The sequence below is a fragment of the Eublepharis macularius genome, chromosome 5, assembly GCF_028583425.1.
Source record: "Eublepharis macularius isolate TG4126 chromosome 5, MPM_Emac_v1.0, whole genome shotgun sequence".
NCBI classification, from domain to species: domain Eukaryota; kingdom Metazoa; phylum Chordata; class Lepidosauria; order Squamata; family Eublepharidae; genus Eublepharis; species Eublepharis macularius.
The window spans coordinates 120582295-120726473 of record NC_072794.1 but is presented as its reverse complement, the minus strand read 5'-3'; the positions used below and the strand labels follow the sequence as shown (position 1 = coordinate 120726473).

General features: G+C 41.8%; 6 protein-coding genes across 7 annotated transcripts; 4 read left to right on the top strand and 2 right to left on the bottom strand.

Moving 5' to 3' along the window:
• Positions 1 to 18: 18 nt before the first annotated feature.
• Positions 19 to 5883, top strand: GUCA1ANB (GUCA1A neighbor). Its single transcript, XM_054980429.1, has 2 exons — positions 19 to 76; positions 5477 to 5883. The coding sequence occupies exon 2, from the start codon at positions 5521 to 5523 to the stop codon at positions 5881 to 5883; it is 363 nt and encodes a 120-aa protein (XP_054836404.1). The 5' UTR covers positions 19 to 76; positions 5477 to 5520.
• Positions 5884 to 13512: 7629 nt separating this feature from the next.
• On the top strand, positions 13513 to 27385 carry GUCA1A (guanylate cyclase activator 1A). Its single transcript, XM_054981304.1, has 4 exons — positions 13513 to 13710; positions 23171 to 23320; positions 26296 to 26386; positions 27225 to 27385. Exons 1-4 carry the CDS (start codon positions 13513 to 13515, stop codon positions 27383 to 27385), a joined length of 600 nt encoding a protein of 199 aa, XP_054837279.1.
• A 19586-nt stretch (positions 27386 to 46971) lies between these two features.
• GUCA1B (guanylate cyclase activator 1B) lies at positions 46972 to 63867 on the bottom strand. Its single transcript, XM_054980503.1, has 4 exons — positions 63636 to 63867; positions 55624 to 55773; positions 50781 to 50895; positions 46972 to 50441 (listed from the first exon to the last, which is right to left on the bottom strand). The coding sequence occupies exons 1-4, from the start codon at positions 63837 to 63839 to the stop codon at positions 50314 to 50316; spliced, it is 597 nt and encodes a 198-aa protein (XP_054836478.1). The 5' UTR covers positions 63840 to 63867; the 3' UTR covers positions 46972 to 50313.
• Positions 63868 to 74382: 10515 nt separating this feature from the next.
• IRF6 (interferon regulatory factor 6) lies at positions 74383 to 95533 on the top strand. 2 transcript variants are annotated; one of them, XM_054980501.1, is made up of 8 exons: positions 74383 to 74535; positions 82715 to 82891; positions 85339 to 85543; positions 86433 to 86555; positions 89655 to 89801; positions 91798 to 92190; positions 92993 to 93111; positions 95037 to 95533. In XM_054980501.1, exons 2-8 carry the CDS (start codon positions 82718 to 82720, stop codon positions 95256 to 95258), a joined length of 1383 nt encoding a protein of 460 aa, XP_054836476.1. In that variant the 5' UTR covers positions 74383 to 74535; positions 82715 to 82717; the 3' UTR covers positions 95259 to 95533. The 2 variants fall into 2 exon arrangements, with proteins under 2 accessions (XP_054836476.1, XP_054836475.1); XM_054980500.1 differs by lacking the exon at positions 74383 to 74535 and adding an exon at positions 76005 to 76175.
• Positions 95534 to 101437: 5904 nt separating this feature from the next.
• On the top strand, positions 101438 to 102383 carry C5H1orf74 (chromosome 5 C1orf74 homolog). Its single transcript, XM_054980502.1, has one exon. The coding sequence runs from the start codon at positions 101439 to 101441 to the stop codon at positions 102234 to 102236; it is 798 nt and encodes a 265-aa protein (XP_054836477.1). The 5' UTR covers position 101438; the 3' UTR covers positions 102237 to 102383.
• A 403-nt stretch (positions 102384 to 102786) lies between these two features.
• On the bottom strand, positions 102787 to 139901 carry TRAF3IP3 (TRAF3 interacting protein 3). The gene is made up of 14 exons (XM_054980504.1): positions 139542 to 139901; positions 135991 to 136138; positions 135537 to 135594; positions 135011 to 135035; positions 132905 to 132934; positions 129671 to 129766; positions 123075 to 123146; positions 118671 to 118811; positions 115991 to 116128; positions 113872 to 114007; positions 109594 to 109656; positions 105752 to 105900; positions 104305 to 104412; positions 102787 to 103058 (listed from the first exon to the last, which is right to left on the bottom strand). The coding sequence occupies exons 1-14, from the start codon at positions 139842 to 139844 to the stop codon at positions 102975 to 102977; spliced, it is 1551 nt and encodes a 516-aa protein (XP_054836479.1). The 5' UTR covers positions 139845 to 139901; the 3' UTR covers positions 102787 to 102974.
• Positions 139902 to 144179: the final 4278 nt, after the last annotated feature.

Here is a 144179-nt window from a genome sequence, read left to right as displayed (position 1 = left end):
GGAGGAGGCGCGCCCTGGAGGGGAGGAGCCGCCGGGTGACGCGCAGGAGAAGCCCGCGGGGAGGATTCCCTCGGAGGTAGGACCGAGCTGGGCTAATGGGCTTAAGGGGGGTGGGGGCGGAGCCGAGCCAGGGAGCCCCGGCTGCAGTAGCAGCATCTCCTCTGTCCCAGAAGCCAGCCCTGGCCCTTCTCATGTAGAAATAAGCTGGAACAGCAGCTCGGTGGGTCCAAAAGTGTTGTTGTTGTTAAAACAGAATATAATGCTAACAACTTCTTCCTGAATCCAAGTATAAAAAATGGAATGTGACATCTAGTGGATAGGGTGACTGACTGACTGACTGACTGACATATTGCAAGCTGAGGTAAACTAGAGAATCTGGCCTCAATTGGCACCTGTATCTCATACAAATTTCTTAAATTTATGTCCCACGTTAATACAATGACCGCTCAGTGTTTTCTGTGCTCTCTTCCAAAAAGGGATTGCCGGTTTGTTGCCTCTTGAAGCCACTACCATCTGAAGCAGCTCTGCACCACCTCAGAAACTATCAAGTCCTGCCAATTTTCCGTTCTCTTTTACAATGTGTTTATGTGACATTTAGCCTGAGGGAAGTTCTGATGAATTTTAAAGCTGGCACACTGTTATGTATCATTTGGTTGGCCATAATAAAAAGTATTATGTGGATTGCTTTCTAACATGGACAGCACTGCATAGGTCTGTGAATATTGCAGTATTTGGCAAGCAAAGGGGCTTTCTCGATCACCTTCAAGCAAGGCACTGGCAGCATGACTGGTGCCAGCAGTGCAGGGGGAAGCAAAAAGCATGACTTGTCCCCATCATCATCCCCCGCTCCCACTGCCCCCCTGCCCCCACTTACCTGGCCAGCAGGGGGGGAAATGCGCCTCCCGGGGTGCACCCTTTGGTGATGTGGCATGCTCCCAGGCAGAGCGGTGTGCTCCTGCATGCCACAGCGGCCTGATTCAGCTGGATTCAGTCCCAAATTGGGCTGCCACGGGGTGTGGGAGGACTCCCGCACTCCACAGTGGCTGGATTTGGGCAGATTCAGGTTGATTCAGGCTGCTGTGTAGCATGGGAACACTGCTGTGCTTTGCAGCGGCCCAATTCAGCTCGAATTGGGCCTGAATCCAGCTGAATCGGTCCAAAATTGGGCTGAATTGGGACTGATTCGGACCCCTGGGGAGCGTGGGAGTGCTCGCAAGGCATCCTGTGATCCACTCAATGGCATCACTTCCCAGAAGTGACATCATCATCACGCAAGCTGGGCGGCTGTAGTTTGGTTTGCTACTGTTTATCGGCCCTGCAGTTGTTTATCTAATAGCGCTTAGATTCAAGGAAACTTAACCGATGAAGCATTTTTTCCCATATCCATGTCAGGAACAGCTTTATTGGCTAACTGTATTTTTAAATTCACATGAATAAGGACAGTAAGGTGGCAGCCCTCATTGTGTGGATTTCTTGATTCCCATGACTTCATCCTCAAAGTGTGTTGTTAAGCCTATAATTTCTTATTTGCACTTAGCCAGCTGCCCCAGGCCATGAAAAGGGTTAATGGAAAGCTTGCTGGGTAACCTGGGAATTATGTTAGGATTAGGAAACGCCTAATATTTCTGCAGGTCTTTTGACAGCTCTAATGAACAGGGGAATGCTGAGAACCTTTTCTTTTGCATTTGGTCTTAGGCCATGCTTTGAGCATAGGTACAAGGAAGGGAAGGGAAGTCATTTTTCTCCCTGATATAAAGTGAATCTGATTAGATTTGGAATTTTCGGAAAGCTTTGCTTTATTTACTTGGAAATTAGGATGAACAGATGGTTATCACTTTTCTTGGCTGGTGGCATCTGAATGTTTGTTGTAAGGGTGTGTTTCTTGTCAGCTTTGTCTTGGTTATTTAAGCATGCTTCTAGCTGGATGGAGATGATGCAGGCACAAGACGTGTCACTAGACACCCACAGCGCATGAAACAGGATGAGATTTTCATCCTGTTTGGATGGAAATTTTATACCATATCGGTATCAAGGATGTATAACAGAATATAGCAGAGCAGATTTTCATTAATTTATGGCCAGAAGGAATCATAACATATCAGCAGTGGGGAAGGTCCTTGACCATTTTCTCTCATCTAGTTGGACTGAAATATTGCTATGACAACAGGTTAGGAGCTGTGAACAAGCCAAGGTTTTAGATAAAAGTGAGTGGGTCCTGCAGCATCCATTTTTGCCATGGAGCCCAATTTTATTGAGTAATAACTGTCAGAGAATGAAACTCAGGGTTTCAAACTTTTTTCAAGAAAATCTAAAAACAGAAATCAACAGTGCAATCCTATGTGGAATTGCTCCACAAGAGTGGCTGTGTCAATAATATCCCCTGGCCCTGCACTGGTTGAAGCAGACTACAAGTTGTGTTACAATCAGTGCAATCCTAGTTACATCCTTCTAAGCCTGATAACTTCAGTGCACTTAGAAGAGCGTAACTCTGAATAGGACTGCACTGTGCAAGATCATCCTAAATGTTCTCTCTGCAGGTGATCTGAATTCTATGGCTCCTTCACACATCATATATATTCAGTTCTGGATTGCACCCAACATATTGAAGATGTACATCACAAAATTTATTCTTTACGTCCCTAGGAATAATCTGTGGCTGAATTTGTGATGCATATAAATACCCTCTGATGCTTAATTGTAACAGGAAGTAGTAGAAATAAATCTTATTAAGAAAAGTAGGGCTTTGAATAGGATGGCCAAAATTATCAGGGTAAAAACTTACTCTTAAAAGAATGCAAGAGTAGAACCCTGTGAAGTGTTTCTATAGAATCACTGTCTGCTACCAGAAAATCTGGCTGTGCCATGGAGACTCCACACGAAGCAGAAGATCCAGGTGACAAGTTTTAATATGCCTTACCATGGAATGCATCACATCACAAAGGCTGTTTCAGCCATATGGCTCCAGATGGCAATTGTAACTTGCAGACCAGCCCTGTCTTTAAAAACAATCTGTACTTTCACTCTGTAGGTTTGATCACAGCTAAAATGAAAGTATGTCATGAATAAAGTAAACCTTGTCAGTTAGACACCTTTCATAATTATCTTATCAATGAATGCAAATCTTATTCCAAATATATAATCAGTATAGTTGTTGATAGTGGTGAATAACAGAGTTCTGAAAGCAGGGGTATTATGGAGGAATATAAAAATCTGGAATTTCAGATTCCCATCATGGCAAGTACCAAATTGCATCTATTTAGTTTATTGGAAATTGTTGGAATCCAGGTTTTTAGCCCTTACGACAGCTGAGACTAGCTTTGCACAATTTTTAAAAAATAAAACTGACCATGTCTGTGTTTGAAATAAACCAAATGGGGAATATATGTGGTTTGCGGGGCCCTGAAGGGCCCTGATGCTAAGATGGGTTTCTATCTGTATTACAAAAATCCTACACTTTTTCATCATCACTATATTCATGTTAGCTCTGATTCAACAGCAGTAGCACAATTTTTAATCACAGATAATGTATGAAGGGGAGCCTTGATGCAGGGAGGTATAATGTGATATGGGGTCCAGGGATGTCCACACCCCTGCCCACAAACTCCTCCCCCCAAGACTGAAGAGGGCAGCACTTTTCCAAATGGCATCCCTCAGTGTTGCAGTGTCACTTTTTGCAGCATAACCGGAAGTGATGTTGTGGAAACAAAAGCACTTCCTTGAAGGAAGAACTTTGGATCTTCCACATCTCTTCCTAAATAAACTAATTGTCTGAAAAGGCCCTAAGTAGGATTACCAGATTCAGGTTGGGAAATTCCTGGAGATTTGCGGGTTGGAACCTGGGCAGGGTGGGGTTTGGGGAGGGGAAGGACCTCACCTGGATATAATTCAAGGGAGTCTACCCTCCAAAACAGCCATGTCCCCCAGTAGAAATGATCTTTATGGCCTGGAGATCAGTTGGAATTCTAGATCTCAGCCACCACCTCGAGGCTGGCAACACTAGCTTTAAAGCTTGGCACCCCCCCCCCCCCCTTCATGAAAATGCTGGTTCCACTGCACTGACTCCTTTCATAGCCATTCACTGCTCTACATAAATATTTCACTGATTTTCCCTCCTTACAGGATTAATAGCTTTGCAAGTTTCTGGACAGAGCTAGATCTAGAGGCCAAAAATAATGCTGCTTAATAAGCCCAAAGCGTCATGGAAAGCAGAAACCTGATAACAAGGTTTAAAAATAAACTCACGTGGCATAAGAGTTTAGCAGTGTGATCCTAAACAGAGTTACTTCCTTCTAAGCCAACTGACTCAAATGAGTGTAGAATGGTGTAACTTTGTATAGGAATGCACTGCATGTTACACAAATAAAGCGGATCATTGACACAGGATGCAAATTGCTTTCAAATCAACAATTGCCCAGGGAGCTGGCATCAGTGGCAAATCTGGAATCAGGAAGTAAAGTGACAGTTGCAAAAACAGGTCTCTCACAGAGATTTCAATGTCCCTGCAATAACAAATACAGAATGAACATAACTGCCAGATTATGTTTATAGGTGCTTGTGGTCTTAAGGTATTTTGGTTCCTTTGTTTTATGTTCATTTTTCTACCCATTACTGCAGGATTTTTAAACATAAAATAAAATGTTTCATAATCTTTATTTGATACCATCATGAATGCATCTGAAATTAAAATTTTAGAAAACCAAGCATTTGGGAAATTTAGTACTTAACAATAGCATTTGCAGTAATCTTATTTAAAACACTGAAAACCGAAATGTAGGCTTTCAAGCCCCTCATTCACTCACCATCAATGACTGCCATTGTGACAACCCCCCCCCCTCCAATCGGATGCTTGTTCTTGTATTTGAATGAAAAGCTCCCACATACTTTAATTCTGTTGCATGTCACATTGTGTCTGCCATTATTAGCCATTATTACAATGTCATCATGTCCTGCATTTTGAACAATAAATATACCAACATTATATTCTCAAGTTTTTCCAGGACCTGAACAGAACATAATTCTGAGAGCCTGACTTCGTCCCATATATATAGCTTGGCTTGCTCTGTGCTTAACTGACATCCTGAGTTGCAAATAGACGTGACACAGGATCCTGCACTGGGTTGGGGCAATTTAAAATAAAAAATGGGGGAAGGAGATGAATTCTACATTCACCCCCTCTTTTTTCTGGCCTGCCTGGCTTATTTTCTTCTAGTGGAGGCAACTTCCTGTCCTGGAGCTCCACCAGGAATAAAAACAGCTTTAGAAAAAAAAGCAAAGCAAATGCAGATGGAGGGGAAGACTGTCCTGTCCTGATGATGCACTTGAAATGCCCCTGCACAGCTGCAAGGGAAGTAGTGGCAGTCTGGCAGGTCTGATTCTGCACCTAGATCTGCCACTATTACGTTCAGTTCGGTGCTGATTTTTGATGGTTAGAAAAAGAAGGTCTTAATATGTTCCTGTATTTGGCTTTTGTCTTTAGAGACCCAAACATTTAAAGAAGCTCAGGTGTCTGACTATGCCTGCATGATGTCGAAAGAGGCCAAAGCATCACCACAGTCATCTGCTGATGCACACATACCAAAGAAGGTGCACCCAGGAGCTCAAGGCTATAAGATGGAGCAGGCTTTAGTATCTACATTTGTTCCTGTAGTCATACACCCTGGAGGACACAAGCCTGAATCGCTCAGCTTTGCTTTCTACAATCCTAACTATACCAACTCATACAATCCTTTTTACACCTTACAAAAACCAACATGTGGTTATCGGTATTGCCGGGACACAGATCATAAGAAGAAGGTGATGGATGTTGAGATGACGAACATTGTGAAGTGGAGAACCATCACTGGGAAAAAACCAGGTCTGGCTTCAGCATCCTCAAAACAATGAAACTTCCATGCATTCAGCCTGAGACTCTCATTGATCAGGGTACTATAATCCTAGCAGTCTCCAAGATCAACTAGAGGAGACGTTGTAGGAGCTTCAGAAGAAGCAAATCTGCCTTACAAAAGCTTTCGGAATGCATTGTAACAGGGGAATTTAACTTCTACAGATGAGGTTCCCCCAACAGCCTGTATTATTTGGCAATATAAAGCAAGGCCTGTTAGTGAGAAGGAACCTTAAACGGGGCTGAATTTTTATTTTCTGCTTATTAGCAGAATACAGAAAAGTTAGATACAAATTTCAAAATGCCAAAATATAAAACAAGTGGGGCACTAATTTTTCTCTGTATTGACTCATTTAGGACACTTGGAACCAATGCAGCTTCTATTAAGGTCACACATTGTTCAGAAGCAGGAAAAGCAGAAGTGTTAGCGATTTGTGCTCTGTTGCTATAAAATGTGAAGTAGGGATTTTGAAGATCCCATCTGGCAGGGATAGCCATGTTAGTCTGTTGCAGCAAAAATAAACAAGAGTCTTATGGCACCCTAAAAAGTAGCAACATTTTATCCCATTTCATGAACTGAACCCCACTTCTTAAGGTGCAATGAGTGGATCCTCACTATGCAGTCATTTTATGTAGGGAGTAAGAAAAAAGACAAAGAGCCAGCAAGGTCAAGGGGCCATGAAATGCAGGAAGGGGGCTACCCCTTTAGGGATTACAGCTAAAGCAGTGAAGACAGAAGCATGACTGATTCACACTTCTGCTTTCCTCACTTTTGTATAAAATACGGATTCACTTTCTGGATCTGATAAACTTGTTAGCTTCTAAGACAGGTGAGGAAATAAATATGGCCTGCATACTGACTTACGTACTCATTTACACTGGATAAAATGGAAGCAAAGCTTCTAGATCAAGGTTATGTCAGACTCGAAATCCAGAAATGCTAGATTTATCCAAAAACTCAACCCATTAATTGTGTTTGTGTACAAACTACCCACGCATCTGTAATATTATTGTGCTGGATAGAGTTGCCAGGTCCCCCAGAGCCCAAACTGAGGGATGAGGGGCTTGGGAGGGGTGTGAACATGACATCATTTCTGGCACAACAAAGGAGTTCTCTGGTGCACGCACTGGGGTTCCTGGGGCCATTCTTCACACCTCCTCCACCCCTGCTGTCCAGGTGAGAGGTGGGAGGGGGTGGAGGTTGGGAGAGGGTGATCCCCCACCCCCACTGGGGGAATGAGATCCCCAGGGCCGTATTAACCCATGGCCAGGCTCCTAGCCTTTCAGGTATTGCAGGCCCCTCTGGCACTTCAATCTTTCACCACACTACAGCTGACAGCCTGACCCTGGTATGGTAGGTACTAGACCACAGTACATAGCCCTATATCCATTTTGAGGGTCTCCTGAAGAATTCTATTCACAATTTTAAAAATATTTTTATTGCATGCGTGGAACTCTTCAGGAAAGCACATTTGGGAGGTATAATTGTTCAATACTGTAATATTTTGAAGCGAATAAAATTTTTATTATTTATTAAAAATATATAATTTATGGATAATTGTTTTAATATAAGAGTTTGTTTCACTTCAATAAGGAAGCAGTTAGTTATCTTATTAATAGAGGTTATATAAGTGAATCAATGAATTGTGATTTATATGGGGGTGTGCCTCAGCAAAAGAAATTGACGGGCCTCTAGTTCCTGCAGGGCCCCTAGGGGCCAAGCTAGAAGTGATGAATTGCACGTGGAGCACAAGTGACCAGGGGGGAATACGTGTGAGTCTGTTCACTTGCCATTTAAGTGCAATTTGTCACTTCTAGCTTGGCCCTAGGCTTCAACCTAGTCAGCCTTATGAATAATACAGCCCTGGAGATCCCTAGTGCTGCTGAACACGATTCCAGTCTTGGCTGACACTTTGAACTGTGAGCCTGGCCTTTCTTCAAGGAGGGTGGCAAGAGGAAATGCCATTTTCCAAATAATTTCTACTTGTTTCATCAAAACAGCTCTAGTTTACTGAGTCAGACGATCAGTCATCAAGAGTTCTGTCTACTCTGACAGGCAGCACCTCTCCAGAGTGTCAGGTTAAGAAAGGTCTTTCTGTAATAGCTGTTACATGTGATAATATAACTAGAAAAGCCAGAGGTTGAACTTGGGACCTTCTACATTCAATGCATGTGCCGTACCAGTGTGCTGTAGCCCCTTCCCAAATCACAAGTATGTGATTATCCTTCCTTTAGACCAAAAAATGAGATACGTTAATACCTCATAAATGAATGTTAATACCTCATTTCAGACCTTGTTCATACCTTAGGGTGCTGTTTCCCAAAGTATGGGTCGGGACCCACTGGTGGGTCGCGAGCGGATATTGGGTGGGCCCTGAAACTGATAGGGCAACAGTCACAACACGTTGGCCGGGCCGTGTCGTTCGGCTGGCAACCGAACGGTTACTAATAATTTAATTTCTCGCAGCATGGCGCGGAGTGTGATCGTTCATCATGGGCGTGGGGCAGGGGCGGGGTGGCCAAAGGCAACTCGCGAGCCCAAGCGTCAGTCGTCACTATAGTATTTGTCGTCGCATATTGTGTGTTTATTATCTTCTTAAAACTAAATAACGGACAAGTGGTTGAAACAGATAGCAAAAAGTACGCCGCCAGCAGCGGATTGTGTACAGAGTGATGAAAAAATAGAAGACGTTATTTCGGATGACAAAAGTGACACTGAGCCTGACCTACTAGCTCCCTCTATGAGTTCACATGAAACAAAACGTCGAAAAGTTGTGAGAAAATATGATGTCGAATACCTGAAACTAGGATTCACGTGGAATCAAGATACGGTGGATCCATGCCCTCAATGCGTTATTTGCTGCGAAATATTGGTGAACGAAAGTATGCGTTCAAGTAAGTTGACATGTCATATAGAAACGAAACATTCCCATTTAAAAAATAAGCGAGTGGGTTTTTTTCAAAGAAAATTATTGGATATGAAATCTTCAAAGAATATTGTTTCACATTTCATAAATATTAATGAAAATGCTACTTAAGCCTCATATCTTATTAGCTTAAGAGTCGCCTGAGCAGGTAAACCTCTTACCATTGACAAGAATTTAGTGTTGCCATCGATTAAAGATGCTGTTGGAGTGATGTTTGGAGAAAAAGAAGTAAAGGAAATCGAACGTATACCACTTTCCAATAATACTGTTGCACGAAGAATTGACGAGATGTCCGAATGGGCAGAGGATGAGTTAATCCATAGAGTAGTTGGTAGTAAATATTTTACACTACAACTGGATGAGTCTACCAATGTGCAAAGCCTATCTCAGTTACTTGTTTTCGTGCGTTATATATGGCAAAACAACACGCATGAAGATATCTTGTTCTGCAAATCAATTATTCATGGAACGGACGAGTAAATTTTCAAAGAAATTGATTCTTATACAAAAGAAAAAGGGTTGGAATGGAAGAACTGTGTCGGCATATGCACTGATGGAGCTCGAGCTATGTGCGGCAAAAATAGCAGTGTGGTCACGAGGGTTCTTGAACGAAGTCCCAATGCTTCGTGGACACACTGTAGCCTTCATAGAGAAGCACTGGTTTCAAAACCATTGCCTGATGATTTAAAAACAGTATTAAATACCGCTGTGAAAATTGTAAATTATATTAAAACAAGACCCTTACAAACACGTTTATTTCAAAAGCTGTGTGAAGAGATGGGTAGTCTCCATAAATCTCTTCTTCTGCATACAGAGGTACATTGGTTATCCAGAGGGAAAGTACTGACAAGATTAGTGGAATTACGCAATGAAGTTACAGTTTACCTGGAAGGAAAAAATGAATATCTTGAATCTCTACTGGACGAAGAATTCATCTTCAAGCTCACATACATGGCGGATATTTTCTCAAAGTTAAACGAACTCAATTTGTACCTGCAAGGATCAAACGGATCCAATATTTTTGCAGTTCACGGTAAAATTCGAGCGTTCATGAAAAAACTTATGTTGTGGAAGAGATGTATCGAGGAAGGCAAGTATGATTGTTTTGAAACATTTGAAACTTTCATTATAGAAAACGAAGTGCAGCCAGATATCAATGAAGTGTCTGCAATTTCCACTCATTTAACAGAGTTGAAAAATAACTTTGATGCCTACTTCGGGGAAGAGATGAAAAAGTTCGACACGATGAGCTGGATTTGTAACCCGTTTCAAGACAACGTACCAACTGTAATGTCAACAAAAGCAAATGAAGAACTTATTGATTTATCAGAAGATACATCGCTGAAAAACACTTTTAATCGCAAGCAATTAACGAAATTCTGGCTTTCAGTTTGCTGACACCTATCCCTGCCTGTTTGATGAAGCCATGAAAGTCCTCCTCCCCTTCACTACCTCATACTTATGTGAAGTGGGATTTTCAGCCATGGTTCATATTAAAACTAAATACCAAAATAAATTGGATAATCATTGCGATTAAAAGTGACTAAAATCGAAGTCGACGCTAAAGCAGTAATGGCAAGAAATAGGAAACAAATACATCCTTCTCATTGAAATATCACATCTTATATTTAGTAACTAAAAATTTCAATTATAACTGGATGTTTTTCTTTTTTTCTTAATTGAACAGTCCTTCACATAGTTACGATATGTATTAACAAGAAAATGCTGCAGCAGCAATATAACGCTGCTTCTTTTTCTTCATGTTAGGCACGGGTGCGTGATATATGGTTATTGTATTAGGTGGGTCCCGAACTTTGAAATTTTTTTTAAATGGGTCGCGGTCCAGACAACTTTGGGAAACACTGCCTTAGGGGATATGACAGAGCATTCATTCCCATGTTTATTGCAAACTGCCAAAGGAAATAAGTGGGTTTTCTCAGGGGAAGGGCTGCCTGAAAGCTTGAGCTGAAGACCGCAGAGGCTACTAATATGACACTCATATTAGTATGCAGTAAGACAAGCAGGGCCGTTTCCACACGGCTTACCTGCAGCCGGGCCATGCCGCAACGTCACGGATCGTGCCGGGGAAAACGCGAAATACCGCGTTTTCTCATGCGAGTTTTGCACGGTCACGCAAAACTTGCGCGAGAAAATGCGATATTTCGCGTTTTCCCCAGCACGATCCGCGACATTGAGGCATGGCCCGACTGCAGGTAAGCCATGTGGAAATGGCCCTGGAGGAGTAACACAGTTACTCCTCTTGAATTATCATACATTCCAGTTACTGCATATTCATTTGAATACCATCCTGGGTTATTTTCATGTTTTATACTTTCAACTTATTTACAACATGTAAAATGCAATAATAGCTCAAAGCTCAGCACCTGATGGAGGATCTTGCAGATGCCACACACTTAACAACTGAAAAATTATAAATGGAAACTATGTTAGAGCCATTTCTCACCCAAATCTTCTCTTTCCACTTAGTGTTTTATATATTCAGAGTTAGGATCTAACTATATATCTTGGATTTGCTCAAGCTGGTGATGGTTGTATACGTCAATTCATTTTTATGATTACCTAGATCCATTTCAATCCAACTTCAGATCCAGTTTTAGAATAGAAACTACCTTGATTACACTGATCAATAGTTTTTACTAGGAGAGTTACAGGAGACGTGTGGTAGCAGTTTTCTGCTAACTGGGCTATCCATACAACCTTCTAAGGGCACTTCTCTTAGAAACACTGAAATAGACTAGAAACAACAGTTTGGCCTTTGTGACATCTGGCAATACTGTCCTTATCTCTAAAGAACAGGTTATGCCAAGGGCTTTCAGACTGATGAACACAGCCTTGGGTAACAACATTAATACAAAACAGAAACAGTTTGGAGCTATAAATGCAGAAAAGCTTCAAGATGAAGTAAGAACAAATGATTTGTTGCGGAATTTTGACCCTCAGTGGAGCTCTCATTCCTCAGCAGATCAGAGGGAATTTCCTAAAATCCTCTGATTACGTATGGGCTGTCCCCAGCTCTTAGCAGACATGGTAATTCCCCTGTTATAAACAAATGTACCCTTGTTCTTAATCCCATTTACATAAACTCTGGAAGTGTGCCATGAACTACTCTGTGCTCTGCTGTATCTAACTCTTTGATATGAACTACCTCCTTTCCAATGATACAGCTTCTATTAACACCCAGAACAAACTTCCAGGGTCTGGGTTAGAGAAGATACTTGCTTGGGAAAGAATCACAGAATGAAGCGTTGTGGATAGTTGGGCCCTGACCCCACAATGACTCCTTGGCAAAAGTGGGAGTTGATTGTAGGTCTCTCTGCAAGATCCAACTCTTTACCCTTTGAATCACATGAGTTATTGTAAAACCTTTTGAAAAAATGTTTTTGGTGTTTGAAAAGTTGCCATTTGAGATATTTGGCTCTTTTCTATTGGATATTACATGGAGTGCAAATGTGCAAGGGCATATTCACAAGAAATGAAAAGACTGATGATGACTGGGAAATCAGGTGCCTGTGGTTTTAACGTGTGTGTGTGATTTTGCTTTTCAAAGCTAACTGAATCATAAACGGGAAGTTATAGCAAGTGAAACAATGCAACCCCCCCCTCTCTCTCTGGCCCAAACTGGGGCTTTACATATCCAAAATTTATCTTTACAAGACACTGGGTCATCTAGTTAGACCATTAGGAATGTCAATGTGCAAAGACAGAAAAAATATTTCCACAAGATGTCATGTTCAATTGCTTGTAAGAATAAAGCGCCCGTCTCCTTGGCTAAATGGCTTCAAGAAAGCTAGCATGGCAATTGGCATTAGGCATATGAGAAGTACAAATTGGTTATCATGTACAAGTACACTTACGGTCAAACTAGAGTCAAATTAGGCACCAGGGTTTTTAACGAGTTGGTCCTGGGTTTGCCAAATCCAGCATTGGTTCCTGCAGCCACACAAAGAGCAGTGTGAAAAACAGCCTTTGTGGGACTGCCTTATTTACTATACATTCTTTTAGCTTAAACATGGTATTGTCCACAGTTTTTTTTAAAAAATACAAAGCAATGGTCATTTGTGGTTAGAAAGCAGGATATCTTGCCTATAGTCTGGTAAATCCATGATCCCTTTTGGAAATACCTTAGGAAAATTTTCTTTAGTTCATGATTCCATAATGACATTATAGCAAACAGTAAAAGCACAATAACAGTATTTTCCTATCCTCTGTCCTATTAGACGCTACACATGAGCTGACAAAAGTGCAATGGATTAGAAGCTTATGCTGTCTTCAAGTAAATCCTGCCATTTTAATCTCCTGCAGGGACTATAATCTGCAAGACTCTTCTCCATTTAACCTCCTTTCTATTTTTGTTTTGAACTGTCCATGTCTCTTTTAGGATCCCATCACAGGACTCTTTTCTCATTGGCTGGTAGAGGATTTAGTGGCTACTTAAATGTCAGAAATTGTCTTTAAAGAGACTTTTGTAATTTTAAAACGTCTCCAATTAAGTGTAAAATTTTCTCAGGAAGGAAGCCCTTTTCATCTCCCAGGTATCCATGATAATTAGCTGCCTTTTACTCTTAAGAGATTTGCTGTGTTGTGCTGAACAATTCATACCACAAACGTCTGAAATTCACAAACGGGCGCTTCTAGAAGATATCCACAGTTCTTGAGATACGGGCCCATCTCCTTTGTTTTAAAATGGGGAACATGGATGGAAAGGCCGTGGAGGAATTAAGTGCTACCGAGTGCCATCAGTGGTACAAGAAGTTCATGACAGAGTGTCCTTCAGGCCAGCTTACCCTACATGAATTCAAACAGTTTTTTGGCTTGAAAAATCTGAGTCCATCATCAAATCAGTATATTGAACAAATGTTTGAGACGTTTGACTTTAACAAGGTGAGTATTCAGTTTTTTTGCAATCAGATAATATCTGTATGTATGCACAGTTAGAGATTACATACTAACATAATCTGTATATTTTCTATTTTGTATAAGTAGAACAATAGTTTATGAAAACTGGCTAGAGAAGATTAGCATTTTGCTGGCATTGGATTTTATACTTTTCCAGCTGAATGATGAAGCAGTTTGCCTGTTTATCTTTTTCTGTTATAAAAAACTTTTCTGAGAATTTGGTGAGAATGGTTCAGTCATTTCAGTTGGCTTGGACTGAAATTGCAAAGAATATCCTCATCAATCCCTGAGCCTCTCACAATCAGTTTAGAATAGTACAATATACCCCAAAATTCCTACAAAATAACAGAAGTTTATTTGCTTTAGTTATTTGTTTTATCTTTTGCCTTTGTTTTCTTTTTATGTTCTGTTGTTTCTAATTATTTCTATTAACTTTTTTTTTAAAAAATGTGACCACAAATCACATTCATTTGCAAAATACTAAAGCAGAACATGAACTTTAAAAGCCAGACTTTTAATCTCTCATATATTAAAAACTTATATTTGATATGTCTATTTCCAAATATTAAAGGACAATGGGAAATACAAACTGTTCCAGCATAAACAACACCCTCCCCCCACACACACACCTGCTTGTATTGAAACTGATATTAAACAAAATTATTATGGTTGCTGCTCTACAAGAATATTTTTATCACACAACCCTCCACGAAGTGTAAAAATGTATACTGACACCATGAACTTGGTTGAGCAGGCCCACCAAGGAGGGAGGACTAGGAGGACCAGTGGTGTTTTTATCTGGGGGGCTGTATTGGCTCTCAGAAGACCTGTCTATGGTTGAGTCCTTTTTTATTAGAAGATTATCTTTTAGTTGGGATGTTGACAGTTTTGCTGGTATTCCTATTTCCTGCATGCATTTACCCATTTAACATCATAGAATAGATACAAGATCTTAACATGGAAAGTGAAGTGGTAGCGGACAGGTTCAAACTTGGAGCCTTTTAAGAAGGCTTTCAGGACAAAAGGGCCTATAAGAATTATTTTGTAGGTGTAAGTTCCTTGGATCAGATCCTGCTGCCAGATAAAAGGGTATAAATATGGAATTGGTGTCCTGACGTAAAGAAGCAGTGCTGGCTTTATCCTTGCGACAGCTTTGTGCGTTCAGACATTTCTGCTTCTGTGCAAAACAGATTGGCCATTGCAAATCCTTTCAAGGACATCCAAAGGAGTTTCTGGTTTCAACACATTGCCTGTAAGAAGTCTCTTTTGGTGGAGGCAAAAAGATTGAGAATGAACCAAAAACTGCAGATCAGATATAATTATGGAAGGTCTCTCCAGGCCCCACCATGGCTCCTACCAACCCTTTTCTTGGTGCCTGCCAAGTGTTTTTAGAAAGTGAGAGGGGCCAGGTGGAGCTTTTGCCCAGCAGAACTTCTGAGTAACTGTGCAGATTTTTAAAAAGTTCCTCTGGCAGCAGCTGCTTTACCTCACTGCATTACTGAAGGTAAGCTGTGTATATGCAAGAAAATATTTTTAAACAATATGTTCATTTAAAAATGCATCCTTTTATATAGAGCTTCTGCCTGAAAAGCTGAAGAGTTACTATTAGAGTTATGTATGACCTCACCCCCTGACATTCTGTGGTTGGCTCTGCCTCCTATGGCAGTCATTTTGTACTTGGCTCTGCCTGCTATGGCAGCCATTTTGTGGTTGTGCCCAGGACCCACTGTCAGAATTACAAATGTGCCTGTTTGGGACCCAGATCGGTCCTCTGAGAAGCACACGTACTCCCCGGCTTGTACAAAGATGTCACTTTCAAGATGTGATGCCATCAGGCCACCTCAGGAGCGTATGTGCACGAGAAGCGAAGAAAAAAATGAGTTCCGGGTCCCCCTTCCCCCTGGGAGGATAAGGAGTCCTAGCAACCCTAGTTGGGGAAATAGGTGTGTTCACATCATGACATGCACGTTTCCCTAACAGTGCAAATAGGGCTATTTTAGTCTGGGGAAATTGCATAAAGAGAAGGCTGAAGCTTCTTCTGCATAACTGCCACATCCCCAGTTTAAATTGGGCCCCATTGACCAAGGAAGCATGAAACTCAGTAATCCAAAATTCTTGCATCAGTTACAAGGAGTTAGTAATGTTTGAATCTACCCTTATGAAAAAGTTAAATTAGGTCGCTATTTTCATCCCTAAAGCCAGTCTCAGAAACTGTAGATCTCTTTTTGGAAAGGAAGGAAATTTTCTCAAGGTGGGGTTATTTATATAAGTAGAGGAATATTCTGTGTCTGAAATACACAGTACAAAGGATGTAGGCATGCTTAAAGCAACAAACTGTCATTACTCCTATTTTGTTGTCAAAGACTGAGGCACAAAAGTAAGCTTTCACTTACTGCCCTGCCCCCTTCCATTTAAGTACATGAAGTAGGCTTATGTGGAATTACTGTGAGGCAAAAATCTATAGATAGAATAACTGTCTCCCACACAATAAGCTTTTCATAGGTGCTGTGGCATGCAAGGAAGATCAGACTTCCCACAAAATGCCATGGGCTGGACAGGAGGATCATTTGTCTCCCGTTATTTACAATAAAGACACAGTGAATGTGGTCCAGACAAAATTAGAATTTTTATTCCCGCTGCTTGAAATAGCAAAAAACTTAAGTATATGCTTATATTAATCACACATCGGGGCTCTCAAATGTTTAATTGGTAAATAAAAGCTGTGGGAGGGGAGAATTTGGATTAAGACAGAGGCATTTATATTGTGCTATTTTCCAGATTTAGAAAGGTTCGCCCAAACTGTTTGTCCCTTTGGGTGAAACATATACAGTACGATGGTTGTTGTGGGTTTTCCAGGCTGTATTGCCGTGGTCTTGGCGTTGTAGTTCCTGACGTTTCACCAGCAGCTGTGGCTGGCATCTTCAGAGGTGTAGCACCAAAAGACAGAGATCTCTCAGTCTTCCCCCATGCCCTTTGTAATGGGGTTACAGGTGGAAGAGGTTTAGCCCTTCCCCCATGCCATTTTCCTGAGTTCAAAATCCCCCCTCTTCACCCACTATTTTCCCCAGGGTTGAAAACAATGCATAACCAATACAGGCAAATAGGAATTCCAAGGGCCATTTGAGGTTGAGATTGAAAACAGTATTGGTAGAGAGGAGGAAATCTACCACAACATGCCACAGCCCCAATCTGCATCTACACCCTAGAACTCTTAAGAGATCTATTTATGGATTTCCCAGTGTCTCATTTAGTTAGTCCCTTAGGTTTACTCATCTTTGGCTGGCTGGCTCATTCTCTGTGATGAAGCAGATAGGGATTTACTGGAGTTCTGATGTAAAATGGGAATTCTAGTAACTCCAAACTGAGTAACAGGATCAGTATAACAGCAAGTAACACATAATACCAATTTAGGGCTCCCAAATCATTCTTACAAACAAAAAATTGGGGTTAAAGCCTTCTTAGTGTTCTGACATTTGTTGTATGAAACCTATTTAAATCAAGTATACGGGTAAAATGGGCACTGTATGACACTGTGTTCAGTGTGCCTTATGTTGAAAAAGAAAGTTCCTGAAATAGGAAATTAATCCACAGACACAAATAACTTGTAGTGATACTGAAGAAAGTTCTGCAGACAGTATTTTATTACCCTGTACAATAAATGTCAGCTCCTGATCACATCAAAGACAACTTATATGAAACATATAATAGCATCCACAATTTACGGTTGAATTTTTAAAAAATCTTTCCAGAAATACTGTTTGGCTATAGGAGTTTTGTTAAACTAGCATTTCAAATGGTATTTTCAGTGCAGAATTTTCTATGGAATTTAAAATAACCTATGTTATGAGTTTGTATGCAATATCTGCTTACTGAAGTTGATACTATATTTGGTTTTTTATTGCAGGATTTGTCCAATGGCAGCTTAGAGACCAACAGGATTTTCAGGGTATAAGTTTTTGAAAGTCAGAGCTCCTTTGTTCTGATACCCAAAGGGAACTCTGACTTTCAAAAGCTTATATTTTGAAAAACTTATTGGTCTCTAAGGTGGCACTGGACTCAAATCCTGCTGTTCTACTGCAGACCAACATAGCTACCCACCTCAAATTGGCTTTTTATTGTAATACTCAAGATGGGTAGCTGTGTTAATCTGTCTCTAGTAGTGGAAAAGAGCAAGAGTCCAGTAGCACCTATAAAACTAACAAAATTAGTGGTTGGGTATGAGCTTTTGTGGTATCTGAAGAAATGAGCTGTGGCTTATACCCTACCACTAATTTTGTTAGTCTCATAGGTGCTACTGGACTCTTGCTCTTTTCTGTTGTAATGCTGAAATCCAGTATATGATATGTTCATAATAATTTTTGGATAATTTATCAATGTACAGTTTTTCTCTCTCTATTTATTGTGCACTGAATTCACATAACAAAAAACAAACATAACAAAATTAGGGGTTCTTAGAAAGTACTCATAATTTCCAGTTCATAATATTCATCAGGGCACTGATTAAATATTATAATTCTGGGAGATCTCCAGGCTCCACTTGGAGGCTGGCAATCCGAATGTGAATACAGAAATAACTCATTTCCTCCTTGCCATTTTCCTGACCTCACATGGCCTCCAGAGCTGTTATTTGCCCCACTGGGGTAAATATTTTTTATCTTTTTAAAATGTATTGTTATTAGTGCAAAACAAAAAATTAAAAACAAATAAAAAAGAAAACAGTGCTGGCTAGTGGCCTCAAGAGATTCATCAGTAAAGGGATAGGGAACCCATCAGTAAAGGGATAAGGAGAGACCACGGACCACTACTATTGCTGCAAACAGTGAGGGATTATAGACTTCACTACTATTGCTATAAGTATGATCCTACTGGGAAGTTCCATCAGTCATGGAATTTTTCTTTCTTTCTTTCTTTCTTTCTTTCTTTCTTTCTTTCTTTCTTTCTTTCTTTCTTTCTTTCTTTCTTTCTTTCTTTCTTTCTTTCTTTCTTTCTTTCTTTCTTTCTTTCTTTCTTTCTTTCTTTCTTTCTTTCTTTCTTTCTTTCTTTCTTTCTTTCTTGCAGACCCATTGCATGTATATTGAAATGTCATGATATTGATTTTACTGACTGACACTATGTAATCCACCTTGAGTCTCAGTGAGAAAGGTGGACTATAAATGATGTAAATTAAAAAAAAATACTGGGGTAAACATAAGATTTCTCTGAATTGTAATTTTTTACCAATGAAGCACATAGCCGCTCAGGAGGTCCATCTGAGACTGGAAAGAGAGCGTAAAGGGAAAAGTCAGTCACCCTCTTGATATCACTGCTTCGATCCAAATTGTGGGTCCTATGTCTATATAGCCATTTTAAAAGTGCTGGAGATGTTTATGAATCTCATCTGGTTTGACACTTGCTGGGCAAATTGATTCATTTGTTATCTAAAAATAAATGAGCATGATGTTGAATCACTTTCTGATTTGTCTAATGCACTCTTTATTAATTTAACAAATTACTAAAATTTGGGGATTTTGGAAACAGGTAACAGGCTAGTAAGCAAATACCATTAAAAAAACTTGTCAGCACATACCTCTATTCTCCTTTGACCAAAATGGGCACAGTTAAATTTGGTTGCAAATTTCTACTATGCTCTTATATGTTCTTATGGCTTAGTGACATCAGTGGTACATAAATTGTACAACTGGGTATGTGTGTGTGTTAAATGCTGTCAAATTGTTTCTGATTTATGGCAGCCCTATCAATTAATCCCTGTCAAAACTTCCTGTCACTCACTAACAACTGTGCTCAGTTCTTGCAAACTCAAGGCTGTGGCTTTCTTTATTGAGTTAATCTGTCTTCAACTTTTTCTAGCATTATTGTCTTTGGAGGGAGGGGCATGGGGTCGTAGAATCCCATAGGGATGGAACCAAAGCTTCTTTCCCACCAACTGAAGAGAATTTCCACTGATAGAAGACGGAGGGATAACTTTTTCAATTCCCCCTTTCCATTGCACATCCCCACATCACACCCAGCTCTATTCCTGAGGGTTCTTGATGCCCCGCCTGGGGCAATAGTGTTGTGGGATAGCAGGGGGGAGGAGCAGGAATATTATGATTTTGAGCAGAGCTCCACTCACTGTATTTCAGCTTCCTCCAACCCAAAATTGTGAGAGAAATTACTATGGAAATTATAAGAGGTTAGAGTTGGAGGCCTGATCAGGCCATATAAATTAATCATCAGAACACCATGTGAAATTAGTGTGGGAGCAAAGAATAATTTCCTCAGTCTGTTTCTTCCTACCCATTCACCCTGCCTTATGATTACATTTTTGCACTCTGCTTCCACTGCTACATGTAGTAATTTAATTATGCCCATCATAGCGTAGGGCAGTTTCATTACTAGAGCGTTTAGTAAGAAAATAAATCTAATCTCCTACTGCTAGCTTTCAGAAGATAATTCTGGGGACTTGCTGCTCAGCTTCTTGGCCTTTGGCCTGTGAGGTCCCACAAGGTCCCATCCTATTCCTCTTGCTTTTTAACATGTACATGAAACCACTGGGCTAGGTCATCCAGAGAGTTGGGTTGGTTGCCACTATGCAGATGACACTCAGCTCTATCTCACACATCCAGCTGATCCCAGAGAGTCTGTAGAAACCCTGAGCTGGTACCTGGACGCAGTTTTGGAGTGGATAAAAATGAAGCTTAATCCCAGATGGAAGTGCTACTGATGAGTGGAAGGTCTGAACCAGGATTTAAGGTGTCATCCATTCTGGATGGGATTGCACTTCCCTTGAAGGAATGGGTCCATAATTTGGGAGTGCTCTTGAACCCAGGTCTGCTGGACAAACAGGTAGCAGCTGTGGCAGAGTGCCTTTTATCAGCTTCAACTGGCTAACCAGCCTTTCCTGGTTGAGAAAGATCTGGCCACTGTAGTACATACTTTGGTTACATCTAGATTAGATTACTGCAGTGAGCTCTGTGTGGGGCTGCCCTTGAAAAGTGTTCAGAAATTTCAATTGGTGCAGAATGCTGCAGCCAGGATGTGGACTGTAGTGGGTTGCAGGGAACATATCACGCCAATTTTGGCTCATCTACTCTGGCTTTTTTGTTTTGTTAAGTTTTCCCTCAGTGATCCCTTCCCCCTCCCCAACGTTTTAACTAGTTTTTAAAATCTTTTGTATATATTTTAAATTCTGATTTTAAATTGTTTTATTGATCTAGTTGCGTGTTGATTTTAAGGGCTTTAAAGGTGTGTTTTTAATTTTTATGTTTTAATTTGTTAGCAGCCTTGGTGGCCCTGTGAAGACAAAAAGGTGGGGCAAAAAAAGCCAATAAATAAATAAATAAATAAATAAATAAATAAATAAATAAATAAATAAATAAATAAATAAATAAATAAATAAATAAATAAATAAATAAATAAATAAATAAATAAAGAAAGAAAGAAAGAAAGAAAGGAAAGAAAGAAAGAAAGGAAAGAAAGAAAGAAAAAGAATCACCAGCTTTGCTGTTCAGATTGAGAGTCGTCCCAGATCTTTTAATCTTCCGGTCTGGCCAAAGCAAAAGACCCATGTAAAGCAATCTTCTATTTCTGAACAGGAAGGTCAATCTGTAGAATAAATAAGATTAAGGGTAGATATTGAAAGGCATTTTTAAAAATTCCATTGATTTCAAACGAATTTGGTAAGCAAGCTTCTGAAATGTCATGAAATAAACTTTTGTACGTCAGTGTTTAAATTCCTTATCAAAGGGTGCCCAAACTTGACTGTATGGGCTAGAATACCAACAGCTATTTTAGTCCTTGGTTGTACCCTTTGGGATTACTGACTTTTTTCATCGATAGCAGACTTCATGCTATATCACAAACTGCTTTCAAAAACTCCTTATATTTCAAATGTGGAATGGCATAAAGGGTTGTGGTTTAAGCAACACCTTGAAAGACTCCTTGAACATGCAGAATAGTTTTTCTTTGGCTCTGACCCTGGTGAATGAATCAACATACAGGAAATCCAGACTGGTAATTAGGTTCAACTTTGTTAAAACTTAAGCTGGCTTTTGTGCCTATAGAATAAAGCTGATTAACTATTTTGATCCTGAGGGAAATAGGTTGAGTTGCTGTGGGAGCATATTTTGGATGAATTTCCATTTGCTTTCAGATTGTGCTATCTGAAATACAGAAATGTAAAGACAGAAGAATCCAGATTTGTAGGTTTTTAAATAGTTCAGCTATCTGAAGATGGGCACAGAACTGAAAGGCCCCCTCTGACCACCACAAAAAGCTGTACTGGGAATCATGGGAGCTGCATGGAAAAAAGCCATGTGAAACTTTGTGTGTTTGTGTGTGTGTGTGTGTAAGTCAGTACAACTAAATGAAAAAGCTGGCTGGATCGAACCCGTGGTTTGAGCAGGATGTTTCAGAATTTGTAAATAGGTAGAAATAGATTTGAAATGTATAATTCATGCAAATCCACCTTAATTCTGACATGCAACTTCTTCAAAACTTCCTTCAAAAAACGTGGACAATACCTAAACCTGTTTAGATAGTATGTTAACATACACTAAGGATACAATGCTAAAACAAAATGAAGTACAAGGGCAAAGACTAAAAATAATCAAGCTCACAGGGAAAGTAAATCTCCAGTGGGAACAAATCTAGGAAACCTCTGGGTACAAAGGAATATTGACTCTTTCCTTTCTTTATATTTTCCCCTCTTTACATTGCAAAGGAACTCTGAAAAGGAGTACATTAAAATCCTTTCACTTGTTTGTGATACATCGGTCAGAACATGAATAGAGTTCAAAATAGATATGCCATGGTGAATTTACCACATTAGCTCTTTGCATGAATCCACTGGAGAAAGATGGCGGATATGATTTGAATGACCTCCCTTCAGTTAATTTTTCCTATTGTAAACTCCTGTATAACAATGACAGAATGCCTCTGTCCAGCCTAACAGCAAAGTTTAAGATTATTGTAGCTTTGGAAACATTGAGATATTCCATTATAGCGGAAACGAGGCATATAGCATTGGGTCCAATGACTTCCTTCTGCTAAGTGAGGATTCTTGCTCCAGTGGGTCTTGTTTTTAACAAAGGAGTCTTGTACCTCTGGAGAAAGTCTCCTTCCCCTACAGCAAGACTTGTCACTTGCAGAAGGAATCTCTAGGAATCCAGTCATTAAACAACAGTTATAGACAAGTGGAGAATGGGACCTACAACTTTTTTTGTATAGGCAGATTATCGCAGATGAATGCATGTTGTTAACATTTCTGTGAATGCATTTTGGCAAGTGCAATTAGTGTTTCTGATTCCCACTGATTGTCCATCCGTCCGTCTGTCTAGCCAGCCAGCCAGCCAGCCAGCCTCATATATTGAAGATATACTTGTAGCAGTTTGAAGATATAGTATACCAAAACATCAACATTGCTATAACTCATACATCTAATCTGCTGTTTCTTGTATTTCAATAGGATGGCTATATTGATTTTATGGAGTATGTGGCAGCTCTAAGCCTAGTCTTGAAGGGGAAAGTGGAACAGAAGCTAAGATGGTACTTCAAACTCTATGATGTGGATGGAAATGGCTGTATTGACAGGGATGAGTTACTAAACATAATCAAAGTAAGTTATACTTACTGTAATAATACATTTATTTATTTATTTATTTATTTATTCAATTTATATACCGCCCATCCCCAGGGGCTCTGGGCGGTGAACAGTTAAAATTGGTAAAAACAAAAACTAAAATCAATATACAAATAATAAAACAAATTAACAAGGTGCAGTGGTGGGGAGAACCCTCCCCCACCCCAAAGGTGGGAGGCCGACATGGCACCGCCCCCTTCAATCACCAAACGCCTGGCGGAACAGCTCTGTCTTACAGGCCCGGCGGAACGATAATATGTCCCGCTGGGCCCGGGTTTCCATTGACAGAGCGTTCCACCAGGCTGGGGCCAGGACTGAAAAGGCCCTGGCCCTGGTTGAAGCGAGGCGGGCTTCCTTAGGGCTGGGGACCACAAGTAAATATTTATTCGCTGATCGGAGCGATCTCCGGGGAACGTACAGGGAGAGGCGGTCCTGAAGATATGCCGGTCCCAACCCACTCAGGGCTTTAAAGGTAAGAACCAACACTTTGAACCTGATTCGGAATTCAACTGGAAGCCAGTGCAGCTGGCGCAGGACAGGTGTGATGTGTCTGGTAAGGTATACCAGTCAGGACCCGTGCCGCCGCATTCTGGACCAGTTGTAGTTTCCGGATCAGGCCCAGGGGTAGCCCAGCATAGAGTGAGTTACAGTAATCTATCCTGGAGGTGACCGTTGCATGGATCACTGTAGCCAGGTCCTGGGGCGTCAGGTAGGGGGCAAGTTGCCTGATCTGACGAAGATGGAAAAATGCAGACTTGGCAACCGCCGTGACCTGGGCCTCCATCGATAGGGAGGCATCCAGGAACACACCCAGACTCTTTACCACTGGCAAAGTTGCCAGTGGTGTCCCATCCAGGGCAGGGAGCTGGATCCCAACATCTGGCAGCCCCCGTCCCAGCTGCAGGACCTCCGTCTTCACTGGGTTCAATTTCAGCCTGCTCTGTTTCAACCATGCCGTCACAGCCTCCAAAGCTCTGGCCAGATTGTCTGGGGCCGTGTCTGGCCGGCCGTCCATCAACAGAAAAAGTTGGGTGTCATCTGCGTATTGATGACAACCCAGCCCAAACCTCCGCACCAACTGGGCGAGGGGGCGCATATAGATGTTAAATAACATCGGGGAGAGTATCGCCCCTTGGGGAACCCCGCACACCAAAGGGTGACGGGGCGATAGATCTCCCCCGAGCGCCACCCTCTGTCCCCGACCCTGGAGAAAGGAGACCAGCCACTGCAAGACTGTCCCCCTAATCCCCACATCGGCATCCCCCACATTACTGATTGCATTTAGCGAATGTACCCAGAAGACAGGGGACAGCTCCCTTGATTGTTTCCATACATGATATTAAATAAGTACTTTTGATTCTCTCATGCTGTATATGCCTTATATGGCCAATATGACATCAAATGTGGAAGAGATATTGACCGTACAGTCAATGCAACATAGTTTTTATACCTTAATAATGAGATCTACATAAACCTATGCAAAGCTTGAGTGAATACCCTTGAGACTGGAATGTCTTTTATGATGGTCAGCACTGAACAGATCCTTTCATTATATTTATGCAATGATTTTCTTGACTCATTTGGTCATTTCTGTGTAACCACACTGTGATCATGCAATGGGCAAAATATAAGATATGCTCATGATATGTGCCCAGTGTACATGAGAATATAATATCATTGTGATGAAATATAGCCAGTGCTGTTATATGATTGCATATCTACCTTGGATTTAATTCAAGTGATTCTCCTCAACTATGTAAGAAATCCTTCCAGTTTATAACAAGTGGAGACCCACAAGCATTTGCAAGGGGCATCTCATTTTCCTTTCCTCCACCATGCCCTCCTTCGCTTCCCTGCATCCCCATAGTCTCTCCCTCTTTTCCTGCTTCCTTCTCTCCTTCCCATCCACCTTTGTCTGCCCCCTCCCATCTTCACCTTTCCCCTTTCTTCTCCCAGCAGCCTGTCCCCTATGGCCCAGTTGTGTGGTACCAGCTGAACCGGGCCCAGTTGTGTGGTGGGGAACCTGCAATGACTTGCGGGGCGTAATTTATTTTTCCCTGTAACCCCTTCCGCACACTATTTCCTCTTTCCCTTCTCCTGGCAGCCTCCATATGCTCACCTTTCCCTATGTCCTTCTGTCCTTCAAACCCACTAAACAACTTATCTCTTATATGCCCCCCCAATCTTTCTTAATTTACTTCCTTTGTATACTGTCTTTCTCCCCAGTGGAGATGCAAAGCAGCTCCTTGCTGCTTGCTTCCGTATTATCCTCACAACCCTGAGAGGTAGGTTAGGCTGAGAGCATGTAACCGGATTAAAGTTACCAAATAAGCTTCCACAGCAGAGTGATGATTTGTCCCTGGGTCTCCCAAATCCTAATCTAACCACTACATTACACTGGCTTTTGAACAGTAGCAAACAACCAAGCCTGGGTGCGATATGCAAGTCTTGTTGTATCAAGTCATCTAGTGGTTGCTTCTGGGCCTGGCCCCTATGAGTCCTTTATCAAAGGCCAAAACAGCCCTGAAAATGGCCCTGGCCCCTCCCCCTGCCTTTTACTGACAGAAAACAAGCCCTGAATACTGGCTGGACTGTTAATAGTTGCCTAGCAACAGCCACTGAGAGCATCTGGTTTAAAGCTACACACATGCTTTTTATCATTTTAAGTGTATTTTTTTAGGTTTCATATTTTTCTGCAAACCTGGGGCATTTTTCAGGTGTTTAGGAATATCTGTTTTAGCAATATCTGTCTTGTCTGTTCATGGCTCCAGTCTCTGGATTTAAGTATCTTCAGAAGAGGGTCACTTGGCTATTAGTATAAAAAATGCTCAGTGGGAAATGTAAGATTTCACAAGCTGAATGAAGGTTGAAAAAAAATTACCTATTGTTCTCAAATGAATACATCTGAATCGTACACTCATTAGATATTCTCTATCTCAAATTTCCTGCAGGCAATTCGCACCATTAATCCATGTCAAGAAATAATGTCAGCACAGGATTTCACAAACATGGTGTTCGATAAAATTGATATCAATGGAGATGGTAAGAATCTTTCTGTGCATTCTGAGCTGCTTTGTTACATTTGCAGATACACAAATATTGAATGGAATCTAGCAGTGGGTCACCATAGGAGTCCAGTGTGAAGGCTGCAAATTGACATGAGTGTGTTGAGGATAATGCAGCACAAGAGCAATACTAGATGCTAAGGTAAATAGCATGTTGTGCAGGTCAGTGAAAAGACTAGTGAATTTAAAGGCAGCTGCAAGGGGTTGAGGTCAGGAAATCACATTGAGCTACTTAAGGCAATTATTTTGCTTGTTCAGGGGAGGAAATTGATCAAGATTTATATATTAAAGAGATTTCAGATGGCAGACAGCTTTGCAGTTTACTGTTTATAACTCTTATTAATTTTATCCCCTCCTGCCTCCAAAGGGTTCAGTATATTTTGTTCTTCCATCTTGCATTTTATCCACACAACAGCACAATGAGATAGGTTAGGCTGAGAGAGAGAGAAACTGGACCAATGTCACTGATGGATCTGAGGCTGTTCTCTAGATAGTGCTGGATCTCAGCGAATGTAAAGAAATGTAAAATACCATTCAAAGGAAACTAAAATATGGATTCAAGTTAGCTATGATAGATCCTTAAAAGTTAGGCTGATTAACTATTGAAAGGGCCTATTATAAGGAACAGGCGGATTCTCTTTTCTTTGGAAGTTAAACCAGAGTGCATACATGTTCAAAAAATGAGTGAAGGCAGAAATGTATAACAATGCAGGAATAGTTAGATGGGTTTCTATGCCTGCGTTACACAGGAATTAAATCCCATTCATTTCTTCAGACTGTACATGAAATGGGCCCTTTTACGTTCGTTTCTGCAGGCGAGCTGTCTCTGGAGGAGTTCATGGAGGGCGTCCAGAAAGATGAGCTTCTGCTTGATATCCTCACCCGTAGTCTGGACCTGACACACATCGTACGAATGATCAAGAATGATGGGAAAAACCCTAATGAAGAAGGGGGGTCAGCAGAGGCAGCAAAATAGATGGAAATAGATTTGGGGAGGGTTTGGTTTTTTGATATGTTTTTTAAAAAAGAAAAAAGTGAAAAAAATCTAAATAAATGTAATATTATATAAAGAAAAATTCAGGGACGCAAATGGGACAGCACTCAAGGGGTCTCTTTTTTATAACATCACCTTAAAGAGTACAAGCTTTAAGTGTTTCTGTGTAATCAAAGACATAAAAATCCATTGTGATTGTGAACACATGGAATTATAATTACTACTAGTTTAAAATACTTCAGAGTTGCCTGGGAAATAAAGGCAACTACTGGTGCTTTTGCTGGACAGAAGTGTTAAAATGTAAAGAGAAGAAAATACTTAGCTGGCGGATCCCCCCCAGAATAAAGTTGTCAATTTCGGACTGAAAACCCCCTGGAGATTTGGAGGTGGAGTCTGGGGAGAGTGGGGTTTGGGGAGGGACAGGACATCAGCAGGTTATAATACCACACAGTCCACCTCCAAAGCAGCCATTTTCTTCAGGGGAACTGATCTCTGTGGTCTGGAGATGTTGTAATCCTGGAGGATCTCCAGGCCTTGCCTGCAGGTTGGCAACTATATATAAGTTTTGGTGAGGGAGGCCCACAAAAGGGCAATTCCTGAATGGTGCCACAAGAATCCCTGTGCCATCTGACTGCCTCTGAAAGCTGATGCTGTTTGTGGTGAAGAATATAAATTAGCTGGAAGGGAGCAGTACTATAGAAAGCTGAAAAGTAATAAAAAATGTTGCAAACGGCCACCAATTCCCCTTAGCTGCAGTAGATTTTAATGACATCAAAAGGTTTACTTCTACTGGTTGGAAGTCTACACTGACATCAGTGGCAAAAAATGCCTGTGGTATAGGACCTTGTGAAGAGACTTTCTGCCTCTTGGACTTTTATTTAGAGAGAGAACAGATTGCAGAATCAACACATACTGTTTGGCCTCAAAGATTAAGAAACACAAAATAATTATTATGCTGCATTTGACTGAACCAACATCTAGTAATGTAGGATTACAGAATTTTCCACTGCTCTTCCTAATGCAGATGTGCATATTTTCACAGCAGAAAAGCTTCATCCACTAAAAAATACTACACCTGTTTTCTACTTGGAAAATATAAGATACAATCAATATTGAGATATTTTTATTAATGAAACTGAAACATGGTCAAGAGTGATGGAATTCAGGGCCACAGAGAAAATCCTATTTTTTTCATATAGATTAAGTAATATTTACCTAGAATTTATTCTCCATGTGACCTTATTATGGCCTTAGTATATTTAGGGGCACAATGCAAATTTATCATCAAAACGGATATATTAGGCTTTTTAAGGATGGTTTTAGTAAAGGAGATTTTGAAATCTGATGGCTATATTTTTTTACGAAGAAAAAAAGTGCAACCACTTATATAGGTGTGTTAAGCACTTGACACAATGATTCCTCTTCTAGTTCTGTATAGTATTTTCAAGTGTGCATCTGTGAATTAGGAAACGAAATGTTCAAGTTTGGCAGTTTGTTACAGAAACACCGAAGTCAACATGTGGATCAGGTTTTGCATGCCACTATCCCAGTAGCTTTAGGAGTGCTCATAGGAGTGTGAAAAAAGCAAGCCTTGTTGAGTTCTGGGTATATCCAATCACTTCCGTTGGCGAAAGTCAGGACAAAGTTAGTTTGTTCTTACTAAAATAGTCTGTAAAGCTCAATGGTTTGTTAGACTTTCTTAGGCTGGTCATCCAATACAAATATTAAGTAAAACAATTCAGAAATCAGAAGGTTCATATAATAAAATGATACTATTCAATTTTAAAAATAAACTAAAAAGTTAGTAAAAATTGTAGCTCCACACATTCGGGTCTTGACAATAGGCCCTAAGTCTCAACACTTCCTTTAAAAAAAATCTAAGGACTAAAGCTGTATTTTGTTGAAAGTACTATGTGATTCTTTAAACAGCAGAGACAGCCATAAATGATGCAACAGGGTACGAAAAGTCAACACTTCCTTAGCCTTTTCAGACAGTTGCTCTTTTAGAAAAATGATTTTCGTCTGCATAAATCGATCATGAGAGTCATAGTAATGGTTATGTACACTTGTCCATAGATAGTGTGAATTAAAACAAAAAAAAAGGTCCAAAAGCCAGAGCTAGGAAAACAGAAAAATAATAGGATTGATTACAGCTTTTTTCTTTTCTTTTAATTGTTTGACATGTGCCTTTAAATGTGTACCAGATTAATCCAAGCAGTGTCTGCATGAGCCTGAAGACGTTGCATTGAGCCATGTGGGCAATTTTTATTTGATGGTCTTCTCAGATTTTTCTGATTGTCTAGATGCTGGTGTGCTTATAACCATATTCTCAACTGTGGTAGCCTAAATCTAGAGTAACTCTTCTGCAGTATGTTTATACTTTGGAAATGTACTAGAACAATAGTTCTTAAACCTTTAATTTACAACTGTCCCACCAAATACGCAACATTATAATCAAATACTCTCTGAGTCCCAGGTACAAATTAGGACATAAAAGCAGCACTCCAGGCAACTATACTGGTATCACAGATCCCAGGTGTACAAGTGAGACTCTTGTGCCTGATGGCCACCAGACAACACCTTAATATTAAGTCTGATTCCTCTTTGCTATGTGCCACTTTTTAAAGAGCCTAGATTAGAAATCTAGGACCTGGGATTTTATCCTCAAAGTGGAGTAAGCAGTATAAAGCAACTCTCCTCTGTAGCTGCCAGAAGCCATTGCAGGAAGAGAGAAGAGGCTGCTTAAAATCCTGATTACTCCCCCACTTCCCCCCAAATAGTTATGATTGCTCCCAAAGATTTATAGATTTATGTGTCTATGTGGCCCCCATTAAGAATCACTGTACTGGGATAAAGGAGAAATTTTGTCTCAGGTGCTTTGCAATTTGGATAGTCATAGTAGTCTGAAATGAAGATATATTTCCATACTTCCTATTCTCTGACAAGTGATTCATTTAGAGATGATGTGTTTGATGACTCTGTTGACATATTAATGAAATTCCAGCAAAACTGGTTGGTTGTAAAAGATTATATTTTACAAAAGCTACAAGTCTAGCTTTTAAAATGTTGATATGTTTTTACATTAACCAAGGAGGACAGATCGTTTAAAGCCCATTATGACTCACTGATAGAACTCTGCCTGCACTAAAAAAATGCAACATACAGCTCTTCACATGAAGACAGTTCTTACTAAGCCCACTTGTGGTGAGGGCGGGATATAAATATAATAATAATAAAACAAAACCTGTGTTTTCTAAAAATTCACTTACGTGTGTAACACTGTTTGTCTGTTCCACTGATGAAACCGAATGATGTATTTTATTAATGTTCTAAACTCAGTGATATACGTGGCTAAGGCATATTGCTGGAACTCTGAAATGTTGTCTGGTACTCTGTTCCTGCCCGCTATCACCTCTGCACTTTGCCCATCTTTATTAGTGATGATGGAATATAATTTTCTTATTCTGATGGAGATAGCCAGCAGTTATGAGAGGCCTGAAATACAGAAAGTATTAATTTGCTTGGCTTTTAACTAATTTGCATTTTCCAAGCACAAAGTTCCCTGATTCTCTGTATATATTTCCTTTCAAATGTAAGGTTTTATGTTTTATACTTTGGATCTTAACAATGTAATGAAAGGACATATTAAAGATAGTATTTTGCATAATTTTTTTTGCAATTTTGATTTTAGTGTTTTTAATCAGAGTACTTGTGTCGGTACCTTCCCCATAAGAGGCAGAGAACAGCTTTAACAAGGCTTGGGAGTAGGCAGATGAGAAGTTCCCCCTCTCCCTTCCTTCTGCATCCATGGAGCCCATATCTTGCAGCCAAAGCAAAAGAGGGCATGGATGGGATGCCTCCCCGCCCCCGCCAAGGACACATACAACTGTAAAATGGGATGAAAGCTTAAAAGAAAAACTGTCACTCTACTTTTTCTCTGCAGCAGATCTTTGCCATCTGTGCTACAATGTTCTAGGATGCAGTGGAATGGAATGTCTTGCCTCCTCTTCATTCTCAGATTCAGAATCTCAAGGGCCTATTCAAAACAAATTAATGCTGATTAATATAATTATTTAGCCTGATTTACTTATGTCACATAATCAAGATGGCGTGTTTAATTGCTGAATAGGGATTCCAATCTGTAGGAATTATTCCAGATGAATTAACTGAAAGATATGATTGTCACAAGATCTGGACAAACCCGGAACAGCGCACACATTGGTGTTGATTTTAGAATAGAATTTGATCGGAGAAATCTATTCTGGCATCATTATGGGACTAAGCAGTTAATCTGTGAGGTGTGAGGAGGGCTAAAAATACTTTTAATTTATTTATTAAACAGAGTTTCATTGGTAAGGTGGTGTCAGTATCTGAAGGCGTCTATAGCACACAGCAGAACAAGAAACAGGGGTGGCCATGTGCAGCCAGAACTGGGTTTCTGAAAGAGGAGCAGTGAGTTGGCAAATATTTCAGTTGAAGGTAAATAGACCGGGGATGAGGTAACTCATGATATAGTGGCCAATTTGAACGCCTCCTGAGAAAACTCCTAGGACTTGGATAGCCATGCTGGCAGTGATTCAGCATCAGTATGCTAAAAAGTTTGGAAAGACCTCCAAATGACAGAATTCCACCAGTCCTTCCTCTAGCCTCTGCAGTTTTTTAACCTAAAGCAGTCTGGCGGTAGGCTTCATTTGATAAAAAAGGACAGCACACATTGTCACCTTTGGGACTCTGCATACTGCAATTTACTTCAGAGGGGAAGACAAAAAAATATATATATTTATTTCTAAATTCACCTAAAAATCAAATCCCAAAAGGCTGAATAGCAAAATTAAGCCCCAGTTCATAACAAGACACAACTGAAGCTTGAAGATACAGTGACTGGTTTTTACCCTTTCACTTAGTTCTGTAAACTCCAGATTCAGACTTTGCTTGCAACAGAAAATGAAATGGCACCCTTGCCATTTCTCTCTTTCAGTCAAAAGAAGCCCTTGCTCTCAGCTAGACTTCCCAACTCTAGGTGGGGGCTGGAGATCTCCAGGAATTACAAATACTCTACAGACAACAGAGATCAATTCTTCTGGAGAAAATGGCTTCTTTGGAGGGTGGACTATGGCATTATACCCTCCTGAGGTCCCTCCCCTCCCCAGGCTCCATCCCAAATCTCTAGGAATTTTCCAATGCATTGCTGGCAACCCTACTAGACTGTCTAGATGCTGATGGGCCAATCAATGCCTTCCCATCTCAGATTTTCCTCTCTTCAGGGCTAAAACATCAGATTACACAGAATTCCACGAGTCCTTCCTCTATTCTCTGCAGTTTTTTAACCTAAAGCAGTCTAGGGGCAGGCTTCATTTGATAAAAAAAAGGCTAACACTACAGAGAGACTGTTCAACCTTCTCCCTATAGGTTCTTGTAAATCCCCAAATCATTTATTTCAAGTTGTTTCTCCTTCTTTCTTGTTTTGTTTTCTCCTCCCCACTCACCTACCATCCTACTTTTTACCTTTCCCCTTATCTGGGGATAACACTAACTTGTTAACTGCTCTGAGTGTGGCACTAATCTGTCCTGAAGAGTGGTATATAAGCACAAGATGATGATGATGATAATGATGATGATGTCTTCAGCTTTATTTATTGATTCCTTACTTCATTTATACCCCTCCTCTCTCTCCAATTGGGACCCAAAGAAGTTCACACATTGTTCTCTTCTCTTCCACTTTATCCTGACAACAACCCTGCAAGGTGATTTAAGCTAAGAGAGAGTGATTGACTGAAGGTCACTCAGCAAGACTGTGGATTTTAACCTGGGTCTCCCAGATCTTAGACCAGGAGTTCCCAACTTTTGGAATTCTGCAACAGCATGGTGGATGCAGCCATCAAATGACTGCCATATAATGGCTACCATAAGAGGTGGAGCCAGCATAGATTGGCTGCCACAAGAGGCAAAATCAGCTGCAAAATGCCTGCCACAGCTTACCTTCAATTGTACCATGAAGTTCCTTGTGCTGTGGTAGCAGCTGCTGTTGAAGCAATGTTTTTAAAAATCTGCACAGCCAATCAAATCTTCAATGGTCAATCAGAAGCCTTGCTGGGCAAAAGATCTACCTGGCCCCACCCACTTTCTAAAAACACTTGGCAGGCACCACAAAAGGTGTTGGTGAGCACCATGGTGCCCACTGGCACCACACTGGGGATCCCTATCCTCAAATAGTCAATAGACCACTCTGGCTCTCTGCTTTCCCTCCTTCCCTCTCCTGGCAGCCTCTCCCGTGGAAAAAACTAGCCAAATTACAAAACTTGTATGGTATAAAGTTGCTCAGGTCAGGTGTGGCCAGTTGTACAGTGGCTACTAGGGCTTGTGTGAGTTGCATGGCAGCAGATCATTCGAAAGCCATCTCCAGACCTGGGCAAGCCATACAAATTGCAGCATAGCAATTCACCCAGGTAAGTGGTGCAGTAGCTGTCATACAGTAGCTGTCAACAGATGACTCCTGCTACTCCTGGATGAGTTGTGCTAGTCACATGGTGGCTGCTGCTGGGCCTGACTCTAGTGAATGCTCCTTGTGGTTGCCTCAGGAAGGCCAGAGGGCATTCATTTTTTAAAGGCACTGCTTCTATTATTTGGGAAGGGGGTATTAAAGCTCCAATGTATGTATGTATGTCTACGTCTGTGTGTGTCTCAGGTTTGTAGAAAGATGTGTCTTATCCATCCATGTCCCTAATTTGTGGATTTAAGGGTCTGCTGCACCTACAGTCATGTCGAGAATTCAGTATAATAAGCAAGGGGCAGATAAGGTTCCATCTGCATTGTTGGGTCAATTCTTAGACTCCTTCAGTCCACTTACCCCCACAGATGTTGATAGAATCCTGATGGCTGTAAGGTTTTTGGATCCATGCCCTTCTTGGCTAATTAAATCTTTCCGTGATGTGGTAGTGGGATGCCCTTTGTGATCAATTATTAACTATTCCCTCACATCAGGCCAATTTTCTGGCTCCCTCAACAAGGCAGTAGTGAGACCTCTGTTGAAAAAGCCTTCCCTGGACAAAAAGAAGCTAGCAAATTACCACCCAGTGAAGAGTTTGGGGGTCTGGCTTGATTCTAAACTTTCCATGGACAAACAGGTGTCCATAGTGACTACAACAGTGTTTTTTCATCTTCACTAAGCCCAACAACTTTCCCCATATCTATCTCAATCTGACCTTGCCACATTGATCCATGCAATGGTCACCTCTCATTTAGACTACTGCAACTCGTTCTACATAGGACTCCCCTTGAAGCCGCTCTAGAAACTTCAGGTGGTGCAGAATGCAGCTGCTAGGTTCCTAACCAAGTCACCATTATCAGCACCTATAACTGCAATTTTGAAATTTGAAGCAGCTGCACTGGTTACCAATTAGCCTCCAGTCCATATCCAATTCAAGGGGTTGGTCCTCACCTTTAAAAGCTCTTCATGGTCTGGGACTCTCATACCTTTGGATCCGCCTCTCCTGTTATGGCCCCCCTCCCCAACCTGCTTCATTCCTCTTCACTTGCTGGTGATTCCTCGCTCTGTCACCAGGAAGAGGGACTTTATGATTGTGGCACCCCCCCTTTGGAATGCACTGTTGGAAGGCACTTGTGCGCAGCAGGACCTGTTGATGTTTCAGAAACTCTGCAAGACAGAACTATTCCGGCATGCCTTTGCTATCTAGTATTCTTTTGTGAGGCAGAGCAAATTGCTGTGCATTTTTATCTATCTTCTATTTTTATGATATTTGCAGGGTTTTATAGGCTGGGGTTGGGACAAGAGTGGTTTTTAATTATTTGTATAAGGCTGTTTTATTGTGATTTTATTGAATATTATTTTTGTACTGTTTTTAACTGTTGTGTCTGTTGTAAACTGCTTTGAGATCTTAACTGAAGAGAAGCAGTATAAAAATTGAACAAACAAATAAAATAAAGGTTTGCGGGGGCATCTCATTTAACCCTCCCCCACTATTTCCTCTTTTCCTTCTCTGAAAAGCCCATCGTTTCTCCCCTTTTCTTGCTTCTTTTTCTCCTTCCTACCCACTAGCCAACCTGCCTTTATCTGACCCCCTATCTTCAGCTTTCCCATCTTCCCTCTCCCTGGAAGTCTCTACCCAGAAAAACTATAGTCCGGTTGTGCACTGGCAGCTACTAGTCATAGTTGCCCAGTGGAGAACTCACACAAGGACTTTCAGGCAATATCTTACTTTCCCTTGTATGCACCTTCCCACACTATTTCCTTCCTCCCAATATGGATACTCCCATATTTTCACTTTCCCTTGCTTCTTTCTTTTCTTCCCACCCACCCACCCACCTACTTTTTAACTGCCATCTTTAGCTATATTGTTATTTACTTTGTTGATGCCCACCTTTCACCAAAATGGGAAACCAAAGCAGCTTACATCATTATAGTCTCCTCCATTTTATCCTCCCAACGAATCTGTGAGGGAGGTTAGGCTGAGAACATATGACTGGCCTAAAGTCATCCAATGAGCTTCCACAGCAGTGGGAATTCAAACCTGTGTCTCTATGATCTTATTCTGAAACTCTAGTCATTACACCACATGAGCTTTTGTGGAGTGGCTGCTATTATTTATTTATGTTATTTATAGTCTACCTTTCTTACTGAGATTCAAGGTGGATTACACAGAGTAAATCAATATGATCAATGCCTAGGACATTCAATAAACAGTAAAATAGGGTATGGACTGCAGAGATTTGAAAACTAGCATAATTCCAAATACAGAGATGAAACTTTGCTGAAACAAAACATAAGTAATTTGACATGACATACTAAATGACATGGAAACTATCCAGAAGGAGCATATCTACAATCATGGAATCATAGAGTTGTAAGGGACCTCCAACTACCAAGAGTGGCCCCAATGAGTTCTCCCTCACAGGACAAAACAGACCTGGATAAGGCCCTGCTCCTCCCTCTGCCTTTTACTGACAGAAACCAAGGCTTTAACCAGCAATACTGTTGTGGTTGCCTAGCAATGGTCACAGTGGGTATCTGTTTCTTAAAGCTACAGCTGCTCCTATCATTTTAGAGGGTTTTGACATGCCCCCACCCCTTTTTCTAGATTTCAGATTTTTGTGCAAATCTGATAGAAAGATTTGTCTTTTCTGTTCATGGCTCCAATCTCTGGATTTAAGTATTCACAGCGTTGGCCACGTTGCTAGTCAGATTTCTGTTAGCTTAGGGCTGGATGCTATACTATTTCCACATGTCTGGTTAGCCCTCACAAATATTGCCTTCTCCATCACCATTATTATAGTATTTATTCAGTGACTTTCTGAAGTAGAAGGAAGACATTTTGTTGAGGTAGCAGAAATAGGAGAGAGGAAAAATAGCTGGCTGAATAAAAACCAACCCTTTATTTCTCAGTTAATTTTGTTGTGAGTGTCTATTCAGACTGTTGATCAAGTCTGCTATAACCACAAAGCAGCCTTCCTGGTTCTGACTGAACAAATGTGGTCTGAATTAGGGTTGCCAACTCCCTTCTGAGAAATACCTGGAGATTTGTGGGTAAAGACTAGGGATGGTAGTGTTTAGGAAGGGGAAGGATTTCAGCAACGTATAATACCATAAAGTCCACCTTCCAAAGCAGCCATTTTCTCTGTTATCTGGAGACCAGTTATAAGTCCAGGAGATCTCCAGCCACCATCTGGAGGCTGGCAACCCTAGACAGCCTGGTACCATATTATTGTATCTTAGCCATGCAGCTTAATCCTATGCATGTTTACTTGAAATCAACAATTTTCTCTGAAATATAGCAGAAGGGATCCAGAGAGCTACAAGGAAAAATTGTACAAGTTGTACAAGTACCGAAAAATTGTACAAGTACAGTCTGTACAAGACTATGTGAAGGTTCAAAGTGACTTTGACCTAGGAGATCCTCTTTAATTAGATGACTTAAGGATCATATGGCTTTTTGAAGGCTGACCAAATTACTGTTTGAGGCACCAAAGTTAGAAGGCATGAAAAAGAAATGAAGACTGAGGCAAAGATATATTTTGAGCTTATACATTCTGTTACTTATAAATATAACTATGTTATCACAGAATCACAGAGTTGGAAGGGGCCATACAGACCTTCTAGTCCAACTCCCTGCCCAATGCAGGATGGGCCTAAAGCATCCCTGACAAATATTCATCCAGCCTCCTCTTGAAAACTGCCAGTGAAGGGGAGCTCACCACCTCCCTAGGCAGCTGATTCCACCTTTGAACTACTCTGACTGTTAAAAAGTTTTTCCTAATATCCAGTTATGGAACTCTCTCTCCTCTTTAATACTATTCTTATTTCTGTGGATTTTTATACTCTTTTTTTGTATGATTGGATGAACTTTTAAAATACATAATAGGCAACTTATTAAATTTGGCATGTACAATTAATATTAAAATAGATCAATAGTTAAATAACGTTGAAAGCAAAATGTTTGGACTTTCACCTTGTGACAAACTTTAGAGATATGTTTTCAAATACCTTATTCAGATGTATTACAGGGGTGATGGATGGGAAAATTTATTTTGAAGCTTATATACTCTGTTACTTATAGTTAATGAGGTTTAAATAACTCGGTCACAGAAATTGCTAATTTTCTCTTTTTTAATATTATTCGTCTTATTTGCTCATTATTGCTGTTCTCTTTACATGATTGGATCATTTTTTATATATATACAATAGATCAATCTATCAAATTTAGAATGCATAATTAATATCAAAATAGATTAACAGCTAAGCTAAATAGTGAAACTAATAAATTAATATACCAAATACTGTGAGATAGAATATAATGTTGAATACAAAATGTTTAAAGTTCCACCTGTGCTGAATCCCCCCCTCAAAAACCTCTAAAAATGGATTATCAGATACATTTAGTCATCGCTCATTCTTTTTTTCCTTTTTTATAATAGTAGTGAGGGAGAGGAGTAAAAGTAAGATGTTCCGTTATGTTATATATTCTGATTATATCTTTCATGCAGCTCAAATCTAACATTATATACTCTATATACGCTTTCCGATGTAGCATAATGTATTTTGTATATGGTTCTATGCACTTTCAAATGTTATTTCTATTTTTTTCTAAATAAAATTTATAATAAAACACTTTTCTCTGAAATATGCATAGTATTGCAGATTAAATTACCTCACTGTGTGTGGTAAAGCAAAAATGCCTCAATGACTTTCCTGAAGGAAAAGCATAGAATCATAGAGCTGGAAGGGTCCATACAGACCATCTAGTCCAACCCCCTGCCCAGTGCAGGATCAGCCTAAAGCATCTCTGACAAATATTCATCCAGCCTCTTCTTGAAAACTGCCAGTGAAGGGGAGCTCACCATGGTACAAATAAGTAAGAATATCTAGAGTTACAGCAGGGCTCTATCGTATCTCTCCCATCAGATACTGTTTTCTCCAGAATTCACACTCCATACAACATCAGCATAATCATCCTTCTTAGCACACCTCACACTGAGGGCTGAGTCCTCACTTTGTGTCCCGGTCTGTCATGAGGACCCTTTGTTACATGTACACTAAGAATTCCCCACTGGAATCTTAATACCCAGGTGTCCATGTCCCAGTTTGGAACTGGACACCCAGGGTGTGATGATGGAGAGTAGGCTTAAGCCCTCCATAAATATTTCCTTACCTGAAACATCCCTTGGGGTCACTGTTCACCCCATTGGAGACTCCTTGTAGGTTTCCCCAAGAGGACAAATAGCAGCCCATGGCCATTTCAGGTCAGGAGAATGGCACTAGAGAGCTACGTTCCATGTCCTTTATGTGCTGTGGTCCCAATCCAACCTGGCCCCACATGCACCTGGATATTGAATTCCAAGAGAGAAACTAGCAGCACACATTTGATAGAAAGTCTTTGTTGGCAGACTCAGATGCAAGGATTGCATAATGTACAGTCAGGCCCTTTGAGTCAAGTGTCATTTTATTGTGATATTTGATTTTTTTTCAAGGTAAAAGGTTATCTATAGAGTGGCTTGTGAACAGTATTTATTGACCAAGATATGTTCCATGTTTATTTATAGAATTATGAGGTTCTGAGTGATTCTGTTTCTTTAGTTAACCTATACACATAAATGAGAAGGTGGTTTTAAAAAATAGCACCAGAGAACATAAATCTTTTTGCAAACAAATGAGAAATATTTTTCCTAAGAATTCCTCTCTCTCTCAAACTGGTTTCTTCTTGATTGAGTGCCATCAGATTATACTAAATGTCAGTAAAGGTAAAGGTACAAGCACCGAGTCATTACTGGCCCATGGGGGGGACCTCACATCCCATTTTCTTGGAGTGGTTTGCCATTGCCTTCCCCAGTCATCTACACTTTACCCCCATGAAACCGGGTACTCATTTTACCAACCTCAGAAGGATGGAAGGCTGAGTCAACCTTGAACCTGGCTACCTGAACCCAGTTTCCGCCAGGATCAAACTCAGGTCATGAACAGAGCTTGGGCTGCAGTGCTGCAGCTTACCACTCTGCGCCACAGGGCTCTTATTAAATTTCAGTACTATAGCAAAATGGAAGATTCTGGGTTTGTTTCATCTATAAAGTAAGGATGCCACCATCTGGCAAGTATTGTAATTACTCTAATGGTTTTAGCATTTTTTAGAGCACATTAAAGTATTGTGTATTTCCAGCTTTAATACCTGTTCCAAACTCTCTCTTGCTATGTAAGAATATTATCAATCTATTATATTTTTATCCCTCTCTTATTCCAAGGAACTCAGGGCAATGTACATACTTCCTTCCCCTTCCCATTTTATACTCACAGTTCTGTCATCTAAAATTCTTTCTTGTTGAAGGCAATGTTTCCAAAATAGAGGGGCTGTTTAATCTCAAAGTAGTTTTCTATCATTTTGCTGAAAACTACAATACCCAGATGATATGGGTCAATATGATAGGGTACATGAATATAGCATCATCGGTGTGCATGTGCTGATATTATGAGCATGGGAGAGAACTACTAATAAACGTGAGGGGTGGGGTTCCTGCACACTTGCCATGAAAAAGTGGAGTAGAACAACCTGCAAAAAATGCTCACAACTCAAAGCACAAATACAGTATTTTTTTAAAAATATATGCATGCTATTTTACAGTAAATGAATCAAGGCAGGTATGACAGACCCTCCTTCACTCTCTCCACTTTGAGGCAGATTTTCACGTCAAAATTCAGTTCCCCTGCTTTGACTGAGCAGCCCCAAGTAGCGTATTAATATTTGTGATTTTGAAAGTCCGTTTGTTCCACCCAACTGGCTTCAAGCAGAGGAGGGAAGAATCAAACTTGGTTCCTGCTGCTCTCATGCACTACACCAAACTGCAAACATGAACTTTCCAAGCATCCATTTTTGATATCTGTAAAAGGTTGGAAGATATGAAATAATAGGGGTGAATCCAGTACAAAATTTCCACTTGTGCTAGAGCTCTTAAACAAGCAGAAATGCAAGAAAAAAAACCAAGGTAGCCACTTGCACTAAGTAACTCTGTATCCCACTTGCATTTCCGCTAGAGCAAGGTTTTGTGCAACCAGTTTCCAGGCACTATAATATATAGGGAATGTGCTAACTGTTACACAAGATCTTGTGCAACAGAACTGCGCAAAGTCTCTTTTCATTTCTGCTTGAACATCATTTCATTTTCTGCTTGAACATCATTTCATTTTCTGCTTGAACATCAGTGGATCCAGGCCATAAACTTGACTCAGACACCAACTGTATGGCACCTAATGGGAAGAGCACAATTGTCTTTCTTCAGACCTCATCATTTTATCTTCATGTACATATTATTTTGGGAACCATTACAAGGAGGAACTCACAGTATGAGTGAGTCAGAACTTGCTTTGCCTAAGCCATTGATGCTCACTTCCAATTTTCCAAAATTAGCCTGATGAGAGATCAGCTCAAGGCAATCCAATCTCAGGCTGTAAGTCTGGAAAGTGGATTACGGAAACATTCTGACCTGGTCAAAAGTTATTAAATTAGTAAGGAAGTCAGTTTTCTTTTTATAGCTCTACTGGCAGGACTGGCAAAAACATGTACCTAGAATGTTTACATTTTCAGATGCTTCAAAGAGGAGTGTTTGTACACTTTTTAAAAGTTGTATCTCTTTGAGAAAAATTCTTTTGGGAAATTAACATTTAACTTTTTGATGAACTTGGAAAGTTTTTCTGAGATTCAAAGTAAAAAAACTTTTAAAAAAATTCCTCTGAATTCCATCCAAAAGAGAAAATTATTTCTTGATCTTCAGGAAGGTGACTTGAGCAATGGATTGAGCAATGGAATGGATGCTGCAAGATACCAACTATATAGTCTTGGCTTGAGACAAACAATTTTAGGAGAGCTGAAAGTAGACTGATGGAGACAGACTTTCTTGTGGCATGCACTTTTGCCCCATTATAATCTTCCATCAAAAAAAGTTTTGCAGGTTTTTTGAAGCATTTAATAACCTCTGAAATCTGTTAATAAAAACTAGAGAAATGAGTATGAACACAGTGAACAACAATGGCATGATATACCATAATAATCTACAACTCTAGGAAAATTGGTGGTGAGGTGGATAATGGTGGACACTGTGGTAAGGTTGTGAGAGTTCTGAGTCAGATAAAATATGTGAATTGCAGAAAATTAATTTAATTAAATTAAGTTTTTCCAGTCAAACTCACTGCATTATACATAGCTGAATTCTCTAGACCTTTCCATATAATTTTCCTATCTTACTAGGACCCAACACTTTTTGAAGAGCAAGGTTCGAGTCCAGTAGAAACTAGATTTCCAGAGTATGAGCTTTCAAGAGTCAAAGCTCCCTTACTGAAAGTCCATACCCTGGAAATCTAGTTGGTAAGGAGCTACTGGACTCGAATCTTGCTCTTCTGCTACTGACCAACATGGCGACCCACCTGAAATACCTTTTTGAGTGAGTATTCCTTAGAATAAAATCTTTCAATAAAAAAAAAATCAAGGGTGATATTAACCAATGAGCAACAGGGGCACCATGCTGTAGGGGGCCCCGCCTGCTCATGCCCTCACCCCATCACTCACACCTGTCTCTCTGGGGCTTGGGCTGACCACTTGGAGCAACAGCCACTCATGCCCACCCCAGTCAGAGCTTGGGCAGTCAGCTCAGCAGCAGCTGCTTGTGCCTGTTTCATCAAAAGGTTGGGCAGCTGGCTTCTAGCGACAGCTCCCAGCCACCTCACACGGAGTGAGCTGTCCTTGCTTGGACCTGGCAGGGAGGGCCCTTGATGGGTGGCAGTGACTCTGGGGCCCACCCTGGATGCTTGCTCAGGGCCCCAGAATCACTAAGACTGCCCGATGAAGAGGTATTTTTTCCGTTGGGACAATCTGTTAATTTCATTCTGACATTGTACTTTGTGGAAAATAGAAAAGACAGAACACCATTTTAATATATTTTAAAATTATCCATACATTACAAAACTCTTCTGGTGGTTAATTACTACAATATACAGCAACACAGAGATTAGCAATATCAACTCATGAACTCATTAGCAACAGAAACTGCACTGGATTTTTCTACCAGTGGTGCTATGGAAAAATACTGTAACGTCAGCAAAATGCCATTGTGAAAAAGATAACAGAGAAGTCAAAAATTAAAGCAAAATGCAAGCTCTGTCCTTTGAGTTTAGATGCTAAAACTTGTGGCTTGAAATATTTTTTAAAAAATGCACATTGCTAGCATGCAGTCATGCCTTCGACTATGGCCAACATGGAGTAAGATATTCTATCCACTATTCATCTAGTCAAAATCTTGAGCTGTAGGTTGGCATCACTAATCTTTGGGTGGAGTGGATTTTTACTAGCATAAATCAGGCATATCTCCAGGAGCTAAAATAGTATGATATCAGAAGAGTTTCAAAACTAGTCCAGTGTAAATGGTTAAGCAAAGCACAAGGCAATGGATAGCCAGCTTTTGGGGCTCTCCTTTACTTTATAGAACATAAATCGGGCTAAGGCCATGTTTGCAAGGATGGTGCTCAGATGTGCTGAGATGAATAATTACAAGCTGCTGAGATCTGCTCTGGGCATCCATGATAACTGTAGTACTCTCAAGTTTAGGCATAGTGTGGACACAACGAAGACTGCTATTCATGCAGGACTGTTGTGTGATGCAGGATGGCTGAAGGAAAGGTTTGGGCCTAGTAATATTCTTGTGGAACACAACCACCTGGCAGTACACATGTGGCCCAAGGCAAGGCCAAGTCATATACACACACAAAATACTAGGTAGGCATCATACAGTGATCAACAGAATTCCTATTGTTCCAGTTCAAGTACTGCATGAAGTCCACAGTTCCAGCGCCATATTCTGTGTATTTCCCATCTAATACCCTTGACATGCAAATTCAGCATAAGTTAATTAGGATCCCTGATTCTGCAAATTCCCAGACACAAAGAGTTCCCAAAACAGGGCAAAGCCAATGGTATGGAATAATTCAAATTCTATTTGACTGCCAGTGGGTTAAAATAAAAAAAAAAGTTAGCATATTTCTGAGTCATTTCCAAGCCTCTCTCTTATTTTCTATTCTTTCTTCAAAACTCTGTACTAGAGATGGGCATGAACCGCATTATGAACGTCAAAAACCCACGAAAATGGCGATCGCACGATCGTGACCCGGCGGATCATGATCGGCCACGGCCAACGAAACAGCGGTCGGGAGAGGCCCGGTTCGGGGTGTTCGGGCACGGTTCAGGAAGCCAGACACTCAGGCGCCAGCAGTCTATTCCCCTGGCAATGGAGCCAGGGGAATGCCTGAGCTCTGTCTGCCCTCCCTCTGTCGCCCTGGAAACCCGAATGGAAGCCCAGCTTTCCTTGATCAGTAGGGCTTCCTTCCAACCACAGAGCGGTTACAAGTTGGGAGAAGACACCCAGGGGAGGGAGGGGGAAGGGGGTGTTCTGTAGCCATGGGCACTCCAATCTCATCCCTGCAAACCCTGATAGGCAGCTCTGATGGCCAAACACAGACCTCCTGTGTTGCTGAATGGGACCCATGCTTAGAAATAGCCATGGGCTCTCAGGCTGGGTTTCACTTTCTGCGAGCAGTGGAGTGGGACAGAGCTCTTGCTTGCCACTTGCTAGCCTTTGGAGAGAGAGACTGAGAGAGTACAATTGAGCTTGGCTTTGGTGGATAGGGATCTATCTCCTCTGGTTCCAGGGCTGCTACCTGGCTCTGGGGCCAAGCTCAGTGGGCACCGTGGCGGAGGGCACACAGAGTCATCTCCTTTCCTGTCCTCCTTAAATCTAGTTTGGTGACACAATGAGTCTTCCTCTTGTGTTGGCTGCCAAGGGTGGTTGTGGGGTGAAGTGCGATGGCAGTCCTCTGGATTCACTTGTGGAAAGCAGTAGTGGGTGTGGCTCGGGGGCCGCAGGGAGTCCTCCCGGTCCCCCCAATTCACCTATGTGGTCTGTGGAGGCCCAAGAGGTCTTTGCGCAGAAGGGAGAGAATCTCTCTTAACGTTTTGAGGAGGGGTGGGCGGGCGATGGATCCCTGGAGGAATGGTATGTGTGTTATGAAAGATCCCTCCCGTCCCCATCCCAAACTCTCAGTGGTGTCCCCTCCCGCAGTCCACCCCTCACCCCGTCATCTGTGTCCAGCCCTGCACCGCAGCCTGTAACTGTTTGTCCTCCTTCCCCTGGGACAGTTAGCAGTCGGCGTTACAAGGTCTCCATATGGAGGCACTTTCGGGCCCTTCCTGATGACCCCCGTGTGGTGCGGTGCCGTGCTTGTGATATGCTGGTGCGCAGGGGCAAAAACTCGAAGCACCTGTCTTCAACGGCCCTGACTTGGCACCTGAAGAGGCACCGCCCGAGCATGTCTCCCTCCTCACCCAGTGAAACATCCATTGGGGGAAGAAAGGGGGCCACCCGCTCTTCTCAGCGGGGGTCAGTGGGAGGATCACTTTGCCCTGAGGGTGATACTGGTGAGAGCAGAGCGCTCCGGCAGGCTGCGCTGACAGAGGTTGTCCCCTCGGGGTCTGGGACAGCGCCGCTTACAACCTCGAGGCTGATGGCTCAGGAGCTGGCTACCGCCGCACTGTTCCTCAGCGGGACCCTCGGGTTATTGAAAGAGAAAAAAAGACAGCTAGAGATGGAAAGAAATAATAAAGGACAGATATATACATAGAAAGAGAGATTCAGATAAATAGTGGTGGAATCACATAGGAAGAAACAGAGAGAGATCGAAAGTTGCAAACAGATGGTGAGAGGGAGAAACAGAGAAACATATAGAAAGGGGCACACAGATATCAACCGTTCTAGAAGTAGAAATAGAATGCGAATGCATCAAGGAGATATAGAATCGAACAGAACACGCCACATCCATGAAGAAAAGGACTGAAAATCAAAAACAGAGAAAGAGACAAACAGTACAGAATGTATCAGTGTAATGCAAAAGATACTAGAATGTATGCACAAACATTAGAGAATGAATGTTAGTTAGAGAATAGTATATGGTTGGAGAACTGAATGTAGAGTCGGGGGTGGTTGGGGGTGGGATCTTCCCACCTACCCCCCACATGACAGGTCCTCTCCCTCTCATTCTTTCCGGCAAGGCAGGAAGGTGTGTACTGTTGGCTGCCTCCGCCACACTGTTCCTCGGTGGGACCCTTGGGTGAAGACCCGCGGATGCTGGGGGATATTCCCCCTCCCCCTCCTCATGATGACAGGTCCTCTCCCACCCACTCCGGGAATACCAGCGCGCTCCGTTTTGGTCTTGCGGGTAGGCACATGGGGGGTGCTGCTGGTGAGTGGCCAGACCCTCCACCCCCTGAGGGGAGGTGGCTCTCCACCATCTCCTCGTGCCCGCCAGCCGCCGCCAGCACCCACCATTCATGTATCGCTGGGAACACCAGCGTGCTCCACTTTGGCTTGGCGGGCGGGCACATGGGGGGTGCCACCGGCGAGCGGCCAGACCCCCCGCCCCCTGAGGGGAGTTGGCTCAACGCCGCCTCCCCGTGCCCGCCAGGCCCAGCAGCCACCGTCCACACCCACATTCCTTTCTCGCCTGGAATACCAGCGCACTCCACTTTGGCATGGTGGGCAGGCACATAGGGGGTGCCGCCGGCAAGTGGCCAGACCACCTGCCCCCTGAGGGGAGGTGGCTCAACACTGCCTCCCCGTGCCCGCCAGGCCTGGCGGCCGCTGTCCACACCCACATTCCTTTCTCGCCTGGAATATCAGCGCGCTCCACTTTGGCATGGTGGGCGGGCACATGGGGGGTGCTGCCGGCGAGCGGCCAGACCCCCTGCCCCCTGAGGGGAGGCGGCTCTCCGCCGCCTCCCCGTGCTCGCCAGGCCTGGCGGCTGCTGCCACTACCCACCATTCCTTTCTTGCTTGGAATACCAGCGCGCTCCACTTTGGCCTGGCTGGCGGGCACATGGGGGGTGCCGCCGGTGAGCGGCCAGACCCCCCGCCCCCTGAGGGGAGGCAGCTTGTTGCCGCCTCCCTGTGCTCGCCAGGCCCGGCGGCTGCCACCAGGACCCACCTTCCCACGTAGCTCAGAATACCAGCATGCCCCGCTTTGGCCTGCACAATCCATGATCCAGTTCAGGAATGGGAGATGTTAATTGCGGTTCATTAATTTGGGCTCGTCGTCAGCACCGAACTACGATCTGCTGGTTCATTAATTTTTTTTGGTTCGTGCCCATCTCTACTCAGTACTCACTGCAGCAGCAACATAAACACACTGAAATCAAATGTGGAGCTTTTCCACATTAGCTGGCTGTCATCTGGACTTGAGATACTGGTTTCCACTAAAAGTAGATAATTTGGGGAGAATCCTCCATAATTTAAGTTTTTGCAACTTACATATAGAATAGTGGCAACTGTTCAAAATGTGGTTTCAGAATTCACACATGTACAGGGTCACTGAAAAGATTTTAATTTACCTACTTAGTATCAACCCCAAGTCTCCTAAATTAAGAAAATAATGGAAGTGTGGTATATAAAACGAATGAGAAGCCTGGATTTTACAATGAAAGGCCACAGGAAAAAAAATAAGCAATATTTGCGACCTCCTACATAGATGTTTAAATAAAGAAAATGAATTGAAACTATATTTTAAGTTAAAGTTGGAAATATTTTTCTTCAACAAGCTTTCTGCATTTAAGACAAATACATGAGATTACAGGCTACTTTGTTCCATTAGACCCTAAACTGATTTTTTTAGATCAATGGGATACTGTTATAATTCCTCACATTAGAAAAGAATTAATACGAAGCCTGTTGATGGCAGCTAAATCTCTAATAGCATGTAACTGGAAATCTACAAAAATTCCAATGGTGGAAGGTTGGATTAGCAAAATATGGGACCACTATATCCAAGAGAAAATCCATGATGATTTGTACCAAGCACAAAATCATATTAAAGAAAGTGACTTTTTAACTAAATGGTTTCCGTTTTTTGAATATCTCATTGTTACTGAACTACACCCTCCTAAACATCTGCAATTTCTCACTTTAATTTAATAAGATATAATGATAATGTAATTCCCTCTGTTTACTTAGCTTTTTGTAAATCTTGTTATGTGATTGTTTAACATACACCCGATAATGTTGTAAATGTTTAAACAAATTTTATAGTCCTTACTGTAATTTATAATCTCTATTTTATAATTATCTTCAATATTGTTGCACTGTTATTGTTGAACTGAATAAAAAAAATTTAAAAAAGAAAAAAAAACAGGCTTACTGCACATTGTTACAAATAAATTATCTTTGCATTTGGCCCTTCTTATCCTGGGCCTTTGCTCTTCTAGTGTCTCCACAGTGGCACCAAATGGTAGGTCACATTGTGCAAAGGCTGAATGCTGGTGCAAACTGACCCATGAGATCTTTACCACATTGCAAATAGGCTTTGCAGCAAGCCGTGGCATGGAAATAGCTGACTCAAATCATCACTGGTGTGATATCCAGAGTCTGCAAGAGTTCACCACCATTCTATGCTAATTCTACTTCTTTACAACATCCAAAGAAAATCCTGTTCCGCTATATCAGAGATGTGCATGTGAAAGGTTGCAGGCACAAGACTAGTGTTCTCCATATATTAGTCTTATATAATCACATGTAAACAGAACATCCCATCTGTCTTGATCTCATAGGCCTGTCTTGATTTCATTGGCCTTATTCTCACAAACAGCAGTGCCTAAGTTGTACTATTTTAGTCTGCAATTGGGGGCTCATATGATTAATGGCTCCTCTCTATAAAGACAAAGCCAAAAACCCTGCACACACAAAAACCCAGATGCAATAGGCAGGTTTTTAACCTAACTTTATCCCTGACATGCTAGTTTTATCTGTGCAGGAGTTTGGGGGGTGGGGTGGGAAATGGAACACTGCATCTTGAGTGTCCACATTTGCAACTGAAATAGTGTAGTCCAGTTATTGGTTCTATCACCTCATCTACTATTTATGAGAATTAGGCCTTAGTACATGAATGTACTCCAGGCCACTCAAATAAATGAGTTCTCCTGTATTTGAAGGACTTTAGTAACTATAATAATATATACGAGGCTATACACTAATGATCAACTGATGACTGTTCACCATTCAAAAAATGTTGTAGACTCAGCAACTGTGAAAGATGACCATAATTGTTCCTGCACTTATTTATAAATCTTGAAATATGACAAGACTACACTGAGAATTCGCAAATATGGACATTTCCTCCGTAAATTTCTCATCATTGCCTCTCATTCAGGACACAGAGCCAATTCAGTTGTTCCATTCCAATATTCTAAACGTGGTGGGAATGTATAACAGAATCTCACGTTATCTGAACATGACATCTGAATTTGGCAAACTATGGTTAGTGTTTGCTTTAAAACCATGAGCTGAAATTAGTGTCAAAAGTGAGTTTGCAAACCATGATTTGGAGGCAATCTTGATAAGCGCCAACTATTGTTTGCTCAATGTGGATGTCATTGCAGGTTTCCATTACAAACCAGTAGGTAATGGGAGAGGGACAGTGCATGAGAAGGATAGAAGATGTGTGAGCATATGGCACATTCATGATCCTCCAACCATAGTCTGAAGGGCCACCTGAATTGTTCCAAGGTTTCCTCAGTTACACTGGAATTTCTGCAATCTGAATGGCTCCAATTCAATCTACCATGTGAAGAAACCTTCCAAAAACCAATGGATGAGTGGATAAAGACCACCCCCCTCCACGTTGCATTCAGTATCTGTGTCCTATACTCCATCTACTTAGGTCCTGCGGTTACATTAAATACAGTATTTTTTTGTGTTCATAATATTTGTTGCATGCTTGGAATGTTACAAAAGAAGTTAGAAAGTCTGATTTTCATGTTATGAGACAACGTCCATATTGTTTAAATTTGCAGCAGGACATGTACTGAAGTCTGCACAGAAAACAAGACCATTAGAACACACAACTTAAATATCATGACAGAGTAGTCAGCCACCTCTTTAAAGTCTGTTACAAAAGCACTTCCTTTGTTTCAGTAAACTTGTATCTCCTCTGGCATTGTACACACTGATCTACAAAGAAAGCAGGATGACTCACCTACCAGTCACTTTGTATGAACTGAACATACCAAATGTCACTCAGGTTTCATGTCAAGACTTTTGTACTTTAGTTGCTCAGGATGCAACTGTAAATGTGAGCTAATAGACAGAATGGCAAGTATACATGTCTTCTCTAGCCTGGCTGGTCAGCAGTGGTCTTCAGATGTCAGTACTCCATCTTGCTTTCAGCATGCATGTCTAAGAAATGGATGCTCAGTTTCTCAGAGTTACCTGAAGCATTCTTTGAATTCTCAGATAGTTCCAGCATGAAAGGATGTGATAACATCTGGAACTGCAATACTCTGAGCCTTTCCATTGTCACACTTTCCAAGTTATGTAGGCAACTATTAGCACAGTGAACTTTTCCTCCTCTGTGCAACAATCCATCCTCCTGGATTCATATCCATATGTAACATCTTCATCACCCACTTGTCTTTCCGTGCGCCATCAACGAACTCATCCAGAGACAACTGCCCTGAAGAATCAATGCAAGATAGAGTTAATGACAATGTATCAAATATGCAGCAGAACAAATGAAATCCCATCTATTCTGTGTGTGTGACATCAGGGTCTGTGTAATGCCCCTTTGCCATATAGTTGAAGTATATCTGTCATCTTATGGTCCATAACATTTTTACTTTGGGAACATCCCTAAAACTTTAAATTAATTGAAGCCAGTCAAGTCAGCCTCATGTTCTAAAATGACAAAATTCTACTTATTTGATAACAAATGTCAGTGTACTAATTAAAAATTTGCCAGGCAACATGGTTACAAATACAGGCACTGATATTATCCTAACCTTACACATCTTACCATCTCCATTCTCATCCACTAACAGGAATATCCTGTCAACAACTTCCTCTGGAGTGAGACGGGGGGCATCTGTTTCTTCTTCAGGCTGGCATATTTTTTTAAGCTTATAAATAGCCTGTAAGGAATAAGATCAATTATGAAAGAAGTAATGTTAAGGGGGAAATAGCAGCAGCAGCAGCAGTAACAACAACAACAAAAGTATGATTCTGAGCTAAAGGTGTAAAATATTGTCAGTCAAAAGACTATAAATCAGAGACAAAAAGCAACAGAAAAAACATCCTAGTCTATCTTGTAACTTCAAGTGAGACTTGGGGGGAAGGGGGTTGTTAGCATGGTCAAGATGTGTAAGGTGGATTTATACATGCAAAACTGAGGTTACTTCCATCTGTGAGATGTTCTTCACTGCACTGATTGGTGGGACATCTAAGGGGATTAAATGTGCCCATTTCTGATAATCAGTTTCCAGAGATTAGAGACGTGCACAGAAACTTAATCTGAATTATTTTCTGTTTGTTTTGTTTTTGATTTTTTTAAAAAAAATCTTTCCTTTATTATAGTTATTGAACCTGTTCAGAATCTTTATTCCCTTCCATGGGTTTCAAAGGCAAATACATTTCCATCTGTAACTTTTTGGCTTTCATCCAATTTGGATGGAATTCTCAGATATTATACCCCCTCGCTCAATGGATCCTCCTTGATAACATGCAGGCAGGCAGGTGGAAGCATCCCATTTTATAAACAAGTAAAGATCTTGCTTGCATTATAGGCGCAAAGTGGTAAGACTGTAAGTCTGTTTTTCATCCTTTGCTGGGATCCTCCAGTGGGAGGTGGTATGTGTCTGTTTTTAATATGGAGTGCATGGGTGAGGATTAGCTGCACCTTGATGCTTTCATACCTTAACTTGCCATATGCTGTTGATTTCAGCATTTTTGCTGCCAAGCTGGCTAACTTCTAACATCAGAGCCAGACTGGGAGAGAAATACAGAATAAACTGGAGTAAGATACAGAGGAAGTAGTGATTCTTCTCACCTGCATACTCTATTGTGGGGAAAAATAAACCCAGCCCACTCTCCAATTTACATGTTTATGGAAAAGCTGGGCAACCCAGAGTACATGAGCCAGTCCACCTATAAAACTATTAAAAAGTTGCTTCTTCTCCGCCCCAAATCACCACCCCATGCTTTATTTTGTTTAAAAACATGGAAATTGTCTTGGATCTAATGGAGTGTTTCCACAAACAATGCTTTCCACTCATGAACTGTGACTTGGATGATGTGTCTTTTAGGTATGCATTTACTGAGTTCCTCACTATTCCTCTTCTTGGGGAACTGAAATCAGTGAGGTGCCAAAATAATAGTCATATCTGAACATTTCCAACTGTTATCAAATGTTAATTACTGTATTTGAATTATTTGCATTAACTACATTAAAGAATGGACACCATTAGGGTCAGATTCTGATGTATTATCCAACTGCATATTTCTCAGAGTAGAACCAGCCAATTCTGCAGGTTATTCCTACTACAATGACGATTTAGGGGATGAAATATCCTCATGCTTCTGAGATGTGTCTACAAGTAAGAGACAAGGCTATGAAATCTCTTCTGAGGTGGAGTAACCAGAATAGTGCATTAACACAGTCTTGGGGTGCCTTTGTTAGGAACACAGATCTTCTCAGGGAATGGTTAAGAACACAAGAAAAAAACTGACCAATCAAAATAAGGGCATGTCCAGTATGACAACTAGTTTTAATAGCTTGATTTTAATACTGAATATTGATGCTGTTGTTCTATGTTTTTACAGTTTTGCTTTTATTTGTGGGTCTCCTCCAGCAGGTGTCTGGAGAGGCAGCATATAAATTCCCTAAACAAATAAAATAAATACATTTCAATAATAGCTAGAAAGATGATTCCAGAAAATGTACAGGCAGGACGATTCCCTCCTGTCTTTATCCCCAGCACATGATATTCAGAGGCACCTCTGTGCTCTATTTAGTTAACAGCCATTGCATAGAGTAGATTGTATATTGATTGACTTCTAGTTTTTGAATCAGTTTTAATTGTTGTTTTTGCAGATTTTAATTATTTCCTGGCTTATTCAGAGATATGTTTTTAAAACAAAATTGTAACCTTGGTTGAATCCTTTCAGGAAGAAAGGTGGGCTAAAACTGTTTTAAATTAATTTAATACCATATCTGAAAAAAAAAGGCTATACATTTCCATTATAAATTAATATAATTTAGTCATCTATAGTTGCAATTTTCCCTTTGACAGTATATCTTACTTTAATTTTCTCTGCTATAACCATAGGGACAATAGAATTCCCCACATCAAAAGACAGAAGATGGTTAAGTATGTTTCATACTGAAATTGCTAAATACTAGGAGAATGTGGGCATTTCTTGACCTGGGGCAAGGGAGAATGTACAAAAAGAGACTTGTGGAGTGAAGATACACCCAATAATTCTTGTTTGGGTAAGTCTTGCTTGTGAAGATTCAGTCAGCATCATATTCAGGATTGGGATAGAAATGTCTCCATCAGTTCTGCTGGCACCCTGCTTGCTCTTATAACTTACTATTGTGGGGTGGGGTGATACTAGGAGCAAGGAATCAGAGGAAAGCTGGGCGTCCTCCCCCTTGCTGCCTCCTCAATCCAAGTCACACTGCCTGAATTGACTTTTCTAGTTTAAATGGGCCACTGGTCTACTGTTACATGTGTCTGCATGCAATATATATTGTGGAGGGCCACAATGCAATACAAGCTGACTAGGCTGATCAGTGGAAGCATCATGACTGGCTGGAGCTGCTTCGTGTCAACAGGCGACGCTCCAGCTCTCTGGCCTCTGACCCCGTCCCACTTCCTAATCCTTCCTGTTCCATCATCTGTCTTTCCTTAAAATACATCCCCCTCTTGCCTTTTGAGCATTACTTCCTTGAACAAATCCTTCAATTATCATCATGACCACTCAAAGACTTCCTAATTCATCACTTTCTCTCCTCTCAGGCTGACATATTCTGAGCCAGTGTTTCTTTTCCCCTTTTCTCTCCTCTGTTTGGTCTTCTGATCTCAGCTACTCTTTGGAAGCATGTCTCTTTACCAGACTGTGGCTTGACCCTGCCATGGATAAATCTCTAGTGACCTTAAATCTAGGACAAATTTACCTAAGACAGACGGTTCTGATGATATAGGTCATTGGCTCCTTACACTCCTGATGCTCATTACTCACCTAAGATGACAGGCTGGCTCAGTAAAGAACTCAAGGTTTAATTTTACTAGAAGTAATTAGCTCTGCAGGTGTCTAGGGCAGTGTGGGGACAAGCAGAGGCAGATTTGGCTTTTTTAAATGACAGCCAATGTTGTTACTCTGACTGGGGGATGGTTAAGCTTAATAGTTCTTCCCATATTTAACTCTTATTATTTAATAACAACTGGGGCTGTAATCTTTTTGAGATATTTTTCGTTGCTCCTTTACACAATTTCCACGTTGCATTGCATGTACGGGCTCTCAAATCATATGGCATTGTTTTTAATTTTTCATTCGATTGCTAAGCTTATAAGAATGTCCAGACCTTGGCAAGGCCATAGGAAGCCCTCATGTGGAACTGACAGGTGAGCATTGACCTGACAGTCTCCGCTTGACAATGGGTGAGACAGCCAAGTGACCTGGCCCTGGCTGGTGGCCACAGCTGTTTAGATGATGGCAGGGGAGGCAGGGTGGTGGCCACCCAGACTGTGGTTGAATAGTTTACTGAAGAGGAAGGCAATGACACATGTCGAGGGGTAAATACAGCAGGGCCTGGGGCTGTGCTGGTTAGCTCCAACTCAGGATGGAGTTATGGCTGAAAGGGGTGGGGTCAGCAAGGCATGAGGCCAGTCAGAGTTATAAAAGCCCAACCAGCATGGATCAAGGACTCCCTCCTTCCTGAAACTGGCAGCATCCTCAGGGGAGAAAGAAGGGGATATGGTGGAGGAGGATGTTATAAACCTCCTCCCCTCATGATCTTAGGTTCCTTCTGGAGGGGCATGGGGGAATTCCCCAGTGTGGAAGCCCACAAAGAACAAGATGATAAGAATGCATATAAATATTTCTGCTCTTCCAAAATCTCTTTTCTCACTTATGAATACCGCTATCTGCCCATAATACAGATTTTTCCAATGTTAGTGCGATTCCAATGTTTTAATGTCTGTTCATCAACAGTTATTAAGTTATTGTGATGATAACGTAATCCCTTTTATCTTCCATTAAAACCAGTGATTCCCCTAAAGAGGTTTTGTTTTTGAGTCTTAATTCTTAAGCAGTTCTAGGTTCCTGGGATCTCTCTACTACCACCTATGACGTCTACTCTGCTGGCCTAGCCAGGATCAACTCTCGATTCTTAAAGCTACGTTGTAACCCCTTTCCCCATCAAGACCTGTAACACTACAAGAAAACTCAGCTACTGCACCATCCCCCTTCCTGTCTCATACCTGTACACTTTTGAAAATCTAGGCAAAAGAGAAACAGATTTAGGATTCTGGCCTTTATATTGAAACTGTCATTACTATTTGACTTATCATACATACATAAACCTACTAAAATCAATGTGTATCCTTGTGTGTGTGTGTGTGTGTGTGTGTGTAACTTTATCCATATACTGTCACTGAAGGACTATTACTGAAAGAATGTTATAAGCAAAAATATTAAAATTATTCTTATCAAAGTGCTCATTTTTATAACAACATTGTTTCAGAAACTCCAAGTGAAATGATCAGAGCAAAGTTATTGTCAAGATATCAGTTTTCAAAGAGAAGGGATCTATGAAACTAGGTGACATATCTAGTAATAAATGACACATTTCTCCTTACCTCAACTATTTCTAGAAGTTCAAGTTTGTCAATGCAACCATTCCCATCTTTATCATATACTTTGAAGGTCCATTTCAGTTTGTGTTCCAGCTTCCCTCGCAAAACAAGATTCAAGGCAGCCACGTATTCTAGGAAGTCAATGGTGTTATCCTGTGGAGACAAAACAGGGATTTAATTTTGAAAAGCTTGGGTAATTTTAGCTTAATTTAACTGGCATACAGACCTTGACAGTGTGCATTTATTTGCATTGGTGACCCTACAGAATAATATATGCCTTGATTACATGTTTTGTGAGGGAGGGTTCTAAATGGGTTTTCCTATATTTAGTATGTTTTTGGAATGATAAGCTGCTTTAAGCCACAAGGAAAAAGAGTACAATTTTTTTTAAAAAATAAGAAAATAAGACTAGTCATCATAAGCGGTTTAGACATTAGTAAACAGCTGTAGGCAATTTACAAGTATCGCTGGGATTCAAGCCACAAGAAACCATCCCAAAGTCAACCTTCACAGAAACTGCCATCACTTTCACAGTTTGTGTGAGGTTTGTATGTTGCTTTACTCACACAAATTTGCCACTGTCGAATAGTGCCAATATCATGAATTGCTAGATCAGGAAATGCAAAAGGCTCCTCAAGCACACTTGGGATGCCTCATATGGAACAGCTTATGATGAGCATTCCAACTAGGCTACAGCATGTGTAAATTCAGTATCATTTACTGCAGCAATTCTAGTTTCTAACTTATTTATGAGTTTGTTTTTATTGTTGTATATTTTCCCACATGTTTACTTGTGTTCGGCAACTTTACGTCATCACAATTTGCTGGTAATCATCTTGATGGGGCGGGGAAACCTAAAAGTAATCGTTCTGAGGAACTTGAAAGTTTCCTTAACACTTTGTGAAATTTAATTTAGTCCTAATAAAGGTTTTATTTAAAGATATCAGACTCTGAACTCCAATCACTGAAGTAACTTGTAAGAGAGGTAGGAATAACTGGAAAGGCTCAGGAACTCTTGACTCACCTCTCATCTCAGCATGTGACCTTGTATGGAAGGGTGGTTAGGTATGGTGGGTGGAGTTCATAATTCCACAGAAAAGCATAGGCTTGTGGTTGAAACATCCTGTGATTACTTTCATTGTCCATGTAGACAGAAATCATTTGCCCAGGACCATACTTGTGGTACAGCTACTTCTGAATCTTGATTTCATAAATAAGCTAAAGTTTTTTAATTATTTAAAGCATTTCTCAATTATTTAAAGCAGTCTCTCAACAAAATTTTTGAGGTGGCTGAGCAACAGTAATAACTACAGCTAAAACAAAGAAGATGAGAGCATAAAAGTCTAAATAATGATCATTTATTGCCAAGACCCAGGAAGATCAGTGCAATCCTAAACACTTCTATGTCCTTTGAAGTCAATGGTCTTAGAAGGGTATTTAGGATTGCACTATAAAGCTCAGAAACACAGATGCCAGACAAATAGACGCAAGGCAATATTTCCACAGATTATGCGTCACACCAGAAAAAGGCTTTTCTCTGCTTGCTACCCATCTCACTTCAAAATATTAGGGACATTGAGGAGGATATCCAACAAAGACCGATTCCAGAAAGGCACAAATAAAGCGAGTGCTTTCGCTTTTCAAGTGACAGCACTCGTAAAAACCCGCAATTTCCCGTCCCGGCTTACCTGCGGTCCATGGCGCTCGGTCGCGCTATAAAAGCGGACGGTGTGAACATGGTATGGCGGGTTTGGCCACTTCATGACGATTCGTCGCGGCGGAGAGGCACTCCCCTTTCCAGACCTTTGCCGGGTGGCCGGCCACAATATCGCCTTATTTTTTTTTTAAAAAAAACAGGTGCCACTTGCGCACTCGCGCGTCTGTGAACATAGAACTGCGCAAATGCGCACAGATGCATAATCAGCATCAGGATGCATGGCCAAGTTTTTTTTCGATCCATTATCCGCATGTGCGCAATTGCATTGGTGTGGCCCTCCTGAAATGCACACTTGAGGCTTTACTATCGGCCGCCATTTTGTCACCCTCAGAGAATCCAACCCTGAAACGTATTGCTGACCTTTGCCCTGCAGACTTGTGCGCCGATTGCAGGGGCGTTTTTTGGGGGGGGGCAATCTCGGTTGCCGAGAAATCACAGCATGCAGGCACAGGCACACACACTTGTGTTCGTGCAATATCGGCTTGTCGGGAGCAGCATGGCCGGCGGAGCGGAAGTGGCTGGGAAGCGGGGGGTGTCCTGGCGGCATAGAGAGATAATGGATCTGCTACACTTCTGGGGGGAGGAGAAGATACAGGAAGCTCTCCGAAGCACCCATAGGAGCCTGGACTACTTCCAAAAAATCTCGAGGCAGATGGCTGAGAGGGGCCACATCGTCAACCAATGTACCTCATGAGACGCTCCCGACCAATCATCGAGAGCATCGTCAACGCCGCGTTTTCGCACACATGCGCATTTGCGCATTTGCGCAAAACAAGAAAAAAGACCAAAAAAAAAAAACCCGAGATGTGAACCAATGAAGGCCCCCGACGTCAGTTGTGGCGGGGAGGAAAGAACCAATCCCGGGTCCCTCAGTTGGCCGTGTGAACATCCGGAAGCGGGACGGCACGGCACAAAGCGGATGGAGACGAGACAAAGCGGATGGAGGCGAAAATACACGCGTGGCCGGTAAGCGATTATTCCCGCGGAAAAAACGCTATTTCTGGCCGTCTGGAATCGGCCAAAGATCTCAATTGTTGAACAGTTCAATATATCTCACAGACAGTTTAGGGCCTTAAAGGTAAGAACCAGCACTTTAAATTGTGCTCAAAGACAAGCTGGCAGCTGGTGAAATTCTTTCAAAATTGGCAAGATATATTCCCATAGAATGCACTTGTCAGTCATTTTACAGCTGCATTCTGAATGATATTGATGCTCTGCATGGTCTTCGAGAGCAACTCCCACTCCCAGCCTCTGCCCCCCCCATTCACCTGGCCAGCAGGGGGAAAAGGCCCAGGGAATGGGCCTGGGAGGCAAAAAACCTCCCGGGACAGCGCACAGCAGGTATGCTCCCACCAGCTGCAATGACATCACTTCCTTAAGTGATGTCATCACGCCAGTCGGTGGGGATGCTCCTGCTCTTCACGAAGGCCCAAACTGGCTCCTGTGAAGGGCAGGAGCATGCCCACTGATGGGCATAATGACATCAGTACCAGGAGATGACTGGGAGAAGATAACCCTCCAGTAAACGCCAGGTCCCCCTCCCCCTCCCTCTGGGTGGACCTGTAGCTAGATCTTGCTTTTTCAGGAATGGATACATAACCAGCCAAGCTGCTTCAATATGCTACATGTCACCTCAGTATCATTTGAAAGCACGGATGTAATAGCCCTCCTAAGTGTCAACTTCCTCAGTAGGAAGAGTGCAACTATCTATCCACTACTAAGTACTATCTGCCACATGCATCTGAAGAAGTAGGCCCTAGTTCATGGAAGTGTACTTTAAAATAAAAACTTTTTGGTCTTTAAGGTTCCACAAGACTACCAGTTCTCTATAACAGGGTCACTCTTCCATTTCTGTTTGGCTATATTATCAAGCTACACTTCCTCATACTTGTCTGGAGCTAATTTTCATTTATTTTATTTTATGCTCTAAACTGTCCTTTTCCTGAATATACAGCCATTACAATTTCAGTTTCAGCTACCTCATTATTGTAAAATCACAGAACTGAAAGGAACAGAAGTTAACAGATTGTTCTATCGAGTTCCCAAAGGATAAGTAGGTGACCTGCAAGGACTTCAGAGGGTGCATTCATTTCCCTTTGTATCTCCATCTGCACACTATGTTCTCTTTGCTCTCCCCCAGCAGTCCCCACAGCCTCTCTCCTTTCCGTTTCCATCTTTCTCTCCCTCCTGCCCAACCTATCAACCCACCTAATTTTCCTTTTTTGTCCCCCCACACCATTCTTAAGTGTGTTACCCAAAAATAGACACATTGGACTGTTTCAGGTAAGCATTTCTCTGTGTGGTAGGGATTTCTCAGCCCTACAAAAGATTGAGGAGTATGTGTGTGTGGTATGGTAGGATCTGGAAACCCAGGTTCAAATCCCCACCCTGCCATAAATCTTTCTGGGTGACCTTGGGTCAGTCACTGTCCAAGTATCACCTATTTCATGAGGATAAAATGGGGAAAGCAGAACCATGTACACTACTTTGATCTTCTTAGGGGAAGCACAAGATACAATGTGATAAATAGATGATGTTTAACATCTACATGAATCCCCTGGGGAGAGATCACAGAGAATTTGGAATGAGGTGCCACCAATATGCAGATGACTCTACTTCTCCTTAACAGCTGAGTCAGGTGCATCTGTGGAAGTCATGAGATTTCCTGGAGATGGTGATGGGATGACAAGGGCCAGTAAACTGAAGTTCTCTCCAGACAAGATGATGACTCTGCTGGAGGACTGAGGACTCGGCATGTCCTGGAGTGGCTTACACGCTCCCTGAAGGAACATGTTCATATAGGCCACTGCATCCTGGCCTACAGTTGGAGGCCCAAATCTCCTCTAAGGCACAAAAGGCCTTTTGTCAGCTTCAGCTGATACACCAGCTATGGCTGTTCCTCAAGAAGTGTGATCTGGCCATGGTGATCCATGTTCTGACTACACATCCAGGCTAGATTACTTCAGTGCACATTACGTGGGGATGCCTTTGAAAATGGTCTGGAACCTTCAGCTCATTTAAAATGCAGCAACCAGGCTATTATCTGGGGTGGAATACAAGGATTGCATCACCCCAGTGCTGTAAGATTTGAACTGATTGCCCATTTGTTTCCTACCTCAAGTGCTGGTTCTTACCAAGCCTAAGTGGCTTGGAGTCAGGGTACTTGAAGGACCTCCTCCCATATTCCCAACCCACCATTTAAGAGCTGTCTCACAAAGCCTGTGCCTTCAGAGGTGAGGCGGATGATGACTAGAGACAGGACATTTTCAGTAGTGGCACCTCACTTATGGAATGCCCTTCCCCATGAGACTCACCTGAAAACTACGTTGTTTTAAAGTGGAAACTGTTATTTTAAGCTGTCAATCATCTGTTTTAATGTCTACGACTTTGTGCTAAGCTGGGTTTTAAATGCTGGATTTTAATTACTGTGTTTTAATGTTTTGTTTTTATTATTTTGGAAGCTGCCTCAGGCAGGTTCCTGGAGAAGTGGCACATTTTTTTTTCTAAATAAATAGCGATCAGTCGATCAATCGATCAATAGGCAAAACAGGTTGCATATAACAATAATGATTAAATGGGAAAGAGAAAGGAGGAAGGGCAGGACAAAATTACGTAAGACAGGAAAACAAAAACTGCAAGCATATAATTAAGATGAAAATTAATTGGCAAAGGAGAGTCTATTTAATTTCTTTTCTGTCCCTACCTATTAGCCAGTGGCCTCAAGTATCCTAAAATTAATTAGTGGCCTATTTTGCAATAGCTGTCACAAAATGTAGAACCAAAACTAATGGAGACTGAAATGAAAATATGGTTGATTGCCATCATTTTTGCCCTTCACTACAGTCTTCATGTGAACATTTTAGGCTATATTTTACTTGTTTTTTTAATCATTTATTTTACTTATGTACTACACATTATGAACTCTTGGTTCCTGCTATAGCTTTTGGTTGATGCAACTGCCAAATGTAATTTAAATCTATTTGGTGATCAGTATTAACTAGATGCGTACCTTATAACATAGTCTGTGTTTAATGTAAGACAGGAATGTAATGAAATGTCTTTCTTTCTTCTTCATTTTAGAATGGGAAAAGTATGTAAACCATACACAATAAGACTTGGCCTGGACAGATACGCTCTTGCTCTCCCCCCTTCTTTTTCTGCAACATCCATTCGGATTACATGTACTCCAGAACTTTAACATACATTTTTAAACAGAAGTTGATTTATGTTCTTTTCGTAGTCAGATCTTTTAACACTGCTGCTGCCTGGATCTCAAGAGGAAGTGGTTCCACATGACATTTAATACAAAACAATATTCCTATTACAATCCTGCAATTACTATCTCTACAGCAAAGGCTCAAGGTAGGTGGTGCATCACTGACTCCTCTTGGATTTATCACCAGAAAACTAGCCCAGGAAGCCTGCCAGCTCACTGCTCTCCCTTCTCCTCTTCTCGTTCTCAGCAGGCTTTCATGTGATAAGGGCAGCATTTGAGTCAAATTCCGACAGCTTGTTACTGTCATTGTAATCCATTTCAGACAGCCTCCTGGAGTTCTGTCAGCTGATGCTATTTCACCCTTGCACACCAGTAGAGGGAAAATTATAAGCCAGCACTAGAAAGTACTTCCCCTTGCAGTTTATGGGTTTCACAGCCAGCTCTTAGTATAATAATTTTTTGTGATTCTCACTTCCTGCACTTTATTTTTTTAAAAATAGTTCATGACACACAATTTCACTGTTGCACACAAGTGGAACTTGCAAGTAAAATATGCGAAAAGATTAGGAGCACATGCTTCTTCCTTTCTTCTTATTGTGATCAGCCTTTGAATGAAACATGTCCTGATTTCAGTTTCTCTTAGCAACTCCAGCCATTTTTTTAAAAAGTGGTGGTGTATGTGTGGGGTGGGTGGGGGGGAAGCTGCATTGCAGGACTTTCTAAAATGGCAGTGCAACCAGGAGATGCGAAGTATTATCAACTATGTAACCAACCCAACCTCTCATTCTGTGAAGTATTTTATTACTCCACACAAGACAAGCTAGCACAACAATCCGATTCAAAGCCAAAAATGTAGCCACAAACCAATTCTGAAAAAGCCAAGATGATAACACAGAAAACAATGGACTGCAGTGACTTGATAGCTGGATTGTTAAGATTTTCCATGACAGCAGCACTGATGAATTATGGCAGTTCCAGACAAAACAGCCAGCACTGAAGCAACATCAGATAAGAAGTATTTCCCCTGCTAAACAGAACTCCAAGCTCAGCTGTGCTCATGGAGCCTTGTTCCTTTTCCCAGGTGAATGTTAAGACCATGGTAGCTATAAATACTTCAAATATTTTATCTGTACTTCAACAATAACAACAGTAACTATATTTTGGCATGATCAACGGGAGTCACATTAAATGGCCATATTGGCATTTATCACAGATTAAACCCAAAATAACTTGTCTTATCCAAAGCCACTGAGCAAAGAAGTATCTTTTTTTCTAAGTGACTTGTTACATAACTATTCTAAGTGACTTTGAACTGTTACATTCAGACTGTAATCTTAAGGGTACTTTCCTGTGAGTAAGCCCCCTTGAATAACATGAGACTTAATTCTGAGTAAACCTATTCAGGACTGTTCTCTCTATCTAACAAAAGCAAAGACTCTCCTTCCACTGTCTAGTAATGATACGATGCTTCATTAGACATTTATTTCTCTTCCCAGAAAGATGTTACTATTACTGGCTGTGATTCACTTTTAGGTGTGTGCATCAAGTTATCTCGATTTTTTTTTTATGACAGAAGTTCCTTCTGCTATGGGAAGATTATGGATGACGGTCCCAGAGTTCACTGAACTGCACAGGAGCTGCTTTTGAGGTAGCAGTCGTGTGTGTGAGCTTTAACTATTCAAGCATTTAGCTTTATCCAGTTCACTACATGGCCCTTTGGGTATTCATAACTACTATTCATAACTAGTATTCATAACTACTATTGAATGAGATCTACAATCTTTCACAAATCTTTTGCAAAAAGTGTAAAACAAGGATTCTTAATATTTGGCAGGCAAATTACAGGCAATTGTTAGAGAGAGAAAAAATTGGCCTCAGCAGCAATGTTTAACTAAAAGAGAGACATTCATTCTTCTATTACATGAACTGCTGTGACCCTGGCACATTTGTCACTTCTGTGACATAAGAGATATAGCAAATAATGTCTTGATCAAAAGGAAAACGCCACATTTAGAAGACAGGTTTACTCTTCTACTTTTCTACTTTAAAACCAAGTACTACTTTGGTCTTTTGGATGCTTACCCCATTTTTATCAAACGCTCTGAACATGTTCTCCACATACTTCTCAGCCTCCTGATCGTTCTGTACCCCGAAGAAGCGTTTGAATTCATGCATGAAGAGCGTCCCACTTGGACACTCCACCACAAACTTTTTATACCATTCTTGCAGTTCAGCCACATCAATCTCAGCTTGTTCCCCGTCTTCATTTGTGAAGTGTTGTCCCATGCTTCCTTGAAAATTGGAGGACACAATGGTTTCCCCCCTTTCAGCTTTGTATTTTCTTTCTTCTTTAATAACTTTGTCTTCTTATGACATTTATCTTCTTTTTCTTCCTTCAGTGAATATCTTACATTTATGCTGGGTTATTCCCATCCACTTTCCTTCTTTCTGTATTTCAGGGCTGAAACTTCTGCTTACCCTGCCAGTCTCATTCTCATACTAGCACGGCCCATAATGAATTCCCTGACTTAAACCAGCATAGGTTAAGAATAGCTAAGATCATTAGGAGATTCCCTTGTACATAACACAGAAACCTTTAGATGTCTCAGAGGAATGCCTTGCTTAAAAATGCTCCAATGAAGTGGACAAGGTACTTTGAAGAATGTTGCCCACCATGTCTAATCTTGCCCCTTGCCCCCATGGTTAATTGTATTGTGCCAGGCTGGGTTAGCTGACTGGGTGCAGCAGGTAATAAATGCCACTCTGAAGGAGGGTATAGTTCCAACCACTTTGAAAGAGGTGGTTGTGAGACCCCTCCTGAAGAAGGCATCCTTGGTTCCAAATGGCCTAAACGACTATCACCCAATGGCTAATATTCCAGTCTAGGGCAAGGTGTTCCAATGGGTGGTGGCTACACAGCTTCAGGCAGTACTGGAGGAGACAGATTATCTAGACCCATTTTAAGCCAGATTCAGGCCTAGTTTAGGAACAGAAACAGCCCTAGTAACCTTAACTGATGACCTTTGCCAGGAGAGTGACAGGAGCATGTCCTTGTTGATTCTTCTGGACCTCTTGGCAGCTTTCAATACCATCAACCATGGTGTCCTTCTGGGGAGGCTGGCTGGGCTGGGAGTAGGAGGTACCATGCTTTGGAGGTCCTGTTCTTACTTGACCGACTAATTCCAGAAAGTGATGCTATGAAATTGCTGCTTGGCCCTGAGACATTTACGCTATGGGGTCCCACAGATTTCCTATCTTATTCTCCATGCTGTTTAACATCTGCATGAAACAGCTAAGAGAGTTTGTATGGGGATTTGGAGGGAAGTGCCAGATGACACCTGTATAGAGGTTCAACCCCTGGCTACCGTTTCTAAGCACTGAACACAGCCACTGAGAACCCCTAGCAGCCCTCTGGGGGGTTGAGGCCCCCCCTTGATTTTCAGTTTTTTAATGGTCTGCTCCTTTATGGATAGCTTTTATACAGCTTATGTTTAATGGCTTGTGTTTTATACTATGGTTTTTAATTGTAAGGTGCCTTGAGCAGAACTCTGAACACATGGCAGGAAGGTAGGGGTTTATATAAACATAAGAACTGAATTAATATAGCTTCCCCATAACCATTTTACGCTTGGTAGTTTATCTCCCCTAGGCCAACATCCAGAGCTCACTTGTCTGCATAGAGCCCCTTGTTCACTCAGTAACTTGTTTCCCCCACCATCTGCCTTGTCTCACTTTCTGTAGCCATCCAGGTGTCATCATGATTAGGCCCCTGCTGAGGCCCACCATCAGATAATGGGAATACCTGATAGCAGTGGAGGAAACAGAGTACAAAACTGCCATGCTCTACTGCCTTGTTTAGTAAACCAGCCTTACCGGGAAATGATTGTCTCAGAGAACCCCAATGGAGCTATGGATTAACCTCCCATTTCTCAGTATGAAAGCTTAAAGTAGAACAGGAAACATCACACTCTGTTCCCCTTGGCAGAACCATGATCAAGGGTGGAGAAACAAAGGGAGCTGCAAAATGGAGGGGGCATCTGTGATGGGAGGCTCCAGCATGCTGGGCCAAAGGCTCACAAATATCAACAGCCATCCCGATTCGCAGGCTTCTCATCCCTCAGCCTCCATGACTGACCACCTATACTCACCTATACCAACGGCTCTCTGTGAAGGCTGCCTCATTCTCAGTTTCTGTCTGGTTGATCATTTCCTCGTCTCCTCTCTTGAACTCACACCCACCTCCACATTTCCTTCTCTGAAAAAAATGCACTATATATCAACAAAACCTCTTTCACAGAGTTATTCACAAGTTATTGGGTTTTTTGCTTCTTCTAGCCAGACTTTGAAATGTTCCATTTAAAAGTTATTGTGCTCTTTTTCAATTATTGTCATTTATCTCCCCCACAAAGGCATTTTCTTTTTAATTATGCATATATTTTTTAATTTTTATTGTTGTTATGGAACTCCTGGGCTGACATAGTTAGGTTGATGTGACTATAGCTGGGGGAGAATTACCTCTATCAAGTAGACAATACAAATAATTTTAAAAACTGAATACACTTTTTCTGTTTAGGCAAAGATTTGTTCCCGAGAAACAGTATTTAGGAAATTAGAAAAACTATCAGACTGTAGAGGTGAAGGCCCAGGAAATGAACAGAAAATTTCAGCAGTGGAGAGAATCCCGCACTTTTAATTAAGGACTTTTATCCATTTTTTTTCAATGGAAACATTTGGGAAATTCTGAGAAACACTGGAAAAAACCTCCTATAAACTATGTTTTATTTGAAATGGGTGAAATGCTTTTTCAGACAAGGTTTTACTCACTCAAACTATACACCATGAAATTCTGAGAACTTTTCTTCATATTTTTCTGATGGAAATTTTGGGGAGCACTGGAAAAAATTCTATGAAGTATTTTTTTCTCTTGGAATGAATCAAATGTTTTGAAAACAAGGTTTTATTCACTCAGAATATATAGCATTCAGTATTTCATCAGAAAAATTGGGAAATTTTGGAGTCGCACTGAAAAAATTCCGATGAAATGTTCTTTTGGAATGGGTAAAATGTGCTAAGAAAACAGAATGTGCAGCAATTTGCTGGGTCTGTTTCACTTCAGCATTGGTTATATTTGCAATTTTGCTTGTAGAAAACGAAGAGATTTATATTTTTCAAATTTTAAATCCCATGTGCCAATTAATATGATTTTATATGCTAAGTTATAAATTATGTATTTCTTGTTCTCAAAGCAGCAAAACAGATTTATATTTGAAAGTAAAGAATTTCATACATTTTACTCCCCCCTGCCCCAAATTCTGTTCTAGGTGGGTGGGGGTGGGGTAGGGAAATGGAAAAGAAAAGGTTTGGCTTCAAAATTTCTAGAAGTATTACATCTCTGTCAGGGAAACCTTCAGTATATATTGCCTGATGCTGCATTTATGTATTCTTTGGCAGGAAAGGTAGAATTATACACAGTTAGTGGATAAATTTGAACATTTCACAAAGCAGACACTGACAGGTAAATTATATATGATTAATGCTATAATCATGTAATAAGTGGTTATGTTTGTTGTAACAGCTGTACATTAATTGAATGCCCATAATGGGTAAAAAATAGAGAGTTACACGAAGATATTAAAATAAGGTACTTCTATGATGAAGAAATAAGTATCAAAACTTAAGTAAAATTAGATTCTCTCCTTCCTTGCAAAATTATTTATTTTTATGACTTTACTCCAATGGTGATGTCACTAAGGTCAATTGGGCAATGGCTAGGTAGGAGATTCTTGATAAAATTAAGACAGGCTCAGGATGTATATTACTAACAAAAGTTTAAGACTTTTAAAGATTGAATCTCTGGCCTAGCCTACTGTACAGCTTCAGTATGCCTGAGTTTCTATAAATCTCAACAGTGACAGCGGTCTCTGGTTTATAAAGTGCTACAGTTGTGCAATTACTCAAATGAAAAGGTTTGCCAGGAAACCCTCATTCTTGTCAGCAGCGTTCTAAGATCCAAGCTAGATGTGACACCAGCACAGTTTTATACCCATGTCCGCTGACAACATTTTTAATTGATTTGAAGCTTCTTAACACAGATCTGTAAGGCTCCATTCAGAACACGAGAAGGTCTTATTGGCTGGCCAACTAACCTCGAGGTGTGATGAAGTTAAGCGAGAGCAAGAAGACAGTGGGGGCGGGGCTTGCCGGCCAGCTCACCCAGAGGACTGGTATTACCCCAGTGTGCTGGGTTGTCGGAGAGGAGAGGGATTGCCCCTCAGCCTTCTGCCTGGCTGCTGCTACCTCTGCTGGCTATTTTTTTCAGTTCCCCCTCCCCCCACGCTGTAAAGGGCAGCATGGCACATGGTGGTAGCTGCACATCTGGCGGGGGGGGAAGAAGTCACACACCACCACCTTCCTCCTGCTCTTGCCTTTTTTTGCAAGAGAAAGATGGCTACCCAGCTGGCAATTCTATGCAGCCGTGTAGCCTCTGTCTTCTTTCTGCTCTCATCTGGCTTTGTCTTGCCTTTAGATGAGCTGGCCGGCCAGTGAGCCCATGTGCCTAGAACTGCCTCACCGCACGCCTGTTCTGAATGGGACCTCACGGCTCTGTGTTAAAAAAACTACAAATCAATTAAAAATGGCACCAGTGGACATGAGTATAAACCTGTGTCTGCCATCACATCTAGCTCGGCCTTAACTCTAGGGGTGATCACAGTTTCAGCAAACATGATGCCCGCCCCAGGAAAATGTCTGCATCTTCTCCTTCAGTGAACTTAAAGCGCAGTCAGAAGAGAGGAGTGTCAAAGTGCATCCTTCCATATTACACAGTTAGAGCCAAGCTACAAGTGACGCCTGACACAGGCTGGACACTTGTCAGCTTCCCTCAAGTTTTGATGGGAAATGTAAGCGTTCTGGTCTTGCAGCTTGGCTCTCCATTTAATTGAAGTCTACAGAGCGGCAGTGTTATGACCTGTACTTTCTTTGGGGTAGATTTTTATTTTAATCTTCCCTTTACACCCTCTGGGTAGTTTGCTGCCACCAGGAATATATTATTCCAAAATATTTTATTCAAATTTCCCCTTTGGTAACGTGTTTAAGCATCAGGCTCCTTCGTGGTTCTATGTGGCCCTGAGGATATGAATGGGATATAGCAATGACAGCTACACTGGGATATAACAAAACAAAATAAATGTTTATTTTTCAAGAAGCGTATTGGTTTCATAAAAGTAGTTCTTAGTTCTTAAAGTTACTTTCTATAAACTCATTCACACAGATCTCTTCTAAGGCTTCACACACAGTTAGCCCCCTTCACTAGATTCAATAGTTCTCTCACAAATACTTCAAATATAGGCAGCACACAGCTAGCCTCTCTTTCTCTGACTCTCATTCACAGAAACATTAAACCTGCTCAGGCAGCACACAGCTGGCCTCTCTTTCCCTGACTCAGTGTCCTTTCACAAACATGCTCAGTTCAGATTCCACACAGGTTATATTTCTGTCATAAACACTTCAACATATTCAGGCAGCACACAGCTAGCCTGCTTTCTTCTGACTGAAACCTTTCTCCCTGCACTGTCAGTCTAAACTGCATTCACTCCGCCCACACTCTCAGTCATCAACCAATCACTCAATCACTCACTCTTCCCTCTCTCACCCCCACTCTTCACCTAGCTCAAACCAAGCATTTAAAGACACATGCACACATTTACTTGGAATCATTACAGGCAGTCTATGGGAGGGAGAACATGTAGTCAGGAGGAGAGTGCAGGTATTGGACTCTCACCGGGCACCCACTTCCCCTCCGCTTGGTGTCTGTGGGGGGGTTTCTGTAAACTTCAGTTAAATGGAGATCCAAGCTGTAAGATCAGGACGCCTACATTTCCCATTAAAACTTGAGATTGTTCCCTACACAGTTTGAAGACAGTACTCCCACCTGCCTCAATCCCCCACAATTTAAGGCACTAGCCTCATTATCCCCAGGGCCAGAATGAGAATCTGGAATTGTTACAACTTAAGTTGTATTTAAGTCATTTTCTTAACATGGAAGTTCATTAAGATGCAGTATTCACAGATTATTCACAAACAGTGCAATCCTAAACAGACTGAAACCGTTCTAAGCCCACTGACTTCAATGGATTTAGAAGAGTGTAACTCTGTTTAGGATAAGTAGATAAAATCAAAATCCATCCAGAACTGCAAGTCTCCTAACCTTCAAGATCCACCAAGACAAATAAGCAAGTTATCACTATACAACGACTTAGCATCACATATATGTTTGAAGGGAATCAGCCAGTTCTTTTTATTATCTATTTTGTTATTTGAAACAATCATATCCCACTTTTCTCTAACAGATCCAGTTATACAAGTGAGCTCCAGCCATACATAAAAACAGTGAAACCATAAATCCACAATTTCACTGTGGAGACCTATACTATACTACCTCCCTGCCTTTCTTAGTTTTCCTTTAGATTTTCACTGCTGCCAAAGGATCTTGCCTTAGTTCTCTCTTGGTTTGACCCACTATATAGGAAGGCCAAGAAAACATCGTGATGCGACGTCCCCCTATGGGTCAGTAATGACTCGGTGCTTGCACAGGGGACTACCTTTACCTTTTTATAAGACAGCTTAGTTATATTTGGAAGACTGACAGAATGGTCAGCATGTGGGGATGGCTATGAGGAAAATGAGGATCCTTTGTCCTAGACAAAACAGATATTTTACTCAAACAGAAATAGAGTTTGTGTATAAGTACGTATGTGTAATGGTTTCAGAGTAGGTCATGAGCATAACTGTTTCAAGATAGATCTTCAAACATTTCTAAAAGGACTCAGTCGCAGAGACTTAGACTAATATCCAAAAAGAAAAGAACACACACACTTTCCTCAGATTATAGCACTTTACTCCTTCTCCTTCTATCCCCTAGATCAATACTAGAACAACACACTGAACTCTTTCTTCAGAACCACTCTCATTAAAGAGCAGCTCACTCTGCCCCCCTATGGTACATCTTCTATTCAGTCAGAACACACTTCACTCACTTACCCAGGCTCTTCTTCTTACTTTCAGAGTCCAGCCTTTTGACCACAGTAAATATACATTCAAACACCCAACTCAATTAGCTGAAATATAACACACAAAAATATTTACACGGCAAAACTTTACATTCATCTACTTAAAAAACAGACTGTATCCACTGTCTACCAAGGGTTACCAGTCCCCTGCTGGGAACAGGAGATCCCCTGCTCCCAGCCTCTTCCCCCCCTCCCGCCACTATGCACCTGGCCTGTGGGGGAGGGGCACAGAAAATGGGCCCAGGAGTTCTGGAGTGACAGAAGTATGCTCTGGAGCTATTTCTTGTCGCACTGGGAATGGAGTCATTCCTGGTACAACAGGGAAGAGTTCTGAAGCATCCATGTGCAAGGTGACTCCCCCATCCCCAAGCATGGGCTCCAGGGGACCCTAGTCCATCACCGATACAATCCACAAAAATTCCTCTGAATTGATATTACCTTACAAGCTTTCCTAAAGTAAATTAAAGAAAGCATTTTTTCTCACTACCACCAGCAATCCATTCCAGACGGATGGAGCAATCACAGACAAATAATACTTTAAAACAGTGCTACTATAGATTAAACTTCCTTGTGAGAATGCACAGAAAGAACTACTGGTAGGAATGAAACTGGCATATGGGCTCATATAGGGAAAGATAAGAAGTTCTTTGAGTAAGTAGTAGCTACGAAGAGAGAACTGCAGAACTTCCTTCTTCACAGCTCTCTCTTTCCGAATATCCCTAAGAGGGGCACACCATACATCTAAATTGTTTTTACACCAGTTTATCATGATTAGTCATAGCCCCGTGGTGCAGAGTGGTAAGCTGTAGTATTGCAGCCCAGGCTCTGCTCACGACCTGAGTTCGATCCTGACAGAAGCCAGGTTCAAGTAGCCGGCTCAAGGTTGACTCAGCCTTCCATCCTTCTGAGGTCAGTAAAATGAGTTTCCTGGGGGTAAAGTGTAGATGACTGGGGAAGGCAATGGCAAACCACCCCATAACAAAAAGTCTGCCAAGAAAACGTCGTGATGCAACATCCCACCCCCCATGGGTCAGTAATAATTTGGTACTTGCACAGGGGAGTACCTTTACCTTTTTTATCTTATCATGATTAGTACCTCCAAGAAATCCTGTGAACTATAGCTTTGAGAATGTTTAGAATTCCTCTGGCATTCCTAGTTTCCCTCACAGAACTACAATTCCCAGGGTTCTCTAAGAAAGTGAATTAATAACAAATGTACCATATGACTGTAATGTTAATACATTATTAATATTGCCTCTCTGCTGCATTAATAATATTAGAGTAGCACAGTATTCCTCATGGCTTTACAAAACAGTAATTGTATCAATTTCTAATTTTTATAGTGGATGGAACCGCAAAAGGGGAAAGGCTGCAGGGTGCTAAGATTTGCCATTTACTGCTTTTCTGCTGTTTATAAAGCTGCTGTATTTTGAAATTTGACTGCTAAGCATGTGAAACAAGATTCCACACACCTGGACCATTATTACATCACTTGTTTTGCAGTTTTGAATACCAGTGGTTTGTTCCCATGAATAGCTCTGCTGTATTTTGAAAAAGATAATGTGCTTGGAATAATTAATTGTGTTTGCTGATGCCAATTCAACACCTGCCTGGGACTTTTAAATACTAGTATAGCTTTCAGAGTATCTTATTTACTGTTCAAGTCTTTAACCCTGTAGATATAAAAATACAGATTTCCCTTTTCCAGCTCTATAACCATTATCATCCAACAGATCTGTTGCATGGTCATTTCAGATGTCCAACTAGTGAATATTGTAACATAAATGAATCCTTTTGGTGGTGCACATAATAATGTCCACTCTAGCCCTATTGAGGTCATGCCAGTGCAGATTACAAATAATACAGAACTAGCAAAAAATGGCAGCTCCGTCAATCTTGCCAGAACACACTCCCAGTTCTCTGGTGTCGGTAAAGTGTACTTCAGCTTATGCTGACACTTAGACTTTGAATTCTTAGATAGAATTCTTCAGGACAGTAACACAGCTAAGACAAAGGAGTCTTCTTCCTTCCCTCTAAAGGTGAACTTGTTTGGCTTTTGTCGTCAGACTCCCTGACTCTAAATCCTGTCAAAAACCAACTGATTGCCTTCAGACTGGTTCTAATTGACAGAAACTGCAGTATGGAATAATAATAAACCCCCACTCCTCAGCACTCAGTTGATCATATAATTTTTTTTAGCTGGTGCTGACCAATAAGAGAAGAGGAAGCAGCCTGTCACTCAACTTCTCCATTCTAGGGAATAGTTAAACCTTCCTCTCCCAGCCCTCTAATTTTGCTGCATTTCGGGAACCTGCTGTTAAATGCCGTCTGTCACACTTGTGTTTATACAATCAGTAGAGGATGACCATAATTTTTAAGCTATGTTTACTGATTGCTCTGTCTTAATTGCACATATTCCAAATGGTCTTCAAGAAAAGCTACATTTAGGCATTGCAATGAACTATGTAAGTTATGATTTGTTTAAACTGCATTTAGGTGATATGTCTGAATGCAGTGATCCAACACCTGGGATTTGCTGAATGGCACCAACCCTGGATTTCAAACTAGGGTCTGTTGTAGTAACTGTGTTACTGATATATGAATTCACTAGCCAGTTTGTTGAGTAGCACCATTCTTCTTAGCTGCCTGGTCTTCGAAATGATGGAAAAGGGAGAATGTTCTCCTTGCTGGGAAGATGTGTAGTTCTCCCACCATACTGCAAGCAGCAAACAAATCCAGGTATGCGCAAACTAGGATTTGTTATTTAAGTTTGGTAGACTTAACCATAACTTGTTGTAGAAGTCATGGTTTAAACAACATACATGATAATGATAGCTGAATGCAACTTTAATGGTCTTCTTCTTCAATACAGGAGGAATTCTGGTTATGTTTACTTGAAAGCAAGTTACAATAGTATAAAGGGATTTACCTCAACCATAAATATACATAGAATTACTGCTTCACTTCCTTCTTTCCTGCACGCGTAACATGTAGTTAGTACATATATGGTTGTTTCCCAATTATCTTGCACAGGTTTATGGAAGGAATACATTAAGTGAACGATATGAGGAAACAAGATGTTCCTCAAAGAGTCAGCAAGCATGTTAGACAGATGCTACATGCAGGACTGTCTTGGACAACCCAAGTATATAGAAACAGATGATATCCAATCATATGCACCTATAGATGAATCACATATGTTTCAATCACTGATGAAAGCTAAGAAATTTCCTAGCTCAGAGCCTGGGAGGCTTTGACAAGACAGGTTATTCATTTTCCTTGAGACTGCTCATAGAGCGTGTTTCAACATGTTAGCTGCACTGAAGCCCAAAAGAAGTTAGGAAGTGAATTGCAAGACTAATCTGCTTGATATTCTGCATTAACAGGTAAATTTGCTTGGCAAAAAAGGGCAATGCACATGATACTATTAAGGACCATTTGTCTGTGGCCTAGCAACGTCTAGTAAAGATCAGAAGGATGAAACACCAGAGTGGAGAAATCAGGAGAGTTGAGATTAGGCATAAAAACCTGGCTTTCCAAAGTTAACAACACTGCCAGATGCTTAGCAATGGACTATAGTCTGTGTGAGAAGAACGAAAAGGGACTGTCTCCCTTTTCTGGTTCATTTACATAGAATTACGTAGTATAACTTGTTCTTGTGAAACTAAGATTCATAGTTGAGTCACCATTCCCTACCTTATAAGAAGGTAATATTACGGCAGGAATCACACCACAGGCACAATGAAGACAGCTAGTCAGTACATGTGCTGGAAAGAATAAACTGTGCAGCAGTTACAAGTAAAGGCACAACTTTGGAGTACTGATATGAGGAAAGCAAGGGTGGAGGAAGCATTTTGATAATCTTTGGGAGGATCTGGATTCTGGGCTTCAATCACGCCTCATGGTTCCTCAAGGTTGGTACAAAAGAATATGGTAGTATAATGTATCATTTTGAAATGATGAATTTGTCTGTATGTAAATAAGTATTATGGGTTTCCAAAGTCCTAGTCCAAAGACACTGTAGATAAAGAATAAAACTTAATGTAAACTAGAACATTTTCTATAACTGTCTACACTGAAATATTTAAAAACAGGATGCTTCCTAATCATTTTGGAAGGAACAGATACAAGGAATCCACATGGGTCTGGACTAGCGCATTCAGAGGTGTGGTGTGGCATAGTAATCATGATGTCAAAACAGTAATGGTAGCTCCAAATTCTTTGTTTCTGGAAGTATCTTTAAACTTAAGTCAATGAGACCCAGCGTGGTGGCGGTTAGAATGTCAGACTAGGATCTAGGAGGCTCAGGTTCAAGCCCCCACTCAGTCATGGAAGCTCGCTGGGTGACCTCGGGCCAGTCACATTCTCTCTGCATAATCTGCTTCACAGGGTTGTTGTGAGAATAAGATGAAAGAGAGAACTAAGTTCACAGTTTGGGTCCCATTCAGGCAAAAGGTGGGATGTATATTAAGTAAGAAAAATAAAACTATAAAAGTGTTGTGTATTCCTAATAAAGCATAGGATTGCAGGTATTAATTTGGAAGTACAATTCCAGGCAAACAAAAACAAAATGTATGTCTATGGAAATTAGTTTAAAATTGAAACTTGTCTTCATACTCTACCTGTGAGTTGGAAACATCTTTCTATCAGAAACTGGATTCTGAACTTCAGAAAATTGAAAAAGTTTAAGTAAAGCAAGTAGGAAAACCAACACAAGGCAAGATTGGACTAAAATCAATGTTTTGAACTCTTAAGGCCTGAAAGGGAAAGGAGTGTATTGATTAGACCAGCTGTACTGAAGGATATTGACGGTTTGTTTTTTTTCCAGTTAGCCAAGCCTTTTTAAAATAAGAGGCGCTTCAAGTGGCTCCAACTCTGACCTCAATAAAACAGGAACCCAGGGGGCACCTTAAAGACTAACCAAATGTATTCCAGCCTAAGCTTCATTCATTAGATGCTATGAGCTCTGGCGGGAGAAATTTATGCTGGGATACACTTGGTTAGTCTTTCAAGTGGAACGGGACTCCCGTTTTGTTGTACTACTGCAGACTAATACCTTTATGGGATTATACTTTAATTTCTAACCAAGGGAATTTCGGCTCTCGAAACCTCATACCCTGGAAATCTAGTATCTAAGGTGTTATGGGACCCGGATTTCCCCCTGCAAACTCCTACAGCTACCCACCTGAAACGACTCTACCCTTTAGACGCCCTTGCCCTCCGTGTGGGCTTCTTTGGCTTCCCCGAAGAAAAAGCACTGTGCATGCTCCGCGAGGCCATTCCCAGACAAGTCTCAACCCCGCTGCGCTACCTTTCCCTTCCTCCCTCTTTTGCTTCCGTCCACACCCCTTCAGGGCTCAGGCCGCCTTTTCCCCTACGCGGCCCTATGGGGCGGAGCGAGCCCGGCAGCACCTGGCCCAGGTGAACGAGCTAGGCAGCCGCCTCCGCCGCCGCAGCCCAGCGGAGGAGCGCCGAGTCTTGCGACTGGGCTGAAGACGCCGCTGAGAAAGACAGCCCGCTCGGTCCCGGGTCCCTGGCCGAGAGCTGCAGCCTGGTTTGTTCTTTAAAACCCCTTCCGCGTCCCTCCACGCAAACTGGCTTTTCAAGATCCTTGAGTGGAAGGTGGCTTCCTTCCACCGCTCTGTATTGCTTCCAGCCCAGGTCTGACGCTCTTGGCACTGGCAGCCTTCTCAGCTGGGTTCAAGAGGATTGCCAGTTCTGGGTTAGAAGTACCTGGAGATCTTGGGGGTGGAACGTGGGGGGGGGGGAGGACGGGGTTTGGGGAGGGGCTGGAGCACAGCGGATTGTAGTGCTATACCGTCCACTCTCCAAAGGAACCATTTTCTCTAGTGGAACTCTGTAGGCTGGAGAACAGTTGTAATTCCGGGAGATCCCCAGGCCCCACCTGGAGGTTGGCAACCTTTGTCCTCCCAAGGGGGTTTTCCGGCTTTTGTCCCCTAGAAGTCTTTCTCTGCGGTGCTTCTATCCTCCTTCTCCGCCAGTGTATGCCTCTGAGCTGCGCTTCTCTCTCCGGAATCCCCAAAACGTTATCGAGAAAGCCCCGGGAGAACGCTGTGTCCTCCGCCGGGAACGCTAGGCCTTTGCCTTGAGGTGGGAAAGAACTTGGCGTTAGCCTGAATGAACTGCGGGGCTGGTTAGACGAGAAGAGCGTCTGTTGGCTTGAGGCGCATCTGCTTCTGCTCTGCAGCACGAGCTAGTTGGGCATGTTTACTGGGAAGGAAACACCGGGGTGTTCGTTGGGAACTCCTCCTAAGTGAGTGTGTGCCGGACTGTACCCGTAGTATGAGGATTGGCCGCAGCCTTACACTTGCAAATGATGTGCGTTTTCGAAAAACAAAATGCAGGCATTACCCTTGATGAGGGCCAACCAAAATAACACACAACCAGTGTAAAGGCTTTAACATTGTTTAGTGTCGTTCTGGTTAGTCTAATTAAAGGGTACTGCATGGCTTTTTTTGTTTGGGCGCAATATGGCTACTTGCGTTTTGTGATTGTTCCAGGAAAAGTAACTGGAGCGACGCTGGCAGAGAATTGAACTTGGTCCTGTGAAGACGCTTAAGGCCACAAAGTGTGCGTTAAAACTGAGGCTTAAGCAGTGGCCTAGTTTTATCATATGTGGTTTACCATTCAGAGTTAAAACGGACCTTTTATAGTGTTCGCGTTCTATGTTGGTTAATGTTAATTAGCTTTATTATGCAAATCTCTCCTAAGTAAACGGGCCAGTTTTAAATCTCTAGCTGAGCTTCTCCACAGCAAGTTGTATACAGCTGCACTAAGGAGGAAACAGACTGGCCTGGTGTAAACATTTTGTCTGAGTGTGTACACTTATAAAGCGTCAATTTTTGTTATTTAAGATCATTTGTTACAGTAGGAATACATAAGAAGAGAGGTAGCATTAAAAATAGGAATTCTGCTGAGCTGCCTGCCCCTCTCCTGCTTAAACTTTTCAGATGGGTTGCAATGTTTGAAGGACATGTGTGTAATTATGCATATCTTTGGTTCTTTTTTATTTATGGGATGGCATTTATTATTTAAAATATTAAAATAATAATAACAACAACAACAACAACAACAACATTCAATTTATACACCGCCCTTCAGGACAACTTAATGTCCACTCAGAGCGGTTTACAAGTTTACATTATTATCCCTGCAACAAAGCATGCTCTGAGGTGGGTGGGGCTGAGAGAGCTCCAGAGAACTGTGACTAGCCCAAGGTCACCCAGCTGGCTTCAAGAGGAGGAGTGAAGAATCAAACCCAGCTCTCCAGATTAGAGTCTCGCACTCTTAACCACTATACCAAACTTTCTCTCTTGTATGCTAAATGAGAATTCTGCACCAAAGTAGTCCAAAATGCGTGCCAACAATTTGACAACCTGCTTAAGTTCTGCAAAGTAAAGAAAATAAAACTAGTCTTTGTGGAGTGAAATTAGTTACAGAGTACCTAAGCACAGGTTTTCCATGTGAGAGTGTCTCAGACGTGCCATGTTAGGAGAGGCTCAACCTTTCGGACTAAGAGACATACTGGTTGGACCTGTGCCCTGCTACCTGAACATGTTGGAAACCTTTGTTCCACCCAATGGAGAGACGTTCACTATGAACATAGTCTCTTGGCAGAAAAATAATTGGGTCCTTAGGAAGCCATATCTTTCTAAGTTCTTTTAAGACAAGGAATGGCAGAAAAATAATCACGCACAATCGAGCATATTCAGGTGTGGTTAAACACATAAAATCCCTCTGTGCCAAAATTACCTCCCCCCAATTTGGAGAAAAAAAAACCATAGCCCTGAATCATACGGTCTTGGGCAAGACTCTTCTTTCAAAATAGGACTCTGAAAAGAGACAAAGTTTAGACTCACAACCTGATGCTTTGCCAGGAAGGGAGGTAAAAGAGGACTCCTTGTGCAGGTATAGATGTCTAGGTCACTAGTATTATTCTTTTCACTGAAATGGTCACACCGAGCTGGAAAAAAAGCATATCAAAATTCACATTGGAAAATTCTAGTGGAATCCCATCTGTCACAAGAATGGGGAAAAAATTGACAATAGAAAATAAACAAAAGAAAACTTAGGCAGTAAACAAAAGAAAATCTGTTATTTGGTCAAAAATAGGCCTAGTGGGACTAGCAGCATATATGGATAAAGTTAAACTTTATAGCACTTCATAACATTGAACTCTTCAGTTTGTCATCATGCATATTAACTGTGGATCAAATCAGTCACATTTAAGCAATAACCATATCATTGAAAATACGTTCCATACTTAGAAATTATTCTCTAATGCTGTTGTCTTACATAAACATTTTTTCACTGTGTGTTTTAAGTAAGTAAAGCCATGTCTTAAAAAGGCATTTAATTCTAAAAGAGAATATTTTACACGATTTTTTTCAGTATTCCCCAGTATTTCTGTTTGGGGAAAAATGGGGAGATAGTCACTGGGGGATGAAACTTTCTTAAAATCTTCCATTTTGTTTCCTGAGTGCCGCTGCACCCCCCCCCCCAAGTTTCATATCTGTATTTGGGGGTAATATAGTAGATTCCAAGCAATTAATCTTGGTGCAGTATAAATTTGGAGGACAGAAAAAACGTAGATAGAACCCTCGTGTCACTGAACAGAGCACTTCTGTTGTCCTTCCATTGCAGTTCATTCATAACAGTGTGTATCTGATGAAGTTCATTCAAGTGCAGCACATCTGTTATTCTTTAAAGTACCACATTACTCATTTTTGGTTTTATTGCAATAGTGCTACCCTTCTGGAGTTCAGCATTTTTATGTAGTTTCTAATACGCCTGGCTTGTAGCGTGCTGTTTCCCCTTGCCTCCATATCTTTAGGCTCATGACTGCATTCTTCTGGACATCTTTCTGTGTTGTCTAGTGGGGGAGGGCAATTCTGGGATATGGCTTTGCATGCTGATGGTCCCACGTGCGAAGGAAAGGAAAGATCCATGCCTGAACAACTGGAAAAATGATACTGGTCAGAATAGTTGTTATTGGGCTGTTAAGCTTTGGATGGTTCGTGTGTGACATACAGTGAAATCCTCAGCAGAGTTACACCAGTCTAAGCCCATTGATTTCAATGGGCTTAGACTAGAGTAACTCTGCTGAGGATTTCACTGTAAGGCACAATGCCTTCCATTACCTCCCATTTTGCTCTGCCTACCTCAATTCGCTCATTTTGAAAAAAGATTTGCAGGCCACCACATGGCAGTTTTCCAACTACTACTCAGTGGCTATAGATGCCAGCATAGATTACCAGGTTCTGAATGTGCAGCACCATTTCATGTGCTTTTATCGACTTACCAACGATAACTAGTTTTGCTAAGCTGGTTCACTAGAAATGTGGCACTGTCAGAGATTTCAGCAAGATAGGCAGCACCCATAACAGTGGGCAGACAACCTTTTTGCCCAAAATGTCTAAGAAAGCAATCCTAATCAGGTTTACTCAAAAGTAAGTTCCAAGTTATTCAGTGGGGCTTACTCCCAGGAAAGTGTCCTGTGGATTGCAGTAAAAATCTTATCTGTGCCAACAAAAGGGGAGAGGGAGAAACTAGAATTGTACATGGCAAGACTAACTGTGAGCAAGTTGAGTCTCAGTGGGTGTGCAGGCCTGGAGGGGATGGTGGGTAAGCCCAGCCTACCACCTTTTCCATGTCACATTCTAGTGGTGCCCCTGGCACCTTGGATTCAGCTTGATTGCAGAACTAACTCAGGGCAGAGCAAAATAATCTGGCATGTTAATGTTTAGCGTGCATGTGGGGGAGTTGCTTACCTCAGCCTGTAATGACAGTCTTTGGAAGTGGTTGGGGGAGAGATTGTATCAAACTTCTTCATAGATTCCGGTTTTCCAGTTTCAAGTTATTTTGCTGCTTGTATAGATAATCTCTGGCTGTGTTCCTTCAACTAGAGAAGAGGTGTTTTGCTAGCACTGGCCGTGTTCCTGTTTCTTCAGTTGCTGAACTCCATTTTATCCTATCTTATATGGTGAAAATTAAGAGCAACATGTCTATTACTCGCATGTATCTGTTGCTGCTTACTATAACTTACTATATTAGTGGCCATTTGTTGCAGTAACTTGATGAATTGTATTATATTGCCTGTCCTCTCCATCTCATGATGTGATGTGATATATTTTGACCTTGCATCAGTGGTTGGCAGTAGTAACAAAACTGAAATTTCCAGTGGGTGTAGATGGCCAGTCTTGAGGCTGGGACCTGTAGGGAAACTGAGAAGGCAAATGTGATACAACTACCCTTGTTCCTTTATGTATTGTTATTGCTCCCAGATATTTTTCTCTGTGCATTATAATTTATGTTTCACCTTTATTCTCTATCAACAGTTAATTCTTTCCCAGTCATGCTCTTGCATACCCACTGTTGGCTTCTTGATGGAGCAGTAGTGTTGATTCTCTTCGTATTTCCAATTTCATTAGTTTGGAATCTGATGGATGTTGTCTTGTGCTGTGCATTTGAATGTGTATGTATTCTGTTCCCTTGCTTCCGCTTGGGTCTGCCTTGGTTGCATTGTTGTCCTTAGTCCCCAATTACACTGTTTTGCTAGCATACCAGCATTGTTCCAGTGCAATGGCTCATTGCTGTATCACAATTTCACACCTGTTCAATAGCAAGGTGCCTGTGCCACCACCATTGATAATGTACTTGCCCACTGAGATGGCTTTGGTGTCGACTACCTTCTGGGTGGATTCCATTCAATAGGTGCCTGATTATAATGTGAATGTCTGGGCTTCCCTTTTGCATGTATGTGTAGGGCTTTGCTACTTGGAGTCCTATATTTGGTTTATGTGACACATTTTTCTGCCAAGTACTTTTGCTTATTAGTGTGATTGGCTAGATGTCAGCAATTCTTCAACTTCAGCAATCTGAAGATCCCTATTTTGAGGTCAGATTTCTCATGGATCCCTAAGCTGTCTCCTCCTCCCTTGGCAGAACATGCCAGACATCCCTTTGTCAGTGTATGTGGCAAGCTGAGCATGCTTTATAGGGAATTCTGTCCTCTTGTGTCTTGAAAACAACACGAGAACTAAGTCAGCTACACTTTTTTGCGGGGTGGGGGTGGGGGACAGTTTTAGGTTAAATGTTAATAGACACGGATACGTCTAATTGGGTTTTAAAAATCCTTTTGACATGTAGCTTGTACAAATGGTAAGGAAATCATGTATGCAGTTCTGCCATAGACCATAAAATTATTAACATCAGTGATGCTATTTGTTGATCTTCAAATAGCATATGAAATGTTTTTTGTCTGCAACAAGATACATCTTTTGTTTTGAAAGATGAAACTAGTAGCAGGTATGCAGAAAACATTATTACCAGGTAACCAGTATAGAACTCACTTTGCTTCTGAATGCAGAATGACACTTCTTAAAAGCATACTGTAACCTTCCTACTCCTGTGGACTTGCAGTATAGTCAAAGTATTATAGATTCATTCTGTGAAGATAAAACAATAAGCAGGTTGCAGACAAGATTAATATCTGCACGCTCAGCCTCTGACCCAGTGAGCTGTTTTAATCAACAAGGAATATAAAGATCAATCTGACCTTTAAATTTTTGATGATAAAGTATAAGTTTTTTCTTGTTGCAGAAACAATTAGAAGGGAACTAGATGTTACAATATATATCTAGTTGCTGCCAAAAATTGTCTGAGGGTGGTGAAAGAAGCAGTTTTGGGCAGTGGTTTCTTCTACATTGCAACCTCTAGTTGTGTCCTCACTCTATACCACATAACTTTAGCCAGTTTGCATGGCTTTTCTGTCCCATTTTGAATTAGTAGCCTAAGTTGTCCATACTGATAAAGGGTGCTGGATATCCTGAGACTTTTAATATGAGTTCTTGTTTACATTGTTAGGCTGGGCTTGCCTTAGCTTCAGCTCATATCAGCAGCTAAACTGACTGGAATTTTTTATGAGACCTTCAAGGAAATGGAAGGAGTTAGAATCAAGGTGTTGACAGCAGACACAGTTGGTTTCTATTGCTTCATTCATAGAAAATGAAAGTTCCTTCAAATTCCTGATAGTTTGTTTGCTCTGTGTTTTGTGTGTGTGTTTTCATCCAGATAATGGCATTACACCCACGCAGAGTCCGACTGAAACCTTGGCTGGTAGCTCAGGTAGACAGTGGTATGTACCCAGGCCTTATATGGCTTAACAGGGAAGCAAAGCGATTTCAGATCCCGTGGAAGCATGCAACTCGGCACAGTCCTCAGCATGAAGAAGAGAATACTATTTTTAAGGTAAGCAAAACTACACATGAATAAACACAAGATTCCATGTTGGAAAGCCACCCTGATACAGTTCATAGAGAAGGGCATGAACTGGTGACATTGAGTCAAATTCATGCCTAGCTAGGAGGTAGCTTTGGACAATCTCTACTTCTTCACTGGGTGACCGTGAGAATAAAATAACAAAGCCCTCTGTTCATGCCTCCTGGAACTACTTTTGGGAAAGGAGAGGTACAAACATGCTAAATAATATGGGCGTGCAGGGATGGAAAGATTCAGTTTTCCCGCTTTGAAATTTCTGAAGTGGGAAAAAGAATCAGAAATCAGCGATTTCTGAAGTGGCAGGCTGCTTTGGAAACTGCTTATTGCCTTCTTTCAGTATGTTCCATGAAGATTTGGAGCACACTGGAACTCCTCCCCCTCCCATCAGGTGAAATAAGTGGTGGCAGGGCTTCCCGTGCTTCTCATGTGAGGGGATCCCCCCCACGGGCCAGCTGGAGTTTAAAGGGCCCTTTCCCTGCTGGCAGTCAGCAGGAGCCAGCCAGGGTTTGAAAGTGCCCCGAAGCTTCCCAAAGCGACCCAAATCACTTCAGGAAGCTTTGATTCGGCATTTCCAAATTGGAGGCAACATGCTGGGCCCGATTTGAAAATCCCGAATCTTTACAAATTGAGTCCGATTCGGGTATTTATCCTGAATTGGAAACCTGAATCGCACACCCCCACTAAATAATACTCCTAAAGACGGTGTGTAATTGCTGAGGCCATTGCTTGGAGGTTCCTTTTCCTTTTGCTTCCCTGGAGAGCTCTGTTTATCCTTTCCAGTACTGTTGTTTAGTTTGCAGTTACTGGCACTTCTTGAGTCTAGCAGACTAACATTGCCAATAATTTGTGGGAAGGCCATTTGTGTTTGTGTGATAACAGTTGCTGTGAATGTGAACTTGGTGGAATCCAGCACCAGAGGATTAGGAATTGTTCAGTTTGTACCATTCATTGTACAATCTTGCATGATTAGGAGTACACTTGCAGATTTTTCTGTGAAAACTGGATTACTTTGTTAAGCAATGATCTCAAGAACTTCTCTTAGGTTTTTTTTTACTTACTTCATTTATATTCCACCTTTGTCCCCAATGAGGACCCAAGGTGGCTTATATCTTTCTCCTCTTCTCCCTTTTACCCTCATAACAACCTTGTGAGCTAGGTTAGTCTGAGTATGTTTGACTGGTCCAGGGTCACCTAGTGAATGGCAGAGTGGGGATTCAAACTTGGTTCTCCAAGATCTTACCACTAGACTACACTGATTCTCAGTATATTTATTTATGTTCAGACAAATATCTCACTGTCCTTTCTTTTTACTAGAGCCTTTCTTTAACCTTATCATATCCATGTGTTCAGAATAGACATCTTGTTAATCTTCTGCATGGGAGAAAAGGGAATGGAATAAGGGGTTGCTTGCTACTTACATTAACCTTACTTACATTAAGTAATCCAGGTATTTTATTGCCCTTCAGAATCTCATGACTCTGTTTTTGCTAAATTAATTAAAACAGTGCCATTTTGGTTCACACAAAAATAATCCCCTGAACCCACGGCCATAAGAGGAAGAGAGGAAACTGGGAGACAATGCAGCCTGTAGTGGTCACTGTAATCTCTTTGAAGTTCTTGTCAGATGCAGCTTCCTTCCCATCAGCTACTTAGTGCTTTATCTTCATTCTGCATATCCTGTATTGCTACACAACTAATCTTTTTGTGTTTTGTCTGGCTGTTTCTCTTAGAGTTTCAAATAACTTCCCTGCTAAGAATCTCCATCTTTGCTCTTCCCTGCTTCTCTTGCTTGTTTCATAATGTATTTCTTTTCAGTTAGGGTTTGCTGCTGATAGATTAAACACGTTTTTCCCCCCATGAACTTTCTAGATGTTGATTTTTTTCAGACTGAAATAATTTGTTATTTGTAGCAGTATGGAAAATAACACATTAAAAAAGAAAAACTATCTGGTAGCAAATGCCTGTCTGTTAGCAATTACCGGTATTTTATTATAAATTTAATTTCCGTTTCTAGCTGCAGATACTTTCTCTGTAGCAGGAATCTTGGTTTTTGTTTGAAGCCTTTGCTTAAATTAATTCAGCTGGGTACATATGGAACCTTAATTCCACATACAAACTCAGTTTTCCTTTTGATTGGCTTCTTTGAGTCCAACAAAGTGGCCGATACAGGGATCCTGCAGCCTATTGATTCAGAAAAACAGTGCCATGCACTGTGATTTGTTTTCTCTCTGAGAAAAGTAGGACATGATTTTTAAAAAATAAAGTTAATATTGGGAATCAGAAGGCAGTGGCAGCAATCACTAGCTACTGTAAAATGTGTTTGTAAGATCTGTGTGACAGATAGTGGATTGTTTGGCAACAGCAGACGGCTGGCATCATGACAGCACTCAGCTAAGTATGGTGTACTTTGTTCCCAGGCTTGGGCTGTAGAGACAGGAAAATACCAAGAAGGAGTTGACGATCCTGACCCTGCAAAATGGAAAGCTCAGCTCCGATGTGCTCTCAACAAAAGCCGAGAATTTAACCTGATGTATGATGGCACCAAAGAGGTGCCAATGAATCCGATTAAAATTTATGAAGTATGTGATATACCACAATCCCAGGGAGCAATCATTAATCCAGGTGAGGCAGAGAGTTTTTCTGGTGTCTAATGAAAGGAACCTTGACTCTCAAAAGCTTGAGATTCCCTGAAAATCTTTTTGATCTTTAAGGAGCTACTGGACTTGAACTTTGCTGTCCCTTCTGTTCAAGAAATAGGTTAAAAAGGCAGCGAGGGCCACACCAGTAACCAAACAAATAAGGGCAGAACGCCAATGGTGCAAGAATGAGAATATTTATTGTTTCATTTTTTTATCTTGGCTCTGTATTCTAAGTAGATTGGCCTAAAAAAACCCTTCATGCTTTCAGATTATAGCAACGAGATTCAATGAGAGTGAATTCCATTCAAAGAACCTAGAAACACGAAGAACACAAGTCAGAAATGTATTTGGATTGAAAGACAGGAGCATGAACATATTTGTGTATCTGGAAGAACCATTATTAGAGTTAGCCATTGGCTGTAGGAGACTAGCAGGTTATGGGCCAGATAAAGTTTTCTCTGGGTGTCTGTTGTCTTCCTATAGCACAGTGAAAGGGTTAGCATAGCAGGTGATCATGCTGTGATTGAGCTGTATCAACTTTGGGAGCTATATCAGGGCAATGGGATCCTTCATGTTAAGCTGAGAAGTCCAAAAGAAGGGAGGGTTGTGCTGCTTCTGGACAGTCAAGCAGTACTTGGAATAAAAATTGGTCAGGTCTGCAAAGTGCAATGGAAAAGAATTCTTCTATGTAACTGTATGCAATATATCAGATTGGTGGTGACTACATTTCTTTTTTCTCTTCTACAATGTGCAGTTGGAAAGAATTCTATGCAATTGTAGGCAATAGTTCCGATCAATGGTGATTGCATTTCTTTTTCTGTTCTGTTGATATACGTTACTTGCTAATCCTTCAGTATGTGCTTTTCCTATAGGCTCCACTGGTTCAGCTCCATGGGATGAGAAGGATAATGACCTTGATGATGAAGATGAGGATGATTTAAACCAATCCCAGAATGTAACCATACAGGATACTTTTCCATTTCTTAATATCAATGGTTAGTAAATTAGATCGTAGCAAAGAATGTGCGTATGACATAAAATTATGTTTTAATTATCATTTGTCTTTTTACAGTATCGCGATATCTAATAGTCAGGAGCTGGATAGCCAAATCTGTGTTGTTGAACCAGCCCCAGTTCCTATTCAGAAAACTCCCAGATTTGCAGAAACATCGAAATAAAAAAAGTTGTAATTAGGGAGTTTAAAAATGGAATTGCCTTTCCATCCATAATCCATTGTGGGTCACTCTCTTGTCACTACTGTATTAAGTGAAATATAAATACATTAATAAAACTGCCATTTTTAAGGTCAGGATGCTGTTAAACTAGCAATTTCTTCAGCAATGTGCTACAGAAAATTGCACAGGGAGCCAGCAGTGTCTACATCACATGAAAAGCACAAGCTTTTGTGTACTGAACTGGGACAGAAATCTTCTACTATTGTTGTTTGTGGTCATTGTCCCATTTGCTTCCTTCAATAAGTACACTTTTTTAAAATGGCCAGCTTGTTCAGTTGCATCTATTTAGCAAGGCACCTTTCTCTTCGTTTCTTTTAGCAGCTACTAATTCTGTTTGGTTCATGGTCCCAGAACTCAACTACTTGGTTCGTGATCCTAGAACTCAACTGCTTGGTTCTATCTCAAGACTTTTATAAGCACACCATCCTCTGTCCTCATTGTATTCAGGTAGTCTAGGGCAATATAGACGCAAAGAGAGAGGTTTTGCTGTAGGGTATTTCACTGTGTTAGGGTATGGAAGAAAAGGTGTGTGCACATTTCCTACCATCTGTGCAAGAGTATTTAAAGAAACTCGTGCAACCACAGGCTTTTGCAGAAATAGTCTGTCCCCATCCCTGGGTCATTGTGATCGCCATCTTGGTAGGGCTGTAATAAAAATGTAAATTCCCACACAGCATCAGCAGCAGAGGAATGCACCCATTTGCCAAACCAATATGCATCCCATAATGATGGCACAGCCTTAAAAGTCTGTTCAGTGAAGTTCTCCTAGAACTCAGTTCAGGTTTAACAGGTTTGATCTTATGTTGTCTCAGCAATCAGACTCTTCTGCATTAATTTCCCACACACCTCAGTGTGTTTTTTTTAATTAAAAAAAGCATCTTGCTAATCTACAAATGGCCTTCAATGCACTTCCCTTCAAAGGTATTAAAGTTATATATTTTTTCTTCCTACACGGTGGAGGCAGACTAGACCATTAACTATCCTTTGTCTTTATCCTTTAGTTATGTAGTAATCTGGTTCAGGTCATTTATTACTGATTATCTTAATGCTTTCCTTCATGAAGTTTTGAGGTCTTGTAAACTGATCTTTCTTTCCTTGTGCATTCTTTCTGATACTCTGTCCCCTCACAGACACGTTGGGTCAGGGTGCAACAGATTGCCTGTGATGAATGAATTAGTAGATATCTATCATGCTCTGTTTGTATAGACATCTATTTTAACCAAGCTTGGTAGATATTAACAAGATATGTTAACAGCAGAGTGCCCTGGCAGCAGGGCTGTCTCTTAAGTATTTTGCTGCTTCCTCCCGTGTTATGACTGGATGGGTCCAATACAAGACACGGGCTCTGGGAGCGCTTGTGAGCCTTGCCATGGGGCATCTCTGGGAGGCAGCAGAAGGCACAGGTTATATCCATCAGCTGCTTCTGGCCAGGTCCAAGAGAAGCTCCAAAGGAGATGTAGTGCATCTGGTGTTTGCCTTGAACTCAAGTGGCACTATGAATACAGTCCAAGCCCATCACCACCATTTTTGATTATGCCAGCTGCAAGCAAGATGACTATCTTGGTGGATTGTGCCCTTGGTGGATTGTGGACTGTTTGAGTGGTGAAGAAGCCTAAGGATCTGCCAAACCTTTAGGGGCCCCAGTGTAGCTTGTGATACCACAGCTGTTCCTAAACAAATTACTGACTCATCCTCTGAATTATCTACTGATACATCATCTCAAGAATTTTCAATAACTTTTATTAGGCTCGCTCAGGGTTGCTGTTGTATACTATAACAATGAAGTATATATGAATGCAAACTATCTTTTTGTTATCCTATTCATGCACTGCATGGTGGAAACATAATAGCGGGAGTATATATTCTGGGTATAATTTTGATAACTCTGAAGAAATGCCTGTTAATTTGTCAAATCTGTATTTAATTGAGGTGGGCTGGTAACTAATAGTACAGTCATGCACGTTTGCTCAAAAGTGTGTTTCACTGTATTTACTGAGGCTTACTCTCTGATCTCAGAAGCTAAGCAGGGTTGACCTTGGTTAGTAATTGGATGGGAGACCTCCAACGAAGACCAGGGTTGCAGAGGCAGGCAATGGCAAACACCTCTGTTAGTGTCTCTTGCCATGAAAACCCCGCCAGGGATTGCCACAAGTCAGCTGTGACTTGACAGCACTCTCCACCACCACTACTCTCAGGTATGCGTGCAGAATTACACCCTTACAGGCCCTTCAGCAGATTTAGAAGGATGTCACTCTGCTTAGGATCACAATGTTAGTGTTGCATTCAGTTGGAATTCATGTTTTACTAGGTGAAAAACTGGGAGCTGGCTCTTGTTATTTGGGATGAAATTTGTTTTTCTGATCCAGTTTGAGTTTGATACCACTGTTTTTACAAAGTAACTGGGGGAAAAGTAAGCTTATGTAAACATTTAATTTATAACCTCACTTCCTAGACACACACTGCAGTTTACAGAAGTGTGCGTGCCGTGGCAGCATGAACAGTGGTTACTGTGTTATGAGCCGCTTTTAAAACTCAGAAAAGGAGCTGTCTGAATAATAGTTTTTTGTGATAAGACAAAGATATTGCTGTATAGATCTGAAGATCCGAATAAAAAGCAGCTTCTTGTTAAGCCAATTCTTACTGGTGAAAGAATATCCAATTTCTTAAATAACACTTTGTCAAGCAGAATAAAAAAGAAGGTGAATTCTCTGTAGGCTACAGTACAAGCTTATTTACTATTTAAAATACTTAATCTCATAAGGGTAATATAGCTAAACTTGTCTATATAGTAAGACAAATGTTGACAGTCATTTTAGATCAAATGCTGCAAGGGTTTTAAACTGCTTGTCTTCGGCTCAGATTCCCCAATGGCACCGACCAGCGTGGAGACCTGCAGCTCTGAAGCTGTCTGGCCAAAGAATGAGCCTCTGGATATGGAGATGCCACCACCAGCTCTTCAGCATGACATGTTCAGCTCTCCTGAGCTCTGGATTAGCTCTCTTCCAAGTACGTTAGTTTGGAGCATATGGTACTAGAATAAATAAATAGTATTAGAATATTGCATGCACAGCAAGGTTGAGTTTTCTTTACATAGAGAGTAGACCATGTATTTGAATGTACAGCAAATGTTTTAATAGACATCAGTTATTTTTTAAAAAAATAATTTGTATTGATAATACTTATTCTCCATACAATGATTAAATAGAATTTGCATAATGTAAAATACAACAAACAAATTACAAAATTCCAAACTTTTAAAATTCCCAGTTTCAAAATTACAACATTCCAAAAATTTCAAACTGTCAGACTTTCATAATTACAAAATTTCTGAGAGAGAGTTGATCACTAGTACATAACTATGAAAAAGTTTGCAAAGTGAGGAAATACAGAAATTTACAAATATTTTAAACATATTCTAAAACCTGAAAAAACTTTAGACCTGGATGAGAACTGTTACTGTCTAGATACTCAAAAAACGGAAACCACTTCTCTACAAAATTTGTACTATATGGAAAATGCTCTGCCTGCTAAATCTTACCAGCCAATTTTTCAGAGATAAAATGATCCCACATTTTTGTGAGCCAATTTTTAATCGTCAGGACTTGCTTAGACTTTCATAAGGTCACAATGGCACTCTTTGCATCAACCAATAGGGTTGCTATAAGGTCCCTACGTATCAAAGGAATGTGGACTGGGTTTGTTTCCCATTGATCAAGAAAAATGTGGTCTAGGCAATCTCCTGTGTTTTGAAAATGTTGCTCATCAGTTGCTCACCAGCCTAGGCTCAGTGGCATAGCGTAGGTTAAGAGCTCCCCGAGCAAGGCAAGTACCCTGCCTTTTCTATTTTGATCTCCCTTGTGTGTGCGCAAAATGCGTGTGCGCGCGTTCTCAGGCCCGCGCAATGACATCACTTCTAGTGATATCATCACTCAGGACACAGCCGCCCCCCTCCACAGCAGCTGCCTACCCCGCTGCAGCCAGCTGGGCCACTGCAGGAAGGCCGGCTCTGCGCCCAGCGAGCCAGCCACCCCGTCAGCACCCAGGTGGTATGGGCGGCCTCCCCAAGGACGCAGCACAGTCTTCACTCTGCTGCAGCTGCCCACACCACTGCAGCCAGCTTGGCCCGCTGCAGGAAGGCAGGCTCGTCGCCCAGCGAGCTGGCTGCCCTGTCAGCGTGTAGGTGGCCTTCCCAAGGGCGTGGCGCAGCCGCCCATGCCACTGCAGCCAGCTCGGCCTGCTGCAGGAAGGACGGCTTGGCACCCAGCAAGCCGGCCGCCCCATCAGCACATAGGCGGCGTGGGCGGCCTCTCCAAGGGTGCAGCGCAGTCTCTTGAGCCCCTACGAATTTTGCGCCTGGGGCAACCGCCCCTCTGCCCTGCCGCGCTATGCCACTGCCTAGGCTGAATGAATTGGAAACTCCTGTTGGTTTTGGATTGCTGCATGTGTTCTAGCTTGACTAGTTGAAGCAATGGAAATTATTCTTATTAATAGATTAGCTTGCTTCTGCTGATTAAGTATTGCATTCATGTGATGATTAAGTGTAATCAAGATAGTTTATCTACTAATCAAATATGAAACAGTAGCTCGAGTTATATTTATCAGCAAGTAACAGCAGATGTGCTGTCTGAACTAGCCCTTGGTTTCTTTATGCCTTATATTTCCTCACTTATCATTATGTCAGGTAGGTAGCAGTGCTGGTCTGCAGTAGAATTGCAGGATATAAATCCAGTAGCACTTTAGAGAACAAGATTTTTTTGTGTATAGGCTTTTGAGTTCTGACCCTTGAAAGCTTATACACTAAAAATCTTCTTGGTCTCTAAGGTGCCACTGGACTCATATCCTGCTCTTTTGCTCATTATAAGGGACTAATAGTTCTGTTCTACACAATGCAGACAGGGTATGTCCTAACACAGGTATGAAATGGCAGCAAATTCATGATTTTGCAGTTATGAGTTCCGTTGCAGTGTCTGGTATTCTAATAATGTATTTCTTCTAAATCAAGTGACAGACCTAGAAATCAGGTTTGAGTATCGAGGCAAAGAGTTTGGGCAGACAATGACTGTGAGCAACCCTCAGGGCTGCAGACTCTTCTATGGAGAGCTGGGTCCTATGCCCGATCAAGAAGAACTCTTTGGCCCAATTAATTTGGAGCAAGTCAAATTTCCGGGGCCAGAACAGATCACAAACGAAAAGCAAAAGCTCTTCACAAGTCGACTGCTTGATGTCATGGACAGGGGTCTGATCTTGGAAGTCAGTGGCCATGCCATTTATGCCATCAGGCTCTGCCAGTGCAAAGTGTATTGGTCTGGACCATGTGCACCTTCTTCCACAACACCAAACTTAATTGAAAGACAAAAGAAAGTCAAACTCTTCTGTCTGGAAACATTCCTGAGTGGTGAGTAACTATATAGTGCTTTTAGGGCACCATATTTAAATAGCTGTTAACTTTTTAAAAAAATCACAGAAACATTTGTGCAGCCTGTTTCAGGCCAGTGATCCTTTTGCAGTGAGTAACTAGAGCTGTATCTACATTAATAGTATAGTGCAAATTGTTTCTGTGGTTTGATGCACTTCAGTGTGCACCTTGTCCTATTATTTGCATGCAGGCACTGGTGGATTATTGTTGATGCAGTATAGAACTGTGTCACTGAATGAGGAGGAACTACTTTTCTATCATTACTTCCTTCTCTTTGACCCAAATCAATCCTTGCTGATGCCAGAAAATGTAGAATTAGTTCTGATTTTTTTTATGTGCCTTCTGTGCAGTGGTACAGTAGCACTTATGAAGGAGGTAACTGCATGAGCAAGTTATCTGTTCTGCTTATTATGATACTGACCTGGTACGGGGCCAAAAGAAATAATAGTATTGATAGCTTATGGTGTTGGGATGATAACCTTCAGGGAGAAAGATTATGGAGGTGTTAGAACGAAGTGCCACGCTGAGATATGGGAGAACTCTGCCACGGAAGCATTGCTAGTTGACCTTGGGCCAGACACACACTGTTAATCTAACCTCTCTCACAAGGTGGTTGTTTTGAAGATAAAATGGAGGAGAAGAGAATGATGCTGCTTTAGGTTTTCAATGGGGGGAAAGCAGAATGTAAATATAAAAATAAATAATAGCATTCATTTTGAGCTGGATAACTCTCTTCTCACTAGTTATTAGCAACCTTTGTTTTTTGCCCCTTCCCTCTTAGAACTGATTGCCCACCAGAAAGGACAGATTGCTAAACAGCCACCATATGAGATCTACTTTTGTTTTGGAGAAGAATGGCCAGATGGAAAATCGAAAGAGAGAAAACTGATCGTTGTTCAGGTAAAAGAATAATGAATCTTGAAAGAAATAAGAATAGCGTTAAGTGTTAGAAGAATTGTAGCTGACTTCCACACAAAGTAGGTGCCTGCTTGCTAGTCAGTAGCAAAATCTGTGTTGCAAACATCTGAATTCAGCAATTTGCACAGATTAGCAGATTAGCATGTATTCTGCTTCTGTTGAAGTCTAAGAAGCTCTGCATTACCCTGGAGCCCTAACTGCTTGAAATCTGTTGTCCACATATATTCAGTTGGATTAAAAGCTGAGATTCTCATCTGAAATCAGTGCCTGGTACCATTTTGTGCACTTGCACTATTCCAGCATGGCATATAAAGATACCATTATTCATATGCTCTACTGTGAATATTTAGTTTATTAGTTTATTAGTATTTTATTGAGTTCACAGTATTGAATCGCCAAAATAGTTTGGTATATCATTGCAATGCCTCTGTTTAAGATTATGTATTTTCCAATTTAAATAAATAAAAGTGTACTAGAAATTTTAGATCTAGACTTCAGTAATTCAGTAGAGTATATTTGGTGGGATCTTCTCTAACTCACAAGTTTCTATCCATATGATACAGGATGAGAAACCATCAGTGAATGTGTAGGAGACTCTCCAGTGGCAACAGATTCCATAGTTATACACAACAGCAAACAAGCTAGTAAGAAACAGATGGTACATGCAAAAGGCCATAGAGGTGGGAGAGCCTTCAGTTAGCATCTCTGGGATATGGAAGTATTAACAGCAATGGCAGGAGCTTTATGAAAAGGGCTTGTTGACTCTTGGCTTTGAAATCAATCAACAGACAGAGATCAGATGGCATTCTAAGCAGACGTGTGTATCTTACTAGTTAAAATAAAGAATCAGATTGATGAGCAGTATCTGTCTCATCATTATGGAAATGCATCTTGGGGCTGGGCTTGGGGCTTTCTTCTACTTTGACTGAACAAGAGCAAGAGAAGTTTCACACATTTAAACATGAACTGTGGTGCAGAACAGTGTCTGCTTAAGAGTAACTGCATAATTGTTCCTGCAGCTGTGTAGAGAGTGCTTGCCTCAACTACACATCTGCCTGTAACAGGCATGAGTTATGAGTAGAGATGTAAAATTTCCAGAAATTTTGAAGCCAACAGAAATTTTGGGGGAAAATTGAAATATATGCAGTGCTTACTGTCCCATCAAATGGGTCATACACTTACAATAAAACTAACAGGATATTTTGATATGTAGTTAAATTTTGTAGCATCAAAGCATTGAACCATTCAGTAGTGTATTATTAGCATATACATTATGGCATTTTAATTATGTACAAAAAAGTATCACCACTTCACGTTTCTAATCAGAATCAATGAAACTTCTGATTCTGAGCCTTCATTTTTACTCTCATGCAGCTCTTTGGAAAACTTGAGGTTTGCACAAGTTGAAACAAGCTTCTCTACTCTTTCACACCTTCTTGATGTCTTGAATTTAAAAGCTGTATATGTCTATTGCATGCCCACCTTTTCTTTAAAAACATTTCACTAATTCTAAAAGAGAAAATATTGCATAGGAGATTTTTGGTACTCCACCCAAATTCCATTTTTTTGTTGTTGAAAAAATTGAAAATAAAAGGTGTTGGGGAAAAAAACAAAACAAAATTCCCTAGGCCTTCACATCTCTAGTTGTGAGTGAAACTCTGTACAGATCATGTGGGCTGGATGCTGATGCCTGGCTATACATTAACAGGTCTACCAGTTCAGAATGGCATCCACGTAACTCATGCCACAAGGGGAAACCTAAAGACTTGCAATGAAAGTACAAGAAATGAAGACAAGTTATGGTTGGCAAATATATCCTCTCACTTCCAGCATATTCTAGACTTTCAGATTAGTATGTTGCAATTCATAATTGCATCTGGACTAATACTGTGGGATTTTTCAAACAGGTAATTCCAGTTGTAGCTCGGATGATCTATGAGATGTTCTCTGGTGATTTTACCCGCTCCTTTGACAGTGGCAGCGTGCGGCTTCAGATATCTACCCCTGACATCAAGGACAACCTTGTTGCTCACCTGAAACAAGTCTATCATATGTGGCAGAATCATCAGGGAGGCTGGCCAATGCAGCCGCCAAGTGTTCAGATGCCACCAACCCTCACAGCACAATGATGATCAGTCAGGCTTTGCCTGAACAAGGAACTGCCTGCGTGGATAAATGGCACGGATGGTGTGGTCCTGATTAAGAACAGCTTTATTTCAATTTATTTTAAACTATCCTCAACTGAGTTAAATAGAAAGAAAAATGAATTATGTATAATGTAATCTGGTTTAAATCTTCACTTTGCATTATCGCAGACCATATTTTGCATGTAGAAAAGAACCTCTATGGGATTTTACCTCTTTTTACTTGGACAGTTTATGTAAATAAATAGAACAATTTTTTATATGGTGCCTTTCTTAAATGTAACATGGCAGAGTTCTCACATGTGACTAGATTTCATGTGTTGTTTTTCCAGACTAATATCACGGGCCTTTTAACAGAAACTCTAAACCATCTTTATTTTAACTAAACTCTGAGCTGTTGGTTTGATGAAAGTAATCATGTATCACATAAGTTGCAGGTTTTTTCACATTAGGAGCTGGCATATATATGAAATATTTGATTAATATAAAGCAAATGTTTAAGGTCCACAAAGTCTTCAATAAAATTGCTTTGCAAAATAGTCACGTGAGAATTAACAGTAGTCTGGATTTTCCTTGAGTAAACTACGCTCTGTTAAAATAACTTTATAAGCAGTTGATCCAGATCTCCAAGAATGAAAGCCACTTAAGTCAATGCTAGCTCTAAGAAGCAGGTTACTCCAAACTGCTGCCGCTTAGCACATCACTGGCTATCATATAATGTGAAAAATAGTCAGAATAAGTAGATTCCATCCTGATTATAAACGTAATGATGTTTTCTACTGAACTGTACCAGCGATCTTGTGTGCGAGCCCTTCACAAAGCTGCTCTTCAGAGTGAAACGTGAGCTTCAAGCCCAGTAAAACCAACAAAGGTTATAAGCTCTTGAGAGTCTTGACTTCTGAAAGTGTAAACCCTGGAAATTCTGTGTTGGTCTAAGGTGCTGCTGGACTTGAACCTTCCTCATCTAATGCAGACCAACACTGGCTATCCACCTGAAACTATCTCCAGCATTTGTTAGACTTGTTAGATGATACGAAAACACCGAGGTTTCTTTGCTCTGTACAAATGCAGTTTTATGTGTACGTAAGAAGGTTCTCAATGTAAACTGCTGGAATATTGCTACAGGTGCAATTTAGAGGACTGTAAATATGGCTGAATATATTGTTAAAGCTTTGGATTTCTGTTCTGGACTGGTTAAGAGCTGAATTCTTGCAGGTTAGTTTTCTGTTTTGGGAAGCACATTAAAATGTACCATCATAAACATGGTTAAGTGCTTACCTTGTGTTCTGGCTCCATGTTGTACTAGTGGTGAGTATGCATGATGGAAGGTGCACACTAAAGCTTACTGGCACTATTCTGTGGAGGCTGAAAAATCTTAATTTGGAAGGGGATAAAAGTAGTTTGCATGCTTTGAGCATTTTATAACTGAAAGTTTAGTTGCTTTCATTGAGCAACACTCTCTGTGGACCTTTTGTTGTCAATGCAGTGGCATTCACAGATGCAGAGGAGCATCCATATGGTAGCTTTCCCATGGCTTTTCTTGACTCCTTCTTCCACAGGCCCCCCACTCGGAGTATTTTAAAAAATCAGTAATTGCCATTTCATTATAGCATTAAGCTAGTGATGGTATGTCAGTTTTTGATTTTAACCTATAGTGATGTGTTAATTACATTTGGTACTTGGCATATTGCTATAGCTTTAAATTGGTAACTGACATATGGCTGCATCTTAACCCTATAGCTATTATGTATATTACCACTTTTTAAAATAAGACCTTCAGGGGCGTGGGGGGTGATCACAGCCATGGAGGGGCTGGTTTTAGGTGGGTTAGCACGGTTGATCTGTAGTAGAATGACAGGGTTTGAGCCCAGTGGTACCTTAGAGATGAATAAGATAATCAGGCTGTAAGCTTTTGAGAGTCGGCTCCCTTCTTGGAAATGAAAGCAATTCTATACATATAGCTATGGAAACAGGACTAAAAAGAAACACTGCTAATTAGTTTAGGATGAACAAGATGAAGGGTCTTAAGCATGTTTAAATCAATGTTTAAAGCATGGGGAAAAGTAATGGTTATATTTTTAGCTTCAGCCGTTAAACAAAAAACCAAGTTGCCCCAGGCAGGACAATGACTATTCATGGTTATCAGAAATGCTTATTACCAATGATAGTGATGTTTCAGTTTCCAACATGTTTTCATAGCTGCCTAATTTCACATTTTCTCTAGTGTAAATAAATATTATTTTAAACAGGGGGCTTGATGTACTTCTATTTTAAGATTGCAGTAAATTGAAGACACTAATTACATTAAAAAAGGTAAAGGTAGTCCCCTGTGCAAGCACCAAGTCATTACTGACCCATGGGGGGACGTCGCATCACGACGTTTTCTTGGCAGACTTTTGTTACGGGATGGTTTGCCATTGCCTTCCCCAGTCATCTACACTTTACCCCCAGGAAACCGGGTACTCATTTTACCGACCTCAGAAGGATGGAAGGCTGAGTCAACCATGAGCCGGCTACCTGAACCCGGCTTCTGCCAGGATCGAACTCAGGTCGTGAGCAAAGCTTGGGCTGCAGTACTGCAGCTTACCATGCTGTGCCACGGGGCTCTCTGACTACATTAAGAAGTTGTTATACTCTTGCTATGCCCACATTTTTACACAATGTATAATAAAACCATACGGACATATTCTATGATGATAATTTGAGCCAGGAGCTCTGAACTTACGGTAGCTGTAGACAAATCACTGCTCTGCAATATGTGGATAATACTAGCCTACCTTCTCAGGATTGCTAATATAATGTATATGAATAGCTTTGAACACTGCAAACTTATATGAGACAGACACAGTGTGAATTTAAAACTTGCAATAGACAGCAAAAACAATAGTGTCCTTTTTTTATTCTAAGCAACTCAACAGTAACGAAGCAAAGCAAGTAAGCTTTTGAGTTCTAGAGGACTCTTCATCAAGCTGGATTTCACAATGCAAAAAAGGGGGAGGAGTCCTAATAAAAAGATATTGTGCATGTGTTACGTGCCATCAAGTCACTTCCAATGTATGGCAATCCTATGAATAAAAGACCTCCAAGACGTTCTATCATTAATGGCCTTGCTCAGATCTTGCAAATGGGGGGCCATGGCTTCCTTTATTGAGTCAAGCCATCTTATTTTGGGTCTTTCTCTTTTCTACTGCCTTCCACTTTTCCTAGCGTTATTGATTTTTCCGGTCAGTCTTACGATGTGACCCAAGTACTATAGCTTTGGTTTTGTCATTTTAGCTTTTAGGGAGAATTCAGGCTTGACCTGATTAAGGTATTACTTTGCTTTTTTTTCCCCCATGGACAAACCTAATCTGTCTAAATAGGAAATGGAGAAGAATTTACCAGTGACTTTTAAATTCTATCATGCTTTAGCTGCATTTACAGTGCTCAAAAGGAGGGGGATCAGAGGTGAATGTTTTATTGTAAGATGGGGAACCATTTCTAAAGATGCCTATTCTAACCAAAGTAAGAAATATGGCTGGATTACAGGCATAGGAAGTGGAAAGGAGAAAGGACTGTTTGACCATTACTATTTGATATAGATTAACTTACTTTCTAAAAATCTTGTGCACGTTTGGGAATTTCTAAGATTAGTGCATTGTCCTGTGACATTGGCACAGAAATAAATCCCCCTGGGTTCAGTGGTACTTATTTCTATACACTGAAGGCACTTTTAATATTAAACGAATTGGATTGATCTTAGTAGAATTATACCTGAGGTTTTGAACTTTGATATTATGCATGAATATTTTCAATTGGGTTATTTATCAGCCTGACACATTTTTATCCTGCCCTGGCTTCCCCGATGAAACATTTAGAGAGAAAGTCTGAACAGGCCTACTCAGAAGTAAGCCTCATTTTAGTAAATGGGGCTTACTTCCCAGAAAGTGTTCTTAGGATTGCAGCCTACCGCCTCTTGCAAATTGCAACTTTGAATTCGAAAGGCGTTTCTCTTCCCGGAAAGGCTTCGGAAACCTTCACAGGAAAACGCTCGCAGCCATGCAGAGGGGCTTCCAGCCCAAACCTGCGCAGGGCAGGGCTGTGCTGTTCCCGTTGCTCTCACCTGCCATCGGGCTGCTTGTATTCGCTGCTAGGTAGCTGTTCCGCGAGCGAAAGCGCGTCCCGCAAGCCGCTCGTAGTACTCAGCCGCGCGCCGCCCGCGGAGAGCCTGCCCCTTTAAGAGACCGCGGGAGCGCGCGCGTTTGCCTTTCTTCATTGCACAGGAACTGCGCGATCTACTCGCGAGTAGAAGCTAGCGCGCACGCTCGCAGTAGCCCTGGCAGCCCGGAGGTGAGTGAGGGTTTCCTAGCGCTCCGCCGGCCTCTCCCGCGGCTTGCGGATTAAAGCGAGCGACGGGAGCGAAAGGGCTGCTGGGTTTGTCTTTCCCCCCCGAGGGCCGCCGTGTGTTTGCGTTTTCGGGGCCGAGCTAGGCGGTTCCTGCGCCAAGTGCGGTCTGGGCTCAGCAGATCTGCGTAACCTTCTCTTCCGAGGAAGCGCCGCTCTGGCTGCCTTTCCTTTGCCTGCTCTACGTATGCAGCGTAAGGGGTGACGGAGTTCGGAGACGATACTGCTAGTGGCTGCAGAACTTCAGGCTGCGCGTCAGGAAGAGGGACCCTTGCTTAGGCCTCTTATATGCTGTGCTAGTTAAGAAGTTTCGAAAAATGGAAGGCCTCTCGTGCAGTCCGCTGGTGCCCTTTCGATTCCCTCTGCACGCCACCTCCTCACTGCCACTTTCTGCTGCTGCATGCGCAGCCCAGACCTTAACATAAAGCTTGGAGGAAAAGTACTCTTTTTATTGCCCTTCTGTTAATCATAGGGTTGGAAGGGATCTCTCGGGTCATTTAGTCCAACCCCCTGCAAAATGCCAGAAATTCACAAATACCTCCCATTTTTCTTCCCAATGGAACAGCACTAAGCTACTTGTATACCATTCTCCAAATGCCTGTGAATCCAAACTTCAAAAAAAAAAAAAAACTCGTAAGACATACAGTACTCCTCTCCAGCCACTAGGCTTCCCAACTTAGTGTAGGAAATTTCTGGAGATTTTTGGGGGGGGGGGTGTTTGGAGAGGGATATAATACCATAGAGTTCTCCCTCCAGTGCAGCCACTTTCTCCAAGGGAGTTGATCTCTGTATTCTGGAGATAAGCTGTGTTTCAGGGAGATCTCCAGGCCCATCCTGATCTCCTGGAGGTTGGCAGCCTGCCACACACAAACAGCTAATTCTCATCAAGATACAGAATAAAACCAATGTAGTGCTTTATGAGTGGACCACAGCAAGATTATTTGTAATGGATGAGGGGCGCTCCCCTAAGCAGTTACAAATCTTGAAAGAGGAAAGCATTCATTTATTTATTTGTATGCATCTCATAGGTACTAGGCATACCAGGCGAATTGAGGAGAATTACAACACCCACAAAAATAAAATAATTTTATCAATGAAAGCCAGCGGCCAAGATGTCTTAACACATCAAGAATCAGTGCAGTAAAAGAGCAATTTTTTAAAAAAGAAAGTGCAATTGTATGCTGTAGACAAAAGGTGAATGCCAAAGGAAAGTTGAGCTGTTTCTTCCACAAAGGTCCTGCAACTCCTTGGACTTCAAGTGGCACAGAGCACCTGCTGATAGATTCAGGGCCAGGGCTGCCAGAAGAACTGTGTCAATGTGGCATCTTCTATCACCGTAGTTCTATGAAAGAGAAACAGTTCTCTTCTGGAACTTTGCCTTGTTCTGTTCTCTGGGTGTTCAAACTTGCAAGCACATCACTTCATTGCTTTGTGCTTAATGACTGACAGCTGCAGGATCTAGCTCCATTATTTATTTAAAATCTTTCTATCCCACCTCGCTTTCTAAGGTCTTGTACTTTGTTTTTTAAAAAGTATTCGCTCACACAGTTGGTCTGGTTTGACACCTCAAGATGGCTCTGCCTCAAGGCTGAATTTCACTTGGCATATCAAAGTTTTCTAAATGTGCAGAAAGTGTTCTGGATGTCTCTGCTTAAACTTTATTAACTGATGTTATTTTATCATCTTTTAGGAAACTGGCTGAAGTAGCAGATGGGACCAGTGAGAAATTAGGAATTCTTCAGGCTCATCCAGCTTAGAATCTTTTGTAACTGAGGGAAGAGAATGGCCAAACCATTCCCTCAGCAGCTCATTGCTGCAGCTCAGCATCATCTCAGAGCAGGGAAGAAAGGCTTATCCCGGTCTACCTCTTTGAAACTGGCTGGAGAGATACTGGCAGTAGCTGCCAGCTTAAAGCCTGCTTTCCTGTATGATTATAATTTGGCCAGATGTCCTCAGATCCTGAGCTACATTCAGCAGCTTCAGACAATCAGTGAGCTTGGGTGCCAGCTACATGTTTTGAGCATCGCTGATAATATTCTGATCATCAATTTGGACATGATGGTGCAATGGCTGGACACGGTTCTGCTTAACAACAACATCTTCTTCATTGATGTTTCTGCTGCCAGAACATGCCCAGGCTTCTGTGACACAGCAGATGTAGGTTCCATACTTGAACATATATCTGAGATACTGAATCATCTTAAAGCACTGGCAGCAGACACGTCCCAGGTCGTTTCCTCCAGTGCAGTCTTTTCTGCTGAATGGAATCTATGCACCCTCTTTGGTGTATTGCTAGGCTACCCAGCAGCCTACAGTTTTCCTGCACCAAAGAGCTTTGAGAACTGTCTTTCTCTGGCCCCACTGAAGGTGTTCACTGTCCAAGCCACATTCTGCAAGATAAGCAATGATCTCAGAATCCGACTTTATTCTTTCAGTGTCCCAGAAAACTTATACTCTGACATGAAAACTCGTATTGATGACTGGTGTGAAAATTTGAAGGATGCCTCTAGGTCTCAGAAAGACTTTTCAGATCTTTGCATTACTACTGAAGTTGTTACGTTAGAGGCAGTGGCCTTGTAAAGATGGACTCTGATCTAGAGGTGTGTACCTGTTTTCCTCTGAGCATCCTTTTAAACAGCTCATCCAGTTGAATCTCCAAACTTGTTTTTGAAATTTCCTCAAACTCAAGAAGCAGTTGGGGAATGCAGTGCACAGCCGACAAATGAAAAGAGGAACAAAAATTGCAGTTATTGTTTTAATTGTTCCAAAACCATTGTGGTGCCTGTCCCCAGATTAGGTTTCTTACAGTGCAGTCCACTTTCCTGGGAGTAAGCCCCATGGAACAGACCTGAGTAGGATTCTGAGCTGATGTTTTTAGGACTAAGTGAGTCATTTTAAGGCCTTTGTATGGTGTGTCCCTGCTCAGTAAAATTTTAATAATAACCTCTAGCCCCCAAAAGAACCATCTCGCATCCTCAGCTAGAACTGGCAGATTTCAATTCCTAAATGTCAAGCAACATCTAATAAATGATGGGATTTTCTATTTCTGAAGCAGCAAGAGTGAAAATTGTGTTAATTGATGTAGAGCCCTGAAGCACGTGGCTAGTTTAGAGAGAGACACTCCTTCTGGAAGATAACCTTTAATTAAAAACAACCACCTAAGTTAAACAACAGCAGTAATTACTTTTAGACCAACAAGCACAAAGAACAGTTCAGATATTATAAGAAATATTTTAGGAAGTATGTTTAGTACAAAAATAGGTAACTTAGAATGACGTTATGCAAAGAAATACAAGCAAAACTAGACTGAGATTGTAATCAGGGTATAAAGTTGGCTAAGTATGCTACCATAGCTGCTGCCATCACCACCATTAGGAGGGGGATCCAGTGATCGTGCCGTCTCTGAAAGATGAAAATTAACAAGGTCATATGCAAGGGGAAACTAATCATGTTTGACAAACTTACAATTCCTCCTTGTATTTACAGTATAGCCATTTCTCTGCTTTCATTTTGCATTTTAGTCAAGAGAAGTCTAATTTGATCACACTTGAGAGACACCTGCAGGAAAGGTGATTTTTGAGAACATAATCTTTACCCTTTTGCCGACCTGAGCATGAAGCTAGGTGATTTCAGGCCTATTAATATGACCATTTTAGCATGCATTATATGCATTATATTAGAACTGCCACTGCCCACCAAAAGGGCAAAAGGGGAGATCCTGAAAACTGTTGACGAGATTATGACATAGGCAGAAATGCATTTTCTGTGCATGTTCAGAATAGCAATAAGAGGCAGTCACCATTTGCTGAATGGATAAACAGGGCCTTGGGCTAGGACCAGGTTGCATTTGTACCTTTCCATGATACGTTCAGCGCTGCAGATCTCTGCTGGCCTGCCCTTCAGTAGTGTTTGGGAACTGCAGATTATGCAGAAATGCAGCTACTCTGTTTTTGTTTTTACTAGGGGCACAGAGGCAAGAACATATGTGTTCATTTCTATGTTGTTAGGTGCACTAGTTGCTCGCTAACTTTTGGACCCAATTCAGTGTGTAGATTGTGAGTCATCTTTCAGTCTTCTGGTACCTGAAATCTTAAGCATCAATAAAATTTCAGTTGCCTCCTACTAGACAAGTTAGAAGCACAAGCAGGGCCTTCTTGGTAGTGGTACCTGTGTTGAGGAACTCCTTCCCCACAAAGGCCAACCAGAGCCCATTATTAGTTGTTTTTAGGAGCTAGTATAAAACTTTACAGTTTAAATAGGTATGAGGTGAATTATTTTTAAAAACTTGGGAGAAGAAAATCTAAATAAATAATTTGAACTTCTAGTGCCAGCATAAAAAATTTAAGCATCCATCCTGCACTGCTGGCAAAAAATGTTCGAACTTTTGGATGACCAGATACACAAGATTTTTTCCCCTAGCCTTTGCTACAATGGTCTTTTCTGGTCACTCTATCTTTGATAAATTCCCGGGTTGCGCAGCTCAGGCTTAAAGCTAATGTATCTTGAATCATAGCATTAGGATGTGTGTTCAGTTTGAAATTTCTTCATTCAGGCCATGGGTATTGAGATGTTGGGAAATTGTGTTTTAACTGCAGACTAAATCTATTGTGGTAACATAAAGTGAAAATTCAAAGAGAACATCTCCTACTTGGACCGGTTTCCTCTGATTGAGTTCATCTCGACACTGTTGTAACTTGATCAAACAGCTGCGATACTCATGACTCAGGACTTCCAGTTCACAATGGAGATCTCTGCACTGGGCAAGAAAGCAAATGGGTAGTTGCTTAGGGAAAAAATTCTTTTTTTGGAGGGATTAATGGATGACAGTTACTAACTGGCAAAGTACATAGACACTTGGAAAATCATTAATCCCCTTTCCATGAAGGCCAGAGAATTCCTCTCCCCAATCCTCTTTCCCACATTCAATATTGTTTTGTTCCCTCAAAATGCTCTGAGTCAGAGGTTTACATTGATATAAAATGTTCTACAGCTATGAATAGATAGAGACATTATTAAAAGATTCTTGGATTTCTTAAAAAGCATAAGGTTGTATGCATTACTTTCTGGAAATACTGGTACACACCCTAATTCAAAACTCAAAACCTTTGCCTATAGGGACAGTAGGTATACTGACCTTAGAGACAAGCCAGATGTGACTGAGAATAAAACAGGCAGGCAGATGATGAGTGCTAAACCCTCTCTCTGCCCACTGTTTACTCTGTCAATTTCCTTCACAGACAAAATTGAAAGTAAACTTGTTGGAACCAAAAGCATTTGGGGAGAGGAGGTATGAGGATGTAAGCATCATGTCTGGGGGGTGGGTGGGCAGGGAGCTATTTTCATTGTGTGCCTCTTTTGCTGTTAAGTTAGACCATCCAGTTTTCTTCCTATGTAACTGAAGCAAATCTGAGTTTAAGCTCTGGGATCTGTCATTGTCATGTTTAATTGGCATGCTGGTCTATCTTGCTGAAATCTTAGCACAGCTTGCAGTCCCTGAGCTTCCTCCCAGTGTATAGTCTGTGAACTTAAACACACTTTGTAAATAGCCTCTGCTCAAATCTAGGGGACCTTGGTCTCAGTCACATGTTTCTATCTGAACTGTGAACACACGAAAACAGGCAGTTCCTTTGACATGGCAACAGCTGAGGGGCAAAGGTGGTTCAAGGGTTTAGAAAGGGGTGTGTGGGAGACCAAGGTTCCAGTCTGACATGGACTTGCTTTGTGGTCAACGAGCCACTGTTCTCTGCCTGTGTTTCCTACCTGTTCAGTGCAGTTAACTGATCCATCTCACAGAGTCAACAGGTTTGTTGGTGGACAGCATGAAGACTTTACATCAGACATGATGGCAATTTTGTGACCTCCAGACTAAAGATTTTTGAACAGCCAACAATGGCTCCATTGGGCACATTGAGGGTGGGGGTGGGAGGCTGAAGCCTCATCTCTATGCACCACAGTCACAAGTTTGCAGCACAGCACATATGAGATACTGAACAGCCACCCAGTGTTTTCATTTAAGCTTCAAAGGTATCTGAAAATAACAATTAGTCTCTAATGAGAGCCCGTAATCTCATCAACTGCTTGAGTCACCTTCTCACCTCTTCTTCCTTAGCTGTAAACTGGGATGTTCTCTCTTGCAGCTGGTCTTGCAGACTGTTCACTTTGGCCCCCTTGTGGTCCTTTGACAAGACACTCGGCCTGTCTCTGGCAGGGTTGAAGACTTGACTGTTCATGGATATATCACGGTCTATTTAAATAAAAAAAAAACCAGGCAGACCTCTAATTAGAATTCTTTCTTTTCAGCATCTGCAGCTCACTGCAGGTAAGCTATCTTGCCCAGTTGCATGCATTAAACCTGGCTGGATATTGTGACATCTAAGGAAGCCATTATCTGACAAAGGGAGCTTTGACTCATACCCCCAAATGATGTTGGTCTTTAAGCTGCTACAGGACTCAAATCTTGCTGTTGCACTGCAGACCAACGTGGTTGTTACTGACCTGAAACTAAGAAACTCATTCGCTCTGAAAATGTTAGCTATACTTTATAATGCTTTGACCTGGATGGCCCAGCCTAGCCTGATCTTATCAGATCTTGGAAGCTGAGCAGGGTCATCCCTGACTAACACTTAAATGGGAGACCACCAAGGAAGTCTAGGGCTGCTATACAGAGACAGGCAATGGCAAATCATCCCTAAACGTCTCTTGCCTTGAAAACCCTACAGGGTCACCATAATTCATCACCACTCTTAGTGAAGTGGGCTGCATTCTGACAATCACATTAACCATAGTTAAACTGAACCACAGTTTTGTGTGATACCTGAACTGATTAGTGGAGATTTAATATTGTTTGCTTTGTTGTACCCTGATGAAATTGCACAAATACATGATGTGTTCTCTCATAATCCTGTGAATTAATTCACTTTGGGTTCCCATTGGAGAGGAAAATGGAATGTAAGTCTCTAAATAAGCAAAATATAACAAGTTGCCTTTTAGAAAATCAGGCAAATTATCCATCTAGCTTTACCATTAACAGGTCACCAAACCCAACTCTCTAGAATTTTAGACTCCCTTTTCAGTCTTGTAACTGGATTGAGACAAAACAGAATAAATCTTTGTAGAACAAGAGGATGTGAAATACACACTTTCCGAAGGTCAATAAATGGATTCGGCTTCCCTGTTCTCAGCTTATTGACTGCATATTTGGATACCGAAGTACTTTAATTTGCCTAACAAAACTTATGTTGATAGTTAGGTTAACTGTTACTGCCTTTTGCCTTTTAGAACTATATGAAATTATTTCTTACCCTTCATTAACCTAGGAGGAGATGCCAGTGATTACTAATATTTGGGGTACATTGAAATCTGGAAGATAATATGGTAGGGAGGCTAGGAACAAAGGTTTCAGCCTCAAACCTGGTGTAAACATGCAGGAGAATGAGATAGTCGAATTCTGAGAACAGCACCACTTCAGACTATAGGTGAGTGGTTCCATTTTCAAATGCATGTCCATGTAGCCCAACTTGCTCCCTGTGTGCTGCTTGCCAACTTGCAGGAAATCCCCCCCCCCTACACACACACGGTCCAGTAAAAAATGTGACCCCCATCCACGGCAGTCTGAAGAAGAACATACCATTCAACCATTTCAGAACTCTCATAACCCTATTCCCACCTTACTCTGCTGCATGTGTAGTTCAAGAATCTATGTAGGAGATTTGACCAGAGAACTTCCAAATCTACAGAGCTGCAGAATTTCTTGCTGCTTGATAGACATTTGACTAGGATGTTTCGGTTTATGTGAATTCACTAGGTAAGAGAGACCTATCTTGAGGGTAGGGAAGTTGTTGGAGTACCAGTTACAGAATTCCAGAAGCTCAAAAGGCCTGTTACCAGTTAATCTGACCTGTCTTCTGTATATCATCTCGCTGAATCTTCCACTCTCTAGACTGATTTTGTGTCACATCTGCAAAATAAACAAGCCAAAACAGATCACCAGCCTACATAACTGAACACAGCCTTTGCTTCATTGTCTCCAGGACTAGATCTTGACCTTCATAAGTGATTCAAATGGTGATTTGGAAAATGCTCTTCCCCTTGCTTCTGCTGCAGCCTCCAGAAACCAACAGCTTCTCCTCCTGGTACCTCCCCACATTCCTAGTACAGTAAAGAGAGGGGAAGCTGGCAGCTTACCCTGATCCATAATAATTCCCATTAGTCATGTGAATAGGCAGAGGATTGGCACAGGCCCTGTGCATGCATTTGGAGGGTGGGGGAGCAGTTAGACACACTGAGAGCCAGTTTGGTGTAGTGGTTAAGAGTGCGGGACTCTAATCTGGAGAACTGGGTTTGATTCCCCACTCCTCCGCTTGAAGCCAGCTAGGTGACCTTCAGTAAGCCACAGCTGCTAGGAGCTCTCTCAGCCCCACCCACCTTACAGGGTGTTTGTTGAGGGGATAAAACATACTTTGTAAACCGCTCTGAGTGGGTGTTACGTTGTCCTGAAGTGTGGTATATAAACCAAATTATATTATTAGATTCTTTAAATAACTATTTCATAAGATTGTGTCTTAGACCACTGGCCGTGCTGCCTAGTTTGGTCTCCTCTGACAGGTAGTAGCTCCTCAGAGACTTAGCCAGAACATGTTTCCAGCTGTTTAACTTTAGTGTGTTAATTGGAGATGCTAAGAGTGGAACTTGCAAAGCATGTGCTCCACTACTGAGTTATGGTAATTCCTTACTCCTTTCTTTTGACCTGGTTTGAGACCGCAAGTGAGGGAGGTTCTGTTCCAGTGAAGGGTAGAAATACCTAAGCAGAGGTGTTTCTTATTCTTCTGGAATTTCTTCAAGAAACCATGTAACCACAAAGTTCACTGGAGACATCTCTTGATCCATTTTCTCTCAATTGTACAACTGCAGTTGAGTTTGCAAATTATGTTTTGAAGCAGCTGGCTTATTGGTAGGTATGAAAACTAAAAATGTGAGGCTTGATGTTCTTTAATTTAGATGATCTTTAATATAGATAATGTATTTTCCTACACAGGTAACACCTTCATGTAGATGCAAACTGCATGTATGTTGTTACCAACTATTTTGCCTGCTACTGTGAAGTGGGTCCCCCCACCCCATTTTATACAGCTTCATGATTACATGTATGCACATTTTGGCTCTTCTGTGTTGTTTCCAAAACCTGCTTTACTATGATATTTTGGGAAAGGTTGTAGCAAAGCTGGGGTAGCTGGTATGTGGATAGGACAGTCCAGCTCTTTCCAGGTTCCACCAGTGCTTTGGTGCCACTGGGAAGCCTTTTTTTGTTCTTGTTAATTGGCCATTGCTCAGTCACTGTATCAGTATAATGATCTATCTACCAGGTCCTCCAAAAAAAAGTCTTTAGCCCCTTTCACTGCAGAGACAGAAGGGAAAAGATAAATCTCCATAATTAACTTCTTTAAAAATGAAAGCTAAGAATTCAGAGGGCCTAGTAGATAGTTATAATGACCCAGTGATATAAAACCCAAATAGCCCACGAGTGATGTGGGCAGAGAGACTAGCTGTTGCCAGGGCCTGGGGGCAGGGAAAATGTGGGGAAACACACAATTGGGATGTCCCATTGCTAATGGGTGCAGCAGCAAAAAAATCCAAGAGTCTATTGTTGTGTGCAAGACCCCGGGTGAAAAAATGAAGACTTTGGTGGAATATATGCAATTTGGCTACATAGAAGTGATATCTGTGTACAAAAAGTTCTATGATGTATAGCAGTCCTAATGTAATTTTTCGTTGGGTACTCACCCATAACACCAGCATGTGACACTAGCAGTTGTGAAGATAGGAATATACAGTAATCCTCTTTGTACACCCATATAACACCTTTATTGAAACTGAGGGATTCACGCTCGGTTGGGCCTCAATGCTCACTGTCTACTTTATTGGGTCATACTTTACGTACTGTGCAAACGTTTAATAGTTTCCTCCAGTGCTAGCTTCTGTCTTTCTTCAGTCTGCAGCCTGTCTGAAAGTCAAAAGAAAATGTTTAGCAACTTCAAGCAGGGCTTTTCTTCTCCCTGAAGTACAATATTTGGCATCAAAGTGGTTCTCTATAATGACTTAGGTCTTCTTGAGTCAAGCCCATAGAAATCAAGGAGACAACTCTGCATTGTGATTTGAGCTCGGCAGCTTTAACTCTCAAGGTTCACCTTGTCTGATTCCAGATGAATCATCCTTATAATATTGCCATTGCATAGGCTGACATGATATTTAACTTGCTTCTTGCTCCTTAAAGAGCTTGTGGCACAAACAGAAGATGGCTCACAATTCCTGAAGTTATATTGTTCCTCTTTAAGGTAACCCTGTGCTTTTGAGGAAATCAGTTAATCCTGACTTGATTAAGAAACAAATGTTCAGAGGTATGAGGTATTATCTTTCATGGGATCAGGCCTATTGTACTGTTTATTAAATATCCCAGCTATTGCTTGTATTGACTTACACATTTAATCTGCTTTAAGTCTCAATGAGAAAGGTGGACTATAAATAAATAAATGTACAGAGATTTATTTATTTTATTTAAAATATTTCTATGCAACCTTTCCACCAAAATAGCATCCCCAAGGCAGCAAACATCAAAACATTAAAACACTGCAACATTAAAACAACATTTAAACTGAAGTACATATACAATAATTAAATAAAAAAAATTATAAACACACATTAACACCAAAACCAGGGAGGAAGTCAAATAACTGTTTTTGAGGGTATGATAAACAAAACAAAAAAGACTTCACCCACTGCCAGAAAACAGCAATAGAAGGATACAGCCAAAGCTCCCTGAGGTGGAAGTTCCAAAATTTTAGTGCCATGCCAGAGAAGGCCCTTTCTTGTGTTGCCACCCCTTTAGCTTCAGATGGCAAGGGCATGCGAAGCAGGCCTCTGAAGATGAAGTGGACAGGTAGGTTCATAAGGGAAAATACAGTACTTAAGGTATGCAGGCCCCAAGCCGTATAGGTCTTTAAAGATCAATGCACATTGAATTAGGTCCACAAGGAAATTAGTGCAGATAGAACAAGACTGGTCCCTCTGACCCATTCCAGTCAGTTTTCTGTACCAAATGTAGTTTCTGGACAGTCTTCAAGTACAGCCCCACAGAAAGCGCACTGCAGTAATCTAATCTAGATGTTACCAAGTCATGCACCATAGCAGTATGATCTTTCCTACCCAGGAACTGCTGCTGCTGGCTCACCATCTGAAGCTGGTGGAAGGCATCCTTGGCCAGTGCTGCCACCTGTTTATCCAACAAGAGGCCCTGGGTCCTGGAGTACTCTCAAGCTAAAAACCTGTTATAACGGACCCTCTTTCACTCCCCCACTCTGAGGCAGATGTTCCTGCCAAAATCCAAGTTTGCTCATTGTGGCTGAGCAGCATCAAGTACCATGTCTCTGTTTATGTTTGAAAGTTCTTATTGTCCCACCCCGATAAGCAGTCATATTTTTGGCTTCTTAGCCTAGCCCAGAAACTTGATAGGGGAAACGTAGGAGTTGTCTTCTTTTCATGAAATGCCACTGAAGATTGAATAACTCTCAAAAGAAACAGCTACTTCATTGAACAGGCAGGGATAGAATATGGTCAGTCGGGATGAAATGGCTGAGGTAAAATTTGTTGGTAGAACATAATACTTCAAAAGTAATAAGCAAAATAGTTTTCTTAGTTTCAGTGTTTAGAATCTGTAAGAGTGAGAGGTGTTTTGTCTAATACCTTGATTAAAGCAACAGTGTTTCTTCACAGATTTCCCTTTACTACTCAGGTTTCTAGATGTTAGTTCAACACTACTTTCCCTTTACAACAGACCCAGGGTCTTTCTTAGAGCCAAACCCCTTTCTAGACACTGGGCAGGAATTATTCTTCACCTAAGAAGACATAACCCCACTAACTTGGCTTGAATGGGAGTCTTCACTCACTACCCACTCACTCTGCCAAAAACACACACCCAGTTTTATCCTGGCTATGCAAATGGAATTCAACTTGTGCTGGCTTTTACTGGGAATTATTAACTATGATCTTCATTTAAGACAATGTTGTTACAGTTAGGGCAAAGATTTTCTTTTTCCTCACTTCAGAGTGGTGTCTGGCTGACCCTCCTTGTCAGACTCTCTCCCACACTCAACTCTCCCAACTGAACTCAAAATCCTGTTAGCATCAACTGTCATCCTGACGCTGATTCTGACTAGTCAATCAAAGAGAAGGGGGAGCAGTCCGTCATTCCAGGCAGTTATTAACTCTCCCATCTCTGAGTGCTGCACTGTGGAAACCTTTCTTTAAATTGCATTCTATCACAGCTGTCCTTTAGGGAAAGTGCAACCCCATCCAGAACAGGAGATACCCCATTTCCTGGATCAAACCTTCCCCCTATAAGTGGCATTTCCATTTTGTCGGGATTAGCTCTCATCCATTCCAAAACTTCCTACAGGCACCTGTTCATAGTTTCTACAGCCACCTAGTCTGCTGGAAGCATAAGATAGAGCTGAATGTCATCTGCTTTTTGGTGGCAACTCATCCTAAATCTCCAGATGACTTCTACCAGTAGCTTTATGTAGATGTTGAAAAAGCATGGCAGACAAGACAAAACCTTGTAGAAGTCAAGAGGTGGAGCAGCAGTCCCCAGCACCACACTCTGAAACCTACTTTCAAGGTAGGTCCAGAACCACCACCTCCCATTCCCAACCCCCAAAAGATGATCCAGAAGGATACTGTGATTGATGTATCTAAATCTACTGAGAGGTTCAGGATAATTTACAGGGTCATGTTCCCTTGTCCATCTCCCAGTGCATGTAATCCATCAGGGTGACCAAGGTTTGTGTCAGTCCCATAAATAGGGCCAGAAACAAGACTGGAACAGATCTGAACAATCCACTTCATTCAAGAATCCCCAAAGCCACCACTTGTTCAATCACCTTGCTCAAGAATGGTATATTTGAAACTAAAAAGGTAAAGTGTGCCATCAAATCGTAACTGACTTAAGGTGACCCCATGAAGTTCCACCTCTTGAGGTTTTCAAGGCAAGAGATGAGCAGAGGTGGTTTTCCATTGCCTTCCTTTGCATAACAGCCCCAGTCTTCCTTGGTGGTCTCCCAGCCAAATACTGACCCTGCTTGCACTTGAGTCTAGATGTTAAGTTATTGAATTATCTTGAGTTCAGAGTAGGTTACTTTAAAAGCCAATGCACTACTGTCTGCTTCAATTAAGGGCAACCATTCCCCTCTCAGAGAGACATCTGCTGTCTTCTGGACCCAGTCTGCCAGTGCTCCTGGCAGATTTAAACAGCCAGGAGGGGCAAAGGTGGTAGATCTCTAACTTCCAAGAATCCTGTCCACCTCCTCAGACTGGATAAGCTGAAAAGTAGTCCACATAACTGGACAGATCAGCACCCTGGGACCATCTGATCCTGTCACTGCTAATGAAGAGTCCCAGGTGGAATGAGTGAAAGGTTGTATCTAGAATGTGCTTAGCAAAATGACTGCAGAGGGCTGCAGAACAGTCCACTTCCATAGGCTGGAACCCAATAGGCACCGACCACTTGGAAGAGCTCTGCAGGTCTACACTCTGCAGATGTAGTGATGGTGGAGAAGTATTGTTTCATTGCCACCATCATGGCCATGGAGTAGGCTTTAAAATGAACTCTAGCTGGTGCCTTGTCAGATAATGCTGCTTGTTTGAAAACACCTGGATCCTTGCCTGTGCAGAACTTGCATGTCAGAGAGAAGATTTCTCAATTACTTTACAGTTATCATTGTTCATAGACATTTTGGCGGGGGGGGGGGGGGCTTTTCCAAATGAATAATACACTGTGTGCCATCTATGCTGGTACAGCCCCAGCATTGTATTTTGTTTGTTTATTTACATATTTATCTTGCTGATAAATATCATACAGGGGATCCCTGCCATACATGGGATTCCCACGTGGTCACCTGCCCAGGCACTGACTTCACAAACCCCATATGTGCTTAGCTTCAATACCATTGCCACATCATGTGCCTTCAGATCATGCCCTTGGGCTAAAGGAACACGGCATTATGTGCAACATTTCAATCAGCTCTTAATCCCAACAGGAGAATTGACCAAGGCTACTACTATGGGGAATGGGCTTACATCCAAGCTTATTTTTAATTTTTTTTACATTGTCCTTGTTGGAGACCTTCATTAACCAAGCCTTCTGACTTCTCTACAAGTTCCTTACCTTCCATTGCACTAACATGCTCCATTGCGAGCCTGCTGTCTTCCTGTAAGGCATCCATTTTTGAACAGAGAGCGACACGTTCACTCTCCAGGTTCTGCAGGGCTTGGTTCAGCTGAGCGTTCTGAGCACCCGACCACTGCAGGTAGGAAACAGCCACAATAACAATGCACTGACGGGACAAGCAAGAGCTGGAATGGGAGCCGGAAGGGTTTGGCCGCAAGGCACACATCCAAAAAGAGAACAAAGCAGTCATTTCCTTTACTAAAAATGAGTCCACTCAGCATTTGAGCAGAGGGATGCCTGGACCGACACTCATTCTCCTCTCTGAGAATAGCAATGATGGGATACTGCTGGAAGGCGTCTGTCTGCTCTACTTTCTTAACACTTTGTATTTTATCAAAAACAACTTTCTGAAAATGGCTTTGCAACAGAAAGATGCATTCTTTGTGGGGAAATGGAGAATTTGTGCAAAAAATGGCTGTTCTGATTTCATTCGTGCCCTTGGCCAGTTTATTGTAGTACAGGAATAATGATCTATATATAGGAAACTTAGCAGTAGTTCTGCTTGAAAAACAACTGATGCTTTCAAGTTCCCTCTGGGTCTGCTTTCACACAGGAACTTTTCATGGAACACAGGAGACCCCTGATTTAAACAGGCACTTCCACACATGATGTTGAGCTCATTGTGAGCAAGCACAACTCCCGGGCCTCTCTCCTCTGATCTGGCTCAAAAGAGGAACTGGATGCCCATTTGGACGCTCTACCGGTAGCCAATACAGGCAGGGGGACGGAAGCTCCGCACTCAAACTGGCAGAACGAAGCTCTGCCTTTTTGCCCTCCCTTTGGCCCTTTAATGAGAAAAGGAAAGCTGCTGTACCGGGGAGGGGGGTGGGATGACAGTGCGATTTCCATTTCCTGTATGAGCTTATATGCAGATGGAAAGTAAAGGTGATGGATGAAAGCTGAAGGTGGCAACAGCGAGTGGCTTGGAAATGGGGCATATGGATACTGTTTATGCCTGTTCCCGTGCCACTTGCTGCTGCTGCCATGGAGAGAGTGCATTTTTGCACTCCCATGAAGAAAAAGCCTAAAAGACAAAGGTTATACAGAATTTTCAAAACACTGCACTTGCTGCTTTGTTTTCTCAGGCCAAACTACATCTTATGCCCATCACAAGTCGCACTGGGGTACCCCAACCTGTTTTACAGTCAAACATCATATCCCAAGCACTTAGTGGAGGGAGGAGCACCCTTTCTGTGATACAGACATCATCCAAGAGAAGCATCTGGGATGCAGCACAAATGTGTGACATGCCTTTGTGTTGATGAGATAAAAGCCACTGTTTTCAGTTTATGTATTAATGGTGTGTGTGAGTGTTATGTGTGTACCTATGGTGACCCTATGAATGAAAGACCTCCAAAACATCCTATCATTAATAGACTTGCTCAGATCCTGCAAACTGGAGGATGTGGCTTTTATTGAGTCAAGCCATCTCATTTTAGGTCTTCCTCTTTTCATACTGCCTTCCACTTTTCCTAGCATTATTGACTTTCTCAGAGAATCTTTTCTTCTTATGATGTGACCAAAGTACGATAGCCTCAGTTTTTTATAGGGAGAATTCAGGCTTGATTTGATCTAGTACCCACTTATTTGTCTTTTTGGCCATCCATGGTATCCACAAAACTCCTCCAGCACTACATTTCAAAAGAATCAATTTTCTTCCTGCCAGCTTTTTTCACTGTCCAATTTTCATATCCATACATAGTAATGAGGAATACCATAGTTTGGATTATCTTGATCTTGGTTCTCAGATACCTCTTTATCTTTAAGGATCTTCTCTAGCTCCCTCACAGCTGTTCTTCCAAGTCTTAATGGTACGGTTTTATATATTTTAGAACTTGTCTTTGACTGTAATAAATCATTCATTCATTCACTGTCCTCAGCACATTGGTGCCAGATTGGACTGTAAGGTTCAGAATGAGAACTAATGTTTGTTTAGTCATTCTCACAGTGATTCTGTGATATTAGTGACTATTATTCCAATTTTCAGATCTATTTTTCAAAGCTGATGGTCTGGTGTGAAAAGTATGGCTAGATCACAGCTTCACAAAAAAGTTACCTGCAGTTTGTTATCCAAGACATGGAGCTTGTTTTCTAGTTCAACATGCTTATTGGTTAGCCGGCTCCAATCTTGTTTTAGTGTGTTATAATGTTCTTTCCACAGGCTGCAGTCATCCTCTGCAACAGTTAATGCTCTCTAGAAGGAACAATAGAAGTGAGAAAGTTAACAAACATGTCTTCTTGACACATACATGCCTGCAAGCAATAAAAAGGGAGTGATTAGTTGGCCATACATAGTGGATAGAATGATTTTCCTATTAGGTCTAAGGTGCGATGGAAACTCAAGAAAACACAGAAGAAAAATTGCATATAGCATGCTTTAGTGTCATCACTTTCTCCTTTCTTTATCTTCTACAAATTTGCATCTGAATGTATTTAGTTGAACTAAAGCACATGGGCCGGACCTTGGGATTAATGAAGGCATCAACAAGTGAGATGAATCCATTTCTCTGTGACAAAGCAACAAGAGATGTCATTTCACTAGCAAGCTTCTCAGCTGCTTATCTTTCTATATGGTGCCATCTGGTGGAAAGATGAAGGAATGAGATGTTTCAGTCACGAATTCACACATAACATGTATTTTTCAGTCTTTCTCTTGCCGGTGGTATGCATATGTAAAAAACAAAAAGGCAGTTCTAAATGAGTAGTATCATGTTTCCAACATGCAGAAAAAGCAGGCATTTTTAAATGCACTTGTACTTGGTTTCTGAAATGATTGATGGCTTTACAGCAAGGTTGATTGACAACTGATTTCAGCCTGCCTGTGTGTGCAATTTTGGTCTTAGGGGTTTGCTTGGCCATGACCCAATTGCACTTTAGTAGGTATGGGTTAAGCCCAGAAGTCTCAGCTTAAGCACAAGAGTGCTATCCATCCCACTTGTACCGAGTCAGGGATGGAGCATTTGCACGTGTGTGAATATATATTCATGTAAGTGAAAAGGGATAGCCTCCTTGCAACAGAATAGCTGTTCCACTGTTCACCACATCTGTGCTCTTGTGCCTGAGAGACACTGTAGACAGTCTTCAAAACAGGTCATAAAATTAGCATAAAAGATACCAGTCACTTTGTATTTGCATATGGGGCATCAGTAGAATGTTATTGCTAGAAACGGTTACTTAATTGTGCAATTGATTAATTAAACTCAGATTAAAGAGCTTTTTCACTGTTGTAGAAGGCTGCCGGTAGCATGACTGCAACTGAAAAAAAGAGAGAGGGAGTGACTTGCCTGTGACTGATGAGTTATTTCATGGCAGAGGTGAAATTCAAACAGACTTCTTGACTTATAACTCAGAGCGGGACCACAAGTGACGCCTGACACAGGTTGGACACTTGCCAGCTTCCCTCAAGTTTTGATGGGAAATGTAGGCAGCTTGGCGGAATGTTGGACAAGTGACAGTTGAAAAGTCCATTGGACAGCAGTCAGAGAGTCAAGCTGCAAGACCAGGATGCCTACATTTCCCATCAAAACTTGATGGAAGCTGACTAGTGTCCAACCTGTGTCAGGCATCACTTGTGGTCCCACTCACAGTCTATTAGAAGAGCAAGATTCAGGTCCTGTAGTGCCTTAAACAACAATATTTCCAGGTTATGAGCTTTCAAGAGTCAGAGATCCCTTCATCAGATATGAGAAGTGGAAAAAGGGCTGGATCCTTATAATCCAGGCAGAGGGTAGGAGGGTTATTATAAATTAGAGTGTCAGGAAGCTAGCTACAATACATGTTTTAGTTAGCTTGATAGACCCTGGGTACAAAGTGCAGAAAATCAGCATTTGTAATGTGAGAAAAATCCTATGTCCTGAGTTCAGATACACATGACATTGGGAGGTCTGTGGACAGAGCTCCCAGCATTTTAAAAAATGTTACTTTTAGGCATGCAGGGCTCTGATTCAGATCAAGAGAATGGGGGGGGGCAGGGTTTAAGCCTTCTTCCTGCACCATTTTCCTGATCTGAAATGGCACGGGGAGCTGTTATTTGTCCCTTTGGGGTTCTATATAGGTACTGATATATTTACTCCGTTGGGGCAAATAGTTGCTCCCTAGGACAATGAAGTCAGAGGGCGATGAAGTGGAGGTAGGCTTAAGTTCCCATTCAGAAGAGAAGCTCTCAAGTGCCTGAAAATTCAGTTTAAATAAAGGCTGGATGGTGTGTCCACAGAACTGCCAGTGTCATGTCTCTCTGACCCTCTCAGCTACTATGTTACTTTTATATTTTGCATGCTTCTTTTTTTCTACAGGAAAGCTATCTTGGCTGTTTCTCAGTGATCTCAGTGTTCTCAGGCACAAGATCCAGATCCATGCAAATCCCTCATTACATTGAGCAATGTTTGAGCAGACTTGACAGGAAAGACTTGTTTCTTTAAATGGTAATTTGTAGCCCCAGGTGGCTGCTCTGAAGAACAGGGAAGGGTTCCTGGGGGAGAGGATGGTTTAACCCTTTTGTGCTGTGCTTTTTCTATACTTTCAAATGTCTCTCCAGTGCTCACGCAGATTCCTGCCATAAGCTGAAGGAGTGGTAAGATCTTATCATCATCAGTCATACATTACTTGGGAGCTTCAGCTTTGCTTTTGAGGACAGCGGAACAAAAAGCCAACTTCCAGTATGGAAGACCTTAACTTCCCAGGAGCATGATGTGGGCATTCTGTTCAGAAATCTAGCCAGGCTGGCATCCTATGCCTACCTGGGCATTCTGGAGTTGCTGTTCTGCTTGCAGTTTCTCCTCAAGTAATTTCAGAAGAGACTCTTTTGCTTTCTGCTCATAGTTCTGCTTCTGGTCCTCCATCTCCAGCAGAATTTTCTTCAAACTTCTGTTTGAGTAACTCTAAAAAACAACAACAACTGAGTACTAAAGAACAATTCCTGATTGAAGGAGACAGGAATATATTAGTGCCAATGGGACCCATTGTTCACCAAAGTAAACATCCTGGCGAATTCTTTCAGAGTCAATGCATTACATTGAAGTTGCTCTATGATTCTTGTTAACAGTAGATTACAGCTGGGCACCTCTGTAGCATGCCAGATAGCAACCTTTTCAAAGTACTGATTTTACAATTATATTTACTAATCACAGTAATTCCATAAGCGCTTCCTGCCAGAAGGATTGAAAGTTTTATTGGAACAAGAGCAGAGCCTTTCTGGGCCTCTGCTGAGCAGAAACAAAGGCCAACAACTAGGGGTGTGCAAGCCAAAAATTTTCGGCTATAGCCGAAAGTAGAAAGCCGAAAGAAGATTCTCTATCGTTAAAGCCGAAAGCCGAAACAAGAATCTCTTTCGGCTTTCGACTTTCGGGATTCTTTCGGCATTATTTCGGCATTCTTTCGGCTTTTTTCTAAGGGAAAATGCCTCCGTCTTCCAGGACGCCTGGAGGAGGCATTTTCCCACCGAATAAGCCCAAAATTGGTGGGGACCTTCCTCTAACCCTTCTCTAACAACCACCCAAGTTTCAGACAGATTGGACTTTGGGGGGCCATGTTATGAAGAGGCAGGCTTCCTTTGCCAGGGGTGGCATTTTGCATGCAAAATGCCCCCCAGCCCTCAGGGGCCCTTCTCCCACCCCTCCTCCCACCCCCCACCAAGGCTCAGCCTGCTCCCACTTGGGGGGGGCATTTCATGGCCTCCCCAAGTAGGTGCTCTAATCTCTACCACTGACAGCTGGGGGAGGCTTGTGTTGCCAGGGGTGGCATTTTGCATGCAAAATGCCCCCCAACCCTCTGGGGCCCTTCTCCCACCCCTCCTCCCACCCCCCACCAAGGCTCAGCCTGCTCCCACTTGGGGGGGCATTTCATGGCCTCCCCAAGTAGGTGCTCTGCTCTCATCTCTACCACTGACAGCTGGGGGAGGCTTGTGTTGCCAGGGGTGGCATTTTGCATGCAAAATGCCCCCCAGCCCTCTGGGGCCCTTCTCCCACCCTTCCTCCCACCCCCCACCAAGGCTCAGACTGCTCCCACTTGGGGGGGGCATTTCATGGCATCCCCAAGTAGGTCCTCTCAGCCCCTAAAGTCCACCCCTTTCAGCCCCACACAAACCCAATTCCCCCCCAGCTGCCACACACAGACCCAAATCCCCACATTAGCCCCTCACAGACCCAAATCCACCCCCACCTGCCCTACACCCATAACCCCAGGAACAGGCTGGCAAAGGCCAGCCCTCTCCCTTTGTTCCCTATGCTGGGAACTTCTAAACTCTCTTTCCCTGGGCAATTCTGCACAGCCCAGAGGTGCCACAATGGTGGGCACACTTCTGAGTGCCAGCTGGTCCCTGTGAAAGAGCACCTGAACCACAGACACCCTCCCTCAAATTCCCCCACCACCTACAGAGATGGCTGGCCAGCCAGCCCCATTGTTCCCTATGATGGGAACCAACTGCACAACAAAGAATAAAACAAGAACAACACAAAATAAAGTTTTAAAAAAATTATTTTCTCCCTTCCAAAGTACAAGTAGGCAAAGCATTATGACACATTACACCAGCAGTCCCCCACACAGAAAAATTAAAACAAAACTCACTTAACACCAGAGAATCACAAAGCATGATTCCTGTCAAAAACACTTTATTTCTTGAACAGCTTTAGGTTACACAGCAGGGGGGAACACCAAAGGGCATGGCAGCACTATCTTACACAAAAATAACACAACTCACTTAACATCAGAGAATCACAAAAACACAATTCCTGGCAAAAACACTTTATTTCTTGAACAGCTTTAGGTTACACAGTAGGAGGGCACAACAGGGCATGATAGCAATGTACTACAAAAAATAATACAACCCACTTCACCGTTTTTGACAGCAATTGTGTTTGTGTGATTCTCTGATGTGAAGTGAGTTGTGTTATTTTTGCGTAGTACACTGCTTTCCTGCTCTGCGGTGCCTTCCTACTGTGTAACCTAAAGCAGTTACAGAAATAAAGTGCTTTTGACAGCTATTTTTGGGGTGATTCTTTAATGTGAAGTGAGTTGTGTTATTTTTGTGTAAGATACTGCTTCCATGCCCTTTGGTGTCCCCCCCCCTGCTGTGTAGCCTAAAGCTGTTCAAGAAATAAAGTGTTTTTGACAGGAATTGTGCTTTTGTGATTCTCTGATGTTAAGTGAGTTGTGTTATTTTTGTGTAAGATAGTGCTGCCATGCCCTTTGGTGTTCCCCCCTGCTGTGTAACCTAAAGCTGTTCAAGAAATAAAGTGTTTTTGACAGGAATCATGCTTTGTGATTCTCTGATGTTAAGTGAGTTGTGTTATTTTTCTGTGTGGGGGACTGCTGGTGTAATGTGTCATAATGCTTTGCCTACTTGTACTTTGGAAGGGAGAAAAAAAAATTTAAAACTTTATTTTGTGTTGTTCTTGTTTTATTCTTTGTTGTGCAGTTGGTTCCCATCATAGGGAACAATGGGGCTGGCTGGCCAGCCATCTCTGTAGGTGGTGGGGGAATTTGAGGGAGGGTGTCTGTGGTTCAGGTGCTCTTTCACAGGGACCAGCTGGCACTCAGAAGTGTGCCCACCATTGTGGCACCCCTGGGCTGTGCAGAATTGCCTAGGGAAAGAGAGTTTAGAAGTTCCCAGCATAGGGAACAAAGGGAGAGGGCTGGCCTTTGCCAGCCTGTTCCTGGGGTTATGGGTGTGGGGCAGGTGGGGGTGGATTTGGGTCTGTGAGGGGCTAATGTGGGGATTTGGGTCTGTGTGTGGCAGCTGGGGGGGAATTGGGTTTGTGTGGGGCTGTAAGGGGTGGACTTTAGGGGCTGAGAGGACCTACTTGGGGATGCCATGAAATGGCCCCCCCAAGTGGGAGCAGTCTGAGCCTTGGTGGGGGGTGGGAGGAAGGGTGGGAGAAGGGCCCCAGAGGGCTGGGGGGCATTTTGCATGCAAAATGCCACCCCTGGCAACACAAGCCTCCCCCAGCTGTCAGTGGTAGAGATGAGAGCAGAGCACCTACTTGGGGAGGCCATGAAATGCCCCCCCCAAGTGGGAGCAGGCTGAGCCTTGGTGGGGGGTGGGAGGAGGGGTGGGAGAAGGGCCCCAGAGGGTTGGGGGGCATTTTGCATGCAAAATGCCACCCCTGGCAACACAAGCCTCCCCCAGCTGTCAGTGGTAGAGATTAGAGCACCTACTTGGGGAGGCCATGAAATGGCCCCCCAAGTGGGAGCAGGCTGAGCTAACAATATGCTGCTCCTTCGCTTTCTTATGGGAGGATGGGGGGACCTGCTTTGGGGGGCCATAACATGGCCCCCCAAAGTCCAATCTGTCTGAAACTTGGGTGGTTGTTAGAGAAGGGTTAGAGGAAGGTCCCCACCAATTTTGGGCTTATTCGGTGGGAAAATGCCTCCTCCAGGCGTCCTGGAAGACGGAGGCATTTTCCCATAGAAAAGCCGAAAGAAAGCCAAAAGAATCCCGAAACATTTCGGCTTTTTTCTTTCGGCTACCCGAAACGTTTCGGCATTCCCCGAAACGTTTCGGCATTCCCCGAAAGAAGCCGAAACACTTTTGTTTCGGCATTCTTTCGGCATTCTGAATGCCGAAACGCACATCCCTACCAACAACCAGAAGGGAAAGTGAAACTGAAACGACTTGACAGGCTTTCCGAGCTAAAGGATCAGGGGAAAATAACTAAAAAGTTCAATAAGGGAACATCACCAAATTCACAACTTGCCACAATATAACACTGGGAATGGCCAAACACTGACTTGTTACAAGCCAATGTTAGCCTTCAAAGCAACTTTATGTGGCTCCTCATCAAAATGTTAATTCAAAAGTGGCAATAATAATGGCTGATAATTTTAAAAGGCTCCTTTTCACATAAATATTATTGTATTACTATCTAATAAATTATAGAAAGACAAGGTACTACTATTTCATGTGTGATCTTTCAGCCATGGTACATCTGAACATACGTGCTCTCTATCTATGAAGTAATATATCTTAGGGTGTCACCATGATTAGAGAATCTAAACATCTACAGAGGAGCTCAATAGATCAAGTCTTGGCAGTTTCTGGAGAACAGAGCAGCTCCCAAGAATATAGAAGATGCCCATCCCTAACATGGGTGCCCAAACTACTAATGGTTCAAGGAACAGGCTTAACTTTTCAGTCAAGACATTACCTGGGTGGAAGTCTGCAGCTGATTCTCCAACACACACACTCTGCTCTTGAGTTGGTCTTCATTTATCTGACCCTGTCAGAAAAAATAATATGATTGGAAATTTTGAATCAAAGAAGGTGTTAAAAAAAGACAGAAAGATAGAACGTATGATGCAATATGCAAATAAAACCAATTCAGTTATGTGCACAGAACATCAATAGTTTAATAACACCTCAAGAACAGAATACAAATGTGCACATACAATGCCAAGCAAGATCAAACACAATGCCAAAGGTGTTTTGGCACAAAGCCTTCATCAGTAGCTTACATTATAAACATAATTAGCACTGAAGCCCACTCACACCACGAAAAACTTAACATATCACAAGAACCGGTAAGATATCCACATTAAAAACTTGGAATTAGAGGTGGGCATGAACTGAAATATGAACCAAAGTTCAGCACGAACCAGGCTGGTTTGTGGTTTATGAACAAGCGGTTCATCAGAGCCCATTTCTGACGAATCACCATGAATTTTAGGCAAGTTCATATTGTTTGTTTTTCGGTTCATCACTGCAGACAGCCTGGCACTGATCAATCAGTTTCCTAGGCAACAGGGGATGGACTTTCTGCAGACCTTCTGCTGACTCAGAAGTGACCTTATGCTGACCCAGAAGTGACTTTTTCACGAACCAAATGAACTGGTTCACAAACCAGGGCAGGTTCGTGAAAGTTCATGGTTCATGAAATGCAACGAACCATGAATTGCACGGTTCGTTTTTTTCCCCAGTTCTTGCCCATCTCTACTTGGAATATATTATGAACTCCTTATAACAAAACACCAGGATTCGATTATTTAATTCACATTTGGATATCAGTGGTCGCATGTGTGTGAGTGTCTTAGCAAATAGGAGGTCCATGAATGCAGGGAGAAGAGGCTTAGGCCTCCTGAAATGGCTTTTTTTCTCCTGACTTGAATGGCCCTGGCTGAGGAGCCACTTTTCCCCCCCACTGCAGAACTTAAGTGTATTCTGATAGCTGCAGAGATGCTCAGGCAAGGAGCTGAAACAGTCTACAAGAAAGTACTTGTAAAGTACACCTGGAATGAGGCAGATTGGCATTCTTGGTGTTATTGGATCTTATAGCAGAGTTCGATATAGTTGAATGATTTGTCGACCCACCGCCGATATGGGGATACGAGGGACTGCCTTGCAGTGGCTTGTTTCCTTTCTCTATGGTCAGGAACAGAGGGTGGCGCTGGGAGAGAAGTGGTCATCCCGCCACCTGTTGGTGTGCAGCATCCAATGGGGGGGAACGATACTCTTCCCGATGTTTAACATCTACATGCATCCCCTTGCCCAATTGATGCAAAGTTTTGGACTGAAATGTACACTGATGACACCCAGTTGTATCTGTTGATGGATGGCCGACCCAACTCCGCCCTAGCTAGAGCCCTGGAGGTCATGACTGGATGGCTGAAACAGAGTTGACTGAATCTCAGGAAGACAGAGGTCCTGTACTTGGGTCATGGGCTGTCAAACTCAGGAATCAGACTCCTGACTCTCAATGGGATGTCACTTGTTCCCTTTTCAACAGTTAGGAGTCTTGGGGTGATTCTTGATGCCTCCTTATCTATGGAGGCCCAGGTCACAGCAGTTGCCAGGTCTGCCTGTTTCTATCTGCTGTTGGTCAGGCAGCTTGCCCCCTACCTCTTGACACACAACCTAATGACAATGATCCAAGCAATGGTCATCTCCAGATCGGACTACTGTAAGTCGGTCTACTCTGGGCTATCCTTAGGTCTGATCCGGAAATTACATCGAGTCCAGAATGCAGCTATGTGTGTCCTCATGGATTCTCCATGCAGGGCACATATAACACCTGTCCTGTGTCAGTTGCACTGGCTCCCCGTAGAGTTCAGGATCAGATTCAAGGTTTGGGTTTTAACCTATAAAGCCCTTAGCAGACCGGGACCAATATATCTGCAGGACTGACTCTTACCATATGTGCCCCAGAGGGTACTTCGATCTGCCGATAAACAGCTACTGGTGGTTTCTGGCCCCAGAGAGGCTTGACTGACCTCAACCAGAGTCAGGGCCTTTTTGGTCCTAGCCCCAGCCTGGTGGAACTCTCTGTCTGCTGACACTCAGGCCTGGACAGACTTGTCATCTTTTAGCTGGGCCTGTAAGATGGAAATGTTTCGCCAGGCATATGGTTGAGGTGGGGCTCGGACGAGTTCTTCCTGCCAGTCTCCTTTTGTGGGGAGAGGTACTGTGCCCTCTCACCCAGTATTTGCTATCAGTTGATTATCCTTGCTTCTCTATCCCTCATCCCCCTGGGATGTTTGGTTAGGGCTGGGTAATGTAGGTCTGCTGTCAAGAGATGTTCATCAATCTGTATATTTTTATTTATGGTTTTAAATGTGATTTTATCCATTGTTGTTATTTGCTCTGAGCCCGCACATGCAGGGAGAGTGGAAAATGAGATTAATGAATAATAATAATAAAAACTACATTTAGATTCCCCTGATGCCACTTGATGAACTGCAGAAGGAAAAAGTAATAAACAAATGAATAAGGACTTATTGATCAGAGGATGAAAAGAAATGAAGTGACTATTTATGCCTGGAACAACACCTGTGAGAAAGGAAAACTGCGTTAAGGCTTCCATTCAGGCCTCCCCGAATGACTGCATCAAGCAAGGAAGGTTTCCTAAGATATTCTTGTAGATATGAGTAGTTAGTGACAGAAGAGTAGAGACTACATTAGGACGGTATACAATGGTTGTTCAGCCTGTCTTTTGAACTTCAAGCAGTCAAAACAGCCATGGCTGAATAAAAGAACCCTAGTGAAGTAGATACTTGCCAAAGATCAGGGATCTCCCCACAGAGGGATTTCCATTTTGACAGGCTGGCTAGTGCCATTGTGATCATTACCTTATGTCAGGAGATCCCTGAACAAACTTGATCCTTCTGGACCACAAGGATAGGGATGCACACTTCCTGAGGAAGCTAGATGTATGGATTCATCCATAAGGTTATCTTATCCCAGAAGGTCAGCAGAAACATCTGAGATGGGGAGGGGGAATGCAGATAGGGTTGACAGGTCCCTCTCACTTTCCGCCGGGAGGCAGGGAGAGCTGGCACTTACCTCGTACCATGCACGCATGCCCCAGGGCTGACAAGATGACGTCACTTATGGTAGTGATGATATTGCGGCTGCGCGAGCACTCCCGCGCTCAGTGTGGGTCCAATTTGGCCTGTTTGGGGCCCAAATTAGCCCCAAACAAAGCGTGAGACTGCTCCTGCGGTTGGTGTGACGACATCACTCCCAGAAGTGATGTTGCCATGCTGGTTGGGAGCACATGTGCAGTGCACATTCCTGAGGTGCCTGCCAGAGGCGGGCAACCTCCAGGATCTTGCCCCTTCCTGCCGATCCCTGGGTGATCGGTGGATGATGGGGCAAATCCCTGGGAATTTTCCCACCACCGGTGGGCACCTGGGGACCCTAAGTGCAGATGAGCCTAATGAAGACACTTCATACCATTGCCATGACAATTCTTCCTGCTGAAGTTTCAGTAGAGGTTGACAGGCCTGGTCTCCTGAGACCTTGGTGCAGTGAAGGCACCTGCCATGCTTCCCACCAAAACACTTTTGGCCATGGTGTTTTGTGGCTTTGATGTGCATGCTCTCAGGCCTGAATCAGATGTTATGAGAGGAGTGCAGATGGTCTTTGTGGTATGACAGAGCATCTGAAAGACAGTAACACAGATTGTGGCCTTCTAGGCCCTTGCCTATCGACTTAGTAAGAATAAGTGTAGGTAGGGAGGAAAAGGTCAGTTACTGGCATCTGCTGATTTGGCCAAACTATATTTCACCCCCCCCCCCCTTTAATGCTTAGAGCTCCTGACAAATTCATTGAAACCTCTCATCACAGGGAGGAAGGCAGACTGGACTTTGGATAGAGGGCTCAGGAAGGAGGTTTTAGCTCTGCCATCAAGATCCCTCAAGACAAACCAGCAAGAAATGTTCCCCTACTTATGATGGGAGCATAGACTAGACTAGCTAAACTAAACTAGACTAGAAATAATAATATTGTTTAGGAGTCAAAATCAGGACCGGAGGCCTGGTTCTGCCAAATGGCATACAGCTGTACAGCTACAAAAGCCATTCTTGTTCTTTGTCCATACTGCTGGTTTAACCATCAGCTGCAGAGAAAAGTAAGATTTAATCCTGGCACAAGGGAATTTACTCTAATCTGAGTGAAGGTTATAACTTGAGTATAAATTAGAGTTGCCAGCTCCAGGTTGAGAAATTCCTGGAGATTTTGGGGGTGCAGCCTGGAAAGGGTTGGGTTTGGGGTGGGGAGGGACTTCCATGGGGTATAATGCCATAGAGTCCACCCTCCAAAGCAGCCATTTTTCTCCAGGGGAATTGATCTCTGCGGCCTGTAGATCAGCTGCCAGGAGATCTCCAGCCAACACCTGGAAGTTGGCAACCCTAAATTATAAGTACAAACATACACTGCTGGTCCCTATATTTTTAGTTATATTTTTTAAATCTGAAGGAAAGTTTCTTTAAAAAATACCTGATACATTGCCTAAACCCTGGGCTCAACTCTAGTGTTTTCCCAAGTCATTTTGAGACACTAAAAATGTGAGATGTCATCTGTGGTGTTTTAATTAACTCATTTATCTCCCTACATTTCCAAGGACTGAGCACCATAACACCAAAGCTTTTAGTCTACATTCTGTTTTGAAATCCGAGCAGCAGACTGATAATTCTTTCTCTGATGGTAAGCAAAAAAACAAAAGCTGCAGTGAAATCTATTTTCTAGCACAGAAGCACTCAGAGATAAAAAGCGCACTCCCCCACCTGTTGCTAAGCTGAGGGGTTTCATAGCTACTTCCTGCCAAGGAGTGTGTCAAGCTATTTCCCCCTGCTCTTTGTAAAGTTGACAGAAGAGTTTCACAAAGGAAGTCTCAAACCACAGTGCATCAAACAGTGCATCAAACTGTTTGGCTTTTCTGAACTGACAGAGCTCTTGCTGGTCTTATTTTTCAGTTATCCATCCCACCCCCCCACCCCCGCCCCAGCAAACTAATTTGAATTTCAATTTTTCAGTATGAAAAGGCTAAATGTTCAAAACGCACCAAGTCTGGTTTTGAAAAACCATTTTGGCTGGAGACAGAACTAACATTTTCTGGGGCTGGGAGGGGTGCAATTTGATAGCACCATCACTACTGCAATTCAAGAAGCAGTTTCTTCTATCTGTGTATTTAAGCTGCAAAAATCCAACACAGAAGACCTCCTATGGACTGGAGCCATGGCAACAGGGAAGAGAGGGCTAACTCTTCCCCTTGCACCTTTCCCTAATTGTAAATGCCCCTTGCCCTGGCTGCTTTGAGAGAAAGAGGAAAAATGCAGAGAAAAACACATACTGATCTTTTCCCCTTCATGGGGATTAAAGCAGCCGGGAGTGGGGAATGTCCACATGGGGAAACAGAATGGGGTTGTGGACAGATTTTTAAAACATTTTCATTTGTATCCCACCTTTCTCCCCAGTGAGGTTAGCTTACATCATTCTCCTCCATTTTTTCCTCACAATAACCCTGTGAGGTAGGTTAGGCTGAGAATGTGTGTCTGGCCCAGGGTCATCCAGTAAGCTTCCACGGCAGAGTGGAGATTTAAACCTGGTGCTCCCAGATTCTGGACTGACACAGTAACCACTATACTGCACTGGATCTTTCCCTTCCCCAGCTCCACAGCCCCCCATACATATTGTGTTCCACTCCCCTACCCAGCTATTTTTTCCAGCTAAAATATACAGCTCAGGGCCAAGCTACACATGACGAATGACACTTGAACGGCAAGTGGATTGAGTGGAGGGCAAGTGAACAGGGAGAAATACACTTGCTGTTCAAGTGTCATTCGTCATGTGTAGCTTGGCCCTAAGTATCTAATCACCAATCCCTAGACATCACATGTGGGCTGGCTCAAGCTATTAAAGGCAAAGGTCAATGCAAACCAAGTAGCATGGGGTGAAATTATACTGTCTTTGGCTTACACTTCTGAAGACTCACTAAAAAAGTCAGGTCTTTCAACCCAACCCTAACACAACACAGAAGCTCCTTTTTGTCGCTGTCTCCCTCCCACCCCATTTCTCATTCAGTGGTCAAGTGCTTAAGAGGCAGCCCATAAAGTGTTTGTGTAGACAGTAAGTCACTCAAGTACTTAAAATATATTTGCCCAGCCTATTCTGGCACAGCCCCCATCTCACAACCAGCATTGTTCCATTTACATCAGATGCATCTTTTTGCAGATAGGAACATGGTGAATGGGCAGCGGCAATGTCTACCACCACTAGGGACCAGAGGCACGGTATGCATGTCTACATACCTAGGCATTAAGTCCCATTTTGGATTGGGATGTAAGACTTCTTACATTTCCTTGAACTATTTGCAATCAACTAGAAAAGGAAATGTTGGCAGATGCAACTAATCATGATAGAGTACTGCAGTAGCAAACAAAACTGCTCTCTCATGCATTTAGTCCCCCCACCCCCAATTAAACAGAGGCAAAATATTTAGGGGAAGGTATTAGGATGCCCATCTGGTACCTTCCAAGATTTCTCCGCAGCCTGCAGCAACATGGCTAGGAGGTCCTGTAACACTGTCAACTTCTTCTTCAGCAGTAGCTCTCGATGCAAGGCCTCCTGAAGAGACAAGGAGAAACCAGACATGGCAAAATATACAAATGATAAGCAGTGTTGTTCTCTAACCCCATTTCTTGCTTCTGTAATGAGACTTTCCCTGACTTGCCCATTGCTATTTCAAAAGGAAGCACAAAGCAACTAGGGCCAGCAAGAGAACATAAGAAGAGTTGTGCTGGTTCATGCTGTTTCCCTCAGTGGGCAACCAAATGCCTCCAGGCAGCCCACAAGGAGGATGTGAGGGCAAAAGCCCTCTCCTGCTCTTGGCTTCCAGCAACTGGTACTCAGACCTACACGGCTTCTGAACAGGAAGGTTTCATTTAGCCATCATGTGTAATAGCATGAATTGGTCTACTACCTTTTTAAAGCCAACATAAGCCAACATTTATAATATCAAATTGCATAATATTCTTGTCTTCAGATGCCCTCATGGATAGTGGTCCACACAGGGCTTGAACTCACAATCTTAGCATTGCATTGTACTGATACAGAATAACCTAGCTGCTGCCTTCACTCAGATACTCATCACCAAGTCTCCACCTTAGATTAGATACTTAGATTCAGTTCTGGTGTTAGCGGTCAGATGTGCCCTCATATTAGGAAGGCTTATGAATATGGCAATATCAAAAGCCTCTCTGTATTTTTTAAATACAGAAATGCTGCCTAGCAGGGTAGCAAATGGAAGCCAGATCCTGGAGAGGAGCTGGAAAATTACTAGCATGGGAGGCACCAGGAAAGACCAGCTTTCAGCCCCCATGCCCTGAAGATGTGCAAAGATCCTAAGACAATAGGATCTTCTAGGAGTTCCTGAATTGATCACCTCCACACCTTGCCGATCTTCTCCTTATCTTCTCTCCCATTCCGAGCTATACATGGCTCTGATAGCCTCACCCGTCCAGCCATTACAGGTCATCAGTCATCACTGATAACTTTAGTTTTGCCCAGGAAGGCTTTATCAAATCTTCCCAGTTTTATTGTCTCACCTCAGAGATGCTTCCCAGCTCCTTGTCTCACCCCAGAGACAGTTTCCCAGTTCTTTGGGAGACAGCCATCAAGCTATTGTCAGTTTTGCCTCAGGATACATTTTGCTCAATAATTAGGCTGTCCTGCCGTGTGCTTAGTGTGTCCTGCGACCTTCCATCCATGCATCCTCAGACTGCATGTCTGATCCCCTCTCTCTTCTTGCTGTGAAGCTCTGGATGTTGAAGCTGCTCCCCTTCTGGACAGTAATGATAACCCCCAAACCCTGAAACTCTATCCGACCTCCTCTCTGCTTTTCCTAGGAAACATTATATGTGTGCAGTGTATGTACTTGTATGATTGATTTTGATACCCCTTTAATAAAAATAATTCTTTAAGCACCCACTCGGTCATTTTGAGAGTCCTCTGAGGGAAGGGACCTGGTATACATTGGTGGAGAAGATCTTGCAGTTACTTGCCTCTCACTGCCTCTCCTTCCACACTAATTCCCCCAACCCATACAAAGACCCCCATTTAGGGTAGCACTGGGACTAGCTCTCATGAGCTTGTCCTCACTCTGGGTTCTGCTGATTATGTTCCTCACAACAGCAATCTCAGCTGCAACCTTTCTGACAAAATGCTTCCTTTTGCTCTTGTCAGAGTTAGGTCCACTTGCTGAAGAAAAATATAATGTTATATAAGAGCAGATCCTTGGTGCATCTACTACTACTGGTTTCACACAGGGCTTTCCCCCAACTCTGCTATTTAAAAGGAAGCTGTTACCCATTTAGAAAAACTAAATTAATCATAGACAAGCAAGATTCAGGTCTAGTAGAACCTTAAAGACCAACTAGATTTCCAGGGTCTGAGCTTTTGTAAGTCAGAGCTTCCTGTTCTCATACCCTGGAAATCTAGTTGGTCTTTAAGGTGCTACTGGACCCAAATCTTGCTCTTCTACTACAGACCAACACAGCTACCCACCTGAGGAGAATGGTATAAGGTGCATTGGGCCCCCCACAGGGAAGAAAAGCAGGGTATAAATGGAGCAAATAAATAATATGAATAAGCAAAAGCCTAACTGTTGTGACGGATCTTAAGCAGCACAATATTTTTAGACTAGCAACCTAGCCTGTAGTGTGAATAACAGGCTTGCGAGGTGTGCAGCGCCCCAGTGGACTTCTCCATCGAGGCTGCCGCAGTGACAGAAAAGGCCAGAGCAGCAGCGCATCCCTCTGGAGGGCCGCACTGGTGTGCAAGACCTCCCTGCCATGCAGCCACCTCTGCAGCCACTGCTTCTCAGGGCTTCTCTATTGCCATGTTGCCGAGAACTCACTGCACCTGTGCTAGGATAAAAAGTGAGTCGTCAGCAACACAGCTTTCCTTTTATATATTAGAGATGATGCTAGTATGTGTTGAATCAAGCTGATCTTTTAAAAAGGCAGTCCCTACTGTGCTGGAGTGGAGCTTCCTCTTCTAAAGTGACATCTGCCAGGTACAGTTTTTGTAAGGACTCAATTTTAAGAGTCCGTTCAGAGTTTTTTTTTTTCCTGTGGAGGAGCAGAGCTCTCTGATGAGATTGTCTGAGATCAGCACCTCAGACAATCACCAGCCCACACAACACCCGCACTGAGAATATATTAGCGGTCTAGATGACAGGCTAAGGAAACTGCAAGGTTATGCTATGTGCTGCCTTTCCTCCTCTGGTAGCTACTGCTTCCTATAGTTCAAGCTTCCTGTATTTCAAACCAGATGATAAGGCACTGAATGGTGAAAACTCAGCAGCACCAAATAAAGGTAAACTCTTGGACTAACCTAAGTTTCCTGGGGTAAAGTGTAGATGACCGGGGAAGGCAATGGCAAACCAGCCTGTAATAAAAAGTCTGCCAAGAAAACTTCATGATGCAACATTCTCCCATGGGTCAGTAATGACTCTGTGCTTGCACAGGGTACTACCTTTACCTTTTACTTGGACTAATCTACCCTAAATTAGGTTTACAATAAAATCCTCAGAAATAATTTCCCTAGTGATCTAACATCACTGCCTTTTATTTAATACATCTCATTGTTAGTCCTGTCTGGGGAAACCCCCTCAAATTTAGAGAATAAAGTTGTTTCCATATCACTAGACAATTTGTGATGCAATACTTCTCATAAACAATTCCATTTGCTTTAATTACTCACTTTGAGGTAGCCAGAAAGTTGAATTATTTCCTGAAATAGAAATAAATGCACTTAAGATTCTAGTTGAATTTAACATGGAAGTGTAACATTTATTCATGTTATTTATAGTCCACCTTTCTCACTGAGAAGAAAATACAACCATTGTGATCAGCAAGTATCAATCTATGAGCCTCTCAGTGAGAATCTCATTCATATGGAGGAAGCACATTTTGCACATTCAACACTACCAATGCAATCCTTACAACACTTCTGGGAGTAAGTCCAGTTGAGTAGCCTTAAGTAGGATTCTGAGTGAACTTGCTTAAGGTTGCTTTCTAAAAGTGCTGTGCATTTTTGTAATCTATCTGTGCAATCCTATGCACACCAACTTGGATGTAAGCCCCACTGAATGCAGTGGGACTTCTGAGTAAATTTGCATAGGACAGCACTGCAAATCCAGATACAAGATACAACAAATAAGGCCAAAGCCTTCTTAGATACTTAGGTTAACAGCTTAGGGAATTATCAAGAATCCTTCTGCGTTGCACTAATGTAGCTTTCCTAGTTGTACCTAGGACCACAATACCGCATGGCTCAGCAGTCTTGATATAATCACTCAAGCTGCAGAGACTGTTCTGAAATCCTAAGCAAGCAGTAAAAGCAGACACTTCTTGGGCTACCATCCACCATTAAACTCATGCTGGATGTCCAAACTGGTGCTCGTATAATGCTTATAATACATATGATTTACACATAGAGGTACATTTTCTTGGGAAACTGTTTGTGGGGATCAAGGTCTCTTATCTTATTCTCTGCCCCTCTGTTTTACCCTCACAACAGCACTGTGAAGTAGGTGAGCTGAAAGTATATGACTGCCGCTAGGTCACCTAGTGTTATAGGGAATGGCTATGTTAGTCAGTTACATGAAAAATGGAGGAGGCTTTTGGCATTTTAAAGACTAACAGATTTATTGTAGAATAAACTTTCATAGGCATGATTTATTTATTTCATTACTTACTTTGTTTGTAGTTCACCTTTCCCCTGAGACTTAAGATTAGAGGTGGGCACAGTCCAGAAAACAAACCTAAATTAGACATGGACCAGCCCGGTTCATGGTTCGCGAACACAGTTCGTGGGACTCACCCTTTTCACAAATTTTGGTCCATTTGGGCCTGTCCGTTGATCTGTGGTCCGTGAGTCCAGACATCCTGGTGCCATTCTATCAATTCCCTGGGCAATGGAGGGGACGTCCGCAGACCTTTTGCAGCTTTAAAAAATTTAATAGGCAGCTCTACCTGCCAAGCAGAGAGCTCCTCTGCTCTAAAGAGCAAGGAGCAAGAATGAATTCCCTAGGCAACGGAGGGGTAAACGTTCTGCAGCCAATCTTAGCCCTCAAAACTTGATAGGCAGCTCTGCCTGCCAAGCAGAGAGCTCCCATTCTGCAAGAGAGAGGTGGACGTCCTGCAGCCAATCTTAGCCCTCAAAACCTTGTTAGGCAGCTCTGCCTGCCAAGCAGAGAGCTCTCATTCTGCCCTATGGAGCAAGGAGCAAGAATTAATTCCCTAGGCAATGGCTGGGAAGGTGTCTGTGTGGTGAGTGAGGGGGCTCTTCCCCCATCCTTTTCTGTTTGATTTTGCCTCATTGCAACTTTTTGGTGCTGCTAGCCAATGCAAGTCAATTGGCACGGAAGTTTCCTGGGGGTGGCTGATTTGTGGGTCTGTAACTTGGACGTATAAAATGCAATCTTGACCAAACTTGGAGGGTGGCTGGAGGAGAGGCTGCTGAAGATTCTCTGTGAGTTTGGAGTCTCTGGGTGTGAAGGGCGCAGAGCCAGGGCTGCCAGAAGTGACAGACCATGGACCAATGAACCGGTCCGCGAACCAAGCTGGTCTGTGAAAAGTTCGTGGTCCGTGAAAATCGACAGAACATGGGCCAGCGGTCCATGGGGCTTTCCCAGTCTGTGCCCACCTCTACTCAAGATCCATTACACAATTAATGGCATACATGTGATAGTGGAGTCTAACCTACAAAAGCTTAAGGTGAGGGGTTTTTTTGGTCAGTTGTAGATGTCAGTTGCGGATGTCTTACAGAAACAGAATTCCCTTTCCCATTTCTTGTTTTTCTTACCTTATCTAAAATTGCTATTCCACAGCTGAAAAAAAACAGAGAGAGAGAACAGGACTTGATCAAGGTGGACATGATATTATTATAACAAGGGAGACTACAACAATGAGAAGATCTAGACAATAATCAATAGTGCATATATAAAACAACAATCAGATCCAAAACAATATTTTGGAAGCATTGATCTAAATTAGGTCCCACCCAGTGAGTCAACACTGTTTGGCTGTTGTCTGCATCTGAAGGAGAAAATACAGGCATCTGCAACTCAATCTGTGGCCCCAGTATTAAAGGGAACACATTCCTATCACCTGCGAGTCTCAGAAATAAAGAAAATTCTTCCCTCAATGCTCCTTTTTCAGGCCATGACAGCCTCTCATAATTCTTTGATGGGGGAGCGGGAGGAAATCACTTTATCTAAAGGGAAGAAATATTTCTGTAGAATTCAAAGGTATTTCCTTGCAGGAAAAAAGTAATAAAAGATCCAAACTGGCATCATAAGAATGGAATGTAAAGGAAAGTGCTTGCTTACTCTGTCTGTTGGCTTGAATTGTTCTTTACTGCATTGGGCTCATTTCTGGTTTGTGTACCTGTGTGAACACAAAATGAAGACACTCCAGTAAATTCCTTTGAACAGTGGATATTTAGGATGAAATTAAATATGACTGGACATTTAGGATGAAATTATCCTTTCCATTGGAAATTGCTGGAAACATCAAGCTCCAACTTTGTTTTTTAAGGCTTTGGATGAAAAATGTTTGCAGTTTTTTCAGTGATGAGCAATTATTTTTTTATGAGTACTCTGCTCACGGAAACTATGAAGAATTCAAAGTTATTCCCATTCTAAAGTCTTCAAAATGCAAGCATTTGCATCTTAAACATTTTAGCACCAGTGCTAAAACATATTCAACTAGTTAATTCTAGAACCGGGCTGTTAATTTATTTTACTAATCAGAAGACTTATTTTATACTACACTGCTTCTTACCTTTGCAGATTTTGGAAACTTTCACATTGGTCATGGTTTTAGGAAAGATACCGCAGGAACTGAAGTTGCTATGTGCAAACCCATCACTAAAGCTATGCTGTGCAGAATTGCTGGAAGAAAGTTGGGAGGTAGGGTTGTTCCAAGACACCTGAAATAAAAATGGTTATTTGTTTCTCTTAAGTATACTAACACAGAACAGTGGTTTCCTAGTGAGAATAATGTGCTACAACCAAATAAAATAGCTAATTTTGTAGTCTGCCTTGCCCTGGGATCCAGCACTTCATAGATCCATAGACTCAGCAGTCTGGAGGTGTATTCTCAACCCTTTACTCAAGGCAGGATTCTACAGGTATATCTATGCTTGCTTTATTGCCATGCTAATAAAGCTAGGGCTTTGCACAAGAGTGCAAGGAATGAAGGTGCATAAGAGAAATAATTATTCAGGATGCTCAGAGCTGAGAGAGCATGAAAAGCAACTAGGGCCTGCTAAGGTCAGTAGAAAAGGTCAAGTGAGGTGTGGCAAGAGAGGCCCTAACAGAAATGCTATTTCAAGATGGGTAGCCATGTTAGTCTGTCTGTAGCAGTAGAAAAAAGCAAGAGTCCTGGGGCACCCATAAGACTAACAAGGCTAGATCCTAATCTAACCAGCACAATACCCTATCACAAATTTTGTTAATCTTATAGGTGCTACTGGACTCTAGAAATGCTATTTGTTTGTTTGTTTGTTTTACTTCATTTATACTCCACCTTTCTCCCCAATGGGGACCCAAAACGGCTTACATTGTTCCCCTCTCCTCCATTTCATCCTCACAACCACCTTGTTGAGGTATGTTACACTGTGTGACTGGCCCAAGGTCATTCAGCAAGCTTCCATGGCCAAGTGGGGATTTGAAACCTGGTATCCCAGATCCCCATGGCGCAGAGTGGTAAGCTGCAGTACTGCAGCCCAACCTCTGCTCACGACCTGAGTCCGATCCTGGCAGTAGCTGGGTTTAGATAGCCGGCTCAAAGTTGACTCAGCCTTCCATCCTTCCAAGGTCGGTAAAACGAGTACCCAGTTTCCTGGGGGTAAAGTGTAAATGACTGAAGAAGGCAATGGCAAACCACCTGTAAAAAGTCTGCCAAGAAAACGTCGTGATGTGACATCCCCCATGGGTCAGTAATGACTTGGTGCTTGCACAGGGTGCAAGCACCTTTACCTTTTTATCCCAGATCCTAGTCTAACCAGCACAACACAGTGGCCCCAGTTTGTCTTGGCCTTCTTGCCTCCAGCGCTCAAAATTCAAAAGCAATAAGAAGGTATATAGGCACTAACATTAACTTCTTCTGGCTTTCAAATCTAAAAAGTGCAAAGTCCAAAGGAAATGTTGTATGGTACATTCAGGTCTTTCTAGCCTCTGTAACCTCCCCCCCCCCCCCCCCCCGCCAGATACTATACAATGATTTGCATATGCTGTTGCCAATCAGTACTGAAGAAAGGGATTAAGGGTGTGCATAATTTTTTTAAAAAGAGCTGAAAATACACACAGAACTCACCGGTTCAGCCTATTAAAGCGGCTTCCAGAATGGTGGAACAAATTTGGGAAAACGGGGCTGTAACGACTCCCCTAAAAAGTTTGTGTTTTGTTTTTTTGTTTTTGTTTTTTTTAATTTTTTATTGGATTAGATTATAATATCATTCAGTACATTCATTGCCCCCTTGTAAGTCTATTTCTAACCCCCTCCCTTTCCTCCCCCCTTTTTAGTTGACTTCCAACAGTTTTCCAACCCTTAGTCTATTTTATTACTTAATTACTTAATATCTCATATACCCTGTTAAACACACACTTAATACTCTTTTCTCTAAGCTTATTAAATCTCTACTAAAAATATCTCTATATCTCTATGGTACAAGTTTCCCTTTAAATACCTCAGATAAACCATATATTCTATCTAAAATAATGCTAGCATAATCATATATATTAGCAATCAAGATATTAAAAATATAACATTACATCCATTTTACTTTCCGATTATCTAAACTCTTTACTTTCCACAATCCTCCTGATTCTAATATTAACTTAAACTCTAAGATTCTATTACACACCCATCTTTTTCTTGTTCTGAGCTTATTTTAAGTCTATAAGGTAACTGTTATACTCAAATATCTATTATATACTCTTTACTTAAACTATATATTGTACATAATATCTAGCTAGCTTAATCTTATATATCTTATGTATCCATAGTAAAACATCTATTATTTAATACTCTATAATTTTTACTTTTATCATAACCCCAATAGTAGCTTAGATTTCTATAATTATATTCCCCCTTTCCCGGTAAAGTCATTTCTCTCTTCTTCTTCTATTACATTTCAATAATTCTCGAACTGCCACAGTTCCCCTTTCACGACCTATTTTTTTTCTAGATATTGTTTCAATTTCTCCCAATCTGCATTAAATTGTCCTGGATAGTTTGTGTTTTGTTTAAGTTCATCTTGGAAACAAAACTACAAGGCACAGGGAAGCATGGAATCTATTGACTGCGTGACTAAAACAGGAATGTTTTTTTTTTAAAAAAATTGCTGCTGTGCCAATTGGCAATGGAGTATTCTCTCCTGCTTGTGTGCTGTACCAGCACCACTTTGCCAGTAAGTTTCCCTCCTTCTTTGGGGTCCATTGTCTGTGTGTATTATCATGTGCTTGAGGAAAAACTCCTTGGATCTACGGGGTTTTGGACAATGCAGTTTTTCATTAAGTGCAAATAGAGCCTCATTTCCCCAACTCCTTGAAAATAACTGTGGGTGCGTGGGTGCCAACACTAGCTTTGATGCACACCTTCCTCAAACATTCTTAGAGGTCCATAAATGTGAAACTCTGTTGTTGTGTGCTCTCAAACTCGGTGGGTCAACGGTTTAGATGGAAGACTGTGTTCTGTGTGATATTGGTGCCGTTGCATACAAAAACAGCTACCCCAAAGCCTTGTTTCCCCACTCCCAGTGAAAAGAACAGCATGCGTCTGTGTTCTTCCTGAAACTCATGAAAACAAAAAACCTCAAAGGTATTATATCCAAGCTTGCACGAGCCCATCCAAAACAAACCAATAACAGAATTATTCTAAAACCCCTGGAACTAAAACTGACATTTTCTCCATGCACACACCTAAAATGGATCAGAGTCATAGAACTAATCAATCATATAAAACAGTTATGCTTTTTGCCAGCTCTGCATAGGAGAATCCCTAGAGATCCTGGTGGTGGAGCATGGAGAAGGTAGGGCTTGGGGAGGGACCTCTGCTGAGTATAATGCCATGGCATCTATGTTCCAGCACAGCCATGGTCTCCAGGGGGAATTTATCTCTGTCACCTGGAGATAAGTTGTAATTCTGGGAAAACTCCAGCCATCACCTGGAGGCTGGCAACCCTACTCAATAAATTTACTAGAAAGTAATTAGTACTAAACTCGCTGATTTCCCAATAAACTTGTCTTAAGTTTGGACTGTAAATAATTTTTTCCATATGTAATTACTACTTGGTTCATAGATGATCTCAGAAACCTTCCAGATGATACCTCTGCAAAATCTTCCATTTTGTTCTCAAGAACCAGAGATGCCTTTATGCAAGGAGGTGACCTCACTTCTTTCTTTCTTTGCTCTTCAATTATTAAATTTCTTCTCCTGAAGAACTCTTTCTGTCGGGGGCTTTGGAGTACTTCCTTGGGCTCTTTGCTCTGATGTTTAGCCACCAGGCGGCATATGGTTATGTTATTCCTTCTTCGCAAGTTTTCATGCTTCTCTTGTCGGCGCTCATATTTGTCTTCATAGCTTTCACGCATGGACTCATGGTGACGGTATTTGCAAGATTCAGTTATCATACTGATTGTACAAGCTACACAATTGCATAATGCCTTCCAAATACACTGGAGAGAAATCTTCCTGGTAAAACAGAAAGACAGCAAGTCATCAGGATGGAGTAGTCTTGGGTAAACCTATGCAGACAATCAACATCATTTAGGCATAGGATGTTGGTCACTCCATTATAAATTCATACAAGCATAGATACTAGGACAGAAAAATATTCTGAGATCCTAGATAATGAGATTGTTCCCCAGAAGAGATTCTACTGTTCAGTTCCATTCATATTTCAAATTATGGAATCCCCACTCTTTACTCAGGAAGGTAATTTCAAGAAGTATAGGGCATATTTTTCAAATGCCTCCTGCTGTCTATCCAGGGAATTTCCATAAATTGTGGAAAAATTCCAGAATAACATTAATTTATTCTTCCAAAAATCCTTAGTTATGTTAGAAAAAAACCTTTAAATACTTGTTGATTTTTTACAAAATGCCTTTTAATTTTCATGAGTTCACTGGAAATAGAAATTTTGAAGTCTGGTACTCCAATATTGACTTTTTTTAAAGAAAACCCTTCTAAATATTTGGAAAGCTTTTGAATAAGAATAACTGGAGTTTAATACACAGGTACATCAATCATAGTTGTGTGGCCTTGCCCACAAATCCCATTTCATCTTTTGCATGTAATTGAGGACTACAGAGGATATACTTTCCATATTGCTTGCAAAGCTTGAATGAAACCTCTAGAGAAAATCCCTGGTCGCCTATTTTAACATCAAGTTCAAGACTGATGATTTCTGAAGGCAAAGTTAATCTTAACAGTACACCACAATTTTTGTAATCCCCCCTCCCACTTACCTCCTACAGCAGCTTTATTTTCTGCATGCTCCACACCGCCGTTTTCTTTCCAAAATCTACAGCCTTATACAGGCTAGATTGTCTCACTTCATATTATATATTTAAATATATTTATGTTCATTTGAGAAAAGAACTGATTCCTAAAAAGTACAGCTCAAAGCTATACTTTTGCCTCAACGTCTTTGTGTGAGTGTTTGGGTATGTATCTGACTGTAGTCCAAGTGTCACTGGCAGGTTGTACCAGAACTCAGTCAGAAGAATGGGCACCTTTGTTTGGGCATTACCTTGCTACCCGGTGCCTATATGAAGAGTGAGTTAGTAACCTCTTCCCTTCCTAAATAAATGTTGATATTTCATATTTCGGGATTAATAGTCGTAGTAGGGGATAGTGCCAAGACCCTCCCCTGATTTTCCATCAGAATGAGAAAAAGTGGGAGAGAATTCAACAAGTATTGAAAAAGCCTCATCTAATTTCCTTCCCTACAGCTGCTGGTTGTGAGACTCCCTGTGCCTTGGACCAGAGGATAATCCTTGTACATATTCTGAGAATGCTGCTTAAAAAGAGAGTCACGTGAGCATGCTAGGCATCCAAGAAAGAAAGTTGTCATGGAATTGGCCTTGAAGTGGCAATTGGGATTTTAATTTTCAACATACCTACAACTGTTTAAACACTTATCTAGTGACAACAGTGGACAAGATTGTGCATAGCAGGAAAGCAGGGAGCAGAGAAAGGGAAGGGCAGCTTGCCCTGAACAGCCGCTTTCCCTGATCGTTGTCTTCTGCCCAACGTCTACTCGGTGCCCACTTTCCCTGTGTCTTTAAATTTCTTTCAGTCTCTCCTGATCCCTCCCCCTCCGACATCTTTGGGGTTGCTTGGCAACTTCCAAGATATTAGCTGAGATTATAACATTGTGAGTTTTTTTGAAAAAAATTCCAGGATTTTTAAGCCCCTGTTGTTTTCCCCACTCCAGTTTTTACATTTTTCTACAAATCAGGGGCTTCTCCATCTATCAGAATGCGGCCTTAATTTGTGTATTTTTCTATCTGAATTCTAGGAAATTTGCTCAGAATTAGATAAATTATAAAAAACTGAAACAATAGCTTTAGTCACTATAATAATACAGTATTTACTCCAATGCAAGACTAATTTTTTTCCAGGTATATCATTAAAAAAAAATGATGATGGATCATCTGACATTTGTATACAAGTTAGTTACATCCTGTAAAAAAATTATTTATGCATAACTTTTTTTAGGAGGACCATCTTACATTCAAAGAGTCCTTCCTTTTGAGTAGATATGGTACTGGCTTGGATTCTATGATATTATTTCCCTCATTCTTCTCTCTGGCTGCTGAGGATGCTTTCCTCTTCCCTTGCTGCTAGTGAAAGGACTCCTTCAAAGACATGGATCTTACATATGTGAAAGCGCTGTAGCAGAGGAAAGCCGCCAGAGAGAAGTGCCAGGGGGGCAATGGCATCGGATCCAAGCCACTTTCCAATTATGCTATTCTAATTTAACAGCTGTCATAGGAAAAGCATCTGGCTTCAATTAAATCTTAACTGAACAGAACCAAATTTGCTGATAAATTTTAGTTCATGCTGGAGTTTCTCTTTGAAGTCTCTTCTATGGACCTATAATTTTACTGAATGAGACAGACAGTTTGGTTTCCCAGGATACTTTATAAGCATAAGCAGCGGTACCATAGAAGGCACAAATGGAGGATAGGGAAAAGGAGATGTTCATCAAAAAATAGATGGACTTGTTTAACATGCAGAGTTGAAGAAGAATATATAATTAGGGAAACAATGTAAAGAGCTAAGGCCACTCGCCCAGACAACTCTGTACGTTAGTAGTGAGGGCATAGACTTTTTCAGTAGAGGCTCTCTTCCTTAAGCATATTTTTTCAAAGGAGGTATATGGAGCTCTTCCTCTTTAAAAGCATATTATAATGTTTTTGTATATGGTTGCCATGTGCCTGCCACTGGCAGAAGATTTTCCACCCTCAGGTTCTCCAGACCCAGAGGCTGACAGGAGAAAGATTTTTTTTTAAAAAAACCATTGATAATGACAGTGTGATGCCACTTCTGGAAAACTGAAGAGTGATGTTAAGCCACTCTAAGAAACGCTGGCAATTCCTAGAGAGGTGTGACATCACTTCTGAGTTTTCCTGGAAGTGATGCCACACCATTACGGACACCTCCCATGTCCCCACTCCACCAAGTCTCCTGCTGGTTGCCCTGCTGGCAACCGTATTCTTGTTTCACAGGTCTATTTAAAGCATCATGTTCTGTTGCACCTGAATTGTGGTCTGATATTGCGGTGTTATTGTTTGCTGCTTGTTTTGTTTTGGACTACATACTTTAAATGACACTTGTAACCTGCCCTGAATTTATGGAAAGCATCATGGGATATAAATTTTAACACAGATAAGCAAATCAAATGATCAATGAAGAATCCAATTGTCATTCCTCTCTGCTTTAGTACATGTTTTATATAGTACAGCCTACATTTTTTTGCCAGCACTCCTCCAAGAAAAGGTTGGGGGGCAGGGACATCGGGAGGGGCCTATGACATCATCAACTTCACTACATCAATTCTAGGTACAACCTGGAAGTGACAATGAGTAGTTCTAGGGGACACGAGAAACTCTATCGTTTCCCCATAGAGTTTCCTGCAATTCCTACAGATATCCACTGTTACTGTCATTTCACATCTATTGCTAATCCTTCATGACTCCTGTATCTCTGCATTCTCTTGAATTACTGGGGCGCTCACACAAACTCCCACAGTACATCTTACATAGCTGCTTGTCAAGGACCTGACCAGGCTTGTCTCATTCTGTAGTTGGCACAGATGTGTAACTGTTAGAGATGCCGTGAACAGTGGAATGTGCAATTTGGTTAACTAGTAATAATCAAAGCAAGCATACTTCCTTGATTCAGAAGGGGAAGAGTTGCTATCAGCCATGACAGCTGCCACATATAGCTCTTCATTCTGGGTCCAATATTCAAACAACTCTCAGCCAGAGCTAGTGAAACTTTATGACAAACACATAATCATGTCTGGTGATTACCTCAAGAAAAAAAGAGGGGGCATTCTTTGGTGTATCTCCAATTATTGGTGTATAACACAATCTGTTTTTAAAAAAGAGTAACTTCTGATTTTCCCTCATAAAAGTATTTTCTTCTTTGATAGAAATAGTCACCTACAAACAATGTAAATTCTGCATTATATAATTATGGGTGGATATGGAAACTGATTGTACATAACTTATAAGTCCATCTAGCCAACCACAGAAATGCAGGTTCCTAGAGTAACTTTCAAATGAGTCCTTTTAAAATATTAAGGATGTACAGAGTTTTTGTTATGCTTTCTTTTTAGCGTGTGTGTTTAAGTTGGGGGGTTTAAGGCTGATTTTTAATGGAATAGCTTTAGAGATTCAGGGGATGGGACACTACTGGACCCTAAAGGAAGTCCAAGTACTAAGTGCATATAT

Excerpts from the sequence above, each read along its gene's own strand:
- GUCA1A (XM_054981304.1), top strand. The coding sequence starts at position 13,513 with ATGGGGAACATGGATGGAAAGGCCGTGGAGGAATTAAGTGCTACCGAG. Across the intron at positions 23,321-26,295 it reads AGTTACTAAACATAATCAAA|GCAATTCGCACCATTAATCC; the intron begins GTAAGTTATACT and ends AATTTCCTGCAG. Across the intron at positions 26,387-27,224 it reads AATTGATATCAATGGAGATG|GCGAGCTGTCTCTGGAGGAG; the intron begins GTAAGAATCTTT and ends TCGTTTCTGCAG.
- IRF6 (XM_054980501.1), top strand. The coding sequence starts at position 82,718 with ATGGCATTACACCCACGCAGAGTCCGACTGAAACCTTGGCTGGTAGCT. Across the intron at positions 86,556-89,654 it reads TCCATTTCTTAATATCAATG|ATTCCCCAATGGCACCGACC; the intron begins GTTAGTAAATTA and ends TCTTCGGCTCAG. Across the intron at positions 93,112-95,036 it reads GAAAACTGATCGTTGTTCAG|GTAATTCCAGTTGTAGCTCG; the intron begins GTAAAAGAATAA and ends TTTTTCAAACAG.
- C5H1orf74 (XM_054980502.1), top strand. The coding sequence starts at position 101,439 with ATGGCCAAACCATTCCCTCAGCAGCTCATTGCTGCAGCTCAGCATCAT.
- GUCA1B (XM_054980503.1), bottom strand. The coding sequence starts at position 63,839 with ATGGGACAACACTTCACAAATGAAGACGGGGAACAAGCTGAGATTGAT. Across the intron at positions 55,774-63,635 it reads GAGCGTTTGATAAAAATGGG|GATAACACCATTGACTTCCT; the intron begins GTAAGCATCCAA and ends TTGTCTCCACAG. Across the intron at positions 50,896-55,623 it reads AACTTCTAGAAATAGTTGAG|GCTATTTATAAGCTTAAAAA; the intron begins GTAAGGAGAAAT and ends TATTCCTTACAG.
- TRAF3IP3 (XM_054980504.1), bottom strand. The coding sequence starts at position 139,844 with ATGATAACTGAATCTTGCAAATACCGTCACCATGAGTCCATGCGTGAA. Across the intron at positions 132,935-135,010 it reads GAATAGCAATTTTAGATAAG|GAAATAATTCAACTTTCTGG; the intron begins GTAAGAAAAACA and ends TTTCTATTTCAG. Across the intron at positions 129,767-132,904 it reads AACTTTCTGGCTACCTCAAA|GAGGCCTTGCATCGAGAGCT; the intron begins GTGAGTAATTAA and ends TTGTCTCTTCAG.
- GUCA1ANB (XM_054980429.1), top strand. The coding sequence starts at position 5,521 with ATGATGTCGAAAGAGGCCAAAGCATCACCACAGTCATCTGCTGATGCA.